The sequence below is a fragment of the Mercurialis annua genome, linkage group LG6 (assembly GCF_937616625.2).
Source record: "Mercurialis annua linkage group LG6, ddMerAnnu1.2, whole genome shotgun sequence".
Classification (NCBI taxonomy): domain Eukaryota; kingdom Viridiplantae; phylum Streptophyta; class Magnoliopsida; order Malpighiales; family Euphorbiaceae; genus Mercurialis; species Mercurialis annua.
In genome coordinates, this window is record NC_065575.1 from 34,466,839 (window position 1) to 34,589,090 (window position 122,252).

The window sequence follows — 122,252 nt, forward strand, 5'->3', positions numbered from 1 at the left end:
GAACTGGGCTTTAAGTTATATAGTGCATATCATAAATTAATTTATCGTTTATTGTGGAAAAGAGGTTCAGACAGTATCTCATGCCTAGGAATTGTTTATGTTTCAACATGTCTAGGCAAAATAGAGCTCATCTACATGTGTCCTAGATACACTAGTATATGATGTATATCGTCGGGCTAGTACGTACGTGGTACGAAAGTGATACGTCCTTATGTTTTGTATCGATCGAATTAGTGTATATATGTTTATATGTTCATTATATGTTTGATTGTTTGCGAATTTTTTAAATGGTTTTAGCCTTTCTACGGGTTTTGAAGCTACCCCTCTCATTCTATAGCGGCGGTCACGATTCATAAATTGGGTCGTGACAAACATATCCCTCAAATGTTGTTTCATTGTCTTATTTGGGACTTTCTTAAAGGTGTCGAATTTGATAGTCAGCTATTTAAATCTGGAGACAATACTTCTCACGTAAAGTGACCCACTTAGCATTAGTAGTAGAATACTATTAATACTGAAACACCAAATCATCATTCATGGAACTGGTAAGGATTCCTTTTACAGTTGAATCCTTTTTCTTCCAAATAGTATATGTAGCCATGTCGCGCTTAAATTGTACATCATTGACATTCCCTCATCAGCCATTGGTTCGTCTATTGCATTATTAACAACATCAAGAGCTTCTTGATTCTCAAGCACATACTGCATTTTCAAATGTCATATGTTATAGTTGTCAGAATTAAATTTTACAATCTTGTTAAGTTCGGCTATGATGTTTTTTAAAGGCATTTCAATTCGATAATAATCACTAAGAGACATATTTAATACAAAAATTAATCTATTATGTAATTATACACATCATCATCATATTAATCTAGTCGCAATTACAAAATAAGTTATTGAAATTTTTTCATATGAACTAGAACCAAAAGTTCACTATGTTCCCAATGAAATTCATTATTTGTTTTAAATTTGCGCCATTTAATTTTTAAATGAGAATAACAAAATTCTACCAATCATAGAATGCCCATTTCATGAAATATTTATTGGAATAATAATAATTATTATCCATAATATTTCAACAATCATGAAATATTTATAAAACATTTATACACACCATAACTTAAGAATAGTAACCAATTTTTTTTTATTTAATCAGGATATAAATAAAAATTTAGAAAATTCAATATTATTATTAATAATTTTCTAATATTTTAATACAATTTCAATAAATTTTTCAATTGAAAATTCTTTAAAAGTGAATTTTAATTGATTAAATAATTTATAAAGTTCAAAATAAATAAGCAGAAAAGTAATTTTTTCCCTCTGAAACTCAACCTTATTTAAAATATATAAAACATTTTTCCAAATTTAATTTATGTCAAAAATATTTATTTTGAATTTTATATTTAATAATAATTATATCCAAAATTAAATAATATCTATTTTAGAAAATATGTAAAATATGTCTAAAATTTAGAAATTAATTTTAAGATTTTTCAGTGGTTTTATGATAATTTTTGGACTTCATGATGACATTGCACGCGTCCCAAGGCGTCGTCACTGCGCATGGGGCTTGTGTCTGCGCTTGCTGCCGCGTTTTACATCTGCATGTGCATGCACCGCGTTTTACATCTGTAAATTTGCGCCATTTTCATTTTCAGTTCTGTATCCCCCCCACCCTTTTTATTTGTTGCTATTTTATGTTCCACGGTACAATCAGAATTAAATTCTAACATCGTTACATGAGTATCTGAATTAGAAATTTTATTTTTAAGAGAATGTGATATGCACTTTATCTTTAATTATCACATTCCTAATCTGAAAAGTTTTTAAATTTTACATTTCATGAAAGCATGTTCAAAGATTCATAACTTTCATTATACTAATCAGTTTTTTATGATTTTTATGTCATTTTAAAAATGACATTACGTAGTTTGCATATATAAAATTTATAAAAAAATTACCAGTCATGTAAACTTTCCGAAAAGCATGCCAAAGTTTCTGAAAACACATAAAAAATTAAAATTTCCATAATTGTAATTTTAACTACCTAACTTTGAATAATCATAATTTTCTCTACACTAATTCAAAATTCATGTTTTTTATATCGTATTAAAACTTGAACAACATACTTTAAAAATATATAAGTTACATATCATAAAACAAAGAATTTGGACATTTAAATTGTATACAAAATAGAGCAAATTATAATACATACGATATAGAAGTTCCATTTTTCAAATATCATAAATTTCAATTAATCAAAACATGGAATTCAATATATAACTCCAATATCAATGTTGGAATATGCGGAAAATAAATAAAATCATTCTAGACATATCTCTTGTTAATTTCACAAGTTTAATTAAATTTTTGCTATGTCTCAAATATTTTCACAATGAAAAATATGTATGATTCACCACCTAATGCACCTTAATTGTATATATTTTTTAAAGAGATTAAAATAATAATTTTTTTCGTTAGTTATCTATCTTCAATACATGTATATATTAACAGGGTCGGCCTTAAATGAACTCAGACCCTAGACAAATATTTTAATATTTGTTTTATAAAACTATTTATTTTTGTCAAACCGTTTATAAAAATAAGCTCAGTTTTTTTGTTTACAAAAATACGCTCTTTTTACTTTGTTTTTGCAAAAGTACACTCTCGGTGAGTTATTGATAAATTTTAGTAGGTCGTTGATATATTTTTAGTAGATTTTGATAACGTTTCTTTGTAAAAATCATATTTATTCATCAAAAAAGAAATCATATTTTTATAAAAAAATATATATGGTGCAATTTACTCTTTTTTTTTTCTATTAGATAGATAAATATATAGATTGGCCCTAAACGATTATCTATATTACTAAAAAGTATAATTAATTTTTAATATAGATTACAATACTTATCACTAAAAGTGGGGCCTTTAAGATCTGTTTCCCTAATTACTAAAAAGTCTAATTAAATTTTTAAACAATAATTATACCTATCATTAAAAGGATGAAAAAAATATTTCAAAAAAAATTAATATTTTATTGTTTTACTAGATCCCATACAAATATGAGGCCTCTAATATTTGTGGCTCTATAAATAAATCTAGTGGCATGTACTTAAAGACTGGACATATATATAAACAATTTAAAAATTTCATGAACTAAGTGTAAATTTTGTGATTCAGTTATATTTTATTACTCTTTTCATGTATGCTCATATAATTAGTTTTTTTTTTTATAAATAAACTCATATAATTAGTTGGATTCAGATTAATCCGTTTCGGATGACATGCCCAAATATCAACATGTACTATATCAACAGATTCATTATTTTTAATTTTATTAATAGTTGGGCGATTCTAAAATGGTTAAAAATATTAATTTGATTTACTTTTAAAAAGTTAAAATACTAATTTAAATGAAACTAAATTTCAGATATTAAAGTAGAAAATTTGAAAAGTTCAAACATCTATAGTTAAATTCAGGGCTAATATCATAAAAAATCACAATTTCAACACAAAATTTCATTTTAATCACAATTTTTAAAAATTGTATATAAAACAACGACCTTTTATTTTTTTATGGCCTAATTACTTAAAAAAACCCTAACTTGTAACTTTTTTTCATTTATACCCTGACCTAGGAAAAAGTTCAATTGTACCATATTTTGAGTTTCATGTTTCGTCTCTACCCTAAAAAGTTAATTTGACCTCTTTTTATTTAAAAAAATACTCAAAATGATCCTTTATGTTTAACCTATATTCTAATTAAACATTAATGTTATTAAATACTCTCTTCCTCACAAAATTCAACAAATAATAATAATTTATAATGATTATAAATAACTTTTTAAAATTAAAAATTACTAAAAAAACTATTTAAAGTTTCCAGTGGTATCAGGACAAATTTTTTTTTTTTTGCCAGAAATAACAATATATAAATATATAAAAAAGAAAGGCCATCTCATGAAAATGATGAACCAATCTTAAACAGAGAAAATAAAAGTGGACTTCGCAGCTACTAATTGAGCCATCCAAATACACATTCGTTTAACAAATATAACAATGCATGAAAATTTGTTAAACGAACGGTAGCAAAATACATTGATAAAACTTAAAAATGGAAATTACTTACTGTTAGTAGCGAGTAAAGTAATATAAGTATAACTTGCTTTTGTAGAACACAAATGTCGTGATCATTCAGAACAAGACATACCAGCTCGTACCTGATCAGTCAAATAAAATAATATATAAAAAATTCAATTTAATCTTACCTGATAGTAGATGTGTTCCACCAATTGACGACGGAGAATAAGAAGTGCTTGAGATGCCTCTTTTTAGAAATATATGTCCAAAAAAAACACAAAAAACACAAACAAAAAAAAATTAGTAATTGAAATTTATAAATTAATATAATTTTTAACATTTGGATTGTTTTGGATATACCCATAAGGGGGAATAGTGAGTAATATAATTTTTAACATTTGGATTGTTTTGGATACACCCAGACGGAGTTGAGTACTTCTTCTTTGCTTCATTTAACTTTTCATTGAAAAAGCAATGGGTTTCTTCTTTTGAGATAACAGAGCCCTTCATCAATGTACTTTAACCTCATAAGGAGAACTTTAACCTCACAAGAAGTACTTTAACCTCACAAGGAGTAAAAAACCTCACAAGAAGTACAATAACCTCACAAGGAGTACATTAACTTCACAATTTTGCGTTCATAAAAAACACCCCGATAAATATATAAAAATCAATTATTTTATAATAGAAGAACAAAATGTTAAAGAGTGAGACGGAAGGTGATTACAAAATATTATAGTGAAAGGAATATTTAAAGGCGATTACAATTAGATAATATTATAATTTACAGCGGTTACTAGAAAAATGCAAGATTTTAAAACTAAATTTGCACTTTTAACACATTACTTAGTAAATCTCTTGAATAGAAAAAACACATCAATAATGGTACAATGGAGACAATATGATAATAATGTTACAGTGCGATGAAAAAGAAAATCGTCTTTTGCATTTTTCACACAAATTCAAAAGACACAAATTTAAAGGACATTACTGGTTCAACTTCTTAGAATTAGAATGTTTTCTATTTTTGGAAGAAATAATCACCTAATTTTTTTTAATGAATTCAAATCCAAATCTAAATTATACCCATAACAATTTGGTATAATTATTAACTCCACCAAATTTGATGATGATTTTAAAAAACAGTTATAGATTTCATGAACTAGTTACCGTTTCTTAGGTAAATTAACAATTGAACAATTATACCAAAGTGAGGATAATTAACGTTTAATTCAAAAAAAATTAGTAAATCTCCAAAAGAATATAACCAATGAAATTGAAAGAACCTGACCAGATGTATGGCCTTCGTCATTACCATAGTGGCGCCTGAAATCCAAGTCTTGAGAGTTGGTTTAAGAAACTGTTCACCATTATTCCTTGTAACGGAGTTGCAGCAACGGTTTGAACTTTCAGCACTATTCTTGGCCCGATTCATGTCCTTTCCGACGTGCCGCATGTTGTTGGTGATGGGGGTGATCATTGGAGTTAGCTGGAGAGTGGTAGTACATGCGACTTCTCCACCGTTATTCGTTTATGAACAAATGACCGTTCGAACCCATGTGGTTCGTCTTTAGCGGTTCCTCTTTCCAAAGTAAACCGTAGATTTAGTCCAATCTGATGAAGAAGAAGTAGGTGTTGTCGGATTTATACAGAGAAGATGATGTTTGTGGTTTCCGGTGAGAAGAACGACGAATGCGAAGAAGGAAAAGAAGAAAGAAGAAACGACGGTTTTCGGTGAGAAGAAGAAAGGAATAACCGTCACCACATTAATGGTTGAAAAAAAACGACGTCAAATCTGGCTACATTGTTTTCATTGCTTAAATTGGGGTTAAAAATTATGGGGGTCACTGAACTTTCAAAAATTTACAAAATGGTCACCAAACTTCAAAACGTAATAAAATGGTCACCGTACTCTTACTTATTGAACCTCCGATGGTCTGTAAATGAATTCCGGCCAAAAAAAGCATAGGTGGCAACCGGTTGCTGACTCACCTCCACACCTTATTTTACATGTCATTTACCTTTAATTATTTTACACCTCACCAATACACATAATTTCCCCCCCTTTTTCCACTTATAACGATTTGTTTTCCCACCCATTCATTTTTTTGCACTTCAGTTTCTCTCAAACCCTTTCCATCATTTCAGTTTCTCTCAAACCATTTCCACCATTTCAGTTTCTCTCAAACTCTGGTGTACTGATCGTTATCTTGCAATGGCTATGGCTCCGTGGGTCGTACGATTTGACCGTGAAGATGGTCCTTTATTTAGTAAGTCAATCTTGTCTGTGATATCTTTTTATGTTTTTGATTATTTTCGAAATAGTGTTGTGTATGAAGTTAAGGGTATTCTGAATAAGGGTTTTGTCTGAAATTAGGGTAATTTTGAAATTAGGGTTATGAAGATGTTAGGGTTATGTTTTGAAACTAGGGTTATGTTTTGAAATTAGGGTGTTATTTTGAAATTGGGGTTGCATTTTGCAATTAGAGATGTGTTCTTACTGGTAGCATTTATGGTGTTGTGATTGCAGCTCCCCAGTCTGAATATTTTACAATTCGATATTTCAAAGTCACTATGGACACTGTCGGTGAGATAACACAAAGAGTATTATGATACATTGACTGGTTTTGTGCAGATCACCTGTCAAGAATTGAAATTATAAGTACGGGACAAGTTTTAGGAGTAGGAGATGGTGATTTCAAGTACTTCCGGATGCTTCCTGGTGATAATCCCTTGAGGGAGTTGGTGACTGACAATGATGTGCTGAGAATGGCTGAATCTGTTGGTCCTTCTAGGATTGTAATTGTTGAGTCTAGGCTCCAGACCCCGGTACCAGTTGTGAATTGGGATGGACCACAAATTGTGGATATCAGCAATAGTGATCTCTATGATTCTGATTATTCATTCAATGATGACGAGGATATAGAGGACATTGTGTCACTGGACTCTGAATCTTTCAATGGAGAAGAATCTGAAAATGCTCCACAAAATGATGCTTCTGCAGGTAGCAACTTACCTGAGTGTGTTGCCAAAGAGTGTTGCCAATGAGGGAGTTGCAGAAGAACATGTACTGGATTGTCCTTCATCTGAATATGCACTTTCAGAGCAGTTGGTGTCATGCTCTGATAGTGACAACGAAGGGCTGTCCAGGCCAAGGTTTGCAGATTTTATGGAAGAGAATATGAGTGATCCTAAGTTGGAAGTGGGGATGATGTTCAGCAGCTTTCGACAATTTAAAGAGGCTTGCAAAAACTATGGAATTAGGAATAGATATGTCATTAATTTCAAGCCAAATAACAAGCAGAGATGCAAGGCAAAGTGCAAGAAAACATGTCCATTCTACCTGTGGGCTTCTGTCATAAGTGCAGACAATCCAACTGTGCAGATCAAAACAGGAATTCTGACCCATACATGTGCTAGGGATCACAACATCAGACATGTAAATACAAAGTGGCTGTCCAAGGAGTACCTTGAGCAATTTAGGGCAGACCCAACATGGAAGCTAGAAGGGATTATGCAGGCAGTTAGGGAATATCAGAAATGTGAAATCTCAAAGGTTGTTGCTTACAGAGCAAAGAAGGCAGCTCTAGAATTTATCAATGGGGATGAGACAGAGCAAATTAGTTTACTTTATGACTACAGGCTTGAGCTTATGAGGACACACCCTACATCAACAATCATGTTCAAGCAAGACAATGCTGTGTTTAGGGGAATGTATGTTTGCTTGGCACCCTTGAGAGATGGATTTAAAGATGGGTGTAGAAATGTGATTTCTATTTATGGATGCTGGCTGAAGGGTCTTTTTGGTATGCAACTCTTAACTGCTGTTGGGATAGATGCAAATGACTGCATCTATCCAGATGCATGGGCAGTTGTTGAAAGTGAAACCAAAGAAAGCTGGATGTGGTTCCTGGGATTGCTCGCAGATGATCTGGACATCAATCATAGCAGAGATTGGGCATTTATGAGCGACAGACAGAAGGTATGTCCATATAAGTTTTTTAGTTTCAATGTTATTGTGCTTTGATTGCTTGTGTTATTTTGTGTGACTTGTCTTATTTTTTTGGTTTGTGACTTGTCTTATTTTTTGTTTGGTGACTTGTGTTATTTTATTTTGGTCTGTGACTTGTGAAATTAGGGACTGATTCCTGCAGTTGAAGCCCTTTTTCCAAATGCTGAACACAGATTTTGTGTGAGGCACATCCTAACTAACTATAGACAGAGGTTTAAGGGAAAGGCCCTAAAAGATGGTTTATGGAGATGTGCTAGGTCTAGTTATGAGGTTAAGTTTAATGAGGAGATGAAACTGTTAGGTGAAATGTCTGTTGGTGCATCTACTTATCTAGGAAAAATTACTAATGGTAAGTAGGCTAGGTATCAGTTTGATGAAAGATTTAAGTGTGACATGCTATTAAACAATCCATGTGAGTGTTTTAATAGTTTCATTCTAGATGCTAGGACAAAAGGGTTCATAAATATGAATGAAATTATTAGGACTTTGCTAATGAAAATAATCCAAAAGAAAAGGAGTGTGATGCTGAGATCAGTGGAGGAATTTTGTCCTAAAATTTTAAAGAAATTGGAGAAAGCTAAGCAGATTAGCTGGTACTATAGGACAGATTGGTCTGGTGGGGACAAATACCAAGTTATATGGAGTGATAGGCAGTTTGTTGTGGACAAGAAAGAGCAAACATGCTCCTGCAGAAGATGGCAATTGACTGGTATACCTTGCCACCATGCCATTTCTGCCATGAACCTAAATAATGAGAAAAGCCCTGAAAGGTATCTTCATTACTGCTACAAGGTATCAACTTACTTGAGGATTTACAGCCATTTCCTCAATCCTACAAATGGAAAGCAAATGTGGCCTAAGAGCAATTTGCCAAGTATCATAGCTCCAGAACCAGTTAACTTGAAAAGAGGAAGGAAAGCATTATTACGAAAGAGGGAAGCTGGTGAAATTCAACGTGGAGGACATGGCCTTAGAGTAGAAGGAGAGGCCTTAGAACCTGTAAGGATTACAAGAAAGGGTCGTATCATGAGGTGCACAAACTGTGGAGGAAGAGGCCATAATAAGAGAAGCTGCACAGGTCAGACTATGGCACATTCAAGAGTACCTAGAAGGCAAAATGGTGGAGTTGCAAGAGGACCAACATGTCAAACTGCTGGGGTTGCAAGAGGATCTGCAAGTCAGAATCTTGGCCCACCTTTGACAGTCCAGTGGATGCCTGATGTAAGATACAAACATGCTTATGATTTGTTATTTATGATTTGTGACTTGTGTCCATATAATGTAATGTATATTTGTCCTATTTGTAGGTTCAAGTAGGTATCCTAATGCACAACCACCACCTGCACTTGAAGCACCTCCTGCACCTCCTGCAACTGAAGCACCTCCTGCACCCGAAGAACAAATTCCTGATATTATAACACAGGAAATCCCTCTATCACAGGTAGGCATATTTGACAATCAAATTTTAACACATTCCATTACATACTTGTAAATATGATTGGTAATTTCTTGAGTTTTAGATGCAGGGCTTAACACCAGAGGAGGATCCCTTGTTAGGGAAATGGAAGAATTTGACTGAAATTGTAGATCTGGTACATGGTGTGGTTATAGGGACTGAGGCAGATCCAAATAGGATATGCACTAAGCCAACGTCAAGGAGGTTGTTTGCAAATGATAAGCTCAAGGGAAAGGGGCCAATACCTGTATCAAATGCATTGAAGATAAAGGAGGCAGCAGCTGAGCTCAAAGGGAAGGAGGTACCACCAGCAGCAACAGCATCAAAGGCAGTGAAGGCAAAGGCAGCATCTGCAGCAAAGCTCAAAGGAAAGAAGGTACAACAGAAAGATGATATGGCATCACTCAGAGCTCCCCTGTCTACTTTTAAGAAGGATAGAGAGGAGAAGAAAAGGAAGATCTGGATACCAACAGGAAAATGAAGACTTTATATTGTTCTTTTGCTGCATTTACTCATACATATGTTGGTAGAGGCCACTAGTAATATTGGGGACCATCTTGACTGTCTTGCCAGCCTTGTGTGCTGTGCTATTTTGTTGGTTGTGCTATTTTATTGCTAGTATGAGTAAATGTAGGGCCAACTCTTTTGAATACTTTAGATTTTCTCCCTGTATGGTGCAAGTGGAGAGAACATGATGTTTATGTACACTTATTTTTATAATATTAACTTATATTTTCCTTATTTCAAGGTATAAGTGTTTGGTGAATGTTAATACTAATTACAGTTGATCTTAAAGTAACAATACACATGACAGCAAAGATAACAGAACCGTTTTCATTATATTAAATTCCATTACATCCAACATCAAGTCACCATTGTACACACAAACATACATTTTTTTCTTATTCTAAGCTAATGCAGAGCATAGTCAATTTCCATTACAACCAGATGCAGAGCAAACAGCAGCTGAATCCATGACAGCTTCTTAGTCTTCTGTTCCTTGCGCTTGTGCTCAAAACATGTATCTTCTTTGTGCAGCAGCCCCACAATTTTATATGGCATTGGAGGATCAAACCACTGAAAGAAATCACATCCTCCTCCAATCTAACATCAAAATTGAACAAAATGAAAAACGACAAAGATTGAAAAATCACTTACAACAAAATGAAAAATCTCAGACCCTCCTCAACTATAACATGATTCGACACAAAATTGAACAAAATTCAAATATACCCAATAATAATTTACCTCGTATCTGTTACAACCAAAAAATCTTCGACCTGGGTTTGCTTCAGTCCAAGACGTTCGCAGAATTGACAACTCGCCACATCTACACTTGGGAAGATAGAATCTGTCAGCCATCAGTAAGGGACTAGCGATTACAGTTGCAGATTTTGTTGAGTTGATAATGGTCGGGATAAGGATTTTGTTGAGTTGATAATGGTCGAGGTAGGAATTACAGTTAGGGGTTTTGCTGGGTTTCTTTTGCGATTTAGGGTTAGGGATTATGGGATTGGGGATTTTTTTGTAAGTGATTTAAAGAGAGGATGGTGATGTGTATTGGTGAGGTGTAAAATAATTAAAGGTAAATGACATGTAAAATAAGGTGTGGAGGTGAGTCAGCAACCGGCTGCCACATATGCTTTTTTTGGCCGGAATTCATTTACAGACCATCGGAGGTTCAATAAGTAAGAGTACAGTAACCATTTTGTTACGTTTTGAAGTTTGGTGACCATTTTATAACTTTTGGAAAGTTCAGTGACCCCCATAATCTTTAACCCTTTAAATTGCTTTGCTCGTATCAGGACAAAATTAAAGTTTAGGTTTTTTAATCATTTTGGTATAGGGGTAAGGTTAAAATTTAATTATATGGAAAAGTAATTAGGCATAAGCGACTGTAAAAAACCCACGATCATTTATACTCCCTTATTCTTCCATCTCCTCCTATCACCGCCTCCACTACCCGTCGTCGCACCGCCCAAAAGCGCATCACAAGCTCTGGTCTCCGATGAGTTGTCTTTCTTGCCCTTGGTATTGTATTTTTGTGAAATTTGATTTTGATACATGTCCAGTAATTTTAACTGCCAATTTCGAATTTTTTGGTTGATTTTAATTTCAAATTCTCCATTTAGCTACTAAAGATTACTATCAATTTCGATTCTCTGCTTTAAAGATTAATGTACTGCGGATTTTAATTTCAATTGATTTTGTTCAATTTGTTGTTGCCATTTTTTGTTCATAACAATAATTAATTATTAGTTATAAGGTATGAGTATTGTATTGTATGAATATGTTGATTATGCAGGATGAGTGTAGTCACTGATTCACCTGTGTGCTCTTCGCATTCATCAAGCAGTGATGATTTTGCTACTTTTTGGACTTGTCTGGACACTTTTAAAGTTAGAGAACATGTTTATATTTTTCTAAATAGAAAAAAATATAATATAGCCCTTCTATTTAGTTGTTTTTAACATTTTCTCATTAAATTAATTAAAGGGTTAATGTCAAAAAAAATCACGAACTTTACACGTTTTCTCATTTTAATTACGCAGTTTAAATTTTCTCATTTTCATGCACAACTACCACTTTTTCTCAAATTCATGCACGGTGCTGAGGTGACACTCATTCATTGGTGTAAAATGATCTCCACCTCAGCAAATTAAACTAATGGGGTCATGACACCTCAGCACCGTGTATGAATTTGAGAAAAAGTGATAGTTCATGCATAAAAATGAGAAAATTTAAACTGCGTGATTAAAATGAGAAAACATGTAAAGTTGGTGGATTTTTATGACATTAACCCTTAATTAAATTGTCAATTTTATCCTCATTAGGGAAAGAGACGAAACATGAAAACTCAAAATAGGGTACAATTGAATTTTTTTTCTAGGCCAGAATATAAACGAAAAAAGTTATAAATTGAGGGGTTGTTAAGTAATTAGGCCCTTTTTAAAATGCATTATTTCAGTATATTTTTTTGACTAAATTTTTTTATTAAACTATTAATTAAAGACTTAGATTATAAATCGATATTAAATATTGTCTTTCGGTTAAAATATGTAGGATCAATAATTTTTAGTCAGAAAAAATACACCGATTTTATTTTAGTGATAAATTTAAAATAAAATAAAAAATCGTGTCTTTAAATGCCAAGTTTTAAAAGTTGCGACTAAAATAAAATTTTATGTAAAGGTTATAATTTTTTTATCCATTTTGCATTGAAGGTTTGAAACAAAGATAACAAATGAAAACACGTGTACTACATCACGTGAATATTTTGGAAAAGACACGTGGGCCAGTTAAGATCTCCAGAAAGTCTAAGGGGCATAATAGCTGAGCTGGCCACGCAACACCCATTGGAATGAGGCCCACCCGATATTTAAGTCCATCTACGTGGGACACGTCACCATCGGACCACATCAGACCGACATAAATAAAAACTAACTGGGACCACTTCCTTTGATACGTGTTAAAATTAAGATGCTTTTTGTAATGAACACATGCCTCGTTGGCAGACATACTCTGCTCTCTCCATGTGCGTGGCGAGTCTTTGATCCATTGGATTAAATCTATTTTGACCGTTGGATTATGAAACGTCATACGTGGGTCCTATGCTTGGTAAAGTGGTTTTAGGGTTCAGTGAGGGAATGGATGGTTTGGATTAGAGACAGCGTGATATTGGAGTCTCGTGGTGCGTCAGACGTGGAGTGCTGTCCGCGTAGGATGAAAAGTTTCAAAATAAGTATGCCATCGCATTATAATATTTCTAATGATAATCTTTATTATAAATAAAACATTTTTTAATGAATAAAACGTCTTTTTAATGATATTAAATATAAATTAATATATATTTAATGGAGTTTTTAAATTTAAAAATAAAAGTGCTTAAAATTTTAAAAATTAAAAATAAACAAAAAGAAAAAATATTACAGTATCTTTTAAATTACGGAAAGTTAATTTGCTTCTCTATCGCATGTCGATCTTACTACGTTTTTGTACGTGCTGTCTGCTATCTAGTTTGGTAGTAGGTTTTAAGGAGAATATGGAGGAAGGGTTGGTTGAAGCCTGTTCAAAACTGAGGCTAACAGAAGAGGAGCAGGGTTCCATCACACTCGAAGATGTTGTGGACGATGATGCGAATGAGAAGGCGGACCTGAGCCTGGTAGGGAGATTGTTAACGCGTAAACCCTATAATTTAAACCATCTCAGGAATGCATTAACAAGTGCGTGGAGATTGGCAAGAGGGTTTTCATTGAAAGACATAGGGGAGGAACTGTTTGTATGTGAATTTGCGTTGAAAAGTGACAGGAACAGAATTTTGCGTGAGGCTCCGTGGAATTTTGACAAACAACTTATTCTCTTTGAACCGATGTCTGGAAACATGCAACCCAATAACATGATCATCAACCACTGTTCCGTATGGGCTCGTGTTTATAATTTACCATTGAACTGCAGGGGTAGGGCTGCAGTTAGCAAGGTGGGATCAAAAATTGGTCGAGTGATTGGTATAGATGATGGGGGAGAACAGTGAATGCTATCGGTACAGTAGAGTCCGAGTCCAGGTGGATGTTTCGAAACCCATGATACGAGGAACGAAAGTCATAAACCCTCTGGGAGAGAACTGTTGGGTTCCGTTCAAATACGAACGAATTCAAAATTTCTGCTATTGGTGTGGATTATTAGACCATCTGGTTGCTGACTGTGAGACTAAGCCGGAGGAGATAGAGGACTCAGATTGGCCTTACGGGCCAGGTTTGCGTGCGACTCCTCGCAAACGTACCTTAATGGGTAGTAAGAGTTATGGGGCATACCGTAATAAGGGAAGAGAAGGTCCTTCGATGTCAGGCTCCATGTCAACTAGTAATGATACAGCACATAATGTGAGAAGGGGTTTGAATCTTGATGAGAACCTGATGGATGCAGATAGGGGTTAGGATCTGGTACAGCATTACGAACCTGAGGTGCAGGATGTTAGGCAGGTAGATGAGATTGCTGAGTTGGTTGATGGTACGGAGGCACAATTGGATGGACTTGTTGAGGTGAGAATTCAACAAGTGCAGCCACAATCTAAAAACGACACTACAACTGATACTGCTGTTGGGCATTCAGGCTCAATGAAAAAAGGGGAAAAAACAAAGTAAGGAGGGCTCTTGGATACGTAATAAAACAGCTAGGGCTGTTGTGATTAGAGGTGATGAAGGAAATAGTAAGAAAATCACGAAGAGGGCTCGGAGTATGGCAGGTGTAGAGGATGGTGTGAATTCGGACAACTTTTTCTCGAAGAAAGTCAGAGATGGGTTGACGAATCAGTTTGAAAATTTTGAGATATCGGCGGAGACTGTAAGCCAGTCTCGCCGGATGCAATGAAAATCTTTAGTTGGAACCTCCAGGGGTTGGGGAATCCTTGGACGGTACGGGCGCTTAAATTATTTGTGACAAATAATTCCCCAGATATTGTGTTTTTAATGGAAACTAAATTAAACAATAGCGAGTTTAATTCTATTAGAAGTAGTTTTAATTTCTTTAATTTTGTCGTTGTTGATTCGGATGATAGGAGAGGTGGGCTTGTATTGGGTTGGAAGAATGGCTTTGATGTTAAGGTCATTAGTTCTTCTCTTAATCACATTGAATTTACTGTTCTGGATGTTATCACCAATGCTTTGTGGAAGTGTGTAGCAGTTTATGGATGGCCAGAAAACCAACTTAAAGTTCGTACTTGTGATTTAATGAAACGGTTAAGGGGAGCTGCTAACCAACAAGTTCTGATGTTTGGGGACTTTAACCTCCACCTGTTTTCTGAAGAAAAGGAGGGGGGTCGATGTAGTGACCAGCGAGAGATGGATATGTTCAAGGATACGATTGATGAGTGTTGCATGGAGGACCTGGGGTTCTCTGGGGGCCGTTTCACCTGGACCAATCGCCGCAAGGATGAAGATCTGGTCCAAATTAGGCTTGACAGGTTTTTGGCTAATCAAAAATGGCAAGAGATGTACCCGGGATGGCAAGTCACGCATTTAGCTCGGTATAAATCTGATCACAACCCGATTGTCCTTTGTACTACTCTTCCGAAGCAAATGGGAAGTAAGCCAGCTAGAGTTTTTCGTTTCGAGCAAATGTGGATGAGACACGACCAATTTGATGATGTTGTGGTTCAAGCGTGGGATAATGGCCGCAGTAATTCAGAATATATGGCAAGGGTTGATATGTGCTGCGCAAGATTGAAGGATTGGGCTCACAATAACTTCGGAAATCTTACTAAACAGCTGAAAGAGAAGTTAGCTGAACTTAGCGTGGTGCAGAACAGTAGTGGGTGTGATGCTAATAATAGACGGGCTGCTTCCATTTCGACTGAGCTTGATGAGCTTTTGGCGAAAGAAGAGTTGATGTGGAAACAACGATCCCGTGCGGATTGGCTCAGAGAAGGCGACCGAAATACGAAGTTTTTCCACCATAAAGCTTCTAATCGAAAGAAAAATAATACAATCCAACGAATCCGAGATAGTAATGGTGACTGGAAGAGTGGTAATGATATTCCTGCCGTGGTTGAAGACTACTTTCGCCATATTTTTACTACTTCGGATCCTTCAGACCAAGACATGGTTACCGATTGTATTGACTCTGTCCTTTCCGTAGAACAAATCCTTGAGCTGCAAAGACCCTTTCGAGATGATGATATTAAAGCGGCGTTGAAACAAATGGGTCCTTTAAAGGCGCCGGGCCCTGACGGTTTGCATGTCCTGTTCTATAATTCTTATTGGCATATTATTGGTCGTGATGTTATGGATTGTGCTCTTGATTTTTTGAATACAGGTGTGATGCCTAGTAAGATTAATCATACGTTCATTACGCTCATTCCTAAGATGGCTGGCCCCGAATCTATGAAAGATTTTCGCCCTATCAGCCTTTGCAATGTGATTTATAAGTTGATTGCTAAAGTATTGGCGAACAGACTAAAATGTCTCCTCCCTGACATTATTGATGAAGCTCAAAGCGCCTTCGTTCCTGGTAGAATGATTACAGATAATGCTATGATAGCATTTGAGATGTTTCACTCTAAAGCAAAGCGGTCTCAAGGGAAAGCTGGGACAGTTGCCCTTAAGCTTGACATGAGCAAAGCTTATGACAGAGTGGAATGGAGTTTTATTGTGCAGGTTATGGTTAAAATGGAGTTCCCCAATCACTTTATTAAACTTATTATGGCTTGCATTTCAACTGTGTCGTTCTCTTTCCTTGTGAATGGGTCTCCGGTTGGTAACCTATTCCCACAGCGTGGTCTTCGTCAAGGTGACCCACTCTCTCCGTATCTCTTTCTCCTTTGTTCAGAGGGTTTTTCAGCTATGTTGAGGAAAGGTGTTCGTAACAAAGTCATATCCGGCGGCAGAGTGTGTAGAGGTGGTCCCCAGATTAATCATTTATTTTTTGCTGACGATAGTGTGCTGTTTATTAAGGCTACCGTCAAGGAGAGTCAGGCGCTGAAAGGTGTTATTGCAGCCTACGAGAAGGCATCGGGTCAGGTTATCAATGTTGACAAGTCGGAGATCTTCTTTAGCGCTGGGGTGTCCGAAGTAAACAAAGTAGCGGTGCAGGAGGTGTTGGGCTTTAAGATGGTGGATTGTTTTAAAAAGTATCTAGGGATGCCGACTATGGTAGGTCGTTCCAAGAAACCTATTTTTGCTTTCCTCCGTGACCGGCTTCATAAGAGAGTTCTAGGATGGAAGGAAAAATATCTTTCTAAGGCAGGCCGTGAAGTTCTTATTAAATCCATAGCGCAGTCAATTCCCACTTATATTATGAGCTGTTTCGCTCTTCCAATTTCTTTCTGTGATGAGATGCGGGGAATTATTTCTAGATTCTGGTGGAGTGGGACAGAAGATAAGAAGAAAATCCCTTGGGTTAGTTGGAACTCCATATGCAAGACAAAGAAGAAGGGTGGTCTTGGTTTTCGCAACCTCCGGGCTTTCAATCTCGCAATGCTCGCCAAGCAAGCATGGAAACTGCTTCAATCGCCTAATTCCCTTTGTTCAAGGGTGCTGAAAGCAAAATACTATCCAACTACTGACTTTGCCCAAGCTGGCCCCCGTCGACAATCGAGTTACATTTGGCAAAGCATTTTGGAGGGGAAACGTGTTCTAGACTCGGGTTTAGCTTGGAGGATTGGCAATGGTGAGAATGTTAGAGTGATGGAGGATAACTGGATTACATCTACTGCGTATATGAAGCCGCTTGGATACAGGAATATACCTGAAGGTTGCATGGTAAATGCTTTTATTTCAAATGGTGAGTGGGATGTTGATAAACTGGCTAGTTGCTTTTCTCCTAATGATTTAGCTAATATTATTAAGATCCCTCTGAGCAGACGACTCCCTCCGGATAAACTATTCTGGTTTCCTAACAGAAATGGGTTTTACTCTGTCAAAACCGGTTACCACCAAGCATGTAAGTTGCTGAGTAGAAACCATGCATCCACCTCTACCAACTCTTCAAATTCTGATTTGTGGGGAAGAATTTGGAAATGTCCTGTGCAACCGAAAGTGCGTCATTTTCTATGGAGAATAAATCACAATGCTCTCCCATGCAATGTGAATTTATCTATTCGTATCCCTAATGCCCCTAAGCTGTGTCCGAGATGTGGTTATGAGGAGGAGACACAAATCCATGCGCTGAAGGATTGTGATGCCGTTCGTGGACTTTGGCTGCTGTCCCCTCTTAACTTGAGAGTTGATATCTTTCAATGCAGGTCACTACCGGAGTGGCTCTCTCAGATGTTCAATATGCTCAAAGAGGATGATATTCAGATTTTTATCATGAGCTTATGGACACTATGGAATGATAGGAACAATATAGTTTTTGGCAATAAAAGACTTCCACCGGAGTTGTTGTTCCAGCAGATGTTATCATCTCAATGCATTCGGTCTTCTTCTGATAGGGTGTCAACAAGGCTGAAACCTGCTGAAGCTCTAGCTTGGACTCCTCCGCCTGCGTTAACGATAAAAGTAAATACAGACGCAGCTGTTTCGGCTAGAACTAACAGATCGGTGGTTAGTGCTATCTGTAGAAATGAAACGGGTGCAGTGCTCAGATGGGGAGTTGAGGTTCTGAATGGTATTACGGATGTTGAAGTTGCAGAAGCCAGGGCTGTGCTGTTGGGGTTAAAGATTTCTGCCCATATCCCTGGCGACCAGGTGGTTGTGGAATCTGACGCTATGAATGTCATTCACAGGCTGAATGACGCACAGAGTGCCATTGATCCGGTTCAGATCATTGTTGATGATTGTTTACTGGAATCGTTTTCGCGTAGGGTTCAGTTCCGTCATGTTCGAAGGAGTTGTAACCAAGTAGCCCATGCTTTAGCTAAATGGGGTGTTTTTTTCGGTAAAGATTGTATTGTTGACGGTGAAGTCCCTTTCCCGATCAATGAACTTATTAATTCTGTTGCGTGATTAATAAAGGTCAATCTTTCTTCTCAAAAAAAAAAGTCACTCTTTGTATTTAATTTCATAAAAAAAAAAGTATGTTGGAACATATTTTCACAAACAACTTATTTATAATTGGGAAATTCTATTTGCCCGAAATTATTTGGACACAAAATGACCAGAAAGGACTTTTCTGCAAATTTTTAAACCAGCCATAATAAAGGCTTTTACCGAAAAATTGTAATCCTCACCAACATTAACCATTATTTGCATCCCAAAAAAATAGAATAGCTGATGGCATTTCGATATCAACACTACTCTTTCTTTTGCCTATTTCACTTTTTCTTCATTATTATTTTGAAAGCTATTTTTCATTATTGATATTATAAATAATACTATAATTTCAAAAATTTATCATCCATATTTTAAATTTGAAAAACCTGTTATATTTAGTAAATTGTTTTTAGAAAAAAATAAGATAAGTTATTTATCAAAATATTGATTTATTAAAAAAATTAAATATACTTAACTAACTAAATTCATGTGTTTTAATTTAATTTTTTTATTGTAAAAGTAATATTTGTGTCATATTTACTAAAATTAAGACATATTCTCTTTGTCCGCAAAACGACAGACTTATTTGATATATATATATATATATATATATATATATATATATATATATATATATATATATATATATATATATATAAATTAGTTAGAAATATACTAGTAGCAGATAAAACTTTTGTTAAATAATTAATACATTACTCTTTCTAATGTTTTTTATTAAATGCTACTCTTTCTGTTTGTTTATTTGTCGATCTGGCCAAAATTATATTTATTAAGAAATTGTCAATTTTAACTTAAATTACAAGTATAAATAATAATATTACTCTATTAATAAATAAATAAATATTTTGTAAATTAAATTATAAAGTCATTGGATAAAAAATTTCGGTCATCGAACTATAGTTTTTTATAAAACAGCAACAAAATTATAAAAAATTGTATAATAATTATCGAATTAGAGTTTTTTTTATAAAACAGACACGGAACTATAAAAAATTACAAAGCGGCTATTGAACTATTATTTTTTTACAAAACAATTACAGTTTTTGATGATGTGGACAAAAAACAGATATATGAACAAAGGGTTTACCCAACCCCCAAACTTGTGTCTTGAGATCAAATAAATGATTTTTAACCTTTTTAATCAATTAAATTCTCAAATTTGTGTTTCGGGTCCAATTAATATATCACTTTAATCAATGAGATCTCCAAATTTATGTCTAAGGGCTTAAATAAGTCGGCATTTGAGGTATACATAGAGATTATTTGACCTAAATTAAAAGATTTTAGAGATCTAGTTGGCTAAAAAAGTTTAAAACAATTATTTGATCCCGAAACACAAATTTAAAAGTTGGGTTGACCATTTCTTCAAATATATATAATAATGCAATAAATTGGTAACTATTTTGTAACTTTTTATAATTCAGTAATTATTTTATAAAAATATTATAATCTGGTGAGCTTACATATATTTAACTCAAATTTATTAAGAAGGGATAACTTTGAAAAATAATAATTAACAATATTTTAAAATTTTAAAAAGATTAAAAAAAATTAGACAAATAAATATTAGATGGACAAATAATAAATAAAATAAATAATTTAAAATGACTTATAAATATATCTAAAAGTATTTTAAAATAAAAACTTTCAAAAAAATTAATTATTGTTATTATTAAAGCCACACAATTTTAAATCCAAAGCGCATGTGAGTTGGCAAGTTGTTCTCCTAACTTAAGTGAGGTCACGAATTCGAACCGTATTCGTGTATACAGGCGTTTAAAATTTAGGATCGGCGCAAGGAACTTACCCCGCTCGAGTAGAGATTAGTCTGAATATGAAAGATTTAAAAGCGTCGTTACGTAGTTAGAAATCGTTCATGAAACCTCATGGTCATACAACAAAAAGCCACACAGTTTTATTTAATTGACTAAAACTAATTTAATTGAGGATATTTTAAATATTTATAGAGTTATTCAATTTATAGAAATAGAAACAAATTTGAAATTTGGAATGCTCAAAATAAAAACCAGTCTATTTAAATAGATAGAATGATTAATAACTTTCTAATTAATAGATGGATCACATATATTATTCTTGCTTAACTCAAATTATTGAATTATTTTGCTTTTAAAATATCTAAAAAATAAAATTATCTATATATAAACTGATAATTTTATATAATTGAAAATTTTAATAAATTTTTAATACATTAGATGTCTTCTTTTGATAGTTCAGCTCAATTATCGTTCTAAGCAATAAAGAACCCACTAGAAATTTTAATGTGCTATTATAATTATCATATATCAAAAAAATAAAAAAAATATGCCGTCGATTTTTCTATAAAAATTTAAAATAATTAAATATTTAATTGATTAATTATCATATATTTTTATTAATTATAGTATAGTATATAAAAATCAATGAAAATATAATATTGTAATTTAATTAACTAAATAGAATTAATTATAATGTTATTATAAATTAATTTTAAAAATATTAATACAATTAAATAATTATTAAATATCAAATATATTTATGTTTTTTTTAAATTTTATTTTCATTTAGATTAAGACCAACAAAACTTTGAAAGTTCCATAATAAATGACGTGATACTAATTTTCCACTAGACTTTGCAGTATCATTAAATTAATAAATCATATGCACTTTAATTAAAGTGTTGATACAAGTAGTCTTCTTGAAAATTTCATTCCATCAGTAAAATCTTTTATTATTTTTACAAAAGTATCCCTATCACAAGCTTTGATTGCATTAATACCCCTTCGGGCCATTCGTGTCCAGAATTTTTCTGGCCAAATAGCACTACCCTTTATAATTAAGAAATTTTGTTAAAGAGTTCATTATAATGCTCTCAACTTTTATTTTTTACGTGTCATTTGTCGTTTCAACATATGAGTAATGGAGATATTTACAAATTTTAATTTGAAAAAACTATACTCCCTCAGTCCCGTTTAAGAAGGGATAAGTGACTTTTTTACATATATTAAGAAAGCATTAATTATTATAGTGTTTTCTTATTTTACCCCTATTTATGATAGTGTTGTATTTTGTGTATAGACTAATAGTCATTAATTGTGAAAAGAGAAAAGGGGGTATAAAAGGAAAATTCATATAAATTGACACAAAAAACACGATATGCCCTTTTTAAGTGGGACAAATAAAAATGGAATATGTTCCTTCTTAAATGAGACGGAGGGAGTATGTGGTAATTTTCTGAAATATATGTTTTGGTCATTTATTTACAATTTTTACCTGTCAAGTTTTGATTTTTTTTTTCTGATTTTTTTATTTACAAAAAATATATTTTTTTTAATTTCACAAATACCTCTTTCGGTTTCCAATTTTGGTTTTTGGTTTTTTCGGTTCGGTTGACCGAACTGACCGATTGCACAACCCTATTTTTCAGTTTAATAATTTATTTATTTTATAGATTTTTTCCTGGAATTTTTTTTATTTTTTTATAGTGTATATATAGTGTTTTTATGGTGTTTTTATAGTGTAAGATTAGTGTATATATAGTGTATTTATGGCATTTTGTAGTGTTTTTTATGGTCTATACCATGAAACACTGCAAATACACCATATACACTGCAGATACACCATAAATACTGTAAATGCACCATAAATATACTAAAAAACGGCAGAAATACACTATAAATACACCAAAAATACACTAAAACATAAATATATTATATAATTACTACAAATGCACCATAAATCAATTTGTTCTTTATAATATCAGTAGCAACAAACAAATTTATGAACAAGAGAATAAAAAATAAAAAATTATATGAATAATAGAACAATTCTATATACAAAAAATTATAAATTTATAATAATTTATTTATAAAATGTTTAAATCATTATAAAAACATAAAAAATTACACAAATCTAAAAACGAGTCGAGAAATTCATAGCGCGAACGGAAGAAACGAATGAACTAGCGCGAACAGAAAAGCGATCGGAAACGACGAGAAATCTATCAGAAGTAGACGAACAGAAGCGCGAATGAAAAGACAAAGGGAAAAATAATCGGAGGAGACAAACTGAAAGTCAAATGAAAAAGAAGAAGAAAAGAAGAGAGAACTTTGAAAAAGAAGAGAGAAAAAAGAGTAGTTATGTAAAAATTTAACCTAAAATGAGATAAGGTTTCTTTATATAGTGGGTATTTTTGGTAAATAAATTAGAGAAATAGGAAGCGTATAGAAATAAGGAAAAGATGAACTAAAATGGTGTAAATACTTTGTCAAAAATAGGTATTTGAAAAATAAGTCTTAATTCCTTAAAAAAAAACCCATTTTACATTTTTTCTTCGTTTATACCCTTATCTTGTAAAAACACCAAGTACCCAATTTTGGGTTCTTATGTTTCATCCCTACCCAAAAGCATTAAATTGTACTCTTTTTATTTGAAAAAAAGTTTAAAATATACTTTTTTCTATTTTTAAAAATACAAATAAATCTTTAAATTTTAAAAATAATCAAATACATCCAAATAATTAATTAATTTTCTTAATTTTATGAAATAAAAAAATTAAAAAACTTTTTTTATTATTTTTAATTTTTTTATCGGGAATATTTAAGAAAAAATAAAAATATTCAGAAATATTCAGAAATATTTTTTAAAAAAATTAAAAAAAATTATTATTATTTTTAATTTTTTGAAGAAGAAGGTATTTTTGTACTATTAGTAACATTAATATCTAATTAGTATATAAGTTAAAAATGAATGATTGTTTTAAACTCTTTTTCAAATGAAAAGAGTACAATTTAATACTTTTAGGTAGAGATGAAACATAAAAACTCAAAATTGGGTACAAATGGTGTTTTTACAAGGTCAGGGTATAAACGAAAAAAAAATGTAAGGTGGGGTTTTTTAAGGAATTAAGCTGAAAAATAATCCCAAACTACATTGTATATGCGTTTCGATTTTGGATTTTTTTTACAAAAAAAAACACATTTAAAAGTATGTTTTTTATATAAAAATATGTCCTTTTTAAATTTTATTATAAATTTACCAAATATCTACAAATACTCTACCAACAAAGTACTTTTATTAAAAAAATGACTAGGAATATTTTTATAAAAATAAATGACCGTATTTCTGCAAACATTTTGCCAAAATTTGTACTTTTTTATAAAAAGCTTCTTATCTTTATAGTCTTATTTATTTTAAATTTATCTCGTTTTTGCATACAAATTTACACATAATGTTCACTTCCAATAATATCTACTTCATAATTATCAATTTTTTTTTAAACGTATAAGTAGTGGAGTGGTCAATTATTGATAAAAAAAATTTTAGTATTATTAATTGGCTCCTTCAAATTTCCTGACAAGGGCAGATTTGAGATTTTGTTAGAGTATTGTTTTTACAAAACTTTAACAAAATCAGTCAAATAACGATCTGAATATTTTATTATAATATATAAACAATATAAGTTAACAAAATTTATATTAGAAACATGTCTAAAGATAAAAAAAAATAAGTTTTATGGCTTATAAATGAACATAATTTGTTTTTGAAAACTACCAGTTTAAGTTTATAAAAAAATCAAATGCAAATAAATAAAGAAAATAAAATTGATGATGTCTCGATATTGATTGGATCCTTATAAGTATTGTTCTTCAAAATTTATATTAGAAACATGTCTAAAGATAAAAAAAAAAAATAAGTTTTATGGCTTATAAATGAACATAATTTGTTTTTGAAAACTACCAGTTTAAGTTTATAAAAAATCAAATGCAAATAAATAAAGAAAATAAAATTGATGAATCCTTATAAGTATTGTTCTTCATTCTTAACTTATTTTATGTTAATTTGATTAATGAATTTCAATGTAAATTTTTGTATAGTTGGCAGATAATTCATTGAATATAAGCTTAATTATTATAAAAAAATTACTTTATATTTACGCATCAGGTAAGTTATATCCAAAGTTATATCCAAACTCTTAAAATCGGCATAATCAGTTGGTTTTGTGATATTATGTTTCTTGTAGCCATTTTCAAGAAAAAATTACATCAAGTCATTTAAAATTTCAAAAATTTATATTAATCACTCAATTTAAAAAAAATATTCAATTGTAAAACATTTTTTTCATCTCTACTTTTTAATAGCTGTAATGAGTATTTTATCCATATGTTGTATTTTATCTATTATGTTTCCATTAAACTCAATAATTTTCCATTTTTTATATAAACCGGACGACTTTTAACCGAACCACTACTGGTCGAACCATTGTTGTTCGTATCACTGTCGGTCAATGCCAGTCAACGGTCAAACCACTACCGGCCAACGGCGGTCAACGGCCAATCAACTCCAGACCACCATCGGTCAATGCCGGTCGGACCACCACTGGTCGGACCAATAGTGATTTGTGGTCTAACCATTTTTAATGGTTGAACTAATATTAGTTAGATAATTAAAAATTAAATAAAACATCATTTTTTGGTTAAGGGGACTTAAGTCCTTAACCTTTTATAAGAAAGAGCTTGTGCTTTACCATCAAGACAAAGGTTAATTGATGGATACTGAATCCTACGATAGTTACAATGGAGCCGAGTCACAGAAGATCCATTCTCACGTGATATCGGCTCCCAATAAAGACCTGAATATATGAAGAAGGTGCCGAATCCCTTGAGATCCGCCAACATATCAATGAAGACCGAATCCCTTAGGATCCGCCCAAAGCGCGTTAATCCGGGATTCGGGTAGATCGCCATATCTAGAAGTATCTTCCCATTTGGACACAATCTCCAACATGGAAAGATAAGCTCTATCTTAGGAAGACGAGACTATTTAGGAAGACGTTCTTAAATAGGACTCATTTCTGAATCAGGTAAATCACGACAAATCAGGGTGAATCTCTACAAAGTAGCTCGATCCCTACAAAGTAGGATTCGCTTACCTACTATGACTCTACAAGGTATATATTCATCTACTATAAAAGGAGCATGAGGTATGCCTAGAATCACAATTACATTCATATACTGAAAACGCTGCTCAAAGCTCTAAACTGACTTTAGCATCGGAGAGTTAATCAGACAACCACCGTCCGGTTAGCTTCTACCCTGTTTTGCAGGTCTCATTCACCGGTTCAGAAGGCAAACTCCATCAATTGGCGCCATCTGTGGGAATAACTTAACTCAACTTCAATTCGAAGGAGCTTTTCTGAACTCAAAACAAATTTCATTGAAGAATATGACTGAAGATGGTCTCCATAACTCCAAAAGGCACGCCGGAAATAATCAAACAGTCAATGAATCCAAAAGGCACGCCGGAAATAATCAACGTTACTGAAGATGGTCTCCATAACTCCGGGGGGAAAAGTGACACCGGAGGGCCCTCTTTTTCAACACCTCAATATCAAACTAATCCGATGAGAGGAAGCAACCCAATTGCTTTCAACCTGAGCACTAAAGAACAACCAACGCCAGGCATGGCAGCACAAGATTTATACAATGAGATGCTGAAAAAGGTACTAGAATATGTCCAGGCAAATCTGGATAGATTGGCTAGTGAAGCAAAAAGAACGAATGATAGGCACGAAGAAACTATGAAAATCCTGAGGGATAATTTCAGTCCGACAGCACCAAGAAGAAGAGGGAGAACAGAAAACACAAATCCAAGCCGCCAAGAGCCAAGGGGAGAAAATAACAGAAGCAGAGAACCCTGAAACGGAGGAAATGAGGAAAGAGACGAGACGAGAAATCGACGGAAAAATGGAAACAGGAGTGACGAAGAAAGCTCTGGCAATCAAAATAATGGAAAAGACAAATCCAACGAGCAATCCCCTGAAACACCCAGAAATGAGCAAAATCAAGGCGATGCCCGAAGCGGGTTAAACTCAAAAAGAGAAGAACGAAGGGAGAAGGAGAAAGAAGATGCCCCACCAAAAAGCAAGCGACGACAAAGAGGCGGTAAAAGAGCAGCCAAAGAAAAAACACCAAGAAGGGGAGGGCGAGTCCTCAGAATCGCCCCAGAAGAGTAAAGCCGCATACGTAGTTGAGGAAGATTTGGAAAAGAAGATCGCCAAAGCACTCAAAAAGCTGAAGTCGGAGGAGTTGGATATAGACGATCTCAGGCTGAAGGGATCGCCCCTTTTATCCAAGATCATGGAGGAAACCATCCCATATAGCATGAAGCTACCAGTTCTGCCAACCTTCAACGGAGAAGGAGATCCCCGAGATCACACCTCCAGATTCACAGCCACCATGGGGCTACTCAGCGTATCCGACGCTATTTTATGCAGGATTTTTCCAACCACGCTCACGGGCACCGCCCAGAGGTGGTACAACAAACTGAAACCAGGATCCATCAAGAGCTCCGCTTCGCTTTCAATAGAATTTCTCAACAGATACCTCACAAACATACCAACAAAAACTACCACCAGCATCCTAAGATCATGCATTCAAGAAGAAGGAGAAACCTTACGAAGCTACATCGAACGGTTCAACAAGCAAGCTATGAAGATTGACAGCCTAAACGTCGACATGGCGACCGAAGCATTGCGAGAAGGAACACGATTCAAAAAACTGGTAGACAAGCTGCTGGTTAATAAACCCACGAATTTCTCGAACTTGATGGGCATAGTCCAAAAATACTTCGAGCTAGACGAAGGGCGAAGGGCGATTCGTGGAAAAGAAGCGAAAGGAAAAGAATCGAAAGAGAAATCCAAGAGAAGTCGAAGTCAAAATCCGACGATAAGAGAGGAAGGCCAGAAGAAAATAGGCGATTCGCCCCCCAAACAAGATACGAACCAAGATATGACCCCAGAGACGACGAAAAAAACTTCACACCGTTGAACACCAGCCGAACTAATGTCCTCATGTGGATCAAAGAAAACGTCAAAAACGTGGTATGGCCACCGAAGATGAAAGCCGAGATAAGGGACACGAGAAAATACTGCAAATTTCACGAAGACTATGGTGAAACGGACAGCTGCAGAGATTTGAAGGTCGAAATTGAGAGAATGATTGACACAGGTGAATTAAGGAAATTCGTGGCCCGAAAAGAGAAAAGCAATGACAAAGGGGAAAAGAGAAGCAGAGATGACAAAGCAAAAGAAAAAGAAGATGAACGCCCATCCAAAATATTGGAAACCATACACATGATCAATGGAGGTGGACACAGCAGCTCTACAATTAGGAGAAAGCAAAGGAGAGAAGTGATGAACATCAGAGAAACTCACATGACACCTGTAATCTTTGATGTTGAAGATTATGAACATGTCAACGCACCCCACAATGATGCCTTGGTAGTGACTACTATCATTGAGAATTGGAACATGGAGCGAATCCTAATCGATGAAGGAAGCGCAGTGAACCTTATGACAAAAGCGGCGTACAAAATGCTTGGAGGAACCGCATCAAGGTTGCGCCGAGTCCCGATTCCACTATCAGGACTCGGTGGCCCCTCCATCAATCCGCTAGGAGCAGTTACCTTGGAAGTGATAATCGGCCCAGAGAGAGGAATCAACAAGAAAGTTATGTCGCTATTTAACATAGTAGACATGGAGCTAACATACAACGCCATACTCGGAAGACCCTTCCTTCATGACTCAGCTGCGGTGACTAGCATAAGAGCATTGGCAATGAAAATACCAACCGAGAAAGGAGTAGTGACGCTGAGAGGAGATCAGAATATCGCTAAGAAATGCTACGACGAGTCCGTAGTAGATCTTCAAGAGAACAAGACCGAGAAGAAGGAAGAATAGGAAAGAAAAACGACCCATCGCCAGTAACGATTTTACATCTTACCCGATGGTGTCAAAACTATCTTTAATGTTTTGTATGCAGTCATTTTATCAATAAAAGTTCCATTTCCCTACTATATGATTGGCCAGACGAATCACTAAAGAAATAAAAATCAAGAACTGCCATGAATGATTAAATCAAAGATGAGCAATAACGAAATTATGAGTTTAGATTAACTCATAAAAAGGCAAATCGCCAAAAAAGAGTTTAGATTAACTCAAAACAGAACAAAATTACGAGTGTTAACTCAAATAAAAGAGTTTAGATTAACTCGGCCAAAACAAAAAGCGCTAAAACGGGGTTTAGAGTAACTCCTAAAGCGAAACAAATATCTAAATCAAGCATCGACTCGGAAACATTAAATAAAACAGAAGCAAACACTTATATTGGAGCAAAAATAAGATATATTTATAAATCGCGAATTACAAATTAAAATCAAGATACAAAAAGAAAAAACAAAATACAAAAGAAGAAACAAAATCTATTTAGCACGATCCTTAGACATTCTATCAAGAAGATCGCGAGCGATGGCTTGAGGATCCAACCCGTTGACTCCAGAAAGATCAATGTTTGGATTCTGCTCCAAAAGCTTCCTCCCAATTGCAAGGCGATACTCACTAATCAAAGCAGAATAAAAAGCCTTCGTATCAAGTAAATGGATATGAAGCCCTTTTACCTCGGATCTTAGCTTATTTCTCTCCTCGCCAACGAGGGTATTAATTCGAATAAGGTCTTTGATCTCCCGAGTCAAGTCATTAGTTTTCTTCTCGATCACTTTGACTTGGCGATCATTAATCGCATCCTGCGCCTTGAGTTGCAATAAAAGCGAATCATGCTCCTCTAGGGATGCCTTCAACTTCGCCCTCTCAGACTCAGACGTGCCAGAAGAGAAGATAGACGCTCGACCTCCTCCTCAGCACACTGGCAGCGATCATTCAACACCAAAACAGACTGGAGAGCCTACAACACAGAAAAACAAGTCATCAAATATAAATAATGAAATAGCGAATCCAAAAAATAGTATACTCAAATAAAAATCAACTTACAGAAAAGCCATGAAAACAAGCAAGATCGGAGAGTTCCTGCCCTGGCCCGGAGTAGAACCAAGTAATGTCGTCGGGAATCGCCAAAGTCCTGATGTATTCCGCCAACACCCTAGGATTCAGCAAACTTGCCGGATCGTGACCTTCAACCCACTGCACCAGATTGGGAGCAGACGAAGAACCTCCGGGAAGACTCTCCCTTGAAGGAGAGTCATTACTCACTCGACGTCTTTTCCTAGAAGGAGAATCCATATTTTGACTCGGGGAAATCTCTTCTGAATCAACAACAATCAATTCGCCCGAATTCACCTCCCGGGCCTCTTCCGGAACATCCAATGAAGCTGGAGGGGGGAGTGGAGATATAACAGCCTCATCACCTATCGGTTCTTCAACCGCATCGCCATCATCTATGACGATAACACCATCGCCAGCAAGCAACACTGCCTTGGCAGGAATTACAGCAACTTCGGCGCCATCTCCCGGAATAGGCTCGGCGATGTGAGCATTCGGAACCGCCCATTGGAATATCCAAATCTACTTTAAATCCGGAAAGGAAATCGTCAGAAGAAGAAGACATCCTACAAAAAGAAAAGAAACACCAAGTAAACTTAAAACAATAAATATACCTTGAAGAAAAGAATAACGAAGATCCGCCAGGCCTCGAGAAGGATCCTCCAAAGGAAACCATCGATGCCGAAGATGACTATTAAATAAAACATCTAAAATAGGACGTTGAAAGACACTATGAAATGATAAATTAGAAGCAAGGATCGACTCAGATAAACTTAAAGAAGACGGACAGCTCCAGACTTGATGAGTAGAAAAACCATCCGAAAAATGAAGAAAAGCAAAATTATGATAAACTACAAAGAAACGCCTTCTCCAGCAGCTGTTCAAACAAGGAAGATAAATATGGGACCGCCCTTTCCTACCAAGAGCAAACACGAAACAACCATCGCATTTCCTAAAATCTACAAAATAATACAACACATTAAGAGAAGGGATATAGCCCCGAAGCCTAATAGATCCAAGGGAAATCTAAGACCAGCAGCGAACTGCTCTTCAAAAACAATCACCCTACAAGATGAACCAGGAGAATCGGAAGCGGCCATATCGGCACCAGGTAATATTACCCTATAGTCAAATGGAAAACTATACTTTAAATAAATATCCAAGACTTCGCTCCTACGAAGCCCTGATCTGGTAATGGCCATGGTAGTGCATGCATCTTCCACTCGACTAAGAGGCATCCTAGAACAGGAAATCACAAACACAAATACAAATTAAAGATCAAATAGAGAATATATTGAAGAACATATTGAAGAACACCAAGGACAATAAAATATTTCCCAAAACAACAATTGCAGGAAGAGAAGGAAAACAGAAAAGCATCTTCAACATCTTCAAAACACAACAAACAAAGAGAAAAAACATACCTGAGAATCTGGAGAAGCAAATTGTGAAGAGTAGAATAAACAAATGAAGAACAAGGAGAAGATAATTGAAGAAATGAGAGTAATTTCGAAATAGAAGTGAAAAGAGAAAATAAAAATATGAAGAGTTTAAATACGAAGAGTTTCAAAATGACAAACATTTATCAAATCATTAAATAATGACACGTGGCAAGACAGAAAATCTTACTGGAGAAGAAAAGCAACTCACCAATATTTGAAACGACTCGCCCAGAATATAAAAAGACTCAGCTCCAAGAGAGCTAAAATCTACTAAGGCATGAATACCAATTACTTCAGCTCACTTGCGGGGGGGGGGGGGGGGGGGGCTAATGATGGATACCGAATCCTACGATAGTTACAATGGAGTCAAGTCACAGGAGATCCACTCTCAGGTGATACCGGACTCCTAATAAAGACCTGAATATATGAAGAAGGCGTCGAATCCCTTGAGATCCGCCAACATATCAATGAAGACCGAATCCCTTAGGATCCGCCCAAAGCGCGTTAATCCGGGATTCGGGTAGATCGCCACATCTAGAAGTATCTTCCCATTTGGACACAATCTCCAACATGGAAAGATAAGCTCTATCTTAGGAAGACAAGATTATTTAGAGAGACGTTCTTAAATAGGACTCATGTCTGAATAAGGTAGATCACGACAAATCAGGGTGAATCTCTACAAAGTAGCTCGATCCCTACAAAGTAGAATTCACTTACCTACTATGACTCTACAAGGTATATATTCATCTACTATAAAAGGAGCATGAGGTATGCCTAAAATCACAATTACATTCATATACTGAAAACGCTGCTCAAAGCTCTAAACTGACTTTAGCATCGGAGAGTTAATCGGACAATCACCGTCCGGTTAGCTTCTACCATGTTTTGCAGGTCTCATTCACCGGTTCAGAAGGCAGACTCCATCATTAATTATTATCAACATTTACTCTATAATATATAACTGATTATTAATTTAGATTAACTTATTAGAATGAAATTAATTTTATAATGAAAATTAAATATCAAATAAATATCAACTTAAATTAAATTTATTATAAATTTAAATTAAATTAGTCTAATTCAATTTATTTATTAAATATTTACACAATAAAAAAATAAAATATACATATATTTATATTTTACATTCTTTATTAATGTATGAGTAAGACTAGTAAGATATTCCACTTCTTAAACTTGAAAAATATAATGGTTTGATGGCCGTGGTTGGATACGTGGTAGTTGGACCGGATGTGGTGTGCAAAAACTCAATATAAACTCAATGACGACTTAATGTCGACTCAATAAAAATTTTATTATTTATACCATTAAAAATAATTTATAGAATGACAAATAAACTAATAGTAATTTGAAAGTAACTTATTTAAGGTGTTATAAAAATGAACCAAAGTAAATTTAAAATAAGTGAACTGAATATAAACTCAATATGAACTCAATATCAACTCAATATAAACTCAAAGTAAACTTAATGTGAACTCAATATAAATTTAATGTCAACTTAATGTAAATTTAATTCACTGAATGTAAACTTAAAGTAAATATTTTGATAAATAATTATAAATTTAAAATGAATTTATTTTTTATTATTATAATAAATTATTTTCTATAATTGATACTTTAAAAAATAAACTAATAGTAGATTGAAAGCAAATTATTTAAAAATTTCACAGTGATTTGTGTAAATTTAATGTCAACTCAACGTCGAATCAATGTCAACCCATGTAAACCTAATGTCCACTCAATGTAAACTTAATATAAAATAAATGTCAATCCGAAGTAAAAATTTTAGTAAATTATTATAATTTTAAAAATTAACTTAATATCAACTCAATGTAAATTTAATATCAACTCAACGTCGACTTAATGTCAACTCAATGTAAACCTAATGTCAACTCAATATAAACCTAATGTCAACTCAATGTAAACCTAATATTAGCTAAACTTGATGTAAACTATATGTCAATTCAAAGTAATTTTTTTAGTAAATTATTATTTTATAAAATCATAAATTAATTACAAAATTTAAAAAAAAAACGTCTGATTAAGTTCAAATTAAATTATTATTTTTGGAAATCATTTATTTTAAGTTAGACAATTTTCTCTGACTATCATCATTGAACATCAGCCATCCTTAAAAATATGCATTAAAATTATAGTGCTTATATATAGTTCAATAAAAAAATAATTAATAATCAAAGTATTCAATTAAATTATTAAAAGGGAAATTTAGGTATTTACTCCAAAAATAAAAATATTTGCACATTTTACCTCAACACGGAAAAGTTGCGGAAAATACCTCACGTTTTTTCAGATTTATGTTTTTACTCTGGGTTTAAAAATATTTAGGATTTTACTCCGTTATCATCTGGTTATCATAAATCCTTCTGTAATTATATTTTTACGAACGTTATCATCCAATTATCATAACCTTATCATATTTCATTATCATCTAGTTATCTTACTGCAGTATTATGATAATGATATGATAATGTATTGATACTGACATGATAATCAGACACTGTTTTATCATAACATAATTATAGATATTATCATAACATTATCATCTTGGTACCATAAATATTATCATCTCGGTATCATATGATAATGTTATGATAACGATATATAATAATATTATGATAATGATATGATAATCAAACATTATTTTCTGCAGATTTTTTTCCTGCAATGTTATGATAACTACATGATAATACAGTGATACTCATATGATAATCAGAGGATGTTTTTCTATATAAAAATTATTTTTTCTGCAGTGTTATGATAATGTGATGATAATGTAGTGATACTCATATGATAATTAGATGCAGTTTTGTTTGCAGAAAATCGTTTTTTGTGCAGAAAATCGTTTTTTCATCATAAAATTGTTTTTCATGCAGATTTTTAGATCTAAAATTGACAAAAAAAAAAACAAAGAGTAATTTATTTAGATCTAAAAGTTAACATAAATCGTATTAATCAACTCGAATTCAGAAAAAACTTTCTAAAATCAAATATGAAACGAACAGAGAGCGACAGTAGTATGATGACGGAGCGGCGGCGGACTGATGACGGAGCGACGAAGAAGAAGAGAACAAAAATGAAAAAGAAGAAGAAGAAGAAGAAGAAGAAGAAGAAGGAAGAAAAAGAGAGAAAAAAGTAACAGTTGTCACGTAGAGTAAAAAAAATATAGTTAGAATAAAATAATAATAAAAGTTAGGCATAATTATAATGTAAATATGCGTTAGAGTAAAAAAATAAAACAATAAAAAGGTGAGGTATTTTCTTCATCTTTTCCTTATTGAGGTAGGAAATCAAATTATTTTTAAAAACAGAGTATTTATCCTAATTTTCTCTTATTAAAATATTTTGAGAAGATAATAAAAATATTCAAAAAATGGAAGAAAATAACAAAAATGCTAAGTTTGTTGAAATATTACATGAGCACCTCAAAAAGCTGAAACTTTACATTTAATACCTTCCCAATGAGGATGCAACACATGGCACACACAAAACAAGTCAAAAAAGTCAAAAACGCGTCAGAATAGGTCAAAAACGCGTCAAAAACGCGTCTGACATGTGTCTGCCACGCGCATAAGAGCTGTGCACCAATCACGCGTCAGTTTGTCAAAACTATTCAAACATGTATCATTTATGTATCTGTTATGTATCAGATATGTATCAAGGACATATTTGATTATTATTTTTTCATTTTTCTTTAACAAAAATAAATAAATAAATAAATATATTATTAATATGTATTATTTATGTGTCTCGAAGGTGTATGTACAATATATTTTAAATTAAAAGATATATGTATCACATATTTTAATTAAAATTCACGCATTAAATAATATCAATAGCCTCTTATAATAATCCATCAATTTTAATATAAAAATTACAATGTATAAATTATACATCAAACATGTATCTATAATGTATCATAACTTAACATTTATGTTATAACAAAATTACAGTTTAAAAAAAATTTAGTCTGCAATGTATCATAAGAGGGAATGCTTTACTCATGTTCTCATTTTCTAACACTCTCTCGAGCATAATAATTAAATTGACTTGTGATCAAAGATGAACTAGCGTTAACATATAATTATCACTTGTATGGGCTACTCCAGTAGTTTAAAAATCGATTGATGTATCTACGATGTATCAAAAATGCATCGGTAATGTATTATTGATGTATTTATGATGTATCAATAATGTATCTATAATGTACCGGTGGTACATCTATGACGTATCATGTGATGTATTTGTAATGTATCATTGATGTATTCAATATGTATATACATGATATATAAATACACAAATAATATCTTTCTCTGCTACTGTAATCTAGAATATTAAATACACTATTGTGCCATCAATTATATATAAACATAGAGCAAAAAATCAGAAAAAAATACAATAGATATCATGTAATGCGTACAAAATACACAAAAAATGCGTTTTTGATAATTATTTATACATAATGCATATCAAAATACACAATAATATATATTAAATATAATTTTAATAATACATATACGATACATAAATAATACATATTAATATAATTTTAATAATCCATCTATTTTAATATAAAAATTACAATGTATAAATTATACATCAAACATTTATCTATAATGTATCATAATTTAACGCGTACGTTATAAAAAATTACAATTTTAAAAAAATTGAGTCTGCAATGTATCATAAGATGATATGTTTTTACTGATGGTCTCATTTTCTAATACTCTCTCGAGCGTAATAATTAAATCGACTTGTGATCAAAGATGAACTCGTGTTAACATATAATTATCACTTGTATAGGCTAGTTCACTAGTATACAAATCTATCGGTCTATCTATTATGTATTAACGATGTATCGGTAATGTATTATTGATATATTTATGATGTATCTGTAATGTATCTACAATATACCGGTGGTACATTAATGACGTATCAGGTGATGTATCTAATGTATCATTGATGTATCTAATATGTATTTCGAATGTAATACGACCATTTCTTCTCTTTTCCAACACAATATTTTTTTGTTTCAATGTGTAATTAAAAAATAATTAGATTTTAATTTATTAAAGGCTAAATTTTTAAAAAATACCAAATCTTTGCGATTTTTGTCAGCTATGACCAAACCTTTCAAAATTTGTAAATATAACCCGTTTTGGCAAATTATGTTCCTTTTATAGCCAAATTCGAAGCAAACCGATTTATTTGCCAACATGACGACCGTGTATATAAGATTAATCACAATAAAATATCAAATATTTGCGTGTTTTACATAATAAAAGATTTAATCACAATAAAAAAGCAAACCAATTCAAAAATAGCTATAAAAGGAACATAATTTGTCAAAATGGGTTATATTTACAAATGTTGAAAGATTTGGTCATAACTGACAAAAATCGCAAAAGTTTGGTATTTTCTTAGGGTTTGACATTTATTAAATTGTTCTTAGTACCATATAGAAAAAAAAAATATATAAACAATACATCTATAATACATAAATAATACATATCAAATATAATTTTAATAATAAATTTATTTATATTATGCATCAAACTTTTTTTTTGCGCAACACATTTCATAAAGGAATTATCCAAGGATAGTGTACACATACTTTTCCATAAGTAATTGAAAAAAAAAATACGAGCCCATTAAAATACATACATGTATAATATTTATTAACTGAATGTATGTATCCTTTTATGATCTAAGCTTGATAAAAAGAAGAATAAAAGAGCAAAATCCGGCAATAATAGTTGCAAAAATTGAAATGGCAGTAGACTTGTAGCATTAGGGTGTCGCCTAATATTATTATATACCACCTTTCATTATTACCACAAATAACATAAAACGACCACCCCACTAACTCACTTCCACACTCTCTCTCTCCCTCTACTTCAACCACAACCCGCCGCTCATTTTCTTCTCCGTCTCATCCACTTACACTCCGTTTATCATTTCCCGACTATGTAAAATCCCAACGGCAAACAAACCAACACTTGGAATATCTTCTCACATAAACATAAGCAAAACACTCTTTCAATGGCTTGGTTTGGTGTCGTTCGATTCGGTTTGGTTCACATTGCTCTGTTTTCAAGCCTTTGTTTTGCAGCAGACCCAACTATCAACTATGACATGAAACTCTCTTACATTTCCGCCTCTCCTCTTGGTGTTCCACAGCAGGTCTGTTAATCGATTAATGACAGGTTTTTTAGTGGGTTTGAAATTTTCTTTTAGTGGGTTTTAAAATATTTTATTCTTACAGGTAATAGCAGTAAATGGGCAGTTCCCTGGTCCTATTATTAATTCTACTACAAACAACAATGTTGTTGTTAATGTCCATAACAATTTGGATGAGAATCTCCTAATGACTTGGTACGTTTTTATTTGTACCAGTCAAGCTGACAGTTCTTGTTTTTTAAATTTACAATACCTGATTGTTGAGAAATTTGAGATGGTTATATTTTTTTTTAATTACAGGTCTGGCATCCAAATGCGACGGAATTCATGGCTGTTTATGAGAGAGAAAGAGGAAAAGACTAATGGGGAAGAAACTGACAATCATAACACGTGTTAATTTCCTTTTTTAATAATATGCCACATGTAAGGCTGAAATTAAGTATGTATGTTATGTAAAAAATTACCGCTTTCAGCTCTTTAGTGTAAATGCCAACTTAGCATTTGATGAAAAAAATTAACACACTTAGCATTTATGAAAGAAATCTCCGCTTTTAGAATTCTTTTGTAATTTTTCCAAATATTTTTTATTCATGATCCATCTATTTTTTTTAGGACCGGTCCATCTATTTAATGACAATTTACATATCACTTTTAAACGTCGTTAACCATCGCCGGGTGATTAAAATTCCTAGTATTAAATTTTAGCAACCGGTCGTCACCAAACATCACCTAATGTTTCCAAAACTAGCAGGGGCAAAGCTAGAAATTAATATAAAGGGGGCAAAAAAAATTTAAATTTACTACTATATAAAATTTAAAATATAAAATTAGATCATTTACCAAAAAAAAAGTATAAAATTAGATTGTAAGTTGGTCAATAACCTTTGGATGAACCTCTTATATGTTTGTCTTGATAAAAGATAAACAAAAATTACTCATATTTTTATTTTCAAAGGTGGTCAATTAACCACCTTCGCTTGGGATAATTATACAATACAACTGTTGCGCCATGTCATTCGTGCAACAAATCAATTAAGCGTTAGCCATGTGGAAAATTAAATAATAAAAATAATAAGTAATAATTAAAAAATTTCCTATCGTAAATGTTAATTGGCTTGATGTAAAAATAACGTGCCACACTGGTTGCATGGGATAAACACTCTTTTGCTTGTGGTACCTTCGCCTCTGAAAACTACTATTCTCGATTTTAAATAAATGTATAAATAAAAAACAATAACAATTTAAGAATATTTAAGCAAAAATGTAGTAAGTATACTTTAAAAAAAAATTAAAAGTACTTTTAAAAAACTTAAGACGAGGTGAAATATATTTTTCTTTTAATTTTAATTTATTATTAAATTTAATAATAAATTAAGATATTACCATTTTGATTAATAGGTAAAATTAAAAAAATAATTAGAATTTGATAAAAAGAAGAAAATTTTAAACTTTATGGTCATTTAAATAAGAAAAGTTATTTAAAAGAGAAATTGAAACAAAAACAAACAGCTATTTATGGATTAATTTAGTTTAAGAGCCATGTAAGCATCCAATTTGTCAAAGGTGTGGGCCGGAAATGGATTCCAAATAGCTTATTCATTGTAGTTTAACTTTTTATTATATAAAATCTAATTTATTTAAAATTAAAAGAAAAGAGACCACGTAAGCCACATGACGGGTGGAATAGGTTGGACCGGGAAATCAGACGCGTAGATCGAGTCAGTAAAGAGCACGTGTACGGCTATGGTGACGTTGGAATAAATTAATGGCCAGCGCGAAAAACGATGGGCCAGCTCAACAACCACCACATCTCCCTGTATATACGGTGTACGTATACATTTCTTATGTATGGAACACGTGTCCAATGACGTGGATGTTGCCTTGGCGCTCCCTTCTTCTTCAACCCTTTCTCTCTGTCTGCCAAAACAAAAAATATTATTACAAATTAAATTCACTTTTTTCACTCTCTGTTCAGACCAAAAAATGCAGAACCTCGGAAATTACTAATTTCGACATAACTGAAGTATTCTGTCTCTTTTAGCAAATTTTTCGTTTTATGATCCAAGGTATGTACAATTTTTGTTTTCTATTTTTGATTGTGTAAAGTATTGTTTGGTTGCCTAGAAAATGTAGGAAACAAAGGGAAATATAGAAATTATGGTACGTGTATATATTTTAATTTAGCTGATGAAATTTTGCAGTTCGATTAGTGTTTGATTAATTTTGTTTTCTTTGATAAATTTGTATATAATTAAATATGTTAAAGAAAGGATCAAATTGTAATTAAAACTTTGTAGATCTCTTGAATTTAAATGAGTTCTAATTATTAGGGTAAGAAAATAGGAAATTTTAATTAGCTGATGAAATCAGTTGAGTCCTAGACCAGAGTGGTTTGCCTTGTGTTCGAAGGGGTATTTTTGTCTTTTAATTTCGGGATTATCATGCCGAGAAAGATTTTGGTGTTGCTTAGTCATCCATGTCTGTCGCTTTTTTACTGTGCGATGGCATATTAGAAAGACTTTAATGCCCTTGTTTTTCAAAATATTTTCAACGCAGTCCCTCTTCGTCTTCTGCCGTGATTCTCTGTAGACTGCAACTTTTGTCAATTGGATTTCTCCATAGACTGTAATAACTTTTGTGGATTGGATTCTTAGCTAGAGAGCTTGAATTTTGCTTAATTTTGGATGTCTGAAAATTTAATTGCTGCAACCTTGTCTGCCATTGGTGCAGGTGACTGAGGTTTCTCAACGGATAAAATTTTGCGAATTGATTTAGGGTTTTCCCATTATTGCTGGACAATGGGAAACAGTGACGACGGAAAATCCGCTAAGCCTGAAAAATTATCCTCACCTGCCCCACCGGTAAGATGGAAAAAATTAAGACAAAAATTGTTACTTACTTCAAATCTAGAATTGTACTAGTCCAGTGCTGGCCCCTTCCAATTGGGGCTGGGCAAAAACCAAATCAGACTGAAAAAGAAACCGAACCTGATCGATGTTTGTTGTTTGGTTCGGTTATTCAGTGAAAACGATTGCCAGTTTGGAGAATTTTGCTGTTCAATTAACAGATCGATCAGACGATTTGTAAATCTTAAATAATAGAAAAAGTAAAGAAACTGAACTTTCCAAAATTATGAAGCCTTTTGTTTGATCTTGTATCCGAATTCTGAGCTTTTCTTTTACTTTACCTATGTTTTTAAGGCTTTTGTTTGATTTTGGATCAAAATTTCTGGACAAGTCAATAAGTGCAAACCAAATAATAAAACCGAAATCAAACCTAATTGACCGAAAAATTCGGTGTTTGATAAAATTTGACGGTTTGGTCGTCCATTTATAAAACTTCTGCACAGTCGGTTTTGACCAATGCTCAGCCCTGCTCCTAATAATTCACTTTTATTCTTTCTTTTTCGAGAAATTTTCAGGTCATCTCCTTGTTTGAGTTATACTGTAGCTTGTGCACTGAAACTTTGAATACAGATATTTTGCAATTGACTTCTGAATATTGGTCACTCCTTTTGTATTGACAGGATCAGGCCAATATTCATGTCTATCCTGATTGGGCAGCCATGCAGGTTATCTTCTTCTGCATGCATTTCTTTCTCTCTTTTTCATTTGCTAAAATCTTAGCAGAAAGTTCATTCATTAGAATTAATGGATGTTTATAGATACTTTAATTGATTTGAAGTTATTTTTATTCTTTTTAGGCATATTATGGCCCAAGAGTCGCTCTTCCACCATATTATAACTCGGCCATGGCGTCTGGCCATGCCCCTCATCCATATATGTGGGGAGCACCGCAGGTCTGAGTTAAATTTTCTGTTAATAGTTCTGACCAGTGACCATGCTTATGTTGTTTGCGTGCAATGAGAACTAATAAAGTAAATCAAGCACTAAGATGATTTATTACTTTTTGCAGCATATGATGCCACCTTATGCACCCGCTTATGCTGCAGTGTACCCCCATGGAGGGGTTTATGCACATCCGGCCGTACCTGTTGTAAGTCTTCATTTTCTCCCTATACCGTAAGAATTGAGTCTCTGTTTCCCTAGGATCTCTAGTCTGTTTTGCCCATCATGAGTACTTATTCTATGTATCTTGAAGGCTTATCTGTATAAATCGAAATTGATAGTATGACACCCTTATAATTCATTTTCTGTGAAATAGGGATCACAGCCTCCCGGGCATGGTTTCCCACCATCACCTGCTGTAAGTGAAGCCTTGTTTCTGATATTTCCTTCTGTGATCTTCCACTTCCAGTTTTGTTCCTCGATTTACATAATAAATTTGCCAATGAACTAAAATGAATAAGAATTGAGCAGTGTGAAAAGAAAAAATATGTCTATTATTGCTATTTCACAGATTAGCGCCATATATAATATGATTCTTATGTAAAATCGCAGGCTGTATCACATCCAGAGGTAGGTAAGTCCGCAGAAAATGGAGATCGGGGCTTAATTAAGAAGCTAAAAGGATTTGATGGGCTTGCAATGTCAATAGGCAACAGTAATAATAAGGCAGAGAGTGCAGAGGGAGGGGAACGCAGGCTGTCTCAGAGGTTTGGGACTAACATTTCTGTTTTGGGAGACACTCCCTACTTCCTTAGCGAGGTGCCCACTCAAGTGGGTTTTTTAGTTGTATGCTTTTCGGCTAATTAAACTTTTAAATCTTGTGACCATGTGAGCAGTTCAGAGACTGAAGGTTCCACTGATGGGAGTGATGGTAATACAGCTGGGGTAAGAGCTCTTATTTGTAAATAGAATCTTTGATTTTTTACGCATTCTTTATTCTATCTGAACAACTTGCTAAATCCGACACCTTGACTTATGTCCTTTATCAGGGAAGGAAAAGGAGACGTGAGGTGACATCAAGCGATGGTAAAAGATCATACTTTATCAAAAATATTATGCATATCGTAATTAAGTGTAGGGTTGATAAATGGCATCAATCTTTTAATTCCTCTTATGTATTTATGCATGATCACTTTGATGGGTTCGTCAATGACGAGCAGTCTCTCTTTTGCATAAATGAAGTGCCTCCTTTATAAATTTAATTTATACATGGGTCTCTATGTAATCAGGTGAAGAGAGAAGGACTGGAACGCATGTCAATTCTCTTTTGACTAGAGGGGCAAATACATCTTCTGATAAGTCGATGGTTGCTGCTACGGGTGTTTCAGGAAAGTCGGTGGGAGCTATTATTTCACCTGGCATGAACACAGCATTGGAGCTCCAGAACTCTCCTGCGAATTCTAATAAGACAAATGATGCTAATGCTCAACCTTGTGCAGTTCTACCTCCAGAAGTTTGGGTCCATGTATGTACACCAACACTGTCGAGTCTTTTTGAAATATTTCTTTTATTTGTCTCTGGTATATTTAATTGTCAAGTTCTGAATGCACTTCTCTGCTTTGAGAAGTTTCATTTTGAATTAGAAGTTTATAACAATACATGCATCATATTAAGCAGTGGTCTATGATTTCTGGATTGTTGTTTAGAATGAGAGGGAGCTGAAACGAGAGAGGAGGAAACAATCAAATCGAGAATCTGCTAGAAGGTCAAGATTGAGGAAACAGGTTAGCTAATAATAATCTACCCTGGGTTTGAACATTTTCATCTTGTATATAAATTCAATAGCTGAAACTATTCTTTACTCTTCCTCGAACCAGGCTGAGGCTGAAGAACTTTCTCGCAAAGTGGAATCCTTGACCTCGGAAAATCTGACACTAAAATCAGAAATACATCAAATGTCTGAGAAATCGGAGAAACTAAGACTTGAAAATGCAGCGTTACTGGTGTGCTTTTAGCATCCTTTCTGCTAATTTTAGTTACAACTGCTTTCCTCCATGTGGCTGATATTTGAAGTATTTCGATGTACAGGAGAAACTAAAAAATGCAGATGTAGAACAAACACGAGAGATTATGTTGAGCAGCAGTGATGTGCCAAGGGCCTCCGCTGTTAGTACTGAGAATCTGCTCTCCAGAGTTGAAAATTCAGCCTCTGGTCATAGAAACACAGGAGAAGATGATGGTGATATATATGAAAGAAGCTCGAATTCCGGGGCCAAGCTGCATCAACTGTTGGGCACAAGTCCGAGGGCTGATGCTGTGGCTGCTGGCTAATTTTAGAAACTAGTTTGGTAAATTAGAGGAAACTAGGTAGTTTTGGCATATTACGAGTCCAAAATTACTTCTAACATCTAGACCAAGAAGAGGGACGGAATATCGGAATAGGCTATGCATCTCTGGAACTTGTAATCTACCTGTAAGTTTAGCTTTCTCATGGGAGAAATGTATTTTATTCGGAACATGAGGTTGGCGAGATTGTTATCAAAGGTAATGTAAATTGAAGAGGATTAGGATTTGGAGTAGGAACTCTTAAAATACATCTGTTTGTGCCATTATTACAGATGTAGAAATTTTATGATATAAATGCTTGACAAATTGAGTGATTCTATGAAGTTGGAGAATTGCTTAATGTCTTATGCTGTGAGACACAGAGGTCTGTAATTGAACTGCGCACTGAGTTGGACTGCTGAAGTTCAGTTCATTGAGAAACATCCCGGTTAATAGACACCGAAAGTACCCAAACTATATGGATTCTCATTTAGTGGTCGAACTTTGATTATTTTTTTTTATTTTTATTTTGTGTTTTGGCTATTAAACTTTAAATTTATTTCAACAAAAAAATTTAGGTTAAAAAGGGTGATGCGGCAGCCAAATTTTGTAACCAAATTGTATAAAAAAAATCGGTGGCCAAATTGAAAAGAAATTAAAGTTTAATAATTGAATTGAAAAAAGTTTAAACTTTCCAAAATAAAAAGGCTTAATTCCTTAAAAAACCCCCACCTTGCACTTTTTTTTCGTTTATACCCTGACCTTGTAAAAACACCATTTGTACCCAATTTTAGGTTTTTATGTTTCATCTCTACCCAAAAGCATTAAATTGTACTTTTTTCATTTGGAAAAAAGTTTAAAACATACTTTTTTCTATTTTAAAATATACAAATAAATTCTTAAACTTAAAAAAATAATCAAATACATCCAAATAATTAATTAATTTTTTTAATTTGATAAAATAAAAAAAAAATAAAAAAAAATTATTATTATTTAATTTTTTTTGTCGGAAATATTTTTAAAAAAGTTGAAAAAATTAAAAAAAATTCGAAATATTTTTTAAAAAAATTTTAAAAAAATTATTATTATTTTTAATTTTTTGAAAAAGATGGTATTTTTGTACTGTTAATAACATTAATATCTAATTTGTATATAAGTTAAAAATGAAGGATTGTTTTAAACTTTTTTTCAAATGAAAAGAGTACAATTTAATGCTTTTGGATAGAGATGAAACATAAAAACTCAAAATTGGGTACAAATGGTGTTTTTACAAGGTCAGGGTATAAACGAAAAAAAATGCAAGGTGGGGGTTTTTTAAGAAATTAAGCCAAATAAAAATATTAAAATAGTTTGTATATTCCAAATGTCTATTATCGGAAATATACTACTTAAACTATATTCTATTTATAAACTATTCTATTTTTAAAATTTAAATTGGTATATAATTTTTTTGACTCTTTTACATTTCATATTTTAATGGTTAAATGTTGTAAAAAGGCCAAATCTTTCACAAAAGTTTCACAAAAGTCCTGACCTTTCAATTTTATCGATTTTGGCCAAAAATGAATTATTTGGTTTCACAAAAGTCTTGACCTTTCAATTTTGTCGATTTTGGCCAAAAATGAATTATTTGGTTTCACAAAAGTCCCGACCTTTCAATATTTGGCATCACATAGGCGCCACATAGGCAAATTGAAATCAAATTGAGAGTTGGCCACAATTAAAACTAAATAATTTGTTTTTGGCCAAAATCGATAAAATTGAAAAGTCGGAACTTTTGTGAAACTTTTATAAAAGGTTTGGCTTTTTTTACGACATTTGGCCTATTTTAATATTGAACTCAAATACATAAAAGAGATACATATGTGTGTAGGGATTGATCAATGTAAGAAAAAAATCCTAGCCTCTCTTCTCTCTTTTTTTTTTTAAAAAAAAAACCCTAGCCGTTTATAACTCTTTTCTCAATTCTTCTTTAACTGCCGTTAATGGTTTAGGTATGCCGTTGACGGTAGCCATTTTTTTTATATTATTTTAATTTCATATAGTATAATAACTAGCCAATTCTTTTTTATTTATTTTTTGAGAGATTAATATTTATCGACGAAGCGTAAATCCAATTCAAACTTTCATAAATCAAGAATCGAAGATAGATTGGAAATCTTTCAACAACAAAGATGAAATCGTCCATGAACTATAATAGTTTTTTTTATTGTTTTAGTATTTTATTTTGTTTTGAGAATTCTATATTTTTCTTTCTATATGAAGGGTTTGTTGTCCTTTCTATGTTAAAGGTTATGTTCATTCCATGTGAAAGGTTGTTGTCCATTCCATGTGAAAGGTAGTTGTCCTTTTTTTTATGAAGGGTGTTCATGTGTTGGTTGTATCCGATGTCGCAGTTGTAGTTTCTGATTTTATAAATCAGTTTGCGGGTGATGGTGAAGATTGAACGAAGACGACACTTTATTGGCGAAACAGTTAGATAATTTATTTTTTATTTTCGTAAGTAGATCTGCGAATCAGACAACATGTTGTCTGCTTCATGTTAGATCATCGGGTTTAGTTTTTAAATTTTCCCGAATTTCTTACAAATGTAACTTCATATTCGTTTATTGAAGTTTGATGAATTCTCAAAAAAAAAATGTGTGTGGGGATTGATTATGGTTCTCAAAAGTACCGTTATAAGTTATGAGATCGTTTTTCCAGTGCCGTATGCAGAATCTAAAATAGAATGTTGTGCATTAGTAGATTTTTGAAGTTTTAAAACATTAAAACATGATTTGATTGAGTGCTGAGTGTTAATAGTGGCTGAGATTTTAAGATTTGTATATCAATAATTCTTTTAATTATTTAATTTAGGATCATAATTGTCCACCTTTAATTATGTACACATAAAAATAACAGAAGTATAGCTGCAGCTACTTTTTCAAGACTCTTCAATCTGTCTCGTCAAAAGGAAGCTTCAGTCAGCATGGTTCGCTGCAACGGTTGGCTCTAGCGTCGGAGATTGCGCCTGGTTGAGAAGGATGATCTTGAGCAGATGCAAAGTTGGTTAGCATGTGTGGTTCTCAGTTATAGCAGCAGTGACAAAGTTTTGTGGAATTCTGGAAACTCGGGATTCACTCCTAACTCCTTTGTAAAATTACAGCAAACTCAAACTCTTCCTATCAAGCCGTTTCACACAATTTGGAATTCTATTTCGCCGCATCACGTGAAATTCTTCTTATGGACTGCTATGCATGAACGAGTATCATCTCTAACTTTTCTTGCTTCTAAAAATATTAATTCAATTGATATTATAAGCCGCAATTTTTGCGGTCATCCTGAAGTTCAAGACCACATCCCATGCACTGTTCTTTCGCAAATTCAGTCTGGAATTTAGTCCTATCTAAATTTGGTCTGTATTGGGTTATGCTGAGGTGGTTTGCTGATTTCTGGTTGCAGTGGAGGCATTTGTTTCATGTTGGAAAGTACTTCAAACTTTGGTGCTTGACCTGGGATTCAGTAATTTGGGAACTTTGGAAAGCTCGCAACCGAAGAGTGTTCCAAAATAAAGAAACGAACTTTCACACGTTAGTTCAATTGAATTTCACCAAGTCGGTCTTCTTTTTTAAATGGGCTTAATGCCTTAAAAAAACCCCGACCTTTTATCCCCTTTTCAATTCTACCATGACGTTGAAAAATTGTCAATTTTACCCCAGTTTGAATTTTTTCATTTCAATTGTACCCTAAAGTATAAAATTGACCTTTGTTTATTTGACAAAAATTAAATATTTTTTTTTTAAAAATGGTCAATTTAATATAAAAGTTAATCTAATGCAAAAACGGTCAATTTAGCGAATTTTTGTCAAATAAAAAAAGATTAATTTTATGCTTTAGGGTACAACTGAAATGAAAAAATGTAAAATATGGTAAAATTGGCAGATTTGCAACGTCAGGATAGGATTAAAAAGGGGATGAAAGGTCAGAGTTTTTTAAAACATTAAGCCATTTTAAATGTACTGATCCTATATTCCTTATTCTACATTTTTTTTTTCAGGAATCCAAACTATATTATATTAAACATTTCTTCGTTTCCTCCTATCTCAGATCCGTAGCCATTTAGTGCACATCTATGTCACTTTTTGTGCGAAAGTTCTTGAGTTAGGTTTGTCACTTGTTGTGACTTTTTAATATAATTATATTCATAAAAGGGGGGCACGTATAATATATAGAGGTAGCCAGAGTTAGGGTTAGGTATAGATATATGCAGTTCTAGCATTTTATATAAAAATTTCGCATTTATCATTTTATGCTATGAAAAAAGTGGCGAGAAGATTGTTTTGATTATTAAAAGTGTTAAAAAGGGTTTTCAGTGCTAATAAAGTTGGAGTTTGGAAAGTTTGGTCCATCAAATTTATAATTCGCACATAAACTTCTAAAACACTGTAATTAATCCAAATTCTTAAACTTTTATCGCAATCCCTTTGGATTTGTATGAGTTATTGCGACAAATACGCTCAAGTCATTCAAGCTTGCTGCTATACATCAATCTAGTCCACTTGAATTCAAACAAGTGAATCGGTAACTCGTCACCCGAACAGGTGTTTCTGCAATTTTTTATTGGGTGCTTCAGCTTCTTCAAAAAAAGATGTTTGTATTTTGTAACGTTTCTTATAGTCACTGTTATTAAAAGTCAGTACATAATGTACGTAACAATAACAACACTGATTTGGTAACAGTTTTGAAACTGTCGAAACAAATAACAATATATATGATATTGCATCGGTTAAATTTTTGAGGAATTTTTTTGGAGGAGTTTTTTTAAAAAATTATTTAAGATAGACACATAATCACCAAAATCATGTGTATGTATTTGTATTTGTATATATGCATGCATGCGGTAACTGTAAAAATAAAATTTGGGACAATAGATAACTAGTACGATATAAATTTATGGATTAACCCATTTTAAAATTTCTTTACTTTACGAGTTTTATTTATTTAGTCTCTAAAATGTCAAATTAAAGGACCATGTAATTATAAAAACACAAAGTTGAGAAATCAAATAAAATAAAAAACGTAAAGTTAAAGAACCAGATAAGTCCAAATAGAAGTTTAGGGGCTAGAAAAATAAAAAACGTTAAGCTAAAAGATTAAATAAATTCAAATTAAAATTTAGAGACCAAATAAACAAAACCTGTAAAATTGAAGGACCTTAAATGAGTTAATCGTAATTTTATATAAGTATACTTTATGTACCATACCATTCATATAAATGGATTGCTGTTAGTAATTCCACCTGCTAACTGAGATAGAATATTGCTGGTTGAAAACTATTTCCAAACCCCCTCTTAGGCCTTGGCTTGTCCGGGGCCTTCGAGAATTTCTGGAAGGGCTCCCTTCGGGGTAAAGCCCTACAATTCTCAGTATAACTGCTTCTCTTGGTTTATATATTTTGATATCTTAATTTTGTTTATTATAATTGAGAGTTTACTTGAATCTAAGAGTTTACAAATGCTGTTTAATCTTATTAACCAAACCAATCAAAAACTAAACTAATGGAATCAATTTGAACTAAATCAATCAAATTGGCCAAAAACTTTAGAATACAAAATCAAACAGAAATTTAATTGCTGAAGTTGGTAAACTGATAAAATTTTAAAGAATAGTAATAAAAATAAAAATTTGATTGCTTCAGTTACCGAATTTTAAAAAAATTAACTATAACCAAACCCGATTTTTATTGATCAAACGGACCAAACTAACTGAATTAACTAAAATCTTTAGCCAAACTTAATCAAATAGATAATTTAATTCTATTAATTTAGTTTAACCAATTTTTTTTGCTCACATCAACCCTAGGTTACTCGAATCTACACCAAAATGTTGTTCTTAATTTCTATAATATTTCTCATGGAAATAAAATGGTGCCTGCAAAAGAAATTCTGAAACTGAATCAAGATTTTTTGTGTGTTTAATTTTAGAAATTCATTTGATATAAATATAATTAATTTTACTAATTTTTTAAAATAAAATTATGAAATGCATAGATACGATAAATAAATTTGTCTTTGACAAAATAAATAAATTTATAAGCTTAGTATGTGATTAAGATTATCATAATATGTCAGAGTTGGGCTGTTTATCATATCAAGTATAAGCTTCTATTTTATTTGTATCTGTGGTCAAAATATTAGGGCAGATACGTAGTGTTAATCTTGTTTTGCAATAATTAATGGTTGAGAATGTTTGGTTGTTTTAGCTTGTAGTGAGTTTGCACTATTTAATGATGTTCTATGTTGTTCTTGGTGCATTCTTCAGCAAAGCAATAATATGGCAATCTTAATATTAAAAAGTTGGTTTTGTACCTCGTAAAGATTCTGGCCCTAAGAAAGACAAAAAAAAGTCGAAGAAAATCAGAAATTTAATCAATACCCACTAATCCCCGGACGATTCATAGAGTACATCCCATTTGGCCATTTTTGTTGTAAGTTGAATCAGTTTTTAAGAACCAAATGGCACTGGCTGATTCCACCGGTTTTGACAGAAAACTGGAGGATAATACGGTTTGATTCCTCTTAAAAGTTGATAATGTCGTTCAACCTCTTTATGGCGGAAAAAATCGCAAGAACCTGCTGAACCGTAAAAATTAACCAGCGTCATTATAAATTTTATTTATTTTAACTGCAAAAGCCCAAATAAGATCAGCCACACCGATTCGGTTTTTAGAACACTTAGTTGAATAAGTCTATGCCTATGGGAATTCATGATAAAATGATTCACATTGGTTAAGAGATGCGAGAAGAGAACTATAGCTAGGCAAGACAAAAACCAGAGCCTGCTATACATCCCACATTGATAGCCAATGAAACAGTAATGACTAAGAGAACCTATAAAATAGAAATCGCAGTATGATATTAAGCATACCTTTCTCGGCCTTTTGGCTAAGATCAAGTGTAGTATCTGTTCTTATCAGTTTAATATCTGATATGTGGGTCATTGGCCCACACGATATTAAATTTATTTTTTAAGGGGGAAGGTTCACCACAGTAGCTTGCTGCTGGAACCCTCATGAGTCGCTTGTGCGTTGCACTACTGCACTAGCCTGGCTCACCCCACCAATTCTAGTTAAATTAGTAAGTGACCTGTTTAATTGCTCACTATCTGTCTCCAATCAGTATTTGGGAGTTGTCTGCATCATGGCCAAAACAGAATTATGTTTGAATGAAGAAGTGTTTTGTTTGAACTATCCAGGTTTGTAGGTGTCTTAAATTAAGGTAAAAGAGTTGAACTAATTTAGATTTCCATTAAGAAACTCGTTGATCATTTAAACTTCAAAGTGTAAATTTCAGAAAGCCACCCCATTAACAGCTTTAAATATGAGTGCTCTCCATTTTCTTATTCAGTTCCCGTTCCTCCAATAGTACAAGTCCTTATACAGTGACAAAGCCAAACCATTATTTTAGGCAGGGTACAATGTAATTAAAAAATAATAATTGTAATATGATAAAAATTATACACTAAAAAAATATAATTATTAAAAATTAAGGTGGAAAACTTTTTTATAATTTAGGTCTAATATTTCAAATAAATTATTTATTTTAATTTTTTTAAATGGAAAAGAGTTTAGATAATTTATTTATACGAGCTTTTTTTAAAAAAAATCGAATGCAAAAGACTTTAATGTATAAAATTTGGTACAATTAAAATTCAAAGATGTGAATTTAGGTAATTGACGATTCTACATGCCGGAGAGAAATTAAAAAAGTGATAAAAGGTTAAGATTTTTCAATTTAAATATATAATTTATAGTTTTCTAATATTTTAAAATTTGTTTTTTTTATGGTAGGGCCGAAGCACTGTATGGCCTTACCTTGACTTCTTCTCTGTCCTTATATGATGAGCAGCTCAATCTCCTCATAATCACTGATGAACAAAAGAAGAGAACATGTGTTCGGAATCTACGTGAATTGGACTATTTGTGAATTATTTGAGGTTGGCTCAAAAAAATTAGTCGAGCTCGAGCTATTCAAATTTAATTTCGAATTGAGGACGAATATCAATTAGAGAGGCTCGCGAGTTTAAATGAAATCACATCTAAGATAATACATTTTTTTATCATATTTACTTTTTTTATTTCTCTCTAAATTTTGATGCATGTCATATTAGTTAGTTAAATATTTATTTTATAGTAAAAAAACTTAAAATATATTAAATATTACTCCATCCATTCGTAATTAGTTAACGTTTTTTTAGAGTTGTGCACACATATTAAAAATGAAATTAATACATTATAAAGTTCCTATTTTATCCTTATTACATCCAAATGTTGTTTGCATAAAGAAAAAGTGAGAAGGATTTTCTCATTGTTTCTTTTAGAAGGTACAGCTGCAAATCAACCATTTTCTTTTTTTTTATCTCTTTTTTTTTGCAATTTGGGTATTTTTAGAAACTCATAAAGGATGATCTGAAAACGGTCCTTTTCTCTCTCCTATTTTTTTCTCTCAGCGCTTCCGTTGGTTGCTCGATGGCGAGGAAAAGGTCAGTGAAAACAACCGTTTCTAGTACTCAGGTGGTCGTTAAATCTGCTCCTGCTACTAACACTGTGATTGGGTATGTTAAGAGGGGTTGATTGGTAATAATAATTTAGTCTCTGTTAACCTAACTAATGAAATGGGTTTGGTGGAATCTGTAGATCTGGTAGAGGATTGTATTAATGAGGCGGTTGAAGTGAAAGATAAGACTGGACCGGTGATTCAAGCACCAAGGAAATGGAATGAACTATTCTCTGATAACAGATCGAGAAGTACTGAGAGTGAGTTGAAATTTGACCCTCCGTCAGTCAAAGATGGGAAAAGATTTGTGAGTCATAATTCGAAAGGTACTGTAGTGGAAGGGGATCGTTGGAAGTATTCTATAGTAGGGTGTGTCTTTGAATTATTCCCTAAGATAAAGAGAATAATGGCATTTGTGAGGAATCGATGGAATAAATATGGGATTAAAACTAACAAACAGTTTGGATCTATTTTTCTCTCTCCTCCTCTGAACGCATGTGAAAAACGGTTATTGTTCTTGCTCATGTTCATGCTACAATGGCGAGGAAGAGAGCTCTGAAAAAAGTTAGTACTCCGGTTATTCATGATCAGAAGGTGTCCGGTGAGGTTGTAAGCAATTTGAATTTTGATTTGGATCCAAAATCTGCGTCTTCGCTTGAGCAATTGGGATTTGTCTAGGGAGTTGAAGATTTGGAGGTTAGTGAAAACCCTAATTTGATTACTGCTGAGAAAGATGATGAGATTGGTGATGACGAAGTGATTACTGATGAGATTGGTGATGACGAAGTGATTGTTGAAGAGATTGGTGATGATGAAACGGTTATGGGCAAGAAAACTAGTGAGAAAACGAAGGAATCAAGGAATTGGAGTTCTCTGTTCTCTTACTCTGAAAATCGATCTAGGAATGCTGGGAGTGAATTGAAATATATTCCTCCTTCTGTTAAAGATGGTGACAGATTTGTGACCTTCAATTCGAAGGAAACAGTGAAGGAAGAAGATAGATGGAGGAATGCTCTTGTAGGTTGTGTGCTTGGTATGTTCCCAAAGTATGAAAGGATCTCAGCTTTTGTCAAGAATAGATGGGGTAATTCAGGTCTACAAAGCATAATCAGAATTAATGCTTCAATGTTCCTGTTTGAGTTTAGCACAGAGGAGGATTGTAACAAGGTTTTAGGTTCAGGGCCTTTTACTTTTGATCAGAAACCTCTCTTACTGAAGAAGTGGCATCCGAGAATAATAATGGATCCAGCTGAGATCAAGTCGGTTCCAATATGGATCCAACTGCCAGGATTACCTTGGGAGTTCTGGTCCCCTGAGATCCTAAGTAAAATTGGTAGTTTTTGTGGGACACCTCTATTTTGTGACCAATGCACGATCAATAGAACCAGACTGGGATATGCCAGAATTTTGGTGGAAATGGATGTGTTAGGTTGCTTTCCTGAGAGTGTAGACATGATGGATGAAATGGGGAACTGCTTTAAACAGATGATTTTCTATGAATGGAGACCCATCTTTTGTGAAAAATGTAAGAGAATAGGGCACAGCAAGAAATTTTGTAGAGTGATGCAGAAGGAAAAAGTGGTAGAAAAACCTGTGAAGATAGACATGGAAAATAATGATGACCAAGGCATAATGGTTGTAGAGAATGAGGTGCAAATTACAGGAATTCAGATCAAGGAGGCTCCTAAAACAAATCAAAGCATTAAGGTAGATTCCAATCCTTTTAATGCTTTGGTTATTGGATCTGAAAAGCCCATGATTGAAGAATATAAAGATGATAGTAATGGCAAGAATGGAAAAAGTGGAGATACTGGATATAAAGATGGAAGTAAGATGAAGATGGGGACCATTGGTGAGGGCAGGTTGCGACCTGCCAAGCCACCAAAAAACCTGGGATGATTGGTTGCTGGAACATCAGAGGGATCAACTTGTCCCTCAAACAATCAGAGGTTTGTACTCTGATTACATCTAATAAGTTGTATGTAGTAGGTCTAGTTGAAACTAGAGTTAACAGTAATAATGCAGATAAAATTTTGAGTTCAATATTGAATAGATTGCCTGGTTGGGAAATTATACATAATTACTCTTGTTCTTCAATGGGTAGGATTTGGATTTTGTTTAATACAAACAAGGTTTCTAGGAACCCTCTGGTTAAACACAATCAGTTTATTCATAGTAAGATAGTTATGGGAAGTATGGTGCTGATGTGCACAGTGGTTTATGGCTCATATATAGCTGAGCAAAGAATAGAGCTGTGGGAGCAACTTCAGATCATTAGTGAGAATATTAGAGACAATTGGATCATTATAGGAGATTTCAATGCTGTAATGTCCAATAATGATAGAATTGGTGGTAATGCCATAGATACTAAAGCTGGGGAAGAGTTCAGGAATTGGACTTCTCAATCCAAGGTAACTGAGCTAAAGAAGCAGGGCAACCAATTTACTTGGTGCAATAATCAAAGAGGGAGTAATAGGATTTGGAGGAAGTTAGATTGGTGTTTTGTTAATGACTTATGGCTGTGTCAGTGGGTGGATTCCTATTATGAAACCTTAAATTCTAGGGTCTCTGATCATACTCCATTGGTGATAAGGCTGGGAAATAGGGATAACAACAGAAAGAGTCCTTTCAGATTCTTTAATGTATGGTGCAATCACACAAAGTTTTAGGAAACTGTGAGGCAGACTTGGAACAGTATTGTGATGGGCAGCTGCATGTACAAAGTTTACCAGAAGTTGAAAGTTCTCAGAAGGGAATTGAGAACTCTGAACAAAAGTGAATTTAGTGATATCACTTTCAAAGGGAAGTCAACAAAAGATTTACTAGGTAAGCTTCAGAGTGATCTAATTAAAGACCCTTTCAATGAAATCCTGCATGATGAGGAGAGAGCAGTGAGTGCTCATCTTCTTAAAATCATGAATTGGGAAGAAAGCATCTTGAGACAAAAGTCCAGAGTCAACTGGATCAAGCTTGGAGATCACAACTCCAAATTTTTTCACAGGAGTCTTCTGCAAAGACAAGCCAGGAAGAAAATTAATGCTTTAAAGCTTAATGATGGCTCTGTGTGTAATGACTCCAACAGAATCAAAGAGGATATTATCAAGCATTTTGAGAACTTCATTGGTACTAAATCTGCTAATAGAAAGTACTCTGACCCCAATTTGCTGACAGAAGGTCTTGTGCTAGATGATAATGAAAGAAATGAGCTTAGCAGAGAAGTCTCTACTGATGAAGTCAAGGAGGCTATCTTTTCCATCAATGAAGATAAGGCCCCAGGGCCTGATGGATATTCTAGTGCTTTTTTCAAAAAAAGCTGGAATATAGTGGGGGAAGACATTACAAGGGCTATTCTGGAGTTTTTCAAAACTGGGAATATGTTGAGACAAGCTAATTCAACAATAATCACTTTAATCCCTAAAGTTGATTGTCCTAGCACCATTGGAGATTACAGGCCAATAGCATGTTGCAATGTGATATACAAGGGAATTTCCAAGATAATTACAAAAAGGATCAGTAAAGTGTTGAGCAGGATCATAAACCCTTCTCAATCAGCTTTTGTGCCAGGTAGAAGCATTGCAGACAACATCCTCCTTGCTCATGAAGTTGTGAGAAACTACCACAGAAGTGAGGGGAACAATTGTGCTATCAAGGTGGATATCCAAAAAGCTTATGATTCTCTAAGCTGGGACTTTATAGAAGAAGTCCTGATTGGATTAAGATTCCCAGATAAGATCATCAAGCTAATAATGACCTGCATCAGGTCCTCAATGTTTTCAGTTATGGTGAATGGTGAAATCACAGGCTACTTTGCAGGAGGCAGAGGCCTCAGACAAGGGGATCCAATATCCCCCTTAATTTTTGTTATGTGCATGGAGTATTTCTCCAGATCAATGATCAGGAATACCAAAGAAGGCACTGGATTCAAATTCCACAAGAGCTGTAAGTCCATAAACCTGAACCATCTCTGTTTTGCTGAATGACATTTTGAGAATTATAGGGTTTCAGGAGGGATCTCTGCCTGTTAAGTATTTGGGGCTTCCCTTGATAACATCTAGACTCTCTAAAGATCACTGCAATGGTCTCATCCAGAGGATAACTAGTAGAGTGAGCTCTTGGTCCTCAAAGAGCCTCTCCTATGCTGGAAGACTCCAGCTCATCAACTCAGTTCTTCTCAGTATGAAAGTATACTGGTGCTCAGTATTCATGCTGCCCAAAGCTGTGATCAAGGGAGTGGAAAGCATTTGCAGGAACTTTCTTTGGAGCAACAACAACTCTAATAGGAAGAATAGTTTAGTCAATTGGAGTAAAGTCTGCAATAGCAAGATGTCAGGTGGGCTTGGTGTAAAATCTATCTTAATCTGGAACAAAGCTGCTTTAGTCAAACATATATGGGGTCTCATTTCTCAGAAAGCTTCTCTATGGGATTCCTGGGTTAATGCCAACAAGCTGAAGAGACTCATCTTTTGGGGAATAGACAAACCATTTGACTGTTCTTGGGTGTGGAGACAGATCCTTAAAATCAGGAACTCAGTTAATCACCTGTTTCAGTATGAATTGGGGGATGGAAAACAATTTTCCTTCTGGTTTGACCCCTGGATAAATGGAAGATCCCTGAGAGACATATTTCCTGCAATCAGCTTGAAGGATGCTGATATTCCAAAAATGGCAAAAGTTTCTGAGTTGTGGAGAGGTAACAGGTGGGTCCTACCAGACCCTATGGATGATCAAACTTTGAATGCCTGGAACTTAATTGAAAACAATTTCAGCATCAGAATAGAGAATAGAGATATCATTAGATGGAAAGGGAGCAACAATGGTATTTTCTCTGTGAGCAGTGCCTGGAAAAGCATGACCCCTGTGCTTAACAGAGTCCCTTGGTACAACATAGTATGGTTTGCAGGAATGATCCTCAGGCACTCCTTTATAACCTGGCTTGCAATCTTGGGGAAGCTCAATAAAAAAGACAAGATGTTGAAATGGGGAGTCATCTCTACAAATGTCTGTGCTTTATGTAATCAGAAGGAGGAAAATGCAGATCATCTCTTTTTTGGCTGCAGTTTCTCTTCTGAAGTTTGGAAGAGGACTTTGAGGAATTCTGGTGAAAACAGAATTGGTTTCACTTGGAGAAGAGAAATAAGCTTCTTGACAAGAAGGGCCAGAGGAAAGTCTAGAAGAGCAAAATCCAGAAGATTATGGTTCAATGTCACTGTTTACCACTTATGGAAATGCAGGAATGATGCTGTCTTCAATCAGGGAGTCCAGAATTGTTCCAATATTTGTGCCAGAATAGCTAGTGACGTAAAAAATAGACTGAGCTAATCTGTTGGGGTTTGTGGTTATCTGTATGGGCAATCCTTGTGGTTAGTATAAAGTGGGTAGGCTGTGAGTGCCTTTAGGCCTGCTGGCCTATTGTGTTTCCTATCTGGGCTTGTAATACTTGGGTCTTTTTTGCAATATATTTGCTCTTGGGTTGATTGACCAAAAAAAAAATATGGGATTAAAAATGTAATCAGAATTAATGGATCCATGTATTTGTTTGAATTTGGATCAAAAGAAGAGTGTAATAAGGTGATGGGAGCAGGTCCTTATACTTTTGATCATAGGCCATTGATGTTGAATAAATTGCAACCCCGTATGTCAATAGATCCTAATGAAATCAGATCTGTTCCAATGTAGATACATCTCCCAGGGCTTCCATGGGAGTTCTGGTCACTAACAATTCTCAGTAAGATAGGCAGTTTCCGTGGAACGCCTTTGTATTGTGATCAATGCACGATTAATCATACAAAACTGGGATTTGTTAGAAACTTGGTTGAGATGGGTGCAACATGATCATTCCCTGAAGAGGTAGAGCTACAAAATGAGAATGGAAATGTGTTCAAACAGATAATCTATTATGAATGAAAACCTCTTACTTGTGAGAAATATTATAGAATGGAGCATTCAAAAGCAAATTGCAAAGTAACTCAGGATTACAGGAAAACAATAGCAAAAGCTAAAGAAGCTGCTATAGAAGAGGAAAGGAGAATTAGTGAGCTGGAAGAGAATCATGTAGAACTTGCTGAAAAAGGTAATAATGCTAACCTTGAGAAAGTTATGGAAGTTAATAAGATTATGATATCTGATAATCAGAACCTGGAAAATAAGAAAAATAAGTTTGATAATGGAAAAGCTCTAGTGATTAATAACTCATTTAGACCATTGGTGAATTATGCTGAGAGTAGTGATGATATAACTATGAGCTTGAATAAGTTTGGCAATAATGGAAAGGCTGGTTCAATAGGAGATGGGAGGATAGCTAAGCTTAACTCTAGGATGATGGATATTGATAGATGATTACCATGTGGAATATTAAAGGGATTAATAACCCTCTAAAGTAATCTGAGATGATCTCTCTGATTGGAAAAATAAGTTGAGTTTAGTGGGTATTATAGAATCCAGGGTGAATGAAAATCAGTTTAATAAAGTGTGTAGTAGTATGGCTAAGAAACAGAATTTGGATGTTATTCATAATTAATGTTGTTCCAGTATGGGGAAAGTATGGGTATTATTTAACAAAGATTGCTTGAAGGTGACTTTTATAAAGAAGCATAAGCAGTTTATTCATGTAAAGTTTGAAATTGATCAGACATAGGTATTTTGCTCTATTAGTTATGGCTCTTACATAGCTAATGAGAGATTCGAATTGTGGGATAATTTGATCCAATCGGGAGAAAATAATGATAAGAGTTGGATAATAGCTGGAGATTTAATGCTGTTATGTATAATAATAATAATAGATTGGGGGGGGGTGATGAGATTGATACTCAAGCGGCAAAGGAATTCATTAAGTGCATTAAAAACTCTAACATGTTTGAGTTGAAGAGAATAGGTAAGGACTTCACTTGGTGTAATAATCAGTGTGTTGACAGTATAATTTGGAGAAAATTAGATTGGTGTTTTGTCAGTGATATGTGGATAGAGGACTGGGCAGACTCTTTTATGAATGTTATTGATTTAGGGGTTTCTGATCAAAACCCTCTAATGGTAAACATGAAAGTGAGCTTTTATGACAGAAAGTCTCCTTTCAAATATTTTAATATTTGGGGAGAGCATCCCAAGTTTAATGAAATTATGGATAATGGTTGGAAAAAAAAGGCCTGTCAGCAGTATGTATAAGATTATCTAGAAACTTAAGTGGTTAAAAACTGATTTCAGAGAGCTGAATAAGAACAAGTATAGTGATATCTCTAAGAGAGTTAACACTTTAAAAGAGATGGTGAGCAAATTGCAAAATGTTATGTTGCAAGATCCTTTTAACTCTACTCTTCATGATGAGGAAAAAGCTTGTTCTAAACACTTAATGAAGATGATGGCTTGGGAGGAAATATTTTAAGGCAAAAGTGTAGAATCCAGTGGATTAGGATGTGGGATCAGAATAATAAGTTTTTTCATAGATGTGTCAAGTAAAGGAAATCTAAACTCAAAATTATCAGTTTGAAGCTTTGTGATGGGCAACCTAAACTCGGTCTCACACAATTACTAAATAAACGAATCAATTAACTCAACTTATTAAACTAATCTTAAGAACATTTGATTTTTTGCTCATTCTCATGTTATTAATTATTAGATTGTTGATTATTAGGTCTATTACAAAAACATCCTCTCGAGACAATTTTCACAACACAAAGGCAGAGTTTAATTGACCAAACTAATCAAAGCATTAAGCACAAGCAATCAACATACAAAATCAGCAACAACCATACTTCATTAACTCGAATTAACATAATTCAATGTTAATCCCGAACTTAGGGTTTAGTTATATATCACTAAAGCAAAAACAAAAACAAAAAATGATAAAAGAAGTCATTAGGAAAGAGTACAAACACATGAAGGTGAGATACACAATGTTATTGACTCCATATAACTCGATCTTCAATCAAATGTTGCTAGTTACAATTAAGAACTACATTAATCTACACTAGTCTACTCTGGCCTATTTGTTTCTAGGTTAACAATTGGTAGGTGATACATTAATTATGAAATGTATGCGTTTTATACCCTTCGTCTTCTTATTAGGGCTTCCTCTATTGTTTTCATATGTTGTCCTTGAATTTTTATTGCATCCTTAGGGTAAAATTGGTGTTTTGCAAGGCTTGCCATAGCGAGCCTCCTTCCTTCTACAGCTCACGAGGCGAGGTCCTAGCTCGCGATCACGAGCACTTGATCAGAACTCTTGCTTTTAGGCTGACGAACGCGAGCACCTGTAAGGTTTAATTATTGCGAGCGGCCTTCCAAAACTGCCGAAATCTCTCTAGTTGACGCTCAGTCAATGCATGATGCTCTTGTAACCTCCGGAATGCTACAATTAAGCCAAAAACTCTTTGATTTTGCGTAATTGGTCCTGCAAAGCTCAAATATACCAATAAGATATAAAATGCTCTCAAATGAACAATAATTTCACAAATAACAACGAAAAAACACATAAGAATAAGAGTATTTCTACTCCTATCAGCGTTGTTTATTGCTTTAAATGTATGCTAGATGCGTTATTAATAGGTTAATTAAGATAATCATGTTAATTTGGCTCTAAATCAATCAAATGTATAGAAAATTTAGAACTACCATGAACTTATAATTAGTGATTTTATAGGTAGTAAACACAGTAATCAAATAAAATAAATCTCACATTTACTTTGATTTAGACTTTGTGCATGCAATTTGAATAAAAACAACATCAACTTGTTATTTACTAGAAATAATAAAATTAGATGTTTATTTAGGAATACATTGTTTCTTGTTTGCTATATCAGTTCAGATTGAGTCATATGTAAAATATTACATGATTTCTAATTTTATCCAGTAATTCCAGCATTTATTATTTCAAGTTGTTCTTTAATGTATGATGAGATGATATATATGTTATTGCCTGCAAACATGATAAATATTTACCAAAAGTACACTTCTAAATCAATAAAATCAACAAATGCAAAATCTCTCGCGTTGTTTGTGTCCACGAACTCAGTCTTTCAGTTTGATGCACGAGTGAGACATTATTACCGTCAGAAAAAAATATTCCTATCATGACTAGATGTCGACTCCCTTCATTGTTTACCAACACGACTATCATGGGCCTGAATAAATTTGGCACTTCTCTTCCCGCTCTCAGGTTTGTAAAATATAACTCTATTTGTGATCGAAAAATTTATAAAGGGCGTAACTTTTCCCGCCCTATATTATATAGGGGCACAATTGCTCTTTATCCAAAAAAATAAGACTTAAGTGGCAATTTGCCCCTCAACTTGTAAACAATGTGCAATTATCATATAAATTAACTTTGTGGGCAAATTAGTCACGAATTTGATAATTATGGACAATTAGTTTACAAGTTGAGGGGGCAAATTGTCAATCTAGGGAATAATTAGCTTACAGGTTGAGGAGGGCAAATTTTCAAAAGGGTTAATTCCATATAAAATCACCACCTTTACACGTTTTTTCATTTTAATCACGTTCTTTAAAAAGTGTTAAATAAAATCATCACCTTTCATTTTTTTGCAAATGTATCACGAAGTGAAAATTCGGTGTATATTTGTTGACTTGACAACCAAAATCAACAAAAAAAGAGTAAGAGGAATGTATATTGTGTGTTAATAGGGCATTAGTCAGATTAAAATATTTATTTGGGAGGAAAAAGACATCAAATTTTACTCATCGATGATAGATTTGCAAAAAAATGAAAGACGACGATTTTATTTGACACTTTTTAAAAAACGTGATTAAAATGAAAAAACGTGTAAAGGTGGTGATTTTATATGGAATTAACCCTTTTCAAAATAAGATTAATTGCCCTTAATTAACAAGTTCATGACTAATTTGTCCATAAAGTTAATTTATGTGCTAATTGTCCATTTTATTACAAGTTCAAGGGGTAAATTGCAAAGTCCAAAAAAATAATAATCCATTTCATAGGCCTAATTCCTTAAAAACCCCCCACCTTGAACTTTTTTTGCGTTTATACACCGACCTAGGAATTTTTTTAATTATACCCTATTTCGGATTTTCAAATTTCACCTCTATCCCGAAGTACTAAAATGATCTCTCTTAAAATAGTCATTCATTTTTAGTCTATATTCTAATTAGACGTTAATGTTATTAATTATACAAAAACACCTTCTTCTTTAAAAAATTAACTAATAATAATAATTATTTAATTATATTAATTATTAATAATTTTTTAAAATAAAAAACCGTAAAAACAATTTTAATTTACATAAAATAAAATATATTTATTTTTTTATTTTTTTTCCGATTTTTTTTTCGAAGCCCGAGCTCCTCCTCATTCAGATCTGCTCCATCCTTCCATCCATGGAAGGAAAGATCTGCGAGCTCCTTCCTTCCATGGAAGAAGAAGAGCTCCTCCATGAAAGGAGGAGTACAAAAGCCGATCTTTTTTTATATAAAATTTAATGGTGGACTCTTAAATCGGAGAAATATGGTGGTAAATCGATTTTTTTAAAATGATTTAATTTTTTAATAAAATATTTTATAAACTATTAATTAGAGAACTTATTTAAATATTTTTATAGCTGAAAGATTTATTTGTATTTTTCCAAATAAAAAAAAACATGATATAACCCTTATATTTGTTATTATTAACGTTTTTATTTTTACTCTTATATTTGTTAATGTCAATTGTATTCTTAGTAGGGATAGAGGTGAAACCTGAAACCCGAAATAGGGTATAATTAAAAAATTTACTAAATCGGAGTATAAACGCAAAAAAATTTAAGGTGAGGGTTTTTAAGTAATTAGGCGATGAATGTATAGTCTCAATCTTCAATATTCTTAATTTTAAAATTTTAACCGTTTGTACGTCTGGTATTTCCACGGTCTTAGATCTCTGCTTCTCTGTCATTCTCTTGAGATTATTATTCACTTGCACTCTACTCTGCTTTTCTTTGCATTCTCTTAGTGTCAACTACAATGTATTTAGTTTTTCATTGTTTAAGTTGTTTAGTTTTTAATGGGGTTTTTAAATCTTTCACTATTTTATACAATTTGAAGGGCATTGAAAGGTTTTCTGTTCCATGATTTACTTACCATTCTGAGTTTTGTTGTTTTGAAGTGGGTTTTCTCATAGTTTTTACTCATAAAGTGTATTTTTTTGTGTTGGAACTGTCTAAAAAATTTAGATTAGGTCTTTTTTTTGTCTTTTCTTTTGAGTGATAAGGAAAAAAAGGAAGAAAATTTGGTTAGATTGTTGCATAAAAAGTTATGATTGTTTGATTGTCTTGTTGTGATGCAAATGTGACAAGTTTCTGGTGATTTTTATATCAGTTATAGGTAGGTGTTGGCCTATGCTGCTGCCAAATGTTTCAATTTTTGGTTTATTTTGTACCATTTTTTTATCTTGCATAATAGTTTATTAGGAGTTCTCTAGATCCAAGGTGGAGTAGTGGGGGTTGTGCTTTTGAACTCACAAGATTCTCAAGATTCTTGTGGAGTAGTGAGGTCTTGGGGATTCAATTTGTGTGGATATCTTACCAATATTGGAGCTTTAGGAAGCTTTATTAAAGATTAGAGGTCCCATAGGAATCTATTTTAGGTAGTGTTACTGTGTTAGGATTGGAAAGGGAGATAATTTTTAGAGATTTGAGTTCTCTCTTAGTGAAGATGGGGCATTCTGCAGCTATCTGGGATCACAAGGCAGCCTTTGAGATTATAAAGGACTGGAATGGTATTGACCAAGTGGTGCTTCGAAATCCACAAGGTGCTTCTGCTAGGGTGAGATTCTCTTCATTATATATGCTTCTAGGTAGCATAGATACGCGTAAACGGGACACTTGGACGCTGATACGCGAAATGGCGTTATTTTAAAGTTTTTATGTTCAAAATGAAGTTTATTGTCGGAAATTGTCCGTTACGTTTCCAAAACGGAAAATGTTGATTGAATGAAGTGTATGTGCTACCTTTGCTTCATAGAGTTATTAGTTTTAAGCTATTTGCATGGAAACTTATCGAGTTATGTTTTTGTTAAATCTTATGAAATTTTGAAATTTTATATTTATATATGTTCTTACTAAAAACATATCATTTTTTGTTTTAGCGTTTACCCGTTTCAGAATTTATGATTCGGTGCAATATAGGCTTTAAGTCATGAATTCACTAATCAATATTTATTACTGATGCAAAATGATGTATGTTCTGTTTAATCTGAGTTAGAGTTGGTGCAATTTGATGAGTTTCTGGTTTTCTGGTAATAGGTAAGCCTGCATGGAGGACAAGTGGTTTCATGGAGGAATGAACATGGGGAAGAGCTTCTATTTACCAGTAGCAAGGTCTTTTTTTTCAAAATTGTGACTTTTATTTGATCTGCCATTTAATAATGGTTTATTGTGTTTGGTAGATGTCTTGCCTTTGATATTTAGTTAGGTGAATGTCTTAATTTTTGTTGTGAGGCCATCATCCAGTAATTGACATTTAACACGGTGGTTCAGTACCAGTCAAATGTTTTGAGAGCTTGAATCTTTTTGACAAATACTAGAATTTGCTTCTTACATATATGAATATGTTTATCTGGCTAATTGCCAAGCTGTTTATTTAAGGAGAAATGGGGTACTGTAGAAGGCTATTTAATTTTGAACCAGACACCTTTAGGTTGTCTCTGTCCCAGTTACTGGACCATCTTAATTTTGTGATTGTGTTTAAGCTTCTTGATAGGCTATAAGGACCCTTTGCTTTGGTACCAGTTGTTGCTTTATTTAATTTGTTTTAATAATACGCATTAACAGTCTGAAGGATCATCTGATGTAGTTGAAATAACTGAAATTGTAGTTGTTCAATCACGTCATTTTTCATCTTTCTTGCAAAGGCAACATGCCGGCGAGCTATTTCTTATTCTTTTTCTCCATGAATTGTATGTTTGTAACAATGGGGATAAAAAATTTCTCTATTGCAATCGATCGACCAGGGAATCAAAATCATTGGATTGTATTTAGCATTTAGCTTCTAAACAGGCTATCCTGTACATGACCTGTTATTGATAATAACTCTTAGCTGCTAGAGAGTTCTGAGTCTGATTCAATTTGTATTGCTGCATTCGATGTAGGCAATCTTTAAACCACCAAAAGCAATGAGGGGAGGGATCCCTATATGTTTCCCTCAGGTATTGATAATTCCCTTAATGTATATACGAACTTAAATCATATCCTCGATGTATCTTGCTTATACATGCTGTTTAACTTCTCATGAAGTTTGGTAACTGCGGATCACTTGAGCAACATGGTTTTGCTAAGAACAAGATATGGATCATAGATGAGAATCCTCCTCCTTTACTTCCAAATGACTCCCATGGAAAATCCTTTGTTGACCTACTGCTTAAATCATCCGAAGAAGATTTGAAGTCTTGGCCCAATAGGTATAACCGGGAATTATTTAAACAGTTGCTCTTTATGTTTAAAAAGAGGAAATCTGCATGATTGAGCTTCTTATTGACTACTGCTATTCACTACAAATCTCTAATTTATGCCTTTTGCTGTTATTCAAGTATTTGTTTTAGGCTATATAGCACGGACATTTCATTCAATCAACATTTTCCGTCTTGAAAATGTGTCAGAAACTTGATTTTTAACATAGGAACCTTGAAATAACTTCGTTTCGCATTGCCTTGTTTCCCCTTATCTGTGTCCGTGCTACATAGGTTTTAGGTGTCCTAAATGTTTTCAAATTTTGTAATGGATGGCTATAATATCAAAGTGATATGCTCTTAATTGTTCTCCATCTTTCCCATTTCAGTTTCGAGTTACGTCTTAGGGTGTCACTAGCATCGACAGGAGACTTGGCATTAATATCAAGAGTCAGGAACATCAATGGCAAGCCATTCAGTTTCTCATTTGCATATCACACATATCTATCAGTATCCGACATAAGGTATGGCTTCTTTACTAAACTTGAAATGACACACAATAGTAACTATTTTGTAAAAGAATAACTTTTTTAATATGTTTTCTTATGGGACTGGCTTATTGATAAAAATGCAAAGGGAGAAATTATAATGTGAAATCTAATGACAGCCAACATGAAGTCATCGGAGAAATTGCATATCACACATAATAGGATGTGATTTTGAATAAACTCCTATGGAATCGTACTGGAAATTGTAACTATAGATACATTTCACTTCTTTCTAAGTATGTAAACTGAGTGTTGATTGTAACTTCAGTGAAGTGAGGATAGAAGGATTGGAGACGCTGGATTACCTAGACAATCTTTGCCGTAGAGAAAGATTTACAGAACAAGGAGATGCCTTAACTTTTGAATCAGAGGTATTCATTTTTCTATAAACTAGTTCTAATTTGAGTTTGGTCATGTTTGGCCATGACTGAGATAGCTGGTACATTCAACACAATCCCATCAACTTGCATGGTTTTGGATTTCGTTCTGCTTCAAGATTATCTCATATTATATTATCCATTCGTTTTTTATTTGTTGTATAACTCTGACATGTCGGGCAGGTGGACCGAATTTATCTGAGCTCTCCAAATGCAATTGCAGTACTTGACCATGAAAAGAAACGGACATTCGTGATTCACAAGGAAGGATTACCCGACGTTGGTAAGCTACCATGTAAAAACTTGCTGGAGTTTGATTAAATTTTCTTGTTAATTATTGCAGAAAGGGACACGATATGATTTATTATGATGTAATTACTTTCTGGTGTCTGTATATATGGTGGAAAACAGTGGTCTGGAATCCATGGGAAAAGAGATCGAAAGCCATGATGGATTTTGGAGACGAGGAGTATAAGCAAATGCTGTGTGTTGATGGAGCAGTAATTGAGAAACCTGTCACATTGAAGCCAGGGGAAGAATGGACTGGTCGGTTAGAGCTGTCGGTGGTGCCTTCGAGTTTCTGCAGCGAACACTTGGATCTTCAGAGACGAGGTTTCTGAACTAAAGTAATCATCAACACTTTTCATGTTTCTTCAAGATCCTTTTTCTTCTACGATTTGGGTGTTTTACTATAGCACATTTAATAGGTGTAATGAAACAACTAAATTTTGGTTCTTTCATGTTGCTGTCCAATTTCACTGTGACTGTCAACTGGTCTCACCGTGTCATAAACTTATCGTATATTCATTTAAAATTAGATGTATCTTTGTAATTCGAACACGACTTTTTAACTAGCCATGTCAAAATATCAAAAATCCAAACGCGTCACGTTTATTTAACATATAGTTAACCCATTTACTAAATTGTATGTTTAACATGTTTATTAATAATATAGTTAACCAATATAACATTTTTTAATTAAATGAGCATAATCAAACAACAAATTTTCAAAATAACTATAAATCTTAATACAAAAAAATAATTGATTAGTTATATGTATTATAAGAGTACAATATCACATATAATAATTTAATTAATTTTTTTTGCCGGAAAGATTAATATCTTCATTGATAATTCGACTATAAATGTCTCAAATCTAGCCACATCAATTGTGCTAGATATTACAGTAACATTCTAAGGGTTTTTCGGCTACTAAGAGCCACCCAATCAACTCATCAAACACTAAATCTAATAATAGATCTAGTCAAATGAGTATAATACTACAAATTTAAATGATTACAACAATTAAAGCCATAGATCCAAACATCTAAAAACTAAAATTAATTGCAAACATTAGAATCTGTAAAACAAATCTTCCAAACGGAGACGCCGGAAACACGTCTAGAAACGCCGGAGACATGAAAATAACGTCGGAGCCGCTGGAGAGACTGGAGCTATCGGAGCCGCCGAAGCCGGAAACCATAAAAGAAAAAGACTAACGAAAACCCATTTAGGGTAGATAAACTAAGAACTTAAAAATTAATTTCTTCACAATAACATGTGAAAAGACCAACAAACTAAAAATCTAAGGTAAACAAGCCGTTTATTTATTTAAAATAGAAGAAATTAAAGGGTGGGGAGATGATTTTTGGCCAAAAAAGGCCAAAAAACCATCTCCCCTTGCAAGGTGTGAAATGCGGCTGCAAGGAGTTGAGGGTTTGAGAGGGAGAGAGGGGCTATAATAATTTAATTAATTAACATATATTTTTTTTGGGTTAATGTCATAAAAATTCACTAACTTTACATGTTTTCTCATTTTAATCACGCAGTTTAAATTTTTTCATTTTCATGCACGAACTACTATTTTTTTTCAAATTCATGCACGGTGCTGAGGTGTCACGGCTCCATTGGTGTAATGCGCTGAGGTGGAGGTCATTTTACACCAATGAATGAGTGCCACCTCAGCGCCGTGCATGAATTTGAGAAAAAAGTGTTAGTTCGTGCATGAAAATGAGAAAATTTAAACTGCGTGATTAAAATGAGAAAACGTGTAAAGTTCGTGATTTTTTTTGACATTAACCCTTTTTTATATGAATAATTAACATAATTAATAAACATGTTTAAGCGTTTTAGGCGAATTTAATCTGTTTAACATGCTATTTCATTGTGTTATACATGGATTAATCGTTTTATAAATCGAATCTATAAAAACTCAAATTTCGTGTTGTGTCATACGAACAAAATTGTGTAGAAAAACTTTAAGTTGAACTCGCTATTGCATAAATGAGTTGGCCCGAGACGGAAAAGACAAATCGTCTAGTTTCAGGAACATTTCTGGAGATTCTGTAATGGGTCTTTGCTGGCTTATATAAATGACAGTCCTGTAAATTTGAGAGATCCCTTCTTCTGTGCTTTTCTCACCGTTTGTCGTTTAGGTAAACGACAGTCTTTTGGGATAACGGCGATGAGACCCCTGTCCCACGTGGACGAACATGCAGCATTCAACATCTTTCTTGGACACTTCAAATATACCCAAAAGCTCTAGCTATCAGCCAATGCCTTCCGTCTGGTGGCTGTTACCAAGGGTAATTCGCTTAATACATAGTTTGACCCCTGAACTTGTACTCTTTTACCCATCTAACTTCCAAACTTAATGTCTCACCTATCGAACCCCTGAACTTATTAAATAACCCGATTTGACCCCCGAACTTGATAAATACGTAAATACTGAACCCCTCCGTACACAATTTCTTTTAGAACGTTTCAAGTGACAGGTGGACACGAAGGGTTCAATATTTGCATATTTATCAAGTTCAAGGGTCAAATCGGATTATTTAACAAGTTCATAGGTTCGATAGGTGAGACGTTAAATTTAGGGGTTAGATGGGTAAAAGGGTACAAATTCAGAGGTCAAACTATATATTAAGCCAAGGGTAATTCTAATCATTTTCATTTAAATATAGGAATGTCAAAACGGGTCATTTGACTCGATAACACGATTTACTTAACTTGTAAATTTGACGAACTCGAACATTGATTAAAAGTATTTATTTTACAAACAATTTTAAAATATAATTTATATCTTTTATTTATATTTCATTTTATTAAATATTCTAAATTTATTTTCTAATTAATTATTTTGTAAATTATATTTAAATATTTCAATAATAAAAAAAATTATTAAAAAAAAATAAGTTTTAGATAATTCTTTTTAAAATGGAACATTATAAAAATAACAATGAAATTTTAAAAAGTGAGGAACATATGAGCTGCGTCCTGTCCGCTTAGAAAAAAAAAACCCCTTCCGTTTGTTTCTCTCAAAGAGAATAGACGAGCATTCTTTCTTTGAGAGAACATACGAGCTCTGTCCTGTCCGCTTAGAAAAAAAATCATATAAAATAAATTATTCTATTGTTTTAGACTCTTAGACCATCTCCAACTTATACTCATTTTTGAGTATGGGTCTTGTTTTTCAACTCAACCTCATACCCACTTCTCATCCCATTTCTTTATTTATGAATAATAACAACTCATTTCTTGGTATGCACTGTTCACACAAACTCATTTTTTGGTTAATTGAATATTTACTTTTTAATTACAATTTATATATCTAACTTTGTAAACGTTTATTTTCGTCCAACTTTTCATTAAAATACTAATTAAATTTTTAATAATTTAATCCAAATTATTTTTATTGGTAAAAATAAAATAAATAAATTAAATTATTTAAATTAAATACATAAAATTTAAAAACATATTTTTTATTTAAACATAAAAATTATATTACATTAATATTTGATTGTAATGTGTTATTTTATTATTAATATTTAAATGTAATGTGTTATTTTAATTTTAATTTTAATTTTATTATTTCAATTTTAATTATTATTTGTTTACTTTTTATAATTGAACATTAAATAATATTTATAAAAAAATAATATTTAATTTAATATTATTTAAGCATTATTAAATAAATTAATAGATGAGGATATATATGTTTAAAATATAAATATAGATGTGAAATGATAAATGGTTAAATGTAGTAGTATTGGATATAAAAGAGAATATATAGAGAATATTTTTTGGTGTAAAAATGGGGTAATGAGTTGGAGTAAAAACACCGTAAAAAAACACAAAAGTGTTTAAATTGAAACTCAAAATGAATTTTGGGTTGGAGATGCCCTTAGAGAGAACAGACAAAACAGATCCGCATGTTCTCTATAAAAGAACAGACGGGGTTGTTCTTATGTTCTTAGAGAGAACAGATCTCTCTAAGAACATATATCTATTCTTGCACAGACATCATTGGAAGACTGTAATTTGGGCTAGCGGCAGTGACGGAGATTCGGAAGCGATTTTCGAAGGAGGGCCGGTGGTGGTTTGTGGTGAAATAGGTTGGATTTAAGTTTAGTTGGTTTAGTGTTAATTAGAAAAAGGAGGACAAAAAAATATTTAAATATTTAAAAATATAAAATAGGTAAATATTATAAACATTAAGGTTATATTTGAACTTTTCTTATAAGGCTAAGAGAGCCACGTCATATTTGAACTTTTCCTATAACTGCCTGAAAATTATTTTGCTTCTAAATTCTTTGACTTTGTTGACTAACACAAAAAATGGGCGGAAGGACTAAACTGTTGACGAAAATAAAAATGAAAAATCATATCGTTTAATTTTAAAACAGAAAGGACTAAAATGTGAATTATGGACCTTATAGTAATTTACTCTTTGTTTTTTTAAAAAAATTGACGATCAATTAAAAGTATAATAAACTTTTTGATATAGTATGCAGAAAGCTAAATTTTACTTTTCACTCTTTATAATTTCAAAGATTATTTTATATTTGATTACTGAAATTATAAATTTCAAAATATAATTTTTGAAACTAAATTAAATTAAACTAAATTTAAAATTGAGTGTTTAATATATTTAATTTTTTATTTTTACTATAAAAATAGCATTAAAGATGGTCTAAACCGGAATAAAAAAAATTATTTTGAAAATCAACTTACTACCATTAGATTAAATCTAAAACAATTATATTTATATGTAGTTTAGAAAAATTTGAAAATCACTCTTGATAACTTGACATGGAATAGCTGTATTATACTAAAATATATGTTGTTTGATTTGCATATTGTCTTATAAAAATAAAAGATAAAATAAATATTATGTTGCTAATTTCAAACAGTTTTCGACCAGCACTTCAACTTCAATCAAATTCGGATTCCGATGCTCATATCATCCGATTCAATGATCACATTGTACAAATCTTTGATCCATTTGAAGTCTTCTTTACTTAAAGTTTTAATTTTCTAAAATGGATTTTATTTGGAATTATGGATCGAATGAAAGAAATCTATTAGGGGAAAGCAAATGCCTAATAATTACGAAATGGTAGGATAATAGTAGATTCTAAAAAAATAAAACGCGTCTCTTTACAATTTTACAAACTACAAATACAAAAACAGCCAAAAAAAATCCTTCCCGCCATGTCAGCAACTGAACGCCGCGCGTGAATCTCGCCAACCGAATTTCTTCTTACCACTGCCAACCTCCTTCCCTTTCCTTAAACAGACAATTCCAATCTCCCCCCACTTCATTTTTTTAAGATTGATTTTCTCATTCTGATTCCATCATCGTCCCGATCGTTCCAATCCTGATCGTCCAGTCATAATTCATTAATTTCAATCCGAGTTCTGCTCAAAATCCAGAATTCGTGATCAACATCAATGGCAGCAAACGAGCAACCGGCAAAACCGGTTCTCCAAAAACCGCCTGGTTTCAGAGATACCAACGCCTCTGGCGGCAAACCAATCCCGAGACCGCCCGCGGTCCGAAAAGCCCCGCTTCCAGCGTCATTCCAACCAAGGAGACGGCAAAAAAGCTTAACCCGTATATGCTGCTGCATTTTTTTCCTCATCTTTTTATTACTAGTAATCCTCGTCATACTCGCGGCCGGGTTTTTTTACATCTGGTTCGATCCACGACTCCCTGCTTTTCACCTCCAATCATTCAAGATCTCCTCATTAAACGTCACGTCGAAACTCGACGGAACTTATCTGAACGCGGCCACGGTGGCGAGGGTCGAAGTCAGGAACCCGAATTCCAAGCTAAAATATCTATATGGCGAGACGAATGTGGACATTACATTGGGTGGGGATGAGAGTACGCCATTGGGTTCGAAGATTTTGCCGGGATTCGTTCAGAATAAATTGAATACGACTAGTTTAAAGATCGAGACGAGTATGAAGAACGAGCTGATTCAAGACGAAGTGGGATCGAGATTAAAATCGGGATTTAGAAGTAAAGAACTGGTGGTGAATGTTCGGGTTAAGACTAAAGTTGGAGTGGATGTTGAAGGGTTGGAGAGTGGGATGTTAGGAGTGGATGTGTTTTGTGGTGGTATTACTTTGAAGGATATTGATGGTGGTGATATGCCTAAATGTGGTATTCGGACTCTTAAATGGTAATTATTTTCATCTTTTAATCTTCATTTTTTATTTTCTGGGACTTTTTTGCTTGAATTTTGATTTGTGTACTGCAATTTTTATATGACATTTGATGATTTTGAGTAGTAATTAGGCAATGTCTAGATGATTGTATACCTGGATTTTAAAGGTTTTTAACAAGGAATTGGAGTTTTTGAAGTGTTTTCGAAACGGAAACGGAAATGAAACGTAATCGGTGGATTCAAATGTTCATATTTTTCAAAATTAAGTTAGGAGCAAAAGTTGAAAGTAATTTCTATTATATAGCACGGATGCGAATATAAAAAACTGAACACTTGAAAACATACACGGTGAGACTGTGTTATTTTTAAATTTTCTATTTTCAAAATGAAATTCCGTGTCCAAAATGCTAATTTTTTTCTCGAAAACTTGATTAAATGAAATGCCCGTAGTTTTATCTAAGATTTTTGAAACTCAACCCTATGACATTTAAGGTTGTGTGTTGATCCAATGCTATGCAAATGGTCTTGTTTCTGATGATTAGTTTAGAATTGGTCTTCTTAATGTCCAAATTTACTATTTTGAATTTGGTATTAGTGAATTTGGTATTATATACTGACTTAAAATGTTGATTTGGGTGCAGGATCAACATAAATTGACAAAAAAAAGTGCAAGAAGGAGAATGAATCTGATTGCAGAAATTTAAAAGATAAAGACTGATGATAGAACATATCAAATTGCAGGCAATATTGGTCCTTTTTAATTTTGATCATATTAAATATTTGTAATTATTCACAGATCATATGGGAGATCTAAGAGTATCATCAGACAACATGGGTCCAGAAGTCTTAATTTTTGGTTCCATAATCAATCATGAATTATGTAATGTAATTGGGGATGGGAATGGGATACATGCAAAAGTAGATAATTTTTTTTAATTATTTGTTTAATTAATTAACTAATGGTGGTTGATTTGTGTATATTTTCTTTTTGTTTTGAGAATCTTCTTGTCGATGTGGGGCTGCAGCATGGGGCTTGTCTATGTTTGTCCTGCTTACCATTTTTGCATTTCTTTTTCTTTTTTCTTATATGTATTTCTATACTTTACATAAAAATACATGAATGACACACAAATTTAGCAAGTAATTTTTTGTAATTTCATTACTAATTAATAATTTAATTAATTTTTATAATTATCAATCAATCAATTATAAATTATAATGTTTATTTAATTACTAAAGGTAGAATATAATTAGAATTTAAATTTGAATCAAAATTAATAAAGATTAGTCGAATAAAGTAATGAAAAATAATAAAAAATATTAGATGAAAAAAACAAGAAAATATTATTATAGTAACTAGTAATATATGATAGAAATACCATTTATTTAGTGTAAGGTAAGAAAAATGGAGGGTGGGGATGTGATTTGGCCAAAATCACATCTCTTTGGGTTTGAAGCGTAGGGGTTTGTTGGAATTAGGAGAAAACAAAGTTCAAAAAAATTCATGAAATAATTCGAATCTAAAATACTAGAATTTTAAAATATGGTTTAATTTTAAAGAGTCTTCACTTAAAGAGTACGTGCTCTAGCCTTTTTTACAAGAAATTCATTGAAGGAGGGAATATTCAAATATATTTATTTCTTTATTGAAACATGAAATAGATAATTATGATGTATGAACTTGTTAATAATTACAAATTAGTAGTTTCATCTGGTTGTATTCCGGCAGCAGGTAAAAACGCCGGTTAGTCATCTGTATATTTCAGCTACGTCATACGCTATGTCACCTTTTTCTTACATGAGCCGGCTATAACAACAAATTTATAATTATTTAACAACTTCACTTGCCAGTTTGATAAATTATTATATGTAATTATATTTACAGTAGATAATTTATTGTATTTTTTTATTTATATTTGACAAAAATTTAATTGTGCTAAAGCAACATATTAAAATTGGATATTTAATCAAATGTACAACATTTTAAAAATGTTTAAATTGTTGAAGTGACTAGTTAGTAATTTTAGTAATCTTTCAACAAACTGTAAATAATTTATAACTTATTTTTCTTATAATCAAATCAATAAAAAATATTTGATAAAATATCAATTATCTAAATTTTAAGATTTTAAGATTTCAATTCATATAGAGTTGATGGAGTCTGCCTTCTGATCCGGATGAACCTGCAAAACATGGTAGAAGCTAATCGTACGGTTGTGATCCGACTAACTCTCTGATGCTAAAGTCAATTTAGGTTTTGAGCAGCGTTTTCGGTATATAAATATAGTTGTAGGTTTAGGCATACCTCAAACTCTTTATATAGTAGTAGAACATATACCTATGTGACTTCGAATAGGAAAATGATTCCTATTTAGTATTGTTTAACCTTGAATAGGAAAGAGATTCCTATTCAGGTTGAAGTCTTATTTCGGATTATCTTCCTGAATAAGCTTATATTTCTAAGTTGGAGTTTGTATCCAAATAGGAAAGATATTCGTAGATATGGTTATTTGGGCGAGTCCCCTAGATCGACGCGCTTTGTCCGAGTCTTCAAGAAATTCGGCTTCAACTTCGTTATTTGGCCTTACATATCCGGTTAAGGTGAATTTCATGGATTCAATTACTGGTTTTGTTTGCTTGTTAGCCCTTTGGACTAAACCTCGATATCGTCTTGGGGAACTGATCTTATACGACCCGGCTCTAATATTGTACTTATGGTAGGATTGTTATCCATCAAGAATAATAGAAAAAGTTAACTTAATATTTTTTTATTATTTTAAAATATAAATTAATATCTTACACGGCGAGCTACATGTCAATCATATGAAATAATAATTATACAAATAAAGGGATTGGGGGTTTAGGGTTTAGGGGAAAATTGGAGAATACACAATCTCCGAAACATACCAATGTAGAAGATTTTTAAATGAGATCTTCAAGTATCAAAAATTGATTCGGTTTAGAAATTTTATTTTTTAATATAGTTTGATTTAAAATTTTAATATTAACGGTTCGATACAATTTGGTACATAAATTTCTAAAACTAAAAATATTATTTTAAGATTATCATAGTAATTTTATTTCTAGATATGTCAATCTGACAGTAAAATTGCAAAGATATTATATTAAAACCAAAAGATTTATATAGTTACATTTAAACTATGCACTTTTTCACTTAAAAATAGAAATATTGACAAAACATATCCTAATGTTTTGATCTCATTGTTCAAAACGTCAGATAACAGATCCAAACTTTTTTATTATTTTTTTGCATTTTATAATGCAAATCGTTTACAACCAGTTTTGTGCATACGTGGCAGGCATATTGGATACATGTATTGACATATAAAATTCCAACATTTTAAAATGTCAAATAAAATGCTAATTTTTCGCGTAGTTAATTTGGGATACAAAATACAAAAACGGAAAAGGTTAGTATTTTTTTTTAACGCTTTGAACTATGAGATTAAATCGCAACAAAATTTAAACGTTACAATTAGGGGTGTGCAAAACCAAACGGAAACTGAAAATTGAACCGAACCGACAAATTCGGTTTAGTTCGTTTAAGATTGTAAGGAAATTTTGGGTGATCGGTATGGTTCGGTTTTGAGCATAAAAAGTTCAGACTGTTTTAAGTGCAAACCGAACCAAAACGGAAAAATTGACCAAACTGACCGTTTCGATTCGGTTTGAAAAATATTTTTCCCTGGAATTTCGGCTCGGTTCAGTTTTCAGAAAAGCAAAAATTTGGTTCAGTTCGGTTCATGTAAACCGATTGCACACCCCTAATTATAATTTATTTTGCCAATAACCAAAATAATACTTTGCCTGTTTTTTTTATTAATGTTATTTTTTAATAAAACACACATTTCAAAAAAAAAATACTAAAAGTATGTTTAAATGATGAAAATAACTTTGCATTAACTATTAATGTCATTTTTTTTTAACAAAACACTCATTTTAAAAAAATTTACTAAAAGTTTGTTTAAATGATGAAAATAACTTTGCATAAATCTACAAAAATTCAGTATGTTATTAAATATTCTATTTTCTTTACTAATTAAAGTAAAAAAGGTAAAAATAGATTATATCTTAAAATCTGTTATTAAAATTTAAAATGAACAATTATTTTGGTACCATTTTTTCTAAAAAATAAAATTTAAAAGGAAATATAAAAATAAAAATTGAACAGGAACCATTAATATTTCATAAAACTTAAATGACATTGTAGACACCTATTTTTCGGACAGATAAAAAGTGATAAGGAACTGAAGCGTCCGATGATGATTTTCAGAGAAATCTGTCCGGGTGACGAGCTTTTGATTTGCTTGCTGGAATTTAAGCATGCGTATTCTGTGCACAGCTGTAAACTTGGAGGATTAAAACATAATTTGGCGTGAATAGCCCATAAAATCCGAAGAGATTGTAATTTAAGTCTAGAAATTAGACTAATTGTCATATCTTAGAAATTTATGGGCCATTTTGCAAGTTTGACGAACTGGAGTTGACCCTGACCAAATCCATAGGACCTTAGTAGCCTTTTTTGATAGTTTTAGGCACCAAAATAGACTTTTAGAACCTTTTTGCTTAGCCATCAAGTGTAAATACGAATTAAATAAATAAAATCCTAATTAAATAATTAAAACCTAATCCTAAATACATCTAGACTTATCACTTAACACTTCTTCAACCCTTAACCAAACTCTAACTAGAACGAACCTGTAAATACACATAAACTAACCCTATATCTAATTAATCCCTATAAATACAATCTTAAGCCAGCCTAGCTGGTGTGTGGCACACAAACCCTAGAAATCAGACACCTGGAGGCACACAAACTCTAAAATTTACCAGTAGAATTCGGCCACCTCACACACACACACACACACACACACACTAAAATCCAGTCTTGAAACGACTAAACACGTGTTGATCCTCCAAGAACGCGAGCACTGCACAGATCCGAAGCTGGATTCCGCATCCACTTCACCACTAAACGAGCCAAGGATCCAGAACGAAAAACGGAGCTAAAACGAGTGAGAATGAAGCAAAACAAAACGACCTCTGAAACTGCCGACGAACCGCCGCCGCCGCCACTGAAGCCGACAGCGCCGCCGGGATAAAGTGTCTGTGCCACCACAATGAACTGCCGGCGCCTCCAGGTTAAACTGGCGCCGTGTTCATGGCTCCTCAGTTCCCCAGATTTGCTCACAGATCCTTCCAGACGCGATCTGAACTTCAAAACGTGTTTTCGGACCCATCCGGACTCCGAATTAGGCTCAGTTTGATTCCAAAAATATTGTTCTAGTTGTAGAACCTGTTTTTAATTGTAAGTGGGCTTAACCCAATGTTTTTAGGGCCTCGAAGCCCGCTATTGTAATATGCCCAGCCAACCGGGCCCACGAGTCCGAGGCCCAGCGAACCAGCAACTTCCATAGCCGATTCTGGGCTAACCCAAACTCGGAATCGACTCCGGATTAAACCGGTAGAACCGGATCGACGAGACGCACAATTCTCATGATCTGACCGAAGGCCAATTCTGACCAGACCGATGGTCAAAACTCGCGCGAGTGTCAGGCATTCAAAGTCAACGAGTTTTAAAAGTATTTCTAACCTTGTATGAATATCCAACTGCCCATGAGCATGCTGATACTGTTTACTGCTTTCCAAAAGCATCCAAATCCAATAATTACAGGTTAAAGGACTAATCACTCAAAATTGGCCCATTAATAAAAATCCAACCTATCACTTAGACATCGTAGGACTAACATGAAAAAGTAGTAACGGTTGTATAGGTTTTTCAAGATCACCTAATAAAATCAATCAAATCACGCTTATACATCCGGTTTTAGGCTTTGTGCATGTAAAATATCCAGACCAGCCAGACTTATGCTACTTGCTAGAAATTTCTAAGGTTAGATGTATGCTTAGAAGTACCTGCTAATTGCCTCAAATGCCAGTCCAGATCGAGTCATATGCGCGTCAAACGTGTTTACTGCTTTCATCACTGTTTATTTACAGCTTACATATCCTGTGGACTGCATATACTGTTGAGATGAGATATAAAACGAATATGTCCAGAAAATTAAGCCGGTAACAGATAAGCCAAGCACATGAGACTCGGGGAGGTCCACGAACCCTTGTCTTTGGTCTGATGCACAATAGTGTTACCGGAGGCGAGTAAGGCTATCCAGTCGGTTAAACGGCATTTCCTAGTTGAACTAGGTGGCGACTCCATTTTTTCAAACCATTTCCAAATCGAGAAGTCAGCCATAAGATTTGGGCGAGCGGCCCCCGAACCCCGCTCCACTCACAGATATCAATTTAATAAAATTCATTTTGCAAATTATAAATAGAAAAGTTATCAGAAGTCACAAATATAATTAAAAATTGAAAAAAATTAAGAAAATATTCCATAAAAATTCTAAAAACAATGTACATATGTTATCGAGTGTTTATCCTACGCAACAGATGTGCCACGTCATTTTTACAACAAGCCAATAATCATTTGCGATAGAGAATTTTTATTTATTGTATATTTTTTATCATTAAACATTTGCACATGTCTAACGCCTCATTGGTTTGTTGCACGAATCTCGTGGTGCAACAATTGCGTTGTATAATTATTCCCTTTTACCACCATATGTGTAACTGTCGCATCATCTTAGCAATTCATTCTGGAGTTTGGCAAAATATTGAAATATATCCGGAAAAATAATAATTTTAGGCACTGTTTGAATTGGAGATTTTTAAAATTCATGAATTTTAACAAAATCGACGGATTCTAAATCAATGGATTTTAAATTCATAGATTTTAAATTCCCATCGTTTAGATTAAAAATAAAATCAATGAATTTTAATATTATTTATGGAAAAAAATAAATAGTATAACAGTCCATTATTTATAAAAAAAATGGTGGATTTGAACTTTCCCACTTAGTAGATGGGAAATCAAAACTCTTAAAAATGATGGATTGTAGAAAATGAAGGAATTTATAAATCCATGAATTCTATTAATTTTTTTTCTAGGCAAACGATGAATTTTGTCCAAATCCATGAGTTCATAATTCACCATTTAGAATCCATCAATTCAAACAGTGTCTTAATGAAATATGTAAAATGCTAATTGAATAACGTTTATAATGCTACAAAAAATGACATATTTGATTCTTAACTTTTAAAATTTTCTACTGTTTCTTGAATTTGAATCAATTGTTCATAATTTTTCAGCTAGTCTTAACAACATATTACAATTTTAAATATCGTAGAAGTTAAAAAGTTTATAAAACGATTTAAAGAACAAGCTTCAGTATTAAATATTGATTCATAAGCTACAGTAGAATATTGAATAGCCAAAACATCTTTTGCAATAAGAATGAGAACTTAATTGTATTTAGAAGACAACTGGAACACAATCTTCTGGGGTGCCAAGGCCAGTTAAAAAGATTGATTACTTGGGTATCATTCACTCATGCTCAGTGGACCAGGTTGCAGAGATTACTGACCTTTCCGATGGAGACATAATGAACATGAATAGGCAGAATGCTACCGTAACAGATGTGCACTCAACGTCAAGCCTTGAGGAGGAGGTTGACAAGACATGGCGTATTGGTTATGATCTAGGAATTTTCAGAGATGAAAAGAAGACAACAACTTTGAGGGAGTTGTCTAAAAGGTTGACTGACAGTTTGCAGCTTGCATAAGCTCTACTGTATCGAGGTTTTTCATTCTGTTATGTCGCTACCCCTTTGTTTTGTTTCTTGGAATTGTAGAGGAGGTCTTTCGAATAGGAAAAAGCAAATTTTTATTCGAAAAATGGTTTCTATTAATAATTTATCTTTTCTTGGTTTGGTCGAATCCAAAAAGGAGTTAGTCAGTGAGTTTCTAGTTAGGAATTTGTGGCATAACTTAGATTTCTCCTTTGATTGGGTTCCGTCGGTTGGTGCGTCAGGAGGTTTGTTACTTGTTTGGAACACGGTTTTGCTCTCTAATGTATCAATTTTGAAGGGTACTAGATGGTTGTGCATGGATTTTGTTTATGATAATGCATTATATCGCCACATTCTAATTTACGCAAGCAATTTGGCTTCCGAAAGATTGTTGTTGTGGAATGAGTTGAGCTCGCTTACAGGGTTTATGGGTACCGTTTTCATTAGTGGGGACTTCAACGAAATAATGGTTCCTGAGGAAAGATTTAATGGATCAGAATTCACAGCATCTATGTTGGCTCTTCGTAACTTTGTTAATAATTCTGAGCTTTTGGATCTTCATCTTCAGGGGAGGCTTTTCACCTAGCAAAACGCGATCTCCAAATCTCGTATTGATAGATGTCTAATTTCGGCATCTTCAGGAACTATCTGGCCGGACATGTCTTTAGTTGCTTTGCCAAATGGTCAATCGGATCATGTACCGATTTGTTTCAGGTGTAAGAGTGGTTTTAACTGGGGTCCAAAGCCTTTTCGTTCAGTTGATGCTTGGTGGGAACACAGCGAGTTTGGTAATTTTATAGGAATACTTGGAAGATGGTGTGTGACAGCTCGCCAAATCTGGTTCAGAGACTTCGAGATTTTCGCCATAAGATTAAAACTTGGAATTTGCAAGTTTTTGGGGACCAAAACAAGATTGTTCAGGAGCTTAATCTAAAAATTGCTGCTTTAGATATGACTGCCGAATTGAGAGTTCTTTTGGAGGATGAACAAGTCGAATTGAGTCGCCTTAAAACAGCTCTTTGGGAGACTGAGAAGAGAGTTGAATCTCTTTGGATTCAGAAGTCCAAATTAAAGTGGAACTTGGAGGGGGATAGAAACACAAAATTTTTTCACAGCATAGCTTCTAATCATTATAGGAACAATCACATTGCTTCTATTATAGTGAATGGAACTATCTTTACTGAGCCGTCGGACATATGCCTTAACATCAGGGAGTTCTACAGCAATTTATATAAACGGCAAGAGAGAGTAGCCTTTGACATATCGGGTCTCATGTTTGAGAAAATTACTACTGCTCAGAGTGATTCTTTAGTCAGAATGTTTGAGGAAGATGAGGTCTACAATGCTCTATGTTCATGTGGAACAAAAAAGGCGCCGGGTCCGGATGGGTTTAATTTTTACTTCTACGGGAAAGCTTGGCCAGTGATGAAAATGGCAATTATGGAGCTATTTGTGAATTTTCATCGGTTTAACACTTATCTAAAGGTGTTAATTCCTCTTTTATGGTGTTAATTCCAAAGGTGGCGGGTTCGACTAACTTAAAGGACTATCGTCCAATAAATTTAGTCAATGGCATTTTTAAGTTACTTTCTAAGGTGTTAGCTCAGAGACTATCACCTCTTCTCTCAAATGTGATATCGGAGAATCAACATGCTTTTTTGAAAGGTAGAAGTATTCTGGAATGTTCCACCATTGCGAATGAGTTGATTCATGTGGCAACCAGACGGAAAGACAAATTACTTGCTCTTAAGCTGGATTTTCAGAAAGCTTTTGACAGTATAGACTGGGAGTATTTGATCTCGGTGTTGTGTTGTATGGACTTTCCTCAGAAGTGGATTCAGTGGATTTCTTGTTGTCTATCTACAGGAACTACCTCTGTGTTGGTTAATGGAAGTCCGGCAGATCCTATTACGCTGAAGAGGGGTGTGCGGCAAGGGGACCCCATCTCTCCTTATCTTTTTCTCATAGCTGTTGAGGGGCTAAAACGGTTATTGAGTAAATCAGAGATGATGGGATTCACGCAGGGGTTTAGTTTTTCGGCGGATCATGATCCAATCTCAATTCTTCAGTTCGCAGATGACACCATTCTTTACCTGCCTTTTGATATCGAACAGCTTAGGAACTTGACTCGAATCCTTCGCTGTTTTGAATTGATTTCTGGGCTTCACATTAATTTCCATAAAAGCTCTATTATGGGAATCAATGTCAGAGAGGAGGATCTTTTGGTTGCAGCTCAAATTGTTGGTTGTAAAACAGAATCTCTTCCTATTAGATATCTGGGCCTTCCACTCTCGAACAAAAAAGCTTTCAGCTGGTGTTTGGGATGGCTTAGTAGAAAGGTTTAAATCTCGTATGGCTCTGTGGAAGGGATCTCTGCTTTCGCCTGCAGGAAGGTTAGTTCTTATCAAGTCAGTTTTGTTCAGTGGTGTACTTTATGTCCTTGTTTAGCATGTCGGGGTTGGTCCAAAAACAATTAGAGTCATATATGATTCGCTTCTTGTAGAAGGGTGATATTTCTCTAGAGTTTTTTGCAAAGTGTCTTGGAAAGATATTCGCCACGACTTTAAAAATGGAGGGTTGGGAATTTATAATCTTAAGGTTCGGAATCAGAGTCTACTCTTTAAATGGGTGTGGAAACTTCGTATTAACAACAATGACTCGCTTTGGTATAATGTTGTTTCAAAATCATCCCTCATTGTTGATTGGAATTCTCTCATTAATGGTGATTTAAAGAAAATGTCTCCTATTTGGAAAGGTATAAAGAAAATGTGTTGTGATGATATTCAGGCTTGGGGCGTTTTTATGCGTAATCTGAAATATAGTGTTGGGGAGGGTTCTTCTATTTCACTTTCGAATGATAATTGGAGTGGATACGGTCCGGCACGATATTTGTTCCCCCGGCTTTTTATTCTCTCAAACCTGAAACAAGTGACAATTAGAGTAGTTTGGGAGGAAGGTTGGAGGTGGAGGCGTCGGTTGCGAGGTGCGGAGCTTTTGTTACATAATGAATTGTTGTCAGCTTTTAATCTTTGTCATCAGCATTTGGGTCAGATGGACAGAATTTGGTGGAACTCATCCTCCAAATTATACACGGCAGCTTCTTATTGTAGACTCCAGACGAATGGTAGCAATTTAGATGGGAGTTTTGATCGTCTTACTGCTTCAGCCCCAACAGGTCACGCCAGAGAGGAAGATGGCGCTGTTACCACCGTTGGAAGGAATTCTGCCAGTCTTGTTTATGCTTCTGCTTCGCGTCCTCCTTCTGTTGTAGCTGTTAGTACTGTTTCTGCAGCGGGTTTGAATGAAAGGCTACTGTCAGCAGTTAACGCAGCTCAGGAGGAAATCGTTCATGTCCCTGGGATTGTGAGGCTTAATGATACAAGAACTGCTGATATGGACCGTGATGCAGCTAGTTCTTCTGCAATCAGAGCTGCTGCTAGGGAGCGGCATTCTGCAGATTTTAATATCGTGTCCGCAACTGGATTTCAAGCTGATCATGTAATGGGTGGCCGAGGTATGATGGGTCTCGTCGTCGTTGACAATGGGGTGCCTCCTTTTTTACAGGTTTGGAGCTCCAAAATACCTCCAAGAGTTAAGTTTTTTTGTTGGATCGCTTTGCACAATAGAGTACCTTCGAAAGACTTACTCGCGCGTCGATTAATTATTCCTATGGACAACTCTGACTGTACTCTTTGTGGTGTTGTTGAGACACAAGATCATATTTTATTTCACTGTGATTTTCCGAGAGGAATTTGGTGTGCAATTCTTTAGAAGTTTGATATGGTTTGTAGCTTTCCGAACATGTTTGCTGAGTTTATGATTCAATGGCAGCACTTAATCCCAAGGGGTCCGTATTCTAATCTGTGGAGGATGCTCTGATTTCTAGTGGTTTGGGAAATTTGGAAATGTCGAAATGGGAGAGTGTTTCAGAACAAAACGCAAGATAAAGAGGGTGTGATTTTTAATTGTTGCTGTAAGGCAGTGTTTTGTTTTAAACTTTGTAATAGGGAGTTTGCTTACTCAGGTATGGATTTTAATAGAAATCCAATGTATATCTTGTTCTCGGGTGTTTGATTTTTGGTCTTTCTCTTAGCCGTAGCCTTTAGTGTGCCATCTTGAATGTGCCACTTCTTGTGCGAAAGCTCTGAACTGGCTTTTGCCACTTCTTGTGGCCTAATATAAATACTATTCATCAAAAAAAATGAATGAGAACTTAATTTTCCACCAATTTAAATTGTCAAAGTCATGAGTATATTCTTTTATATTCTTCTAGAGGTCTATTAAACTTCCCTTCAGCAGTTATACTCTCTTGGTTATTCATTCCCCTCTAAGAAAAAAATTATTCATCTCTTTATCTATTTTTATTTTACTAATAATCTCGTAACTTTGTGATTGGTTTAAAAATTTAACCATATTCGTTACCATGATTCTATACTCTTATGTACGCTTATATGGATTTAGATGACAATTCATTGATAAAAAAATTTAATTGTTAAGTTTTATTCAAATTACCTAGTTTATTTAACAAACAAATTGTAAATATTATTTAAAATAAAAAAAAATATTTAAAATAAAAAAAAATATTTATCAAAGTTAAGTTATTTATTCCTAGAAAAAGTATATAATTTTAATTTTAGTAAACAAATAAAATCCAATAAATATAATTACAATCATGTTGATAAAGAATTTTTGTAATTATAAATCAATTTACAGTTTATGTGCATGAAAATTAATTATACATTTGATTTAAAACTATATTTAAAAGAAATTATAAAATTTTAAAAGTGTGATTAACTAATTTGAAAAGAAGATTCCATGATTAACAATATTACTACAACATCATTATTATATTAATAATTAATATCAAATTACAAAATTAAATGATATATATGTGTGTGTATAATTCGATTAGGTATAGTTTGATACGATTTTTAGTATGGAGATTTTTCTAAAATTAAAAATGGAAATGGATCCCCTCAAGTTCATAATTTCCTCCATTTTTCTCAAATCCACTTAGATAAATGATACATAAGCAAAATAATAAAAATATTATCAAACTAAATTATGATTTGCTTATGTGTCATCCATCTAAGTGGACTTGAAGGAAATGGAGGAATTATTCACTTTATACTAAATTTTTTAATTCGGATCGGTGTAAAAAAAGTCAATAATCAACGGATTTTGTTCTGAATATTTTTGATTCAGTTTACAGTTCAGACTTTGGAGATGTCGAAGACCGGAGCACAGCCACAAAAAGAACAATATGAAAGACAACTTATGACCTACTATAAGTGTCTGCCTCGTTAAGTCATCATAGGTTGAGAAGGATGTAATAACCCCTTATGGGTGTGTGATTGATTAAGTTTTCCTAATTCATTCCCTTTCTCTCCCATTTTAGAACAATAAATACTCATTTTATTTCAATAGGATTTTCCACTTTTTCATTATCACGTAACTTAAACAAATAAAACTAATGACATGAATTTTATAATTTTTTTTTGTTTATCTTATTATACACTTATTTAATATAGTTACTAGGAATTTTTATTTATTTATTTATAGATAACAACAAATATTAGTTTATTAGTGAGTTTTAAACTAAACAAATATAGAAAAATTAATTTTAATAGTTATTATTTGTTGGACAAAAAATAAAATAGAAAAAATGGACAACTAGACTGAGACAAAGATAGTTTAAAAATTAAAATTTAATATTTATATTTATTTTTATATCAAAAGATTTCTTATACGTACTTAAAACATTGACCTCACCGAGAATAATTTGTGTGTGTTTTATAAACAACTCCAATCGGGTATCACCTTTCGTATTGCAGCTCATTTTCTTACTTTTAGTGAATACTATTGATGGAAACTCATGCAAGAATGATAAGCCGAGTTCTAGAGGATTCACCCGCCGAAGTGAACCTTAAGACTCTCGCCAAGGAATAGTAAGTCAAAAATGAGATCAACAAACAACTCATATTGGCGATACCGAATCCTATGAGACTCGCCCGCCTAAAGCTAAGTGAATTTGAATTTGCTTAGAGAAACAAGGACAAAATCTCCTAGGATTCGGCAAGCGAGAGTACTCCAAAGATGACCGAGATCTGGATAGGAATTTCATTTCGAGATTGAGTCTAAAGTCAAATATAACAACGATAAAAGAGGAAGATTCTAGAAGAGCAAAATCTTCTAGATAAGCTAAATATATTCCATGCTGAAATACCCAATGCCACATGCCGCGTTCGCATTAGAGTACGAAATTGGTCAGATGTAAAGAAAAACAAGGCCAAGTATGAGGAAATTGCCAATGAAGTCTACTTCAGGTGGTTAATGCGCTCTACAGCATTTTTGAAGTTTCATTTATCTTTGAGTCTCAGTAGAGCTAGTGGTTTAAGGCTGATTTAAAAAAGTGAAAACTAACTACTAATATAAAAAAAAAACTAGATTCTACCTTATCGGAAAAATGTATGAGAAAACTTCTCGGAACCAGACCTATAAGTATGCCATGGGCGATTACTCTTGACACGAAGATTTATGATGGAAGCGGATCATTGTTATGTATGATTGACTATTTTATAGATAAAAATGCACGAATGACTTGTGATGGATATTCTTTCTCTGTATTATGGACAATCTAAGAATTCTTGTTGCTGAGAAGTTAAAACATATGTAATTTTATGTTTTAAATGATAGAAAAATTCAGTCCCAATTTGGCACAGTATTTGCAGGAAAACTATTCAAAACTGGTCCATAGCTTTTGAATTTCGTGTCATTTTGGGCAACGGTAGCGAGCTTACATTCGATGGGCCGATATAGTATCATGATTTTCATGGCCCATTTGAGCCTTCAATTACATCAGCTATTAACAATGGTGGATATTGTCCGTGACAGTAATTAATTACTTTATCCAACAAAATATAAATTAAATAGATTTTTTTTTTATTTTTTAAATTGGCATATTAATATTTTATTTTTTTTAAAATTATAACGTCAAGTGAATTGAAATGTTTCAAAGCTCGGGAAAATTGTACTTAACACAACAATGTTTCAAATATGTCCCAAGTGATATTTGATAAATTATAATGCCATTCTTTTTTAAAAGTAATTTTATTTTTAAAAAGTAATTATCATTAGATAAAAAAATATTTAATACTCACCAAATGGAAAAAAGTGTTATAAAAATAAGGTAACCATACACTGTAATTCGTTTTAAATTTTATCAGTCAAGTTCTAATAATAGTTTATCCTACCAAACCTGTTCTACAATTATAATACTAAAAACTAAAAACTAGAAATTAAAAATTGATTCATTTTAATTGCATGGAAAAAATGGCGTTTGGACAAATAAAATAAGTAAAGGTCACGTGAAGGAAATGAGCAACTGACAGAAACAAATGAGGAGCTCTTTTCCTTCTCACCTACCACTTTCAACTTTCTAGTTTTTCATCTACATATCGTCTTCATCCCCAAGCCACTAATATCTTTGCATTTTTCAAAAATTTAAAATTTAATCATCTAAATATATTTTACAATTTAATTTTTTATTTATATTTTAATTTTTATATTATTAATTTTATTTTATTTTTTAATTTTCGGTTTTAAATTTAGCATATTTTTTAAAATTTGAAATTTTTTTTCATTTGAAAAAAAAAATCAAATGTCTTTCGTATTTGTACATAGTATTATTTTAATACTTTTTAAAATATTTAAAATTTATTTAAATTAAATATCAAATACGAAATACACATGTGAACTAAAAATTTAAATATTTTTACGTTTGACATATAGTATTATTATGGTCTGGTGTTAAAAAAATCAAACCTTTTTGATTTTTTAAAAATATATTCAAACCTTCAAAAGTTGTAAATATATCCATTTTTTCAAAATTGATTTAATTATATCTATAATATCAAATATATGTTAATATTTTAAAAATTCATTAGAAAAATAATTGTCAATTAGCATATCACATGGTTTGTATAAATTAATTTAAAAAAAATATCAAACTGATTTTAAAAAATTGGATAGATTTTCAACGAATTAGCGACCGCTACTCATCCATCACCGCAACTGCTACTCACCCATCACCGCTTTTTCAGATGGGTATGTTCTTCGTGAAGAATAGATGTCAGGTCTCCGATCTGTTCTTCTTTCAAATAGAGCCGATATATTCATCCTTCGAAGAACAAATCGAAGAAGACAGTTATAAATGATTTCTGATAATGGAGGCACCGGTGGGTTGGTGGCGGTGGCCGGAGAACTGTAACGACATTAGCAGTTAGAGACTGAGTGATTTAGCTGGATTTAATTAGGTTAGATTTTTTAACTTTTTTAATTAATATTAAAATATTTTTAGTATTTGAGTTTTTGGTGAGGTGTTAATTGTCATGTCTTACACATGTATGATATGGTAGAGACACATGGGGCGCCGTCTTCTGGCAAACGAGAAAATCACAGTCACGACATCGATTTTAATTAATTTCAGCAATTTTTGGTCTCAGTAGTTTGTTTGAGCCCCGACACAAATATCAGGGGATTTCTTGATCGTTTTTAAACATTAAAGGATTTTTTGTAAGCGGATCTAAAAATCAAGGGCCATGAATGATTATTACTCCATTATGTCTATTATTTTTGGTACTTTTAAAAATATTTAGGACTTATTAAACTAAACATCAAATGTGAAGAATATATTTAATTTTTTTAGAGTGAATAAACTCTAATTTAAAAAAATGGTTTAAAATGGAAAATTAAAAAATTGGTTAAAATTTACGATTTTAAAAATTTAAAATTTAAACGAAAGAGTTGGAAAAATGATGGTTTTTTTCTAAAGATTATGCCAAAATTAAATCCTAAATTTCTTTTTTAAATTTACCAGTGCAACGGAAAATTATGTTATATCATCTAAGAGAAATTCTTATGTAAACTTAGTCCATCACGTCATTCATGGATTAATTTTATACCTAAGAATTTCTCATCATCTAAACATACTAAATTTAAATAAAAGTTTAAAATTGTTTAATCAGTAATGTGTGTATTGAAAGACACTTACAATTTGTTTCCAATTTTAAATTGTTGGAACAATGGCAGGACTTAGAAGGCATACTTATTGACTTTTTGTTGATGGTGTCTGGTCAACCCATGTGGAATTAATTACTTATGTACAGGTTATACCCCAGAAAAGGTATTGGACACAAAAATCCTACTACTATTATAGTAATTGATTGATTGGTCCAAATTTTTATTTTATTTTACTAAAAATAAATAAAGCGAATGCTTGATGAACAAGCAAAATTTTAGTACTAGATTAACATATTGGATACTATCTTAGAGTATATGATTGGTAGTATCTTTTATTTAAATTTTTTTCTCCAAAAATAATAATAAAATTAAATAAAATATACCAATCATATATGTTAATCTAGTATATAGTTATATTTAGACCAAATGTCATAAAAAGGCCAAACCTTTTATAAAAGTTTCACAAAAGTTATGACCTTTCAATTTTATCGATTTTGGCCAAAAACAAATTATTTGATTTCAATTGTGGCCAACTCTCAGTTTGATTTCAATTTTGCCTATGTAGCGCCTACGTGGCATGCACATATGTTGAAAGGTCAGGATTTTTGTGAAACTAAATAATCCATTTTTGACCAAAATCGATAAAATTGAAAGGTCATGACTTTTGTAAAACCAAATAATCAGTTTTTGGCCAAAATCGACAAAATGAAAGGTCATGACTTTTGTGAAACTTTTGTGAAAGATTTGGCCTTTTTACGACATTTGGCCTTATATTTATCTAGTTAAATAATTCTTTTATTTTTTTTGAAAAAAAAAATTTGGATAAACAAAAAAATAACAGTCTTTTACTATAGAATTTTTTATTCTCGTATCTATTATATTCTATCTCCAATATACTGAATATTGATTTTTATTTAGTAAATTAAAATACTACATCTCCTCTATGGTCAAAGAAATAAGCCCCGTGACATGCCTGTGAGCGAATGATAGTAATTGATTGGATGGTCCAAAATTTTAATTTTTTGTACTAAAATAAATAAAGTGAATGCTTGATGAACAAGCAAAATTTAGTACCAGATCAACATAGTGAATATTATAAGAGAGTTATTTGATTGTTGTCTTATTTAAAATTTTGCATCTGTGTATTGTAAAAAGTTAAATCCCTTAAAGATGAAAAAAGAATTACTACATTTAATATTAATTAGAAATAAAATTATTTAAATGTTCTTATAATTTTATTAAATGAATACTAAATATAATAATTAAATAATGGTTTATTTTATAAAAATTAAAAGAATAATATAGAAATATTTTACGTTTTTAAAATTTTATAAAAAAATGTAATCTTTTGATAAAATAAATATATAGTCGAACTCTAATAATTGATATATATATGATAGGTTAAAAATATAATATTGAAATTCATTTTATTAAATTTATTAATTAGTAAAATCATTAATTTATTAAATATTAATTATTAAAAATTTGACTGTATATCATAAAAAAAGTTTGACTGTATAACATCTATTTGTGGTTTGTTAACCAATGATCTTTACCTCAAGTGGTATAAGCGCTAAGCAGAAAACTGTTAGGTCGTGGGTTCGTTTTCTCCCACAAGCGCTCCCCCTCCCCAAATTATATATAAAAAAAAAAATTATGGTTTGTTAAATATTTATAGTTATTTATTAAATGAAAATATTAGTCTCCCTAATGGTCAAAGAAAAAAGGCACACTGACATGTCTGTGAGGGAATGATATCACCAACGTTTGTAACAACAACAGAACTCTTCCGCTGCGGCCTGCCTCACACGTGACGTAAATATCTATAAGAGAATTGTTATGCTTACAGGACAGTTATAGTAATTATAATCACCCTCAATAATTAGCGGCTGACCATTAGCAACTTGGCATGATTAGCATCATATTAAGCTTAATGGAGTAGCTGACAGTGATTTATTTCGTTCTTGTATGTCACGCAAGGTGCTTGCGCGTGAAAGTAGGAGATTATTTATCGTACGATTTGCTTGGGGCCCAAGGTGAATCCGCCCATATCTGCCACGTGTCCATACAAGTGTCTTAATCGGAGATGCGGCTGGTCGTTTTGATTCACCGGAATCTCTTTCACTAACAAAACTTTCTCATGAAGAAAATTCAATTAGTAGAATTTTAAATTTGAAAGTAACATAAACCAAACCAGATCGAGATACTAAACCGAACTAAACTGAAAGCCATTGTTAAGTCCGATTATTTGCTGAAAACGGTTTGGTTTGATTTTTATATAGATAATACTTTGTGTTCAGTTTTCTATTCGGTTTATACATTTTAAAAGTCAAAAAACAAAAAACCGAATAATAATATAAAAATATTGAACTACAATATAAAAAATTTAAAATTTTCTCTAATTAAACATTTAGTTTGATTTGAAAATTTTAGTTTTATTCGGTTTTCAACCAAACCAAACCGAACCTATTGACAGCGCTCTTAATAATAATAATAATAATAATAATAATAATAATAATAATATATTTTAAAAAATGGTGAGTCCAATTTAAGGATTCTCCTATAAAAATGCGATTCTTGGCCTTTTGACTGTTCCCTTCTCTGCAACTGAAATCTCCTCCTATCTCTCCTCCATTCTCTCTGATCTTTATTCACTCTACTCACCTCACTCACTCCCATTTCTTTTCATATTTCTCATCTGGGTCTCTCTTCTTTAATCTCAAAATCAATTCTTTTTCTGTTTTGGGTCCGTTCATATTTCAAATCTTCAGTCTTTAATGCTGGTAAAGCTGGAAAAATGGAGGTGAAAATGAAATATACAGAGTACAAAACGGTCACTAATAAACTGGTGAAACCAAATAGTTCACAAAGAAGAAGAATTGTTCGGATTTCAGTCACTGACGGCGACGCAACGGACTCCTCAAGCGACGAATACGAACAGAAATCTTATCAGCAAAGAGTGAAGAAACATATTAACGAGATAAAATTTCAAGATTTTGTAACGTACGGCCAAGAAAAATCAAGAAATAAGAAGCAAGTGAGGAGAAAAGTTACAAGAGATGATAAATATTATCCGGAAGGGAAGAAATATCGTGGGGTTAGACGGAGGCAATGGGGAAGATTCGCCGCTGAAATTAGAGATCCGGTGCAAAGAACAAGAATTTGGTTGGGAACATTCGACACGGCGGAGGAGGCTGCCATGGCTTACGATAGAGCCGCCGTGGAAATTAGAGGACCCGACGCTCTCCTTAATTTTGTTGTTCCTCCGGAGGTGGAGGTTGTTGGTGTTTCTGGGTATGATTCCGGTAAGGATTCGCAGACTCTAGTTAGTTCTCCGACGTCTGTTCTTAGGTTTCAACGGTACACTGAAGAATCTGGGAATGAGCCGCAAGTTCAAGAATTAAAAGATCAAGAAATTATGGAAGAAAAGAAATGGAAACTGCCCATTGTTAAAGTTGAGGATTCAGATGATTTTGGTTTTTGTTTTGAGGAGTTTTTTGATTTTGGGGAGCAAAATTCTACTTTTTTTGGGGAATGCAGTATGCCTGATACCATTAATTCTAAAGATCTTGCTGATTTTTCGTTTCGTTTAGATGAAGATGAAGAATTTGGGTGCTGTGTATGGGATAAATATTACTGATGATGAGATTTAATTAGAGGTTTTTTTTGGTAAAAAGGATTGAACAAATTTGGATATGGAACGGTTTGGTTGGTGAATTCCGAGTGGAGTTTTGGATATATCTGCTTGCTTTTTAGATTATAGTATTGTTTTGATTAATGTCTAGTCGTTTTTAAGAGTGTAAAGTGTTATTGTCATGTATAAATTTTCTTGCATTGCAAATATATTATTATTATTATATGTAAAAAATCTTGATTTTGCAGTTTTTATCCAAGAATTTGTGTTTTACTGTGGCTTTGAATTGTTTAGGTTCCTGTTGTGGCCAAGTGGCTGAAGACTAAAGTGAATTTGCTTGTTGAATGGTTGGCCAAAATAGGGCGTTGGTGTGTTATTGTTAGCCATTCTTTTTGTCAAATCGAGTCATTACCAAAATCTCTCATGTTTGGCTTTCGCAATTTCTAGTACTCTCCTCTCTCTAGTGTAAAAATATCACATTTTTTGCTGAAACACATAATAATGCGTTTCTTGATTAATATCTAGATAACACGAACAATGTATTCAATCAATGTGTCACGTTTTGAAAACGTTCCGGACACGAAACTTTATTTTCTACATAAAAAACCTTAAAATAATATTGTTTCACCGTATCCGAGTGTCCCGTTTTCCCATGTCTGTGTCATCTAGATTAATTGAATTAACTAATTAAAACCACTATGTAGATAATACTCAAAAGAGAAGAATCCAAGTATTCAATTAAGAATCTAAATCTCGTGCAAGCTCTAACAAAAAGGAGAGGGTTTAGTGTAGTCTTACGAGGTTTTGGACATGGAAAAATGACACTACAATGGTTAATTTTGACCTTTAAAAAATGGCAAGTGGGATACCGGATATGAATGATGATGACCATTAACAAATCCGGCTTTTACTTTTATGTTTCCATAGGCAATTTGGCGCAAGAAACCACAAATAAAACACATTATTAGACACATAAAATCTCTGAAAGGGAAGCCAAATAGGGTTTGCTTTCTACAACTTCCAATCCATGACATGCCAGTTTTGCCTTTTTGGTGAAATAAATTCAGGCGGGCATTTCCGGCAGGAACCAGACGATATGGTCAAAGTGTTTTACAAAAAGGTTAAGGTTATTATACGAAGCTGCAGGCTTTTGCTCTTTGTAATGTGAAGCTGAAGTTTCAAAAATACCAACAAAGAGCGACCCACTTGCACTTTTGTTAAGATATAGTATTATGGTTTAAAATTCGCAAAATTTGGAGCCTGTGAAATGGTTGAAATCTTTTCTAACCCCATTTTGATGACATTGCCACTGTTTTTTGGTCCCCACCTATATGTATAGCTCTGTATGGTGCTACGGTAGACCAAATGCAGTTTGGTTCATTGTTTATGGTTAAATGTTTTTTTTGCCAGATTATGGTTAAATGTTGGTTTGTTAATGAATTGGCCACGGCTGAATATATATTTTAACCCCTTAACTTATACTCCCTCCGTCCCAATAGAGTTGTCCACTTTAACTTTATCACATAGTTTAAGAGAAGCAATCATTGTTTATAGTTTTTGTAAAATTTTCCTTACTTTTCTTGTCATGCCTCTATTTAATGTAGGGTCTATTTGCAATTTACTTTTATTAGTGGACTTTAAATAGGGGCAATGTAGGAAAATTAAGTGTAAAGTTAGTTATTTTTTGAAAGTGGACAAGAGTTTTAGGACAAATTTTTTTTTCAAAGTGGACAACTCTATTGGGACAGAGGGAGTATCATTTTATCCATCTAATTTTTAAATTTAACGTCTTACTTATCGAACCTCTGAACTTGTTAAATAATCCGATTTGACCCCTGAATTTGATAAATATGTAAACATTGAACCCTTCCGTACACAATTTCTTCTAAAATGTTTCAAGTGTCAAGTGGACACAGAGTGTTTCGATATTTATGTATTTATCAAGTTTAGAGGTCAAATCGGATTATTTTATAAATTAAGAGATTCAATAAGTGAGACGTTAAATTTAGGAATTAAATGAATAAAAAAGTACTATAAGTTCAGAAGTCAAATTATGTATTAAGCCAATTGGCCACTGTAGTTTTCCTAATCACATATCACCTCGCATGTTTAAAATGGTGTCTACACGTGGCAGTGTCATATTTGTGAAACACCTAATCCTCCCCATTTAACAGCTGTTGCTAAGTTGCTTCTTTTTACTTCCTATTATTGCCCGCAATAGAATTCCTATTTTATTTCATTGGCAATATGGCGTTAGGGTGAGTTAAAAATAGAATCAAACCGATAAATTTAATTTGATTATATCAAAAAGTATAATTTTTAGTTTGATTTAGTTTAAAAATAAAGTTTTAATCAAATTTTGGTGAAGTTCAAATTAAATAATTAACTGAATATAATATCTTGATTCCGTCCAATCTATTTTATCTTTATGAATTTAGTTTGATATAAATAAAATATTAGTTTAATTTGGTTTAATTTAAACCGAATGCAATACCCTAATTACCATATTATTTGCTTGTCTTATGCAAAAACTTATCATTAAAGCCTAATGAAGCTAAAATTAGGGGCGAACAAAAAATTCCAAACCAAATTAAGCAATCCAATCGACGATTTTTGGTCGATTTAGCTAAAAGATTGGGTTTGGTAGGTTCAGTTGTAAGTTTGGATTTGGTAGGTTCGGTTATGAGATTAATTTTGTCCGGTTCATTATAAGTTTGAATTTAGTTGGTTCAGTTTTAAATTTGAGTTCGGTTGGTTTGATTTTGATTAAAGAATTAGTTTTCAATTGTCGGTTCAGTTTGATTTGTGGATTATTCAAATTAATCGAACTGGTCAAATAAATAGAAAATTGAATTTTGAGATTTTTTATGTTTTTGTCGATTTTAACCAAACCTGTCAAATTAGTGACCTATTTGATTCATTTTAATTATTTTTTCTCCTTTTAGTCGATTCGATTTTGATTATATTTTTTATTCAGCCAGTTTGATTGTGAACATTTAGTTATGGAATTTTTTGGTTTGATTTTAACCGAACCGATCGAATACTCACTCCTGTTTAAATGTATTTTTCCTATATAATAAAAAAAAATTGTTTCAAAAATGTTTTTATTCCTGTAATTCAAAAATTGTTAATGGAATAAAAGGTGAAAATGGAGGCTTAAAGAGGGTTATTGATTCTGAAAATACTCTTTTTTTATATTTTTGTGATCAAATTTTAACTTGTTTTATTTTGGTTACTAAAATTTAATTTTATCAAATGAGATTTTTCCGACTAAAATGCATATGTAACAGCCGAATTTTAACACATGAAAATCATACATTCCTAGTTTTATCTTGATAATTCATCAAATATGATTATAGTATTCTGAATATGAGTTTTTAGATTAAATTATACAATATAGTGAATTTTTAAAATTAAAATAAAAATGAATGTCACATTTGCATTTTTGGACAAAAAACCTCTTGTTTATAAAATTAAAGGTTAGAAACCGAATATAACAAATTAAAATTTGATCACCAAATTGCAAAAATGCAATAATTTGGGTACTATCAGAATCAATTACCCGCTTAAAGATGCAATTATTAAAAAAAAATTGGAGATGCAGACCTCGTGTTGCAAAGGTACACCACAAAATGCAATTGAAAAGAAGTACTAATCAAAATTGTCAAAGATTGTCCTGCCTCCTTTTGATTTCATATTTGGTACTGCACTGCCAATAACCGTTATTCATTCTCCTTACTACTTTCTTTGTCTTCCCCATTCTCTCTCTTCTTCTTTCATTTCCTCACCATTTATTTTTTTAATTTAAGATTATAAACTTTTGATTAAATCATATGTATGAACAAAAACATTTTATCTATAAATAATTTGATTTAATTACTCTACATATTCCATCTTTTTTTTCACTTTCAACAGTATATGTACCAATACATCAAAGTGCTTTTACTGGGTAACCCCCTCAATATCCATCAAGTGCCAGATGGATATTGAGGGGTTCAATGTTTACGTATTTATCAAATTTAGGATCAAATCGGATTATTTAATGAATTTAGAGGTTTTATAGGTGAGACGTTAAATTTAATGGTTAAAAAGATAAAACAGTACAAGTTCAGGAATCAAATTATATATTAAGCCTTATAAAATTATTATAAGGTCCACAAAGATTAATTTCGCACACTTTCGTGGATAAAGTATTCAAATACAGAGAGACAAAAGGGATATATTTCCATAAAACTAAAAGAAAAGGTAAAGAAAATGAAGGAAAAAAACAAGATAACAATGTATTTGGTTCCAATATCAACAAACGTTACATGAGACAGAAAGGAAGAAACCAATACTCTTTTTGACTGCTGTTAAAATATGATAGATATACTAACGTATAAAAAAACATTATTTTTTAAATTTTATAATTAAATAAAAAATGAAAATTTTAGTGAAACAGAAGAAATGTATAATTTGCAAAAATATACACTCCCTTATTTGCAAAAATATAATTTGCAAAAATGTATAATTTGCAAAAATATAAAAAAAACATTATTTTTCTCAATAACCCAGGCTCGTGAAAATACTAAACGAGCTCGTTCACAAACTCGTTTTTAGCAGTTAAACGAACGAACACATAAACCGAAACAATGTAATATGTTTTCTTCAAAACTCGCAATATGTTTAAAACAATATTGTTTCAATGTATTAAAAGAATATTTTAAATTTAATTTAAAAATGATTAGCTAAATTGCAAATTCGTGAACTTTTTATCGAGCTCACACATGAGCTCTTCACGAACTCTTTGTCAAGTTCGTTCTAAAAAATTAAACGAGTTGTTCGTTAAGTAAATGAGCCGCAATATACGCATGTTCAGCCCGTTTAAATAGATGATTAATCCCAATAAAATATCAAACCTTTATTGGTTTTGTCAATTATAACCAAATCTTTCAAAATCGGCTAATTTAGATATTTTGGGATATTTGAAACCTTTTTGAGCCATTCGTGAATCAAATCAAAAAATTTATCATTCGTGATTGGCTAAACTATTTGATTTTGATTAATTTCGCTTAAAAAGGTTTCAAATATTCGATATCATTCAAAATCAGTTAGTTTAGCCCATTCTCAAATGTCAATTTTTTTGGTTTGATTCACAAATAGTTAGAAAAGGTTTCAAATATTTCAAAATTGGTTAAACTAGCCAATTTTGAAAGTTTTGATTATAACTGACAAAATTCGCAAGCGTTTGGTAATATTATTGACATTAACCCTTAAATAAATGAATATGAAATAAATTCGAGCTCAGTTCATGTATTACGAACCAAACTTTTATCAAGTCAAACGTTGAGCTGCTCGTGAGTATTTCGGTTCATTTACAACCTTAGTCTTATCTTTTTATAGACAAGCACCGTGAGACTATATTTTGTTGCCAATGTGAATTTTGGGATGTACCATTACTTATAAATGTATATGGGACCAAAGGATCCGAATTCTGGTCTAAAGATGGCAACTTGTGCTATGCTTTTGAAGTGCATGAGCAAAGGTGTGATTTGTGGGGTTATAGGGAGCCCAATTCATAATGGTTATGAACTTATAATTGACTATATTAGGGTCCATTTCCGCACTTTGTTCGTTCAACTTCAACCAACTGAACTCGCAAATTTCTTTTTGTCAGAACATTTCTATTTAATCCTTCACACTCACTCTTCTTGGATCGTCGTGTCAATTAATAACTGTAGATCATGGTACGCCATTATGCTTCCATTTCTCCGATGACAGGCTATTTCCGAGCCATAATTCCATTTTTAAATAATTTCATAGAAAATTACAGTTGATTTTTCTCTATTTTTCAAATTATTGATCCATAACTTATTCATTGACTATATACTTTTCTCTCTAATCACTAGTTTTATTTTGCACACCAAAAATATGTTTTCAACATATATTCTGTCTATATCATATTTTTATATGACTATCATTGACATCATTATTTTATTAAACTTTATATCTAAGTATAAACTATATTATTGTTTCCATTAAACATTTAAAATTAACAACAAGCAAAAAATAAAAATTAATATATTTTAGTGTAACAAAAAATGTTTTAAATAAATAAAATATAAAGAATAAATTGACTTTCCATATATTAATAAAAAAATATTTTACTTATTGTTTGCGTAATATTGTTGAATTTTTTTTTATATTAGAAATGTTATGTTTGATATTGTTATACTACTAAAAACAGGATATTAGCAACAAATTTTAGCTATGGATCTAAAACCCCTCGCTAATTATAGAATTACCGGCGAATATGCCGACAGATCTATCATTTGTCGGCAAGTTTCCCAAAAGAAAGGCAGGAAGAAGGCGGGAGACTTCCTGCCTTTCTTTTTCCTTGAGCGACGGATTCACTTATTCGTCGCTAAATATGAGGTTAAGTGAAACTCGCCAATTTAGCGACGGATATATAAATCTGTCGCTAAATTTAGCGACGGATTTGCTTATCTGTTGCTAAATTGATCTGTTAATGAAACGAAATATTTCATTAACGGATTAGTGACAGATTTGTTTGTTTTTAGCAGTATCAAATGCCATCTTCTTTTTTCTCTTTTTTTTACTTTCTTTCCTTTCATTTTCATTAACTTTCGCGTGTTTTTGGTATTTAACATAATCTTTTTTCTTGGCATATTTAACATTAACTTTCAGTATTTGGTATATTTGTCCACGGTTGCGTTTTCTTTGAAAAATTGTGCTGATTCAGATGCAAAACAGCGCCGTTTTATATCCAAAACGATGTCGTTTTCCATCCAAAATGGTCCTGTGGCCAAATATGGCAAAAATGAAAGTTAATGTTAAATATGCGAAGAAAAAAAAAAGATTATGTTAAATACCAAAAACACGCGAATGTTAATAATTTTTGTTGCAATTAAACCTAGTTTTTATTGAATGTGGTAAATTTATTAAAATTAGGTCAGTAAAATTGACTAAATTTTTAATTAAAAATAACTAAAATTTAAATATCTTATTCGTAATTTACTTAGTAAAATTAGGTTATTAATAATTTTTTGATTATTAGACTATTTAATTAGGTTATTTCATTAGTAATATTTATTAATAAAGTTAGTTAATTAGGTAATGTAATTTGGTAAGTTAATTAGTAATAGTTAATTAATTGAGTAATTTATATTATTGTGTGAATTAACTAGTACACTAGGTTATATTTTATGTTATTCGCGAAACACAATCACTAACCAAAGTGGGTTGAGGTATAGGCAGTCCAAACAATAACCGAAGAAAGAATAGAAGAATTCTTCAAAACATAAGTAATATACATATTCGGTATACTACATACGCTGGTAATTGATAACGGCAAATAATTCAACTGTCAACGATTCAAAAAGTTTTGCTCGGACTTGATGATAAATCTGAGGCTCACGTTTATGGAGGATCCTCAAATTAATGGAATGACGGAAGTCACTAGTCGAATATTAGTACAAGGAATCAAAAGACGCCTGGATGAAAAAAAGGATATTTGATGGACGAGTTGTATAGTGTCCTACGGGCATACATAAGCACACTAAGAAAAGAAATTAGCGAGACACTGTTTAGACTCGCCTACGTAACATAGCTTGTAATTTCAATAAAAATTGAGATGACAAGTTTAAGAGTAAATTATCTGGAGGAATCATCAAATAAAGAAAAAATAAGACTCTGCCTCGATTTGTTTGAGGAGAGAAGAAATCAAGCCGGAATCCTAGCCAAAGCCTAGAAACAACAGATTCCTCGATACCATAATAAGAAATTCAGCCCAAAGAATTACAAATATAAAACTTGGTCCTAAAAAACTCTAAAATCAAAAGACGCAACGCCGATATAAAAAAACTTCAACCAAATTCCCAAGGACCCTATGTGGTCGAAGAAACAATAGAAAAAGGGGCTTACAATCTCTAACCAGTCTAAAAGGAATCATAGTTTATTAGATTAACTCTAACAATTCTCAGAGTTTAGACTAACTCTAGAGAAACAATGAATAAATAAAAAAATGAGTGAAGGTTCAAAAACCCCCCTGAACTTGGCACGAAGTATCAAATAAGCCCAACCTCGCAAAAGTGGATCAAATCACCCCAAAACTATGCAAGAACGTATCAATACCCCCTTCCCCACTCTCACCCTAGAGAGAACACACTCTCCGGTTTTAGATGGCTTTAGGTGGTTTTAGATGATTAAAAATTAAAAATAATCCTTAATATATATTTCATTTACAAAATTGACATTTAATATGATTTTATAACCATTATATTTTAATACTTTAAAAATCAAATTCATTTTAAAATAAAATTTGAAGGACCTTTTCATGCTTTTTTCAACTATGAATCAAAGACAACCAAACAATCAGTTAAACGTTGTTCATCATCATCACTCAAAACCTAACTAATTCAAATCTCCATTTCAGAATTCAAATTTCTTAAAAAAAAAGGCAACCCAAATCAATTCCACATGCATAATTTCTTCACGCCTACAAATTTTTTGCCACTCCCCACTACACAATCACCGTCGCCGCCACCGCCGCTGCAAAACCACCATTCTTCATCCACCTTAGCGTTCGCCAGCCATCGTTGAAGAACAGATCTCACCTACCTCACTCACCACCAAAGCCACCGCATGAGAAGGGACCGCCATAATTCACTGCCACCAGCAACAAGAGAACAAAACCGCCTAACAAGGAGACATGAAGAACGAAGAACAGCCAGCAGCGATCGTTGTTGCCTCGCCTGAGAAGAAAATGAAGTGATTGTGGCGCCTACAAGAATCAAAGAGATAGGAAAGAGATGGACGACGTTGATGCTTTGTCAACCTGAGCTCGTCGCCTCCTTTTGTTTTGAAAATGAAATTATGGTGATGGTATGATGGAACGATGATGATGATGTGATGGCGGCGGTGAAGGATGAGGTTAGGTGATGGGTTAGAAGAAGAAGAAATTAATTAGGTTAGATTAGGTTATTTAGTATTTTAAGTGTTTAATTAGGATTAATTTTGATTAATTATAATTTATTATAACTTATAAGTGTATTAGAATTAATTAAGGAAAAGAGTAGAAAAGGCCCCCCCAATTTTATATTTATTAAATTTTAAATTAAATAAGAGTAATTAGTGTTTTAATTAAGATTAATTAGAATTAATTAGGGTTAATTTTTAAAATTTGGCTATTCCACTCTCTTTTTTGGTCAAAAGGGTGAAACCGATCCGGTTTTACATAGTTGTGGGGTGAATTGATCTGATTTTACGAGGTTGGACTTATTTGATCTTTCGTGCCAAATATAGGGGGTAAATTGAACCTTCACTCAATAAGAAATTTAGGTGGCGTTTGATAAAACTGAAAATTAAGTACTGAAAATCAAGTGCTGAATTTTAAGTGCTGAAAATAATAATTGCTGATTTTTTTAAGTGCTGAATTAAATAAGTCTGTTTGATAACTGCAAGTCTGTAACTACTGAATATTATTAAAATTATTATATTTATATATAAATCTTTAAAGATTAACTATTTTAAAAATAAATTACTAAATACAAATAATTTTTAAAATATAATACACATAATACAAATAAAAATCATAAATTTTAGTTGCTTATATTGATAATTAGTTTTTAAAGATATAACGATTCTCCCATTTAACTTGAAAATCGGTCCATAAATAAAATACCTTTTAAAACTCTAAAAAACTGTTTAAATCTGATAACCATTTTTGTGTGTTACAAACGGAAGTCTAAATAAAATTTTAAAAGCGGATATATTAAATAATGATATATAGACTATAAAAACAAAATAAAGATGGAGAATAAAATATTCATGATGAAAAATATAGTAATTTGCAATTTTAAGTGCTAATTTAAGTATAATTAGTGATAATAAAAAAAATATGAGATAAAATATTTTTATTCATGACTAATAATTGAAAATAATAAAAATATAAAATTTATTGAATAATAAAACTAATATTTAATAACTTAATGTTTTCAGTAAAAAAAATAAGTCAAAATTCTTGACTTATTATTTTAAGTGGTTTTTGACTTAACTGAATAAGTTAAGTTGATCTTTTTTGAGTTATCAAACCAACTTAAAACAATTAAGTGCTTAATATATTAATTTAAGTAATAAGTTAGATTAACTCTAATATAATCCAAAGTTTAAATAAACTCTAAAAATAAAAAAATAAAAAATAAAGAATTTAGATTAACTCCAAACGAAACTCATAGTTCAGATTAACTCTGGCAAAAATAGAAAATAAAGCATCAAAATAATTCGAAAAGACTAATATTGGTCAAATCAACCTCGCCAAAATTTCATTACAAGATAAGAATATTTATAAGTGAAATCAATTTGGATCAGCCATAAAAATACAAAAAGTAAATAAACTACGCAATCTTTCAGGCCTTGTCTTTGTACTCCTCCAACTTCGCTTGGATGACCTAAATTAATTGGATTCAATTGGCTCACACCTAAAAGATCCACATCTGGGTTTATGCTTTCATAGTTTCGCCCTGATCCCCAAGCGATACACAAACATCATTTTTTAGAAAAACGAATTGGAGTCCAAGATCTAGAGACGAAGTTTCTCAACCTTAGACTTCAGAAGATCCCTCTCGAAAACACAATACATGTGAAACAACTACAAAACACCAAAAGCCTAACTCGTAAGTCCATCTGTTGTAAGTCCACCCTAGAAATTTAAGTAAATAAGCATACGAACTGAACAAGTATGTAACCCGGTCTTTTAGTTTAGATTGGGAAACAACATAACAGGACACCAATACTTAAAATCAAGCAACCTCATCGAGAGTTAATTATATAATCACAGATCGATATATTACTCAGTCTATCAGGATTATGAGGATCTTGTGACATGATGAAACGTCTAACATTATCCCCAGAGCTAACATATTCTTCTAAAACAAAAAAAAATTGTACAACTTAGCAAATGATATAGAAATAAAAGAAAAATTCTACATAATATATTTCATTACTATCACCCTTAAGATAAAACTTTTGAACCTTTTCAAGTCATTAGATCTTTTTTCTCATCCGAGAAGTTTCACCCATTTAAGACTCTGTTTCATAAATGACTTCAACATAATAAAAATCAGTCTCCTTAAATACTAGAAAGCATCTATAACTACCAAGATTAGGTGAAAATCTAAAACAGACTATAGTTTTTCTCCTTACATTACATTCTTGTATTTTTTTTCTGGTTTATTTTGTCTACTAATGCTTATTTGACCGCCAAAGCAAACATTTAGGAACCCCTATCGGTATTCTTTTAATCTTCTACTTTTAGTGTACTAGTATTGCTTTACGTGCTATGCACGTGGCTCGTAATGTGATAAGAAAATAATGATATAATTTTAATTAATTAGTAATTAAAAACAGTATTTGATAATCACCATATAATATTAATATCATTTTAAATTTATTTTTAAGATAAATAAATATTTATTTGAAAAAATAAAATAATATTAATGTATTATTACTTTTTCATATTATAACTAATATCTTTAAATTTGTTTATTAAATATTTATCATAATTGATTTTTACTTGAATTTGTAAATATGTGCACTATTGCATCTTTTTATGTTTTTTTTTTTGTTATTATTTTATATTTCTTAACATTAAATTTAAAAAGGAAAAAAAACTCTACTGAGCAGAATACATATAATAATTGAAAAATTAGGCAATTGAATTGACTTTAAATATCATCTCTCGTATAATTTAGATCATTTGACTATAAATTATTATTTTAATTAATTTTATACATTCAAAATAAATATATCAGTAAAATAATTATTTATTTTTGTCAAATTATTATTTTTTGCTCTACTATAATTAACCTAAAAGTTAAAGTGTTGCTTTGTTGAATAAGAATTCGGCAAATATTCTGAATAGTTAAAACTCTTTGCAATTGGTTTTTAAATTGTTAGGGCTTCAATTGGTCTTTAAATATTTATCCAAATCAATTTTTTATTCTAGTCTAACTCTAATACTTAAATAGGTATTTTAATTTAAAACTAATTAACTAATAACCATAAAACCTCATCTTAATTAATCAATTAGTAATAAATTTAAAAGAATAATTTAGTAATAATCAGATTGCTCCCAACTCATCATTGCTCTAAAGCAAAATTCAAAATTCTTAAGTACAGTATAGGAAATCCTTAACGAGAAAGAGTTGATAAAGGGGTTTAAAGAAATCTCTTGGAAGTTTTCTCCAAGAATGTTAGCCCACCAAATTACAGCCGATGCAAAGAATGAAGAGAGTCATATTTGGATAGAAGAGTTACCTGCTAATTGGTCTCATGCTTGGAGCATAGACTTGCAGAATAATGTTGTTGGAAGAAATAATGTCTTGAGTGTTTGATTTTTGTTCTTTCCTTATGCTGCAAGATTTTAGTTTTTCTACTCGAAAAAATAAATCAGTCTCAGCAAATAATTTAGGAGGAGAGATTTGTATTAGTCAATATACCAAATAGTTGTAGTTTAATTAGAACTCTATTTATAATATATTTTTAATAATTAATTAAATAATTAATTAACTAATAACCATAATACCTTTATTTAGTAATAAATTAAAAAGGACTATTCCGTAAATTTGCATGTCCCCCCCCCCCCCATCCGTGCTTTTATATATAGTACTAGTTTTTCGCCACGCGCTACGCACGTGAGCGATACTTATATGACCCGTTATTTAAATTCAATATTAATTAAAATGTTAAATGTAATACTTTATTTTTAAATAAATTTTTATAAATTATTTTCATTTAAATTGAAATTATATCACATTCTTGATATCAATATGACCCATTATTTATGATATTAATTTATTATGATTCGCAGTTTATTTTATTTAGATTTGGCCCATCTCTAAAACTTTTTTTTTTTGATGAAGATCTCTAAAACTTAAGAATGTACAAAAATATGAAAATTATTATTGCTACTTAATTATTATTGATAAATTTATTTTTATTTTTATTTTTGTTGAAAATATTTAATTTAATACTTTTATTATAATTATATTTTGGTTAAATATATATTTATTAAAATTTAATTCTTAGTTAATTTTATTTTTTTATTGAAATAAATTTTTCACACATGCACTTTATATTAATTAAAATTTTAAATGACATACAAAATTCATCAAACGGATATTTACCCAATAAATATGTACAACAATTGTGTTATATGTAAAACTTTAGATTATAATATAGGTGTAAAACAATTGTGTTTGTATTATACATAAAATAATTGTGTTGTTATTTTAATTAAAGCCAATATTCTTTATGTTTCTTATTGAAATTTTTAAGAGTTAACTTACAATCTTTAGTCATATTATCTTATTTTCTATATATTGTTGATCATGCATTTTAATTTAACATAAATTTACGAATTAGGTATTAGTACAAATGAATAATATTCTTAAATTAACAAAATAAAATAGCTATGAGTCTATAGAAATTTAACAACTATTTAATTTATTAATTTAAGTACAACAATGACTCCTATTAAATTAGATTTCTTTTACTTATTGTTATTCAAATATACAACAATAACTCCTATTAAAATGAAACTTCTTTTTCTTATTGAAGTTAGACTCTTATAAATTTGTATCCAAATAAATTACTTTTATTATAATTTTTATTTAGTATAATTTTTATTAGAATTAGACTTGTACTTAACTTTGTAATTTTTTTAATTGATAAGGCTAATGTTTCGCTACACGCTACGCACGTAAGTAATAATTATATGACCCGTTATATATTTAATACAAATAAAAATATTAAATTAAATATTCTGGTTTTAAATATTTTTTATTATTTTTTTATTTTGTAATAGTATACTTCGGTCTTCGAGTTCACCAATTCTTACTTGTTTTATAGCCTCCTTTTTCTCTAGCCCTCTGAATTGGTTTTCGAGTTCAATGATTCTTGCTTGTTTCACTGTCATCTCTTTCTTTAGCCCGCCGATTCGGTCTTCGAGTTCACTGATTCTTACTTGTTTCGCAACCACCTCTTTTTCTAGCCCGACAATTCGGTCTCCGAAGTCACCGATTCTTGCTTGTTTCACAGCCTCATACCAATATTTTCTTCAAATTTTTTCTTTTTCCTCTAAATTTAAAATAAAATAAAATACATACAAAATTTAGAAAAATGGTGGTACCATTAAATCACAAGACATTTTCAATGAAATTTTCGAAGATAATTTCTCAATTTGATCTTCTTATTTTTCTATAAATTAATTAATTAGTATAATATTTCTGTATAATTAAACTTCAAATTTAGTACATAATTAAATAATGGCTTAATACATATTTTGACCCCTGAACTTGTACCCTTTTACCCATCTAACCCCCAAACTTAACGTCTCACCTATCGAACCCCTGAACTTGTTAAATAACCCGATTTGACCCCCGAACTTGATAAATACGTAAACATTGAACCCCTCCGTACACAATTTCTTCTAGAATGTTTCAAGTGACAGGTGGACACGAAGGGTTCAATATTTACATATTTATCAAGTTCAGGGGTCAAATCGGATTATTTAACAAGTTCAGAGGTTCGATAGGTGAGACGTTAAGTTTAGAGGTTAGATGGGTAAAAGGGTACAAGTTCAAAGGTCAAATTATGTATTAAGTCATTAAATAATTTAACTTTAATCGAAGCCAAGTAAACATCTCTAAATTAAAATAGAATCAAATAGTAAAGTATATTATTTAACACAAAAATTACACAAATATATATATAAAAATAAAAAGCATAAAAAAAAGATAGGAAGGCACGAATTAGTCATTAGCCATTACCCCTATAGAAAGAATTTGAAAGGCAAAGGAGTTGGTTGAATTATAGTCATATATATCAATGCTTTGTCTTCTAATAAATAAAAAGCAATACTTTGGTCCTGCAAAAAAAATTAATGATTAGTACTAAGATGAAAGCATTTATTGACATGTATATGCACAAAACTGAAAAAAACTTGCTGTATAACTACTTAATATGCATTAAGCAAACAATTCTAAATGTATAAATATTGTTAAACAAACAATCCTGACTAAACCAAATATGATTCTATAAAATAAACAATCCTAGACCAAATAGAATTCTATTAAGCCAAGAATCCTAAACATACAACTCCTTTATAATAACCTATGTATATCCCCGCCTCCAATTTGATCTTAACATTAGTTAAATTAATCTAACCAGGGAATTAATTTTTTTTTTTATAATAATTATTATCCTTAATGAATCCTATTATCGTAATTTTGCCTGTCCCCCCCCCCCCCCCTTCCCATTCCCACATATAAGATAGTTATAGATAGATAGATAGATATAGCAAATAATAGTAAACGAAAAACTTAGGCCTTGCTTGGTTGGAGGTAAATAGATTAGGGAAGTTGTATTTTCCGGAAAGTAGCAATTTTTTTTTGCTTGGTTCAATTTTTACATTTTACTTCCCGGGAAGTTGGATGTTTGACTTCCCTTTGATTGGGGAAGTAACTTCCCTAGCAAAACCTAAGGAAGTAGATCTTCCCTAACACTTTTGTTGGTTTTTCCTAATTTAACCTTAATTTTTTTCTTTTTTTCTTTTAAAATTCATATAAAATATTTTTATTTATTTCAAAAAATATACTTATATTATTTTATAATTGTTAATTATAATAAATAAATATTTTTATTAAATATTTTATATTATGTAAAATTCAAATAAAAAAATATAATTTTAAAATTTTAAGATTTAAAAACTCTCCTAAATAGTACTTGAATCGTAAAATAAGAGATAATAAGCAAAAATTAAATTATTTATTGCTCTATTTTTAAATTAAAATTATTTGTTTACAATATAAAAATTATCAAAGGACATTTATGGCTTTTAGTTAAAAATATAATATATTATATTAAAATTAATTTTGTACTTCCCAGGAAGTAAAAATTGAAACAAGTAACATTTATCAAATTTTCTGGGAAGTTAACTTCCCAGGAATTACATTTCCCAAGAAATTACTTCCCAGGAATTATTATAAAACGAACCAAGCGAGGCCTTAATAAAAAAATAGTAAATTACATAGGAACTCTGATATTTATCATAATGCTATGGCTTTTCTGTTTAAAAATTAAAACTATATGGCTTAATTTTTATTTTTTTTGAAATTTTAGTCTTTCTATTTTTTTTATCTTAGTCAGATAAATCGAAGGATTTAATTCATAAAATTAATTTTAATTTAATCTTTAAATTAATTTTTAATATAAATATAAATAAAATTTTATTTTTATGAAATTTAATAATAACTTACTAAATTTAAATTCTTTTTTATAGATTTATTTATATTTTAAATCTTTAATTCTTTTAGTATTTGCAATTTATAAAATTTTAAAAAAAATTGAGAAGTAAGAAAATAAAAAAAATAAAAAATAAAAAATTAAATTCATTAAACCGTTAGATTCCATAAAAATATAATTTTTAATTTATTTTTGTATTAAAAATAAATTTAACGATTAATTTTTTTAATTAAGTTCTTTTACGTTAACAAAAACAAAAATTAAAACCACATCATTTGATTTTTTTTTGGTCAAAGTATCGTTTTTTAATCAAAGAGACAAAATTATAAATTACGTCATATGTGAGGATGTGAGCATAAGGTGCTCTATATTAATGTGTATAATTAAGAAAAAAGCATCATCGCAACCCTTAAATTTATGTTTCGAGATCAAATAAGTCCATTTTAACTTTTTTTGGGTCAGTTAGGTCCACAAATTTGTGTTTTCGGGTCAATTAAATCATTTTTCATTTGATGAGTCAACTTGTGTTTAGAGGATCAAATAAGTCATGCATTAAAAGGTTTAATTTACCTAAATCAAAAGAGTTTGAGGATCTCATTGATCACAAAATATTTAAGTACTTAATTCACCTAAAAAAGTTAAAATAAATTTATACCTTAGACACAAGTTTAAAGGCCGTGTTGAATCTTTGTTCGTATAATTAAAGATGAAGTAAAATATAAAAGAATTGATATTAACACGACCCGATATGGATTTTCTTGAAAAAACAATGTTAATATTGATGATGGAGACATGCATGCCATTGACGAATACATGTGATGAAAGGGAGGACGTGGGACATAAAGTTGCATAAACAGCCAACCTTCTCTTTTTTTAGAAGCACAACTTCTGTTCGAAGCAAACCCACCACAAATCAAAAAGAAACCAAGACACAATTATTTGTTTTCTTTTGATGAGCTACCGATTGTAAACCATAAAATAAAAGTTTCCCATACTCACGAATTTGGGAAACTCTGAGTCAATCTCTGACCAGTTTTTAATGGAGTTGAAGGGGGACCTTCAGGTTCTTATAGAGAGAGCATGGGCTTTGCATCATGAAATCAAACTCACCACCGTCTGTGCATTCTGCTGCTACACTTCAGACAAATCATTCCAAGAAAATCAGAGCTTGATTGCCATTGGAGATTCATTAAAAGACGTAGGAGACGTGCTCATTTTCTTACAGGTATTTCACTTTTTCTTGTATTTTCATTTTGCATTACCTTGACATGATTTGCCTAATTGCTTATTTGAATTTGATTATGCCTGTTCTTTTCGGATTTCGGCAGTGAACATCAGTTGCTCGAATTCGATTTAAATTGCAACAACAATGAAAGTTTACATTTCGAAATGTTAAAATTTGAGATTTTTTTTGTGTCTAAATTGTTATAATTCGTCATTTTAGGCATTTTTTTTGGTTTTGAGCCATATGAGCAAGAAGGCCAATTTCCCCTCATAATTAACAAAATAAAATAAAATTGATAGTTATAATGAATTTTAAAATTTCAGTTATATTTAGGAAAATTGTCACGCTTTGTCTCTATTCATTTTAATAAATTTTAATTTTACTTGTTACGTAGAAATATTATATTTTGCTTTTTAAATGTTAATTTCTGGCTACGCTACTGTATGCAGAGATTAAGATGCCGGCAATTAATAGACGGGCAGGCAGCACTGAGTCGCCTAGAAGAAAGCAGAGTAGTTCTGACAGAAAGATTAAAAGAATATAAAGGAAGATCATCAATTGATATAATAAAAGATCTAAATTCAAGTTTCAGCCATGGAAATACAGTGTTTGACTGGAACTTGAGTGGCTCAATAATTAAGAAGAACGATGCAAATTATAGTGAAAAGAAGAAGAGAAAAAATGGGTTCATGATTAGGATGTTATTTGATCCATGGAAATGGCGTAATGCTTTTGTTGTGGCAGCAAAATTGATTGTTTTTTCAGTAGGAATTTCATCGACAGTTAGGCTCTGTGGTGCCAGTAGTTCAAGAGTTGAAGCAAGAATAGATCATATTAGTTTATTGGATGTTTATAATGGAAGAGGATGACACTTATTTTTACATTCTTTATTGATTCCTCCTAATATTCTGTTCCATTATTTTAGATATTATTATCTTAAATGAGTGATATAAATTCCCTACTTACATGTTAATTTTAGTCTAATAATATCTATATTACTTCATTGAATTAGATATGTCAAGTAGATGTATCTATATTAATAACTCTAAATTAATCATGTACACAAACAAATTAGTGATAAATAAGGGAATGACGTGTCATAATGTAATAGGTTTAGTGTACGGATAACGTGCTGGATTGAGCCTACCTAAAAATTTCTCTAAATAAGGGTTTACAACTCACACCATAAAATAGAAAGTCATAAGCTAGGTCAATTTTAGTCTTTGGTTTGCCAACTTTAATTAAAAATATAAAATAAAATTTTAAATGTTTCAGTGTGATTGATTTTAATTCAATTAATTTGCTTATATTTTTAATAATTTTAATTCTAATTGTTCCGAATAACTTCATTCTAATTAAATGTCATATTCATAATTTATTTAATTGAATTAGTTTAATGATGATTATGTATCATGTTTGCTTTCTAATACATATTACATATTACAATCTACAGAGAAACTAAAAAAAATATTTTTAAAACTTAAAAATATAATTAAAATCGGTTTCTCACCCTACTATTAGTAGATTCAACAAATTTCTCGATAAAACTTACAAATCTTTATAAGCGCAAGTAAATCTGTTTATGAGTTTGGATATATGTCCAGTCTGTCCTCACATATTCACTGTGGACCGGATTTGAACAATGATATTTGTGTCACAAGTCTAACTGGATGCAAATTCGAGAAAAGCCCGTAATTTTATCGGCGGGCGTGTAACTTTAAATATTGTAAGAGTTTAATTTTTTAGTGATGGATTATGAGCTACAATTGATGGATATAACCTATAAAACAAAGTAGATGGTTAATGAGACGGTGGTCCGATTAACTTTCTGATGCTTAAGTCAATTTAGGCTTAAATTGGAAAACTAATGCATTGAATGTGGGTGTAAAAGCACACCTCGGCTCCTTTTATAACAGTGAGATCTGACTTGATTGAGTACTAAAAGAAAAGAAATTTCTTTAGGCATAAATTTTGCAGTAGGAAAGATATTCTTACTTCATGCGCGATCTTCTGTCTTTCTTTATTCAGGGAGGAGTCCTGAATAATAACGTCTTCATGTTTTGGTTTTTACTTCCGTTTAGGATAATATTTTTAATAGATCTTCTAGATTCTCTCCGTGAATATCGTATTGTAGATGACTTTGTACTCGATCTCTTGACCAAGATTATATTGTTAGAGGTCGGTCTTTTGAACTTTGGCCGACTCCTATGAAGATTCTATTAATGTCTTGTTTGGGTAAAGTCCATTTAAATATACACTTAGGCAGACGAATCTCTCGAGATTCAGTCGCACCGATGTGTATCGCCAGTTTACTTCATGACAAGTCCTGAGGCAGACTTTGTTGGCCGAATTCTGTCAGACTCGATTCATCATTATAATCTCGATGAAACGTGATTCCATCATGTAGGTTCGTCCAAATCCGGTCCAAACCCATAAAATAGTATATTCTGCCCAAATTTTGATAATCAATTAAAACCAAGCCAAACACGAATCAAATTTTGGGTTTGCATTTAAAAAAGTCAAGCTCGGCCAAATCCGGCCGGACAGGTTTAAGCTCAAGTCACTGGTATTGGGCTAGGTAAAGTAAGTCCCTGATTATAATGGGAAAGAAAGCCCACCATCACCGGCCCAAAAAGTAACCACCTCCAATTATTTGGCGCTCTAATTGCCACGCCAACGCCACGAATCATTTCCTAAGCTACACTAAACTTTAGTCTCTAATTTCCCCTGCCACATTGGAAATCTCGAGAAACAAACAAACACAGATGCGAATCAGAAACCAAACCAAATAGAAATTCCCCAATTTCAATTCAAACTTATACGCTCACCTTAATTGGATTTCGTCGGCTGTTGAATTTTTAAAGAATTTGATTCAGAATTAACTCCTAAAATTATAAAATTCTCATTATGATCATGATAACGTTTCTTCGGAAATGAAGTTTGCTTCTAATGACGACGGCCGATCTCAAGCTCACGATCCTACTTCTCCGCCGTCTAAAACGACGCCGTCTTCGTCTACCGGTGCTAATTTGGGCTTTGGCGAGAGAGCTATCTCTGCAGCTGGCGCTGCCGTTGTCTCCGCCATCATCGTTAACCCTCTCGACGTAGCTAAGGTGTAAATTTATTCATTAACCGTTTTTAATTATATTTCTTGTTATTTGAAGAGTGCCTGTAATATTTCAATTACGGTTAAGCATTGTCGTTTTGGTGCGTTTAATGCAGACAAGGTTGCAAGCACAGGCAGCTGGATTTTCTAATCAGGGATTATGCGGAGCAGCATGTTTCGAAACCAATATGGTAAACATAATCATACAAACGCAATGTTTGCCACATCATTCGTTCAACAAACTGATGAGGCGTTTTCCATGTTGGAATATTTAATAGTAAAAAGATTTTAGTAATAATTAAAATTATTTTCGGAAATACTCAATAGCATGAGTGTTTGCATGAGATAAACACTCGTATGTAATATGTTTTTTGGGGCTAAATGTAGTTTTGTGTTGTAAGCTTAGCGATTAGATTATAATTTCACGTTTTTTTAATTTTTAGATGTTTCCAGATTTGAAACAAGCAGTCCCTGGTTCTGAACCATTGTGCACTTTGGAATGTAATAGATACAAGGGAACTATCGACGTCTTCTATAAAATCACTCGCCAGGTTGGTCTATTTAAATAGTATAATCATTCATGATCGCTCATTCATTTACAAATTGAAGCTATAAAGTGTTTGTAATGGACTATTCTATTGTTATTATTGGACTTGCTGCACATTATTAATGATGCATAATCCGTTGTTTGTTAATTCTTGCTTTATTAGGCGAAAATTTATAATGCATAGCTAGCTTTTCACTTAGTCTTGTTTACTTCTAATCAATTGTTGAATTTGGTATTTGATGTGCTTATTCAATGGTTTCACAGTTGTGGATTTGTGCAGGAGGGATTCGGAAGGCTATGGAGAGGTACATATGCAAGCTTAGCTTTGGCTGTGCCAACTGTAAGTCCTTTCAAAGCTTTAAGGGATTTTTAGCTTTTATCATTAAGGTATTAGTTATGACTAGCTGATGCTTTATAGTTACGCAAACATCTTTCTGTGTTTTTGGCTGATGCTTATTTGTTTCCTTATTGTCAACCAGGTGGGGATCTACTTGCCTTGTTATGACATTTTCAGGAATTTATTGGAAGATTTTACTACTCAAAATGTTCCAGGCTTGACACCATATGTACCATTAGTTGCAGGGTCAATTTCACGCTCATTAGCTTGTGTTACTTGTTATCCTTTGGAGTTGGCAAGAACTCGCATGCAGGTACCGAGCTCATTGTTAATGTCCTATTTCTTTTGTCTAAGTTCATCATATACTGCTTTGTCAGTCCCATGGTTGTGCAATTATCTTCAGTGTTTTTTTATGTATTATCTTCTTTGCAAAGAGAGCATCTTGTCATTTGTCTGGTTAAAGAACATTTTTTTAGTACATGAGCTTTTGTCCTATCAAATAAAAAAATTGATCTCCTTAAAATTATTTTTAAATTAATTTACTCCGATTTGTCTAGAATTTGCAAAATGGCAGTTCATGCTAAGTCAAAGAAACTGTTGATTAGATCAATAAACATTTTTTTCTGTTGCTTCTCATGATTAGTTTTCTGTATGAAGTTTTGCTGGATGTCTTCTTTGCTCCATAAATTATGAACTTTCTACGTTTTGGAAAAAAAGTTTCTTTTGGAGTTCCATTTCATTATTGCCTTTTCTTTTATGTTAATAGGCATTCAAAGATATACAAAATGGTGCGAAACCTCCAGGAGTGTGGAAGACATTATTTGAGATGATCAACCCAATGAGGGGCACAAACAACCTTCAGAAGCGTAAGTTGGCTCTTGTTTACATTGATCTATTCATTCAGTTCTGGTGACTGATACAGCCTGCAATTGACAGAGTCGCGTGCTTTGCGTGTTTATACTATTACCTTTGCTTCCATCCATAATTTTTGCTGACGGCATTCATTATAACAGAGCAAAGTTATCGCATCTTATGGACTGGCCTTGGAGCACAGCTTGCTCGAGATGTTCCTTTCTCTGCAATCTGCTGGTCAACCCTTGAACCTGTGAGTCATGCATTCTTTGAATTGGATTATAATTTCAAATGTGATCATTACACATATCAATGATGCATTCTTATGCACATGCTTTTAGATCAGGAGAAGAATTCTTACTCTCATTGATGATGAATCTCGAGCAGCCAGTGTACTTGGAGCAAATTTTTCTGCCGGTTTTGTAGCAGGAACTATAGCTGCTGCAGTAACATGTCCATTAGATGTAGCAAGGACCAGAAGGCAGATAGAGGTATTATTCTAAAACTAGCCTTTGTCAAATGCTTCTTTCGTCTGAACAAGAAGGTTTTATGACAAAGTAGAAAGGTCAATTAACAGTGACTTGTATAAGGTGAGATTCATCGGAGTTACTATTATAGATATGGATTTTAGAAATGTTGGTTCTTGTTCCTTTTTGTGTCTTGACTTTATTCGCTTAGCACTGAGGAAAAGACTAATTGATATAATTAAAACTCAGCCTGATGCGGATGACTTGACATGTGTGTGTTGGTGATCATGATTCATGAACAAGTGACAAAAAAGTAGATAAATGTAGGATCTTTTAAAGAGATGATTTTATACCGATGATTGATCACATGTCTCAGTGAGTCGCTTTCATATTGCTACTTCGATACGAAATTGGAAGTATAAACTGAGAACCTTGGGAAAATGTAAATTCTTTTGTAGAATTATATGTAGTTTGTTTTAACTTGGAAAGAACTGACTAACTTCCAAGTGTTTATTCAATTAACTTTGACATTAACTATGGGTTGTTACTTATATAATCTACTGTTTGCAATTGATAGAAGGATCCAGCCAGGGCATTGAATATGACTACGATACAAACGCTGAGAGAAGTTTGGAGGTGTGTTACACTCTGTTGTGTCATTTTTTATTATATGAATTGTATAATCTTTTCTTTTTAATACCATACGCTGTCTTGGATATAGTAGTGGTGTAATAATCCCATTTAGCCAATTGAGTCATGCAGACACTTGCTTTGACGACCGTTTTAAAAGGGCATTTCCAGCAGAGTGTTATCTATAAAATTAAATCATAGTGAGGCGGCCTATAGCAGTTGGTTGGTAGATTTAGCTTGTGATTTTGGTATATGAAGTTTAAACTTGCTTGAGGGACCAATGTCTGGTCAAATTTAGAAGGCCCGTCACTAGTTTTCTATCCTTTAAACTAAACTAGCATGTGGTAACTGATTTAGCATTGGCTCTTCTAGGAAGTGAACAAGTCATATTTTCATCTATTCCCATTTCATGTTGATGTTTTACAAATGTCTTGATTCACTCGTTTCCTTAATGTAGATGCTGATGTTTCGAAACATGTCTTACCCTGATTTCTTCTATTTTTAAGATTGAAACAATCAGTTGCTGTGCTCGTAGGATCATAAACTGGTTCTTCATAACGTTTGTTTAACTAAACTGAACTTGAATGTGAAACAGGGATGGAGGGGTGAAAGGACTTTTCACAGGAATAGGTCCACGTGTTGCCCGCACTGGGCCTTCCGTGGGAATAGTGGTTTCGTTCTATGAAATTGTCAAGTATACACTACACCATAGACGCCACCAAGCTACCGATTGAAAGAAATGCTGTCAAGTGCCATGCAAAATAAATGATGATATTGCCTTTCTCTTGAAGAAGTTAAAGTGAAAGGCAGAGTACAGTAAATATTCGGACACTAACAGATGACCTTTTATGACCTGGAAGCTCTTGGGAAGAAATTTCTCGTCTAAACCAGCAATGATGGTTAGAGTTTATTGTTTTTTTCTTTCTTATCCAAATTCAAATCTGTTATGAAGCTCTGTTCACATTATCGAGAAAATGTAAAAAGATAATTTACCCACGCCACACCGCACCACTTTTTTGTATTGCTATAATTAGTAAGCTCAAATGATATAAGCGCTAAGCAGAAAACTGCTAGGTCGTGGGTTCAATTCCTCCCACAAGCGCTCCCCCCTCCCCAAATTATCAAAAAAAAAAACGAGTAAATAAAAAGAAATCAGAAGGACAAAAAAGACCTCATAATTCAACTGGTAGTAAGGAAAGGCCCATTTTTATTAAATACGCAAATAAATTTGTGAATCTCCATTCATTTGCCATCTCTGGTTTTCTGTTTTGATGCTGGTTCATGCAGGAAAAAAACAAGTATTTTACACGTTAAGCTATAAGAAATGTCACATCATAGAGGAAAATGACTTGGAATCCAAAGATCATCACTTCTAAATTACAATTTGCCACGTTCTATCAAATCTTCATAGAATAGATTTTCTTACCCTTCTTCAACAAACATTATTTTATTTTCTCAACTTGTCACACAAAAGATCAATAAGGCTAAGCTCGTAACTTAAAAAAACACACTTTAAATCAAATATTTTAGCTCATTATACCCTTCAACTCCGAATTGCCAATAATTTTATATCGTTTCAATTCCAATTTATATATATGTAGCTTCGATCGTTTTCTGTCAGCTAGTATAATGGAATAAAACGAGCTGAAATGTTAAATTTAAGAGTGCCTTTTTCCAAACTATGAATGCTGTCTAATTTAATCTGTGGGTTAAAATAAACTTTTGCCGATAAATGTAAACAAAAGCCAAAAATCAAGCAATTTCCGGAATAAGAATCTGGACTTCCCGTGACGATAACTAATTAACTATAGTAGAAATAGTAGGAAGAAATCCCTCACAACAAGTAACAATATCCAAAATAAAATCTCCCCATCAAATTATCCACAAAAATATTAAAAAGGTAAACAAATTCCTGATTAAATACATTTAACAATAATGCAAATGAAACAAAAAAATCCTTAAAAAAAACCCATGTCCTTACAGGTCCTAAAAGAAATCATAATAATAATAATAAATCAAAAGAAGCCGTAAGAGGACGAAGCATCGAGCGGATGAATGAGGTAGGTGAGCACTAAAGCCACCACCATCAACGTGTATGCAATCCCCTGATCAATAGAAGTACCTGTAACCATAGATAGCCATTATAATATAATCTAATTCAAATAATCCGACCGTTGATTTTTCATAACATTAACTGCAAAAACATAAAAACAGCAAGCAGATCTAAGAAATAAAGAAAATAAGAAACCAAAAAGGGTAAAAATAAAGGGTACCGTCGCTGGTGGGAGCAGGGGCGGGGGCCTGAGCTTGGACGTAAGGAGAGAAAATAACGAAGAGAAGAGTAAAGATTGTCAAGACTCCGAACAGGGCTCTCGACGATCCGCAAACGGTCGCCATTGTCGTAGAAAAGAGATGAAAAATGAGAGACTGCGTTTGGAATAGAGAGAGAGAAGAGAGAAGTGGAAAAAAGAGTGAAGAATCAGAATTTAAATAACAAAGCGGGTGGCCACTAATATCACTTAATTACTTAATCAAATAATCACAGTCGTTAACTACAATTGTGCTGTGTTTGTTTGCTTTGCTTTTGTGGGTCCACTTTTGATTTTATTTTATTTTTTAATCAAGTTTAAAATACCTTAACAATAAGGGAAAAGGTCTAATTTGCCCCTAATAGTTATACCAAAGTGTGGATACGCCTTTCCTGACAAATTTATCTAAAGCTTGTGGGAGGAATCGAACCCGCGACCTATCAGTTTGCTGCCTAGCGCTTATACCATTTGAGCTATAGCTCATTGGTTACTCTTAAAGTGTTAAGAATTAATCAAGCATGCCTCTTTTTCCGATGGTGTTAATCCTCTGTTTTCAAGAAGGGCATAATATAACCATTTTAAAAAAATTGATAATATATTTAATTAAATATGTCATGAGAGGCGTTTTATTTTTGAGATAAACATTAAATGTATATTGCACATTTCTCTAAAAAATAGTAAAAAGAAAATAAGTAAAAATTTATATTATTTTACATTATAAAATATTAGCAATATATTTAATTTGTAAATTCTAATTTCCAGTGTAATTTATTTTTCTATTAATTATAATTTAAGGTTTATGATTTAGGTTTCAAAATTTAAAGTTTAGAGTTCAGAATTTAGACTTTATAGTTTAGAATTTATAATTTAGAGTTTGGAGTTTAGATTTAATTAAAGTTTAGAGTTTAGAATTTACGATTATAGTTTAGAGTTTATGATTAAGAATTTAGGAACTTTAACTTAGGTTATGGTTTAAAGTTTAGAACTTAAAATTTAGGGTTTATGTCATTGGTATAGGGTTTAATGTAAAAACATTTTAAATATTTTATTCCGAAATAACAAACCTTTTGTGACATACTTATCTAAAATGTATCCTCAAACTTTTTAAAATGGCACAATTATGCCTTTTTGTAAAGCGGAAGGGTATAACTGAATTGTTTCTAAAACATTAGGGTAATATATTAAATAAATTTATTATGAGGGGCTAATCCGTATTTCAGCATAAACACTAGTGGCAAAATTGAACATTTTCCCTAACAATAATAAGGAATGGCCCATGCCATGTGGGGTTTTGTTACAGTCTGTCAGCATAGTTGTCGCTGACTCCCTCTTACCTAATCTCTTTTCCATTTATTGTAACGGACTTAACGGCTATTTTCTTCATCATATTTCCATTGCTTAATTTTAAAAAAATTAACTTGAATTTGGATGCAAATGAGAGAGTAATTTAAATAAATATCGAGCCTAAGATTTAAACATTTTTTTCTAAATTCACTAAAAGTCAATTAAATATCACCTAAAATACATATTATTTAAAAGTGTTAAACTTTAATTTTTTTTATTATTGGGGGAAGAAAATATTTTGGTATTTGTGAAAACTGTTCATCACGACATTAACAAAATTCTATCGATCGCGCGTACAATGTGAGTTTTAGTTTATTAGTGTGTAAAATATAATTCATTTCTTTACACGGATAATTTTTTTATAATATTTTTAGTTGGATAAATACACTAAAAAAATTAAATTTCTTGAAAATTAATTTTCTTTTCATCTTTATATCTACTTTTCAGAAAGATGAAATTCAATTTTTTTTCGACGAACGAAATAAATTTCTTTAAAAAAATTAAATAAGTTTTACCTTTTTATTTCAATGGCCGTAAAAAGAATAATACTCATAAACTTTTTTCCCACTCCCAATTATTAAAAAAAATTGACTTTTAAAGCCTTAATCATTTAAAAATATTCTACCTTTTTTAAGTTTAAAATCTTTAATTTTAGCCTATTTTTATTTTGGGTTAATTGCAAATTAATACGCAAACTTTACCCCAATTTGCAATTACAACACGAACTTTAAATCTTGGCAAATTGGTACACCGATTTTTATTTTTTGGCGAATTGATACACCAAACTGAAAAAATACTAACGTGGACATTGTCATATACAGCCACGTGTTGTTGTACGATTGGTCGGTGTACTAATTTGCCAAAAAAATAAAAGTTGGTGTATTAAATTGCCAAGATTCAAAGTTCGTGTTGTAATTGCAAATTAGGATAAAGTTTGTGTATTAATTTGCAATTAACCCTTTTATTTTTCAGTTTCAATTGTACTCATTTGTTTAAATTTGAATGGAAAAAAAATTCAAATATATCCCTCATATTGCTTGATGTTTTAAATTTTTTATGATAAACATACAAATTGGAACATTATATATAAAAGACATATTTGAACTTTTTCCACTTTAATTTGAATAAATGACTAATTGATACTTAAAATTTAAAAAGTATATTAAAATTGGAGATTTTGTGGCTTGATTTCTTAGATCGTTAAAGAATTTTTAGCGATTGTTCGGACGTTCAAGGTAATCTCTTGTATATCTACGATATGAAAAGCTATTGATCTATCTTTTTAGAATTCCATTGATAAAGATAATTGGAAATACAAACTTTCAAAGGAACAAGCGGGTCGTGTATGACCGGTCTATCGGAGTGAAGGGCATATCCAAGTCCCGCTTCAACGGAAGTCTTGCTTTTCGTTGCGTCAAAAATTTATGCGGAATCCATAGTTAGATTTTCCGCTCCTTCGATTTACTTAGCTTGTATGATAGTTTTGTTAGTTTTCTAAATTTACAAATTGAAAGATTATATTTTAGTCTTGTGATATGACTTTCTTTATGTAATTTAATTTTAATTAATGGATTCTAATTATGGTGCTTAAAAATCCTTTGAAAAAAAAAAAAGAGAAGTGAGTTAAAATGAATGGAAATGAAATAATGCACATTTGCTGGCTAAATCTATGTAATCCACCTTTCATTTTTGTATCCTCTTTTCAGAAAGCTTTGTAAATGTAGCTCTCCGTGATTTGTTTTTTCTTTTATCTATTAAATGTACTAATGACAAGGATAATAATAATAAGTTTGAATACAAGCTCATTACAGCTAAACACATTCTAAA

The 122,252-nt window shown here is 32.3% G+C and overlaps 8 protein-coding genes and 2 non-coding genes across 16 annotated transcripts; 9 read left to right on the top strand and 1 right to left on the bottom strand.

Moving 5' to 3' along the window:
• Positions 1 to 37,131: 37,131 nt before the first annotated feature.
• On the top strand, positions 37,132 to 38,011 carry LOC126687337 (monocopper oxidase-like protein SKS1). Its single transcript, XM_050381878.1, has 3 exons — positions 37,132 to 37,534; positions 37,617 to 37,726; positions 37,832 to 38,011. The coding sequence occupies exons 1-3, from the start codon at positions 37,394 to 37,396 to the stop codon at positions 37,926 to 37,928; spliced, it is 348 nt and encodes a 115-aa protein (XP_050237835.1). The 5' UTR covers positions 37,132 to 37,393; the 3' UTR covers positions 37,929 to 38,011.
• Positions 38,012 to 39,432: 1,421 nt separating this feature from the next.
• On the top strand, positions 39,433 to 43,988 carry LOC126687336 (common plant regulatory factor 1-like). 3 transcript variants are annotated; one of them, XM_050381874.2, is made up of 13 exons: positions 39,436 to 39,597; positions 40,262 to 40,392; positions 41,058 to 41,102; positions 41,235 to 41,330; positions 41,447 to 41,527; positions 41,696 to 41,737; positions 41,932 to 42,086; positions 42,216 to 42,264; positions 42,369 to 42,405; positions 42,609 to 42,844; positions 43,026 to 43,103; positions 43,197 to 43,322; positions 43,408 to 43,988. In XM_050381874.2, the coding sequence occupies exons 2-13, from the start codon at positions 40,330 to 40,332 to the stop codon at positions 43,648 to 43,650; spliced, it is 1,251 nt and encodes a 416-aa protein (XP_050237831.1). In that variant the 5' UTR covers positions 39,436 to 39,597; positions 40,262 to 40,329; the 3' UTR covers positions 43,651 to 43,988. The 3 variants fall into 3 exon arrangements, with proteins under 3 accessions (XP_050237834.1, XP_050237831.1, XP_050237832.1); XM_050381875.2 differs by lacking the exon at positions 39,436 to 39,597 and adding an exon at positions 40,066 to 40,156; XM_050381877.2 differs by lacking the exon at positions 41,696 to 41,737 and having other exon boundaries at positions 39,433 to 39,597.
• Positions 43,989 to 48,888: 4,900 nt separating this feature from the next.
• Positions 48,889 to 49,037, top strand: LOC126654346 (U4 spliceosomal RNA). Its single transcript, XR_007632597.1, has one exon. It is a non-coding gene; the product is annotated as a U4 spliceosomal RNA (small nuclear RNA).
• A 1,509-nt stretch (positions 49,038 to 50,546) lies between these two features.
• Positions 50,547 to 50,742, top strand: LOC126654342 (U2 spliceosomal RNA). Its single transcript, XR_007632592.1, has one exon. It is a non-coding gene; the product is annotated as a U2 spliceosomal RNA (small nuclear RNA).
• Positions 50,743 to 63,004: 12,262 nt separating this feature from the next.
• Positions 63,005 to 67,267, top strand: LOC126653537 (putative glucose-6-phosphate 1-epimerase). Its single transcript, XM_050347440.2, has 8 exons — positions 63,005 to 63,941; positions 64,421 to 64,495; positions 65,266 to 65,322; positions 65,411 to 65,574; positions 65,952 to 66,086; positions 66,379 to 66,481; positions 66,671 to 66,770; positions 66,899 to 67,267. Exons 1-8 carry the CDS (start codon positions 63,831 to 63,833, stop codon positions 67,105 to 67,107), a joined length of 954 nt encoding a protein of 317 aa, XP_050203397.1. The 5' UTR covers positions 63,005 to 63,830; the 3' UTR covers positions 67,108 to 67,267.
• A 4,679-nt stretch (positions 67,268 to 71,946) lies between these two features.
• LOC126686063 (uncharacterized) lies at positions 71,947 to 73,942 on the top strand. The gene is made up of 2 exons (XM_050380082.2): positions 71,947 to 72,957; positions 73,584 to 73,942. Exons 1-2 carry the CDS (start codon positions 72,221 to 72,223, stop codon positions 73,597 to 73,599), a joined length of 753 nt encoding a protein of 250 aa, XP_050236039.1. The 5' UTR covers positions 71,947 to 72,220; the 3' UTR covers positions 73,600 to 73,942.
• Positions 73,943 to 92,235: 18,293 nt separating this feature from the next.
• Positions 92,236 to 93,515, top strand: LOC126686098 (ethylene-responsive transcription factor CRF4-like). The gene has a single exon (XM_050380127.2). It carries the CDS (start codon positions 92,470 to 92,472, stop codon positions 93,310 to 93,312), a length of 843 nt encoding a protein of 280 aa, XP_050236084.1. The 5' UTR covers positions 92,236 to 92,469; the 3' UTR covers positions 93,313 to 93,515.
• A 16,950-nt stretch (positions 93,516 to 110,465) lies between these two features.
• On the top strand, positions 110,466 to 111,760 carry LOC126688320 (uncharacterized). The gene is made up of 2 exons (XM_050382978.2): positions 110,466 to 110,833; positions 111,283 to 111,760. The coding sequence occupies exons 1-2, from the start codon at positions 110,648 to 110,650 to the stop codon at positions 111,700 to 111,702; spliced, it is 606 nt and encodes a 201-aa protein (XP_050238935.1). The 5' UTR covers positions 110,466 to 110,647; the 3' UTR covers positions 111,703 to 111,760.
• A 1,751-nt stretch (positions 111,761 to 113,511) lies between these two features.
• LOC126688350 (mitochondrial carrier protein MTM1) lies at positions 113,512 to 117,773 on the top strand. 5 transcript variants are annotated; one of them, XM_050383014.2, is made up of 10 exons: positions 113,512 to 113,946; positions 114,056 to 114,130; positions 114,383 to 114,490; positions 114,751 to 114,873; positions 114,966 to 115,136; positions 115,590 to 115,689; positions 115,837 to 115,928; positions 116,017 to 116,166; positions 116,720 to 116,778; positions 117,368 to 117,773. In XM_050383014.2, the coding sequence occupies exons 1-10, from the start codon at positions 113,767 to 113,769 to the stop codon at positions 117,504 to 117,506; spliced, it is 1,197 nt and encodes a 398-aa protein (XP_050238971.1). In that variant the 5' UTR covers positions 113,512 to 113,766; the 3' UTR covers positions 117,507 to 117,773. The 5 variants fall into 5 exon arrangements, with proteins under 5 accessions (XP_050238971.1, XP_050238972.1, XP_050238973.1 ...); XM_050383015.1 differs by having other exon boundaries at positions 116,723 to 116,778; XM_050383016.2 differs by having other exon boundaries at positions 113,513 to 113,946; positions 114,767 to 114,826.
• An 851-nt stretch (positions 117,774 to 118,624) lies between these two features.
• Positions 118,625 to 119,235, bottom strand: LOC126688352 (arabinogalactan protein 20-like). Its single transcript, XM_050383018.2, has 2 exons — positions 119,046 to 119,235; positions 118,625 to 118,894 (listed from the first exon to the last, which is right to left on the bottom strand). The coding sequence occupies exons 1-2, from the start codon at positions 119,167 to 119,169 to the stop codon at positions 118,788 to 118,790; spliced, it is 231 nt and encodes a 76-aa protein (XP_050238975.1). The 5' UTR covers positions 119,170 to 119,235; the 3' UTR covers positions 118,625 to 118,787.
• Between the last annotated feature and the right edge of the window lie 3,017 nt (positions 119,236 to 122,252).

Bases quoted from the DNA above. Each gene is read 5' to 3' on its own strand.
- LOC126687337 (XM_050381878.1), top strand. From the start codon at position 37,394: ATGGCTTGGTTTGGTGTCGTTCGATTCGGTTTGGTTCACATTGCTCTG. The intron at 37,535-37,616 runs GTCTGTTAATCG...TTATTCTTACAG, and splicing joins CTCTTGGTGTTCCACAGCAG to GTAATAGCAGTAAATGGGCA. The intron at 37,727-37,831 runs GTACGTTTTTAT...TTTTAATTACAG, and splicing joins GAGAATCTCCTAATGACTTG to GTCTGGCATCCAAATGCGAC.
- LOC126687336 (XM_050381874.2), top strand. From the start codon at position 40,330: ATGGGAAACAGTGACGACGGAAAATCCGCTAAGCCTGAAAAATTATCC. The intron at 41,331-41,446 runs GTCTGAGTTAAA...TACTTTTTGCAG, and splicing joins ATATGTGGGGAGCACCGCAG to CATATGATGCCACCTTATGC. The intron at 43,323-43,407 runs GTGTGCTTTTAG...TTCGATGTACAG, and splicing joins TTGAAAATGCAGCGTTACTG to GAGAAACTAAAAAATGCAGA.
- LOC126653537 (XM_050347440.2), top strand. From the start codon at position 63,831: ATGGGGCATTCTGCAGCTATCTGGGATCACAAGGCAGCCTTTGAGATT. The intron at 64,496-65,265 runs GTCTTTTTTTTC...CATTCGATGTAG, and splicing joins TTCTATTTACCAGTAGCAAG to GCAATCTTTAAACCACCAAA. The intron at 66,771-66,898 runs GTAAGCTACCAT...GGTGGAAAACAG, and splicing joins GGAAGGATTACCCGACGTTG to TGGTCTGGAATCCATGGGAA.
- LOC126686063 (XM_050380082.2), top strand. From the start codon at position 72,221: ATGGCAGCAAACGAGCAACCGGCAAAACCGGTTCTCCAAAAACCGCCT.
- LOC126686098 (XM_050380127.2), top strand. From the start codon at position 92,470: ATGGAGGTGAAAATGAAATATACAGAGTACAAAACGGTCACTAATAAA.
- LOC126688320 (XM_050382978.2), top strand. From the start codon at position 110,648: ATGGAGTTGAAGGGGGACCTTCAGGTTCTTATAGAGAGAGCATGGGCT. The intron at 110,834-111,282 runs GTATTTCACTTT...TACTGTATGCAG, and splicing joins ACGTGCTCATTTTCTTACAG to AGATTAAGATGCCGGCAATT.
- LOC126688350 (XM_050383014.2), top strand. From the start codon at position 113,767: ATGAAGTTTGCTTCTAATGACGACGGCCGATCTCAAGCTCACGATCCT. The intron at 113,947-114,055 runs GTGTAAATTTAT...CGTTTAATGCAG, and splicing joins ACCCTCTCGACGTAGCTAAG to ACAAGGTTGCAAGCACAGGC. The intron at 114,874-114,965 runs GTATTAGTTATG...ATTGTCAACCAG, and splicing joins TTTTAGCTTTTATCATTAAG to GTGGGGATCTACTTGCCTTG.
- LOC126688352 (XM_050383018.2), bottom strand. From the start codon at position 119,169: ATGGCGACCGTTTGCGGATCGTCGAGAGCCCTGTTCGGAGTCTTGACA. The intron at 118,895-119,045 runs GTACCCTTTATT...CTATGGTTACAG, and splicing joins CCCTGCTCCCACCAGCGACG to GTACTTCTATTGATCAGGGG.